The sequence below is a fragment of the Protopterus annectens genome, chromosome 4.part0, assembly GCF_019279795.1.
Source record: "Protopterus annectens isolate FY-2018-M chromosome 4.part0, PAN1.0, whole genome shotgun sequence".
Taxonomy (NCBI): domain Eukaryota; kingdom Metazoa; phylum Chordata; order Ceratodontiformes; family Protopteridae; genus Protopterus; species Protopterus annectens.
The window spans coordinates 85,505,485-85,649,663 of NC_056733.1; positions in this window are offsets into that span (position 1 = coordinate 85,505,485).

Consider the following 144,179-nt stretch of genomic DNA (forward strand, 5'->3'; position numbering starts at 1 on the left):
CCAACCCCACATCATGGCTAACAAAATAAACAAAAAAAACTCATGATAAAAAGTGATAAAACCTGGAAAAAAGTGGTATAGCAATAGAACTCAAAATGCCTTCCAGCAATTTAGACATCTTAGAAACCTTGCAAAACTCAATGTCAAACAGGGCAAGCAAACATACTATACCAACCTGCAAGACAAACATCAGAGTGACCCAAAACTTTTTTGGTCATCACTAAATAGATTATTCCACCATAGCAAGACCAGTACTCCCTCTCCAAAAACAGACAATACAACAGACTGAATTCCCAAACAGTTTAATTCCTACTTTATACAATCCATATTATCTCTCTTGGACACTAATACATCTACCCCTGTCCAACCAAAACCACCCACAGCACTTCAATTTTAGTCCAGACCCACCTCACACATAATGAAGTTGCTCCTTAAACTAAAAACTGCCTCTGTAGCTGTAGACAAACTACCATCAGACTACTTAAAAATAGCCACAGAAGTTATACCCTTCCCTGTGTACATACTAATTAAAAGGGCCATAGCAGAAAGATACTTTCCATCACTGTGTCAGAAAATTCCACATCATATCACTGCAAAAAGGTGGCACATCTACAGAATTTAATAAGTACAGACCAATAGCGATAGTCTCCCCCCTTCAAAATATTAGAGAAATACATCCATATGCAGCTGATGCAGTACCTAACCTCAAATAACCAGCTGTCAGAAACACAACAAGCCTTTAGGGCACATCACAGCACCACTACTGCTCCACTACATTTTACCTATATAATAAACCAACATAGAGACAATCGTTTGCTTGTGTTCACCATGTTCTTAGACTTGTCAAAGGCATTTGATACTGTTTTACACCAGCAACTGCTCATTCAACTCTCCTCAATAGGACTTTCACAAAACTCCTTGATGTGGTTACTTATCACCTGTCTGGAAAGCAACAAGCTGTTAAATGGCAACCTCAGAGCTCTGTCCTGGGTCTTGTTTAATATATTTATTAGTGACCTTCATACCTCCACTCACTTTGCTAGTTTAGATAGGTATGCAGACTACTCAACATTAATATGTACAGCCTTAACAGTAAATAAGCTCAAAGACTTTATCCAAAAATCTTTCTCCTCTGTGGAAACCAGGCTCAAACAATCAAACTTCCTACTCAGCCCCAGGAAAAGTAAGTTAATGCTTTTTACCTCAAAAAGTTGCCAAAATCAAAAGCAATTTTTACCATAAAATCAGCAAATAATACTGTCACTGAATGACTGAAACTGTCACTCACTGTAAACGTCTTGATGACAGTCTCAGATATGAACAGCATATATTGCACACCATTAAATCTACACACCAGAAACTAGGCTCTCTTTATAAGATCAATGGTTTCCTTACAGATACTGCAAGAAAAACTCTAGCCACCTTTCTTACTGCCAACTCTCTTATACGCCACTCTTATCCTAACAAACTTAAACAATACTCAAATAAAGAAACTTGCCTGCTACTACAATAAAATGGCTAAATTTGGCACGAATCTCCCTCATAGGACCCACCATTGTTATAACTTAAAGCAATTAAACTGGCTTGAACTGCACAACTACCTAACATGTTCACAACTAACTACAGCACACAAACTCACTCATCATTCAAAAAAATGCCCTGCACTACAAAACATGCCCTGCTGTCCAGCAGCTTTCTTTTCTAGAAAAAATTCTTACTACTCACAAATATGTCAATAATGTTCTAGGAGACTCGCACTACTCCCAGTACATTGCTAAACTGTGGAACAGTATCCCCACACAAGTACATTGCTAAACTGTGGAACAGTATCCCCACACAAGTACATTGCTAAACTGTGGAACAGTATCCCCACACAAGCACATTGCTAAACTGTGGAACAGTATCCCCACACAAGTACATTGCTAAACTGTGGAACAGTATCCCCACACAAGTACATTGCTAAACTGTGGAACAGTATCCCCACACAAGCACATTGCTAAACTGTGGAACAGTATCTCCACACAAATAAAACTCTTTGACAAAGTCAATAGTTTTAAAGCACTGCTTAAACATCTTAACCAATCCTGGTCCTGCACAAGCTCATTGGAGCTGCTTAATATAATCGAAATACAAGAACACTGAAATTTGAAACATCAAGATGACAATAGCAGAATACCATATAGTCAAATGTTTAGAAAGCCGAAACTTGGAACATCGAACTACATGTGCTGAATAGAGATCACGCTACACTTACAAGACTGAAGCATACAGCATAATAGCTTCCTCAATAGTTTTCAGTGGAGATTGTGGTACAGTGAGGATTGGGAAATTTACCCTTTTCTCCATTGTAGTGCGATCTCGGCATTGGTACATATAATTTGCAGGGGGGCTAGCCCCCCTGAAAAAATATTGAGAAGGTATGTTTTTGTTGTGTATGCTGTCTTTAAATGGACAGCTATTTTGCTAAGTTTATCGCTTTCTCCATTTAGGGTACATAGTTACATTCTGTTGTTAGCACTGGTTTACCTGTTTGTAACAGCATTGTGTTGTACAGCTATACATTAGAACCTGGGTTGGAAAAGTAATATCCACCATAGTCTGTTTTTTTTTCTTTGATTTGCAGTACGCAGTACAACGTCTTAAAGGTGTACCACCCTTTTTAAAGTTAACACAGCTCCAGTGACTGGGATTTAATATTATAAGATACGATAATGTGAATTTTTGTTGATGTGACATTTCATTATTTTTGTCTCGATTATTACAATTTCGATGCTCTGCTATTTCGACTATGTCAAGTAGATCCTACAAATCACCAGGTTAAGACATTTTGTGCTCACCATACAATACTTTTCAATACTCTCGTTATACGGAATACTCTCAACCTTTCACTGAAATGACAAAACAATTTTGATATATAACTGCTGCCTGTACAATCCACTAGGATGCACATGGGAAACTTCTACCTCTGTAAAATCTTAGAATGTATAAATGTAACTACTGTACATGTTATTTATTTTATTTATTTGACATTTGTTTACCGGGGTGGTCTGGCTGGGTCTACAGAACCCGTTTTCGGCAGAGGCCCGGGGAGAAAAGCTCCATATACAGTACAATACAAATACAGTATAATCCAATATAATAAAGATTACATTAGAAATACTATACAAAAAATAAGTTGAAAGAACAAACTGCTGGAAGATGTTGCAATATATTACTACACATCTAGACAATTCTATACAGTTAAAACATTACAGACGATAATAATCACTCTCAGGGGCATGGCCATGATGGTGATCTGGTAGCAGCACTCTTCAAGAGCTTTTTAATATGGATTATATTTCTGGCAGGAATTTTGTGTCAAAACTGATTTTAATTAAATTTTTTCATCACCAATTTATTTCTAAATATTTTGGCTACCTATCCAGCTTTTTATTTTAATTTTTAGAAGTAAAATTCCTGACAAATTCATCCTGACAAGAATTTAGCATCCAGCTATCAGTATGAGCCACAACAAAACTTCACTTCAAGAATCCTCACTTAAAAAGGAATTACAATCTTTATAAATAAACCTACAGGATCTATCTCTGAAGACAGAATGGACAATAAACTGGACTCCTTCAAAGATAAATGCTCTCAACAACTTAAACATCTTCAATAAATTGTCTTACAACACAAAACCCAAATATCACAGATGGAATAATCATTAAATCATGAAATGGAGAATAGATTAACCGAAGAAGAACACCATTCAGAGCAACTTCTAAAACAAAACAACTACCTACTGAATAAACTTCAGGATTTGGAAAATAGGTCCAGAAGGAATAAACTTTGTATATATGGGCTCCCGGAAAAAAGAGAAGGAGATAACATCATTAACTTTCTCACCACCTGGAGACCAACAGTAGTCAAACTACCACAATCTCTCTCATATGGTAGAGAGCCAGCCCACAGATCCTTAACAACATCAAAGGCATCTATTTCATCTGAAACCAAACCAAAATATATCATCATAAAACTGTTTTCCATTCAGTACAAAGAACTAATCCTAAAAACAGCCTGGTCAAATTCCCCAATAAAATACCAAGGATCCCTTATCTGGTTTGATAATGACTGCTCTTCAAATGTCCTGTCTAAAAGAAGATAATTTTATCCCATTGTTAAAGCCCTGAAGAAAAAAAACAACTGAAGACAAATTTATTGTTTTCAGCCAGATTGAAAATCTTTCTACCCGAAGGCACAAAATCTTTGATACTCCAGACACTACAACAAAATATTTGCTTAGCAATAACATATTTGACCAAGTCAGAGTTATGGACTGGGCTAACAGTACACCCAAAAGAAATGCTGAGAGAAATGAATGGAAAGTGGTTGAACAGAAAAAGAAAAAAAAACTAAAGGACAAATAATCAATTATATTTTGTTACTAATCCTAAATTTTTTTATTTTTTTCCCATAAGTTTACAGATTATAATTCATATGTTTACATCCAACAAATGTAAAGGGAGGTAAGGAAGGAAAGGGAAAAAGGAAACAAAGAAAAAACTAAAAGAAACTTATCATAAATCCATCAATTATCACAGGTACATTTTTACTTTATCTACACTCTATTTTAATTCATATATTACACTCTATATCAGAATAAATATCTGTACAACTTTTTATACCTTAATAAACATTAAAAGTACATCACAAGAGTATATTATTATAAATAAAATATATCTTCACAATTCATTGTAAGTTATCAATACTCAAAAGGATTAAAAGCTAAAGTATTCAAGTGAAAGTGGACTGATTATATGCTAATAATCACTGCAACATGATACATATTGTCCAACTATAAAACACAATAAGTTCTTACACAAATAAATATACAGTCAAGACGAAATAATAAAAGATTTGACATGAGAACACTTTAACAGTGACATAGAGACTATACTACTGAGATAAGCTCTATCCAATGAAATCATTTGCCTTAGATGTTTTCACTGACAAACGCTAGCATGTCATGTATACTTTGTACAGCTTTGTTTGACATATGCGTACTAGGCTATGCTCTGTTTTGATATATTCACTCAGCTGTCAAACTGTTTAACATTATGGTTGAACTTCTTATATTTTAAACTTGGAGACAGGATGTATGTTTATCAGCGTATCATATGTGATTGCAACAGATTCAAGATATATATAGCAGTGACAGATAGTAGCGCTGTATTTTTTTAATCTTGTTAACTAGAAGGGCAAAATAAGCAGCGGGTTTTGAATGTATATAAATGGGTATTTCATAATGCAACAGTGAAAAGTAATGTGCTGTGTTTTTAGAACTGTGATAGTTGCTTTCTGATTAGAAGCGATAATGGGCTCTATAGATATAATGTTTTGTCAGGCTCTAGTATTCCCACTGAAAAATAAACCCGAGATGTACCTGAACAGTTTCCTTTTGAAGTTCTTTTGCTTTTTTAGTCACCGTCAGCAGCACGAGATGGTACGCAATATTATACAAGATTTTAAACACACGAGCAGTTTGACAGTTTCCGCTTACCATCTTGGACTTAAATCAAACAGACGCTTGTATAATGACATCATATTAGACATCGGGAACAAGCCTAGCCCCATTTAGAATACCACAAGTGTACTTTACAATAAAAACTTATAAAAGAAAGGATTATCACCAATTAAATACTAAAAACTAGTTTATTTCTACCCTCCATTACCAAATATTAAACATTAGAATATTGGAAAGGGACATTCTGAGTAAGTGCACCAGGATTTCTGTTCCTAACCTGCACATACATATGGAGGAGGAGTGATGCTTCTGTGAGTACTTGACAGTTGATTTCTGTTAATTACCAACATTTCCTAAATATAGTTGTAAACATGGAGATTTCGCTATGTATGTCTGGATTTCATGTACATTCCTCCGAAACATACATGCTGAGCTGTATATCATTGAAACTTGCCCATGCTGTGTTCTGTACAGCACTGAGATTACGGGTCACCTGTTGATGCATTTAAAGGGGACAGTAGGAGTATGTGGTTGATGCTAGATTTGCAAGATGGGAATCTGCTTTTTTATGGTTTGGAGGGAGGACAGAGTGGTAAAAAAGTCGTTGTCTTAACAATACTAGTAGATTTATTGCATATTACTGGGTTCAGACACTGAAGACCAAATGAGATGTGGAGCCCCAGCTTTCCTGATGCTAGAGTTCACAAGGCATACCTGTGATTCTCTCCTCTCGAGATTCTCAAAAATTTATTTAGATGTTCTTTGTGTTTTACTGTTGCAGTCATCACATTTGGGTTATCCCTGCCAGGGTAGCCCTTGGACGGCATGAATACCAGAGGCTTAGTATTTGTGCGTCAGCTGCTAATGTTGCTTCAGGACTGACATCAGGTCATCAGTAGTATAAAGTAAGGCGGCCGACGCCATTACATCAGTCTTTCTTGCCGAGGAGCCCGAAGCAGAAGCAGTTCGCACGAGTGCCGGTCGGCCGCTACCTGTGTTTTGTCTTCCGAATTGAAGCTGAAGTCTTCTAAAGCTAAGTACCCCATTGGGGATCCTTTTATGTTACTCTAACTGATGTCAGAAAAAGTTAACAATTGTCTTGCCTGTGGAAAGTAAATACCACACCGAGACTTTCATTCTTACTGCGTCACTTGCTTAGGCCCAGACCATGACATCCCTTGCTGTCACTTTTGTACTTTGCTCAACACCAGAACTATATGTCGTCGGGCCCCTATGCTAGCTAGATATTTTCGCTCACAGTCCTCGAATTCTGATATGGCTTTGGTAAGCCATCTGATAGCAGATCTTCCGAAAAAACCTAAGGATAAAGACAGAGACCGCACAGGTCCAAACCTACTGACGACCCTTCCGTTAAGCTAGTAATCAGTTCTCCGGTCCTCAGTGAGGGGCTTTCGCAGCCCCTGATGCCCGCTTTTGTGGATTTGCAGGCTGCTACCGAGACCCTTTTGGAGTCCAGTATGCCGCAAAACTCTTCTTTGACTAAGGATCCTACAGTTGTTTCTACTTTGGATGGATCCAGAGCCGCTGAGCAGGTACCGGCTTCCGAGGAAGTACTTTGCACTACCGATTTTCGACACAAACCGACGACTTCTTTCTCATCTAATGTTCTTTCAAAAACTACAGAGTTTCTAAGGCCCAAGGTACGAACCACACCCAAGAAACAGATGAACCAATCTCAGACACCTGCTTCCTTGACTCAGTCTCAAATGCTTAAAATGGTGGAAGACCTTATAATGCTGATCAGGGGAAGCCAAGCTACCCCTTCCAAAAGAAAAAGAGATCTGTCCCCAGTAGTTTTATCTGAACAGGAGTCTGATGACTCTGATGCACCTGAATATGAAGACATGCAACCCCTCTCTGCTTATGAGGATTCTGATGCAGAGGAATCCTTTCCTTCAGCCTCTCCACCCAAAGATTTTTCCTTTGGGGAAACCCTTCATACTTTAAGGGAGCATTTCCAATGGGAATGTCAGGACTACCCTCAGTCTAAAAAGAGACTCCGAGAATTCTTAGACCTTCCACAGCACAGACCCCTGGCCATTCCCCCTGTCCTGAGATATGTTGTGGATGATGTTTTCATGGAATCTAGTTTGACTCCTGACACCCTTCCTCCTGCTCCTAGAAAACCTGACAGGTATTACAGAGTCCCTGACTCACACAAATTTATTTTCAAAAATCCTACTGCTGACCCTGAGGTTATTTCTCAAGGGCCTGAAGCAATCAAAGCAACTTCTGCTAAGAATCCCACCCCCTCAGATAGGGATTCCCGGGCACTAGATAGATGGTGTAAAAAAGTATATACCTCTGCTACTCTTGCTATCAGAGCACTAAATTGTCAGTTCCATATGCTAAAATGTCAGCAACATACCATGGAACTCCTCAAACAAAAAATACCATCCTTTCCTGCTTGTGCAGAAAATAGAGTTACACGAGTTAATGCATTCTGCAAGTCAAGTAACTAAGCACACCTTAAACTGTGGTTTTGACACCCTAGAAGCTTCTTGCAGGGCAGCAGTCACCAGTTCTGTCCTTAGAAGGCATGCTTGGCTTAAGAGCATGCGGTCATTGTGCAGTAATGTCCAGCATTGTAAATTATTTAAGGCGTATTTGGCTAAGAACATTACCCCCCCCCCCCTCCGGTCTACGGATATATATACCCAACCATTAGTAAATAATCCTGATGAGATTTTGTTAAAAGAATGGGCTGATGCTCAGCATAAGGCCACAATGAGCTTTGTCCATATTTTGATTGCACACTATGAACGTACTATTGATTCTGACATTGGTAAAGTCACCAAATTGGGTGAGGAACTCAATACATTTGATGGCCAACCTGGTTATAATTCTGGCTTTAAAACTTTAACCACTGTTTTATTACAGTTGGAACAACAACTAAAGGACAGGAAAAGGAAGAAATTCCTTAGGGACCTGTCTGACTATGAACGTGGGGACCCATTTACCAAGGACAAGTCCAAGCAGGTTAGGTTTTCACAGCAATCACAAAATATTATTAAGAGGAAATGCCCATGTTCTATTCTTAAAAAATCACCATCCTCTGGGCCTGAATCCACTGGGGATGAGTCTTCATCCAGTTACGAACCAAATGCCTCTTGTGTTACAAGCTCACCAGCTCACAAACGCTCCAACAACATTGTCTCTTTAGGCCCAAACGGAGAAGGGGTGGGAGGAAACGCAAGCAGGGTCGCCGATTTGCAGACCCTGATGCAGTTGATCACCAAGAAACAATAAATGTTTGTAATATTTCTTCCTATACCTTCTCTGATGTTGAACTTAAGGTAGGTATTGAATAAAGGCCTTTCATATATCCCTGGGTTTTTTTGTCTCTGAGGACAGTTTGGTGGATGATATTTTGAGTTTTTGTAGAAAATTAAATTTGAATTTTTTTTTTCAGGATAATGAAACTAGTGTTTCAGCACAAGAATTTAGTTATCACAACTTAACATTTATGCCACCAATGAATCATACTGTATCTCTGTTTCAGAAATCTGTTCTTAAGGATTTGCATTTTCATGCCAAAGACAGTAGGTTAAAACCTAACAATACAACCAGGGTGGAAATGGAGGCGATTTCAAATCTGGTTAATAATCATCAACTTGTCATACTTATGGCCGATAAGGGGGGGGGGGGGTACTGTTGTGGTGCAGGATTGTGCACAATATGACATGGAGCTAAAAGACAACTTTCGGATGCTAGATATTACTCACACTTGGTTATTGACCCCACCCAGTCATTCAAAAAGAAAATTGACAAATTCTTGCTTTCAGCTAAAGATGAGGGCATAATCAGTCAAAATACTTTACAACATCTTACTGTAGATGAACCAGCCCTACAATACATATATTTTTTGCCAAAAATTCATAAGGATGTTAACAACCCTCCTGGTAGACCGATTGTTGCAGGTAGAAAATCATTAACTGAACCTCTCTATATATATATCTAACCAGATATCTTAAGCCCCTTCTCAAATGGGTACTTACGTTCTCGCATCCAAGATACCACAGACTTTTTAAGGGTTATTTCTGATACATAATTGGAACCAGGTTGGTTTCTGTGCACTCTTGATGTTAAAGCTCTATATACGAATATCCCTCATTGGGCTGGCATTGATGCATTTGAATAGTGGTTAACATTATCAGAACTATATCCACCTGGTTTCAATACTTTTCTTATCATTCTTAGTGAACATACTCTTACCAAGAATGTCTTTTTTTATCAAGGTGAATGCTGTCTTCAAAATAAGGGTACTGCTATGGGGGCTTCTTTTGCCACCATTTATGCCGATTTATTTATGGCTTATTTTGAGGAACACTTAACTGTCTGCACAGCTTTTTCTTCCATCTTCCATCACCCACTTTTCTCACACCCACTGATCAAACAGTTCCTAAAAGGGGCTAGCAACTTGAGGCCACCCAGAAGAGCACCTACCCGAGCTTGGGACCTAAACTTTGTGTTGGAAAAGCTTACCCTGCCCCCCTTTGAACCAGCATCTTCAGCAGAGTTAAAGTTTCTCTCCTGGAAGACAGCCTTACTTCTGGCCATTACTTCAGCCAGAAGAGTATTGGAGCTACAAGCACTCATGGCTGTAGAGCCCTTAATTATCTTCCATGCTGACAGGGTGTCCCTCAGGACAAACCCATCCTTCATGCCCAAAGTGGTGTCCAGTGTGGCTCTCAAACAATCCATTCATTTGCACACCTTTTTCCCTAACCCATAAAACAAGGGGGAAATGATCCTGCATTCTCTAGATGTGCACAGACAGCTCAGATTCTATCTAGACAGGATTAAATAATTCATAACGACTGATCAATTGCTAGTCAGCTTTGCTGCTTGGGGCAGAGGGCAAAGCCATATCCAAACAAATCATTTCCAAATGGATAGCGCACTGCATCCATTTCTGTTACAAGCAACACTGGAACCCCCCCCCAAAGGGGTCAGGGCTCACTCTACCAGAGCAACCTCCACCTCTGTAGCTTTCCTCAGAGGAGTCCCCACCAGGGACACCCTGGAGGCTGCCACATGGACATCTATTCACACCTTCACCAAGCATTACCACCTGCCTATCTTCTCCAAATCCAGGGCTGGCTTTACCACTGCAGTCTTGCGGGGCATCCTGGCCAGCCCCTAGTCTCCTTGACTGTCTCCACCCTTTTCCTCAGCTTTTTGAATCAACCCAAATGTGATGACTGCAGCAGTAAAACACGAAGAACATAGTACAGTTATGTACACTTACCATAAATGTAGATGTTCGAGTGTATTCACTGTTGCAGTCCTGGTTTTCCTCCCTCCATCCCCCTTTTCTTCTCTCTCTCCTTACAAGGAACTTTTTGGTATTTGCTTTCTACTGGTGGGTTTCTTCCACCATACCCTGGCTCCCACTTGGGGGCTCCTGATAGGGCAAGAAAAAATGATGTAATGGCGTTGGCCGCCTTACTTTTTACTTCTGACGACCTGATGTCAGTCCTGAAGCGACAGCAGCCAGCGCAGAAATACTAAGCCTCTTTTATTCGGGCCGGCCGAGGGCTACCCTGACAGGGGTAACCCAAATGTGATGACTGCAACAGTGAATACACTCAAACATGTACATTTATGGTAAGTGTACACAACTGTACTTTCCTGCCAGCTATACGAGATGGTCTATAACATTTCAGCAGATTCTGTTCACTTGAGCGGTCGTACAGATTCTGCTTGCCATCTCGGATATAAAATAATTAGTCAGCATATTGATGTCGTATCGGACGTCGAGAATAACTAAAGTCTCAATAAGAGCTCCACAATCACTTTGCATAGCACATAATTTTAGAACTAAACCATTTTTGTTGATAAATTTACTAATATTACTTATTGAACACTTATGGTCTGAAGTATAACAAAAATGCCATAGTGAAAAACGCATCTGCATTGGATTATCAAAAACTAAGTGATAGAAGGTCAGTCATTTAAGTAGAGAGTATTGTTATATACTGTGTAATACTTTAGCATTGTTTTAAGTTAACAGAAAGCCTGATCAACACAGTTATAATCTAGAAGTTTTAGCCAAAGCTCATTTATAATAACAGACTTCTAAAATATGCCCAAGTACTGTATTTATTCAAGATATCTCAGATAAGAAAGTAATTTATGTGCAACAGTACCAATATTGCGTTCATAATGACTATTTAATATAAATTTTGTATCTGGATTTCTATTATGACAGCCTTATTACAGACTTAACAAATGACTTTATTGAAGTTAAAGAAACAAATATTAAATATTTAAAGAGAAAACTGCTCACTGAAAATAACTCTCTGATGAATATAGTTATGCAACATTTTTCTTAGTTGCAATGTTTATCTTAATGTTCCTCAACCCTAGATCTCTTTATCTAGATGTATTTAGTCTTTTGCTGTTTGATTCTTATTGGCTACACTAATTACTATTGTTATGAACACAGTTAGTACTATTTATTACTGAAAATCATTAACAATGTATATATATTCTTCAATGAAATAATTTATAAGGTAAACACAATGATAAACAAGGTCTCTTAGATTATTTATTGTAAAAATACGTGATGGAAAATTTTGTTCATCATCCTTATTGTGTGTATCTTTTGATATTAAGTCCATTTTAGACATAAGTTTGTTTAGTAAACTTTTTGAGAGACTTTCACCTTAACTTACATTTTTTGAATAGAGAGGAGAGTAAAATGACTAACTTTTACATAAAAGTGTTATGAATATTGTAAATATAACTAATTGTCATGAACATAACACAACCAGCTACCACAGCTAAGGTGAAACCATATCTATTTAAGTAATATTTTACATATATAGTTTACTCCAGGTTGAGAGACTCTTTTTGTATAGAATAGGTATGATTAGAGGGTTTGCCTATGTGACTTCCTCTCACAGACGAGAGGAAGTACTCCTGATAGGGATAGGTGTAGATAGTACTTGTCATAGTTTTAATTACACAAATATGTTGTACATAGTTTTTAAGGTGTTTTACTTAACACAAAATTCAATGCAAACATGCTCAAGTCATTTTTTCCATAATGCACATGCAAGTAAAATAATAAGTATGCAATGCACAACAAAATTTCATATCTAAACTTAATATAAAATGTCTTTCTATTAATGTCAATGGCCTCAATAACAATAATAAAAGGAGAAGTTTATTCAGATATCTTAACATGCATAAACCCTCATTTGTTTATTAGCATCAAAATTTAAACAAAAAACGAGGTGTAGCAAAATTAATCAGAAACTCAATTATTTTTCCTAAGATAATATCAACACAACAAAACTCCTCGGGTATGTTTTGCTTAGTATCTCTTGAAGTAAATAAAAAAACATACACCTTAGTTAATATACACTAGATACCCGGGATCAGTATTAAAACAATTAACACCCATTTAGAGGATATTATACATCATACTAAAGGATGTTTAATTATGACAGGGGACTTCAATTGTATCATGGTAGACAAAGACTCAGACTCACGCTGTAAAAGAAAAAAGTCTTCAACCTCCAAAGCCTTAATGAAATTTATTGATACTGTATTAATCAAATATATTAACCAATTTGCTGATCATAATTCATTATTTTACACCTTCTATTTATATAAACATAAATCCCACACACGTATTGATAGAGTATATGTCTCAAATGACCTAGTAACAAAATTAAATGAGGTTAAAGTCATAGCCTGGCCTCTATCAGACCATAATACAGTAATATTCGATATAGACAATGAACCATACTTTTCTCTCGCTATTAGTAGAATTCCCTCATGCATAACAAATCTAAAAGATTTTAAGGAATTTTACACAAATGAAATTTGTCTTTCTTAGAAATAACACTGAAGATATATCAGAAATTTATATATGGGATTCTTTAAAGTCATACATCTATGGCAAAACATTAACATGGTTCATCAATAAAAAAACATTGTTGACTACAACAATTAGCTAAGATTCTGGTGTCATTCTAAGGGGATCCAGTATCTATCTGCCTGGGGACGACATGGTCAACAGACCACAATGCTTTGCCAGAGATGGCCTGCATCTGTTGCCCCTGGGATTCCGGATACTGGCTAAGGCTCTTACCACAAAAAAACCACCCCTATAGTGCCTTTTTTAGGCATGGTTCAAATGCTAAATTCACCACAGTAACAGAAATAAGCAAGCAAGCTCTAAATCAATGCTAGAAGTATAAAACTCATAATGCACTCCCTCAAGGCACTCCTTAAAATGGAAAACATCGACATCTGTGCAGTGCCAGAGACCTGGTTCAAAGCTTCAGAGAGCACCCCTACATTACCAGGCTATAATTGATACCTCACCTTTTGGCCACCTAACCTGGACTGAAACACTAAAGGTGGAGGTGTGTCCATATTCATTAAGGATATCCACACCTCCAGGCTAGTTGCTCAACATAATGCATCCGAAATTATCCAAGTGCAACTAACACTGGTCAAGACTGCAGTCCGGGTTGTAGCTTGTTACAGATCCCCCAACATGTCCCAGGATTCCCACTCTGCATTTCTTAAGATACTGGAAAATATTAAAGTACAACCCAGTACCTTAATTATGGGCGATTATAACTACCCCACTATCAGATGGGAAAACTACTCATGTGCCAACTCATTCGCTTAATGTTTTCTGGAATTCATAAATTCCAATGCCTTGGATCAGCTTGTCCACACCCCCACCAAGGGCATCAATATCCTGGACTTGGTCATTACCAATATGGGTAACCGGTGTTCCATGCCAGAGGTCAACTCCTTGCTTGTCAGATCTGACCACAAGCTAATCACCCTAGACATCCATACCCTCCATTAAGGAAACCACCATTAAAAACTACTCCAAAGCCAACGTCATGCTTCTTAAGACAGAACTGGCAAACTTCAGGACACCCATGCAGACAGAAAATAGAGGTACAACTGCTGAATCTTACACAAATGCACTGTATAAGCACATACATGAGTGCATGGATCTTGCCATCCCCAACAGAACCAAGACGCTATCCTCCAAAAAAAGGAAGCCAATCTGGTGCTCCCCTGCCATAAACTAACTCTACAACAGAAGGAAGAAGCTGTTGCAAAAAAAAGTAAAATCCCAAGATTGGAGGAACTACTTGGTCAGCCTCCGCAAGAAGATGAGATCACTCATAAAATCCTCCAAAGTCAGTTATGAAAATAAAATTGCCACTGATTCCAAAGACAAACACAAAGCATTCTACAGCTATGTCAAGAATCTCAATGGCAACACTCAGATCTGCTCTACGCTACAGCACAATGGCACTAAATATACAAAACCAACCGATAATGCCAACATCCTGGCAGATAGGTTCAGTGCTAGCTTTACCCCCCTTTCACCCTCCAAAGAGCCCTTCTTAATACCGAAAGAATGCAAAGCCCTTGTAATCACGGATGAACAAGTAGAGACCACACTCTCCAAAGCCAAGAACACAGCATCCATGGGACCAGACAGCATCCCAGGCTGCGTACTGCACGAACTACAGAATGAACTGGCACCCTACCTAAGTACCATGTTCAGTCATAGCCTTACCTCAAGCTATGTGCCAACTGAATGGCGCACAGCGACGGTTATCCCACTCCACAAAGGGGTGCCACCACAGACCCCAGAAACTACCACCCCATTAGCCTGGTCGGCAAGGCCATGGAACATATCATATTGGAGCTTATAAACAGACATAGGTAACCTCCAAACCCTGGACCCCACTCAGTTTGGGTTTGTAAAAGGCAGATCATGTCTACTAAACCTGACTGACTTCTTTGAAGCAGTCACTGGAGCCGTAGACGAGGGCAAGGTAGTGCACACAGTCTATCTTGACCTCGCCAAGGCTTTTGATACCATCCCCCACTCTGGAATTATAGATAAACACACTAAACTGAGCATAAATCCCAATGTCACAAGATGGGTGGCCAACTGTCTCACTGACAGAACCCACACAGTAAAAGTAGCTGACTCCAAGTCCGACTTCAGACCAGTGACGAGTGGAGTACCACAGGGTTCGGTCCTGGGTCCTCTCCTGTTCGGCATCTACTTCTCTGAAGTGCAGGCCAACACTTGAAGGTCTTTGGCTAGCAAAGTTCGCAGATGACTGCAAACTGGGAGCCATAATAGAATCACCTAATGATGTAGACATTCTTCAAAAGGGCCTCACAGAGACAGATGCTTGGAGTCAGTCATGGCCTCAAGCTCAATGCCAAGAAGTGCATTGTCATCCCCTTTGCGAAAAACCTGGTACCCATGAACTACCACATAAGCGGTAGCTCACTAAACACTGAAGGTGTGATGAGACCTCGGGACAAAGGTGGACAGTAGTCTTTCCTGTGATAACCACATTACCACAGTAATCAGGAAATACTTCTACGTGGCACACCTCATCACAAAATGGTTTTACTCTAGAAAAAAAGACGTCATTGTTCCTCTCTACTCATCCCTCATCAGACCCATTATAGAGTACAATGCCCCGTTTGGCATGTATCTCATAAGACACCTACAGCAATTGGAAAGGCCACTGAAATACCTCGCTAAAAAGATTACCGGCCTCAAACAGATGCCATACGCAGACCGTCTCAAAAACTCCAGCTCTACCCCGTCGCATATCACCTACTGAGAGGCGATCTGTGCCTAACATACAAAGCTATGTCAAACCCAGAGCTGTTGGACATGGTACACTTAAAGAAATCCCAATCTCTCTGAACCACACGCTCCAGGGACCTAAACCTTGTCACCACAATAAACAGAACATGCTGGAGGGATAGATTCCTGTCCCTGAGACTTCCCATACTCTGGAACAAACTACCCATTCATGTCAAGCAAAGCTCCTCATTGGCCCTCTTTAAGAAAAATCTTGACGACTGGATGGGAAGTAGAAAAGGCACTCCTTGACAGGGGCACAAGAAAATAATTTTCTTGGATGGCGAAAGCTAGGGAATCTTTTTGGTTAGGCTTATATAGGTCCCAGGGCAGATAGCCTAGTACCTATCTATGAACCTATGGAATAAAGAAATAATAGACCTACAAAATAAACTAGATTAACTTAAACTAGAAATACAAAATGGCAACACTAGTCTAATCCCGGAATTAACAAAAAACAATAATAAATACTCTGAGATCCTACATCATTAAACTATGGTAAATTTCGAGAAGATTAAACTAAACTCTTATTCTATGAACTCAATCAAATACAACTACCAAATAGGACAAACAATAATCAAATCCAGACAAATTAAGGGAATTTACAATACACACACAAATAAGGTGGTAACAGATCTTAATAATATATTAGAAGCATTTAGATTACATTACAACAACCTCAATACATCTAAACAAGAAATTACTTCAGTAAATGATATCAAAACATTTCTTAGTAAGAATATTAATGCTAAACTAACTCAACAACAGATATAAATAATTAATAAACTCATAACCATGACTGAATTAAAAGCACAAATCTCTAAACTCAAAATGAACAAAGCCTCTGGTCCAGACAATATACTACCAGAGATGATTCGACTATTGCCAGGACAAACATTATCTATACTATTAAAGGTATACAATACATTTAAAGATAAGCTATTAATTCCCCCCCTCATGGACATACTCTTTAATATCTGCAATAATCAAACCTGGCAAAGATGAAACGTTTTGCTCTTCATACAGGCCTATATCATTACTTAACATAGACTACAAAATGTTTATGGCAGTATTTGAAAATAGAACTAAACATCTACTCTCTCTAGTAATACACGAGGACCAGACAGGCTTTATAAAAGGAAAAATACGATATCAAAAGAATTATAACATTAATAGACGATACTATACATAAAAACAAAGACTTAACTTTAGTTTCCTTAGACATAAATAGCGCCTTTGACACTGTAGACTGGAAATAATTAAACCTAGCCTTAGAAGAATATAAATCTCCAAAGCCTTTATAAACTTAATTATAACATTATATGAAAGCTCATCAGCATATGTTAAACTAGGATCCCATAGATCAGGTTCTATTACAGGTAGAAAGGGAACCAAACAAGGTTGCCTGCTATCACCATTATTATTTGCTTTACTGATTAAACCATGCGCAAACAATATTAGATCTCGGATCAAAATACAAGGTATAGAAATAACTAAAAACATTAATTTAAAATTCTATTTGCAGATGGCATCCTTTTATCCCTGTCCAATACAAATCACTCTATAGAAGCACTATTTAATTCTATGATTAATTTTCAAAAAGTATCAGGACTATGCTTCAACTATGACAAAACAAAGATATTATGTTTAAACCCCAAGACAAATAAATTAGATAAAAAATTCTACAAATACATCATTCTTGAGGGCATACTCAAGTATGTGGGAGTCTATATATCACAGGACTTAAATGACACCATAAACTACAACTACACCACAACACTAAATAATATTGAAATATTAATCAATAACTGGAACAAATTTTTATTTACAATGGCCGACAGGCTGTATTTCACCAAATCAATCATCTTCTCCAAAATACTGTATCTCATACAAGTTTTCTCATTACCACCACCAAAATATATAATACAAGAATACAATAAAATTATTTTAAAATTCCTATAGTATCCACTTTAACCTAGAATAGCATTAAGCAACAATTTGCTAAACTGGGAAGACAGTGGATTTAATCTTCCAGACATTGAATTTTATGCCCAGTTGGCAGTAATTAAGAATATAACCCTATGGCTAAATCCACTATATTCTTCTGTTTGGAAATTATTACATGAACAAATCTCCTTAAATGATATGCAGAAACATATTCAGAATCAGTTAGTAATTGTATCAAATATTTTATATTTGACTTTAAAATCATATTTAATGGAAAGTAAAAATAAAAAATATCATCTCTCTAAATAAATCACACACTAACCATATTCAAAAAAATTGTTAATGCTGACCCCAGTTTCAAATCCTGGCTGTTTGCAATTTTCCCAGTAGCCTACACCTCTAATAACTTTGAAACACTTCAACTTGATAAAATGGAAAAGCTGAAGAAAGCAATTAATATACTGACATCAACTCTTAGGAAAAAAAACAATATACCATCCACCACATATCTTGTACATAAATATAATTTACCCAATTTTCACAAGGGTTAACAAACACTCACCCCAAGATGAAGAGAAAAAGTTTATACTCAGATCTGCAAAACATACTACACTGTCTCCCCATTAGCACCTGATTACATGGAGATTTCTACACACCATGTAAACTATCTTTAATGTTTAACAGTCAAGAAAACTGTTAGAGATGTAAAATTAATCTATAAGTAAACTGGGAACATGTTTTTTATGATTGTATAAAACTAAAACTTTATTGGAATAATACAAACTCTTTCAGACGATATTTAATGATAATAAAAACTGAACTTTCAAAAATAAAATAAAACAATAAAATGGTCACAGAAAGTACTAACGAAAATCCAGTTTAATAGACCTTTAGCGCTTCGGCTTCACGTACAGCCTTCAAGAAGTAATAAACATTAAAACAGATTCTCGATTTATATACAATACTTCATTCAATTAGTTCAAATTATTTACAATACATCATTCAATTAATTCTAATTATTTAATTACCAACCTCCAGTTACACTCTTTGTTCAAGCCAAATGGCTCCTTTGTATTATATTTTAAAATAAATAATGTATCTTTATAAAGCAACTTGTTCTTTATTTCTCTAAATTCACCTGGTTGTAATTTTATTTTTTCTAAAACTGTTGCTTAAAGCAGCTTGGGTTAGAGTCGTGATATAATTTAAAATGAGCCCGTGAAGGGCTTTCCATTTTTACATTTACAATGTCTCTTACATGTTCCTGTATACGTTTCTTAAAAGACCTAACTGTCTCTCCAACATAGTTTAATTCACAACCACACTTTAATAATATAACACTTTCTGTGTTGCAATTAAACAGTCCGTTTGGTATAAAATGTGCGCCAATTACATTTTCAAACTTCCTAACTATATACTTACAGCTGCAGCATCTATTACAAGTATAAGTTCCTTTATTTATCACTACTTCACTATATAATGTAGCATCTGGTAAAACAAAATCTTTATGTATTAACATATCGGATAAGTTCCTACCTCTCTTGTAGTATATTTGTACTTTAGTTGGCATTATTTCTTTTAAATCTTTGTCTCTTAGTATTTTTAACTTCTTTAATTATATCAGTAGTCAGTATATTAAAAGTTGTCACAAAGTAAATTTCTCTTTTCACTTGTGACTGTTTTTCCCTATATTTCATATATTTTCCATCAACTCTAGTATTTTCACATACGTTATTATAACGTTTATCTAATATTTTACACCCAGCCTGTATTTACCTCATTGACATTATACCCCCTGTCTACAAACATGTGCAGGTGGGAGGATTGCATAATGGTTAAGGTGTTTACCTTGCAGACACAAGGTGCAAGGTTTGATTCTCACATGGGGTAATTGGCTAGGCTTAAAATGGCCCACGAGGGCAGTTAGCATAGTATTAATCTATGAACATTTCTGCTGTTTTGCAAATTTCTTCATACAGATTTTCGTTCTTATTGCACAACTTTTCCAGACGTAAAAATTCATTATATGGTATCACAGACATTAAGTGCTCTGGATGACAACTGCTGCCATATAAAAATGTATTAACATTCTCAAATTTTCTATATTCTGTTTTATAATATTTAATGATAACTTTGAATTTACCAAATCACTGGTGGTGTTTAACTTACCCATTGCAAACTGTGTTACAAGAAACAGATTATCAATACTATGGTCCTTAATATCTATAGCCAGAAAGATAACTAGCAACTGGAAAAAAACAGAATTCTCCATCATTTAAATAATTCAGAAATGTCACAATGGCTGTTGGCCAAATGGAAATAAACACTATAAAAAATAGAACCAACATAATTGCAACACTACAGAACTCTTGGTTAATAGTAATGGAAACCATGGAGAAAATGGACAATATACATAACTTAAATTATATAAATTACATTGTTTGCAAGTGCTTTTATCTAGATGATTAGACACCTTTGTATATTGTTACTTTCTTTTTTTTATCTGTTTTGATAGTTCCAATGTTTTTATCGCCTTTATCTTCTTGCTTTAACATTATGTGATTCACATTCTGTTTCATGATCATCATATTGTTACATATATGCTTTGTTAAATTATTGTAACTTCATTTGAGAAAACAATAAAAAATAGAAAAGAAAAAAAATAGTCAGTCTCATCATACATGATGTAGATAGTGTCCAAAAAAAAGTACGTAGGTAGTGCAATGTGTGACATTGACTGTTATAGTACATGCAAAATAGAATGTTAGTTTCAGTTAGGAAAATAGCAGCCAGAAGGTTAGTGATGCGGATAGATAGTGAGAGAGAGTTAAGAAGAATAGAAACAATAAAGCCTGAGCAGTAGTTTAAGGATATGGTATAGAAGCAGAGAAGGAGTTAGAAGAGCTTTAGTATCTTGCAGTCTGTGAGGGATTGAAATGTGACAGAAGAGGAAGACCTGAGCTTTAGGCAGGCTTTATGCAGGAACAGAGCCATGTATTTTTGAGATGATTTTTAAAAAGAGGCTTTGAAATGGGTTAGGCCAGGCATAGATCTGGTAGCTAGAGGCAGGAATTCCAAAGTACAGAGACACAGTATGAATACAGAGAGTGACCAGGTTTTCTTGTGGGTTTTGATATAGCTAAGAGATTTTTGTCTTCTGATCGTAGGGATCGATTTGGTGTGTAAGGTGTGACTAGACTGGCTAGTGTAGAGCAGGCAGTAGGCTTGAAAATAAGGTTGTGCAAGGTGGATAGCTGAATAAAGGCAAGTTGGTTGGGGAGTTCAAGCCAGTTTAATTCTAGGAGTGGTTTACATTAGTGTTTGTGATATTTAGAGTTTGTGGCAAACTTTGCAAATTTGTTGTAGCACTGTTCCAACTTGCTTATGGTAGAATTTTGTAAGTTAATTAAGATAGGGGCACCATAAAGAAGGGAGGGAAATACAAATATTTTTGCAAGGGTAGCTTTGGTTGCTGCAGTAAAGAAATGTTTGTTTCTAAATAAGAGTCACAGTTTTTGATGAGTTTTCTTTATATGTTGCTGTATATGTGGGTCAAACAAAAGTTTGTCAATGATAACACCTAGAAGTTTGGTTTCTTCTACTATTTCTATGGCAGTGTTGTCAGATGCAAGGCTGTTGAAATGATCAGTGACAGGGGAGGTGTTTTTGGGATAAAGGAGTACTAGTTTTGTCATCTTTGGATTTAGTAAGAGTTGGGCATTTGTTAGCCAGGATTAGTGAAAGAACAAGCTGAGATGCAGGGAGGAGCATTCAGTTCCTTTAGTGGAAAGCAGTTTCTCCCACCCCCCAGATGGTTTACCACCATAAACAATCAGTGAGGTAGGCTGTTCATGGATACAAAAACAAGGTGTCTGAACTCTAAATACTAAGCATCTAATTTTATAGTTATGGGCTGTTCAATGTGTTTCCAGGGATATATCACACTGATAAGAGTGAAATATGCTGAAGTGTTAATGTAGCTTCACCTTCAGCAGGAAAAGGCCTGTGAGTGTGGGTAAGTCAGGGTGGGGGTGGAGATGGGGATATCCTTCCAGCAGATTAAACACTACAAAACAATACACACTAGGCTTAACAAATTAAGTTATTAGTTTGAGTCTTGCAGATTGCCTTAAATAGATTTACTGGGTTATTTGTTCCTTGTAAACTTTTGCCAACTGCAGGTGAAGTTCTTTAGGTAGTGCGATATGATAAGTCTGACTGCTGTTGCAGGAGGTACATGTGCTTGTTTCACTTTTTGTAGAGTGAAGCAGCTGGATGGAGACACTTGGGACATGGGATAGTGAAGTGACCAGTGGAGTGACATGTATAAATGTAAATAGAAATGTAACTACTCTTTGCTTAACTGGACCTAAGTATAATGCAGTATAAACAAATGGAACTTTTGTCCCCACCCTCCACTGAGAATGGGTATTATCCAGACTTTTCTGGTAAACAAAGACAAACAAACAACAGTTTTTCAAATACCTGTGCTAGTGGACATAAGCTTGCAATAGGTCTGAAGTTCTGTGCAGAAGGTGGTGTGAGAACGTATTTATTTTATTTATTTGACATTTGTTTACCAGGGTGGTCTGACTGGGTCTACAGAACCCATTTTCAGCAGAGGCCCAGGGAGAAAAGCTCCACATACAGAACAAGTACAGTATAATCCAATCCAATACAAATGACATTACAAATAGTATACAAAAGTAAGTTGAAAGAAACAATGTTACAAGATTACACATCTATACAATTCTATAGAGTTAAAACATAGATAGTGATAGTCACTCTCAACATATACATAGCATATGAGTCGATACTGTCCAAAACTAGTATGTAGGCAGTGCAGTGTATGACATTGACTGTTACAGTACATGAACAAACAGAATGTTGGATTCAGTTAGGAAAGTTAGTGATGCAGAAAGATAGTGAGAGAGTTAAGAATAGAGACATTACAGCTTGAGCAGTAACTTAAGGAGATATGTTATAGAAACAGAGATGGAGTTACGAGACCTTTAGGCCCTTGCAGACTGTGAGGGAGTGACATGTGACAGAAGAGGAGGATGAGGGTAGTGTGGAAGAAGAAGAAGAAAGAGCTGAGCATTAGACAGGCTTTATGCAGGAGGAGAGCCATGTATTTTTTAAATGATTTTTTAAAGAGGCTTTGAAATGGGTTAGAATTGACATAGACCTGATAGCTAGAGGTAGTGAATTCCATAGTATAGAGACAAAGTAAGACTACAGAAAATGACCTGGTTTTCTTGTAGGTTTTGAGGTAGCTAAGAGATTTTTGTTTTCTGATCGTAGGGCTCGATTTGGTATGTAAGATGTGACTAGATTGGCTAGTGCAGGGCAGGCAGTAGGCTTGAAAATAAGGTTGTGCAAGGTGGATAGCTAAATAAAGGCAAGTTGGTTAGGGAGTTCAAGCCAGTTTAGTTCTAGTAGTGGTTTACAGTGATGTGTGTGATATCTAGAGTCTGTGGCAAACTTTGCAACTTTGTTGTAGCACTATTCCATCTTAGGGTAGAGGTTTGTAAGTTAGTTAGGATAGGGGCACCGTAAAGAAGGGAGGGGAGTAAAAATGTTTTACAAGGGTAGATTTGGTTGCTGCAGTAAAGAAATGTTTCTTTCTATATATGAGTCCCAATTTTTGATGAGTTTTCTTTATATTTTGTTGTATATGGGGGTCGAATGAAAGTTTGTCAATGATAACTCCTAGAAGTTTGGTTTCCTGCACTATTTCTGTGACAGAGTTGTCAGATGCAAGGATGTTGAAATGATCAGTGACAGGGGAGGTGTTTTTGGGATGAGAGCGTACTAGTTTAGTCTTCTTTGGATTAAGAAAGAGTTGGGCATTTCTTAGCCAAGATTCGACTGCAGTAAAGGACTGTTATGTTTTTTAAAGTAGTTCTTGTAGTGATTGAGTGATACAGATTATGGTGGAATCATCAGCGTACTGAATGAGGGTTCCAGGGTTTTAGGCATTGTGAAGGTTGTTTGTGAAAATGTTGAAGAGTAGGGGTCCTAGGATGGAGCCTTGAGGGACTCCAGTAGGGTTCTGAAGAATGAGTGAGAGTTCATTGGATCATTTCACTGTTTGTGTACGATCCTTGAGGTAGTTCTGAAAGCATTTTACTGTGCTATGTGAGAAGCCTAAGTTAGTCAATGTGTTCAATAGTTAGGGGTGAGACACTGTGTCAAAGGCCGTGGAGAGATCAAGGAATACTGAGGCGGTATAGCATCCTGCAGCTCTGGCCTTGTTTATGGTATCTGTAAAGGATAATAGGGCTGTAGCTGTGCTGTGGCTGGGTCAGAAGCCATGTTGAGTTTTCGTTAGAAGATTGTTTTGCAATAGATATCGCATTACCTGCTGATGTATAAATCTCTCGAGAATTTTGGATATGGGTGACAAGATATAGGACGGAAATTGGATGGTTCAAAAGAGTTGCCTCCTTTGTGGATGGTGGTGATGTGAGATGTTTCCATGTGGTAGGTACTTCTGATTTAGATAAATACCTATTTATAAGGATACTGATTGGGTAGGCGATTGAGTTGGCAGCCAGTTTGAGGTAGTGTGGTGGAAGATTATCAGCTGAGGTGGAGCAGAGATTTTGTTTTTGTAGTAGTTTCTTAATGGTGTCAGTGGGTATGGGCTTGAATGAGAATGGGGTTTGTAAGACATTGTTGAGTAGGAAGGTTATTAATGACAGGGTCAGAAGTAGTTGATGGTCTAGGGTTGATGTCTGACAAGGTTGAAGGGGGGGGCCTATCCAGGATAAGTGGTGCTCATTAGTAGGTCTGATATTGATTTTATGAAGTGCTTATTAAAGGTGTCAGCAGTTTGTGATGGAGGGGTATCAGGTGATGGGTTGTGCTTTCTGTTTGTTCCAGGGTTAAGTAGAGAAGATATGGAATGCCAAAATTTATTGGGGTTGATTTTATGCTGGAGTTGTTGCTTGGAATAATAAGACTTCTTATCTCTGTTGAGTAGTTTTGTCACTTTGTTATGCAGTGTTTTGAAATTGACATGATTTTGTTCATTTTTGTGTAGTTTCCAGGTTATCCAGGCTACGTCCCTTTGCTTCATCAGGCGTTTACATTCCTTAGAGAGCCATGGTGCTGAGTTCTTTTTGATTCTTTTCATATGAATGGGAGCTGGTGTGTTAAATATGTGAAGGAAGGTGTTATTAAAGTATAGTACAGCATCATTAAGGGGAAGTTAAATGGTGTCCAGTCTATTTCACGTAGCAGATAGTTGAATTTATGCTGACAAAAAAGAGTTGAGTTCATAACTGACTTTACAGTGTGTAGTCTTAGTTGTTGGGAGTTTGTTCTAATGGAATAAACTGCCAGATGGTCACTCAGGAGCTAGGCAGTGTACCAAAAGAGAGGTAATTGGTAGGGTGGGATACTAGGATCCAGTCAAGGCTGGACTGGCAGGTGAGATATTTGCTGTATCTTGTTGGAGTATTGATAAGCTGAGAAAAAACATACAGATTTATACTATTTGTGGCTGTGAGCAGTTGAATATGTATGACATGTTTATATTGGAAAGGAACCTTCCCATTTGTTAAGAGACAATAGTTGAGTATGACCGACATTTTGAGCAAAGCTGGTTGCGGCTTGCTAAATTTAGCTCATAATTTTTATCTAGTTTTTGAAGGTGCTAGCACCAGCCTTTGGATTTATTTCTTTGAAGTGAAAAAAAACTTTGAAGAGGGTGAAGATTAACCACTATATGTACATTTTGAGCTATAGCTGTCTGGTTATGAACTTGGTGGTAACAGTGAAGAGAGAGAGAGAATATATGGAATATAGAAGATTAGGAGTGAGTTTCCACTCGTAACCAACTTGGGGCATGTTTGAGACGGGGACTCAAGAAATTAATCTGTTTTTGTTTAAACACTTTTATTCAATTATCACTTGACATAGGCAAATTTATATAAACATAAAATTCACATTTACAGACATTATACTTTACATATATTGCTGTATGTCATATAACTTAAGCAACATTATATAAATTATTCAATTTCTGCCCCTTTTTTTGGCATTGTTACTTGTATTACAGCCTTTGAAGCTGTTGAAGTGCTTCCAACACTACTTTGTGGTGACTGCTGTGTTATGTGAGAACTGATCATAGCAGCTTTAATAGATGCAAAATAATATTTGTTAAACTCCTTTGGAAGCTGTTTTTGTGTTAGATTAATGTAAAACTCATTTGCTTTCTGCTGATTTGGAGCATAATCGTAGTGCTTTATTTACTATAAAATCTTTGTAGTTGATAGTGCATGAGTGGTTGGTGCTAAAGTTAGTATGGTATTCTAAATCGGTTATAATATTTGTCAAGTGCTTTGTTATGGTTTTCCAGAAAAGTTTAGGGATAGAAAGCAGAGCAATTTGCTTATTTCAAAGAAATATTATTTTTGCTTTAGCTGCATTTCTAGTGATACTTTTTCTGAGTTGCAGACATTTTAGATGAAGGCCATTGTTTACTCTCTGATTTTTTCCAGGCAGTCAAAATTTTCTCCCTTTGTCTGAGTCAGGCATTTAATTTGGCAATAAGCCAAAATCATTTTTGTACTTTAGTTAATAATGATTGTGTCACTGTTTTCAGGGTGTTACTTTTTATAGATTGGTATCCATTGTTTAGTTTGTAGGTGTGTGGGAAGAGTGCTGCCCACATTTTTAGGGATTGTCCTGCATGTAATGCATTCAGTTGAGATTTAGAAGGTTCTAAATGACTACACACACTTTAAATCATTCATGCTGTCACACTCCTTGTTGGTTTTCCCAGAAAATCTGGACTCAGCAATTACTTTTCATGAGCTGCATAGATGGAGAAATTGTCTAGAAGGTGTAGGTAGATGGGCCATATTTGTCTTTCAGTTATGACTCAGTAATATAATACATAAAATACTATCTAATTTTTCTTCAAGTCATCAGGTTTCAAGATGTGACTATTTGTCTGTCAAATTACTGATATTTAACAGGTCTATTTCCAATCCTTTAGGGTAGACATTAGTAGGAGCATTAGGTTTGTGTGTGGTAAATCAGGATTTTTAAATTAATGTTGCCTGCTTTAATAAGTTTAATGAAGATGTAAAGTTTGTTAGAATTTGTTTGGTTTTAGGTTATAATTAGAGGTAGTCTTGCAGTAGAAGGACTTGAATTTGAAGTTTGTTTTGGTAAAAAAAAATTAAAAAAAGAAGGCCTCCATTTCAGATAAAAATGATAAGTAGGAAGAAGTTCGATTGTCAAGGTTGATTTAGTTGTGCAGACACTATTACTTGGTATTTGTTGGATATAAGGAGGATAAAATGTCTATCCATATTAGGCAATAAAATAGACTAGGTATAATTAAAGAGAAAATTGTGAAATAATAGATTCACTGCATGTTCTAATGATGTATCTAGTAGGACTAGATAAGTTTTTAAGGTTTTATGCTGTTATCAAAAGTTGAAGGAATAGGGATGAAAGAGATGTGCATCCCATCTGTCACCGAGGGCCAGGATGAACAGCCTTTGTGGCCACCAAAGGCTGAGTAAATAGAAATGATAGAGATGAGCACCATCGCTGCCACCAGGAGCTGGAGAGGAAAGTCTTTATTGTCACCAGAGGCTACAGGTTGCATTAATAACCACGTCAGTTTATTTGTAGTTGTGACCAAGCAACATTGGTGGGTAGCTGTAAAAGACAGTTTTATGAGGGTTATAGTTTCAATGAGGATGTGGTAAACAATGGAGGTGAGTGGTTTAAATAATGTAAGAATGGAAGGATTTGCGTTATTACGGTAGCTTGAAAAGTGAATTGGCTTGCTCAGAGTGGATGCTGTTAACGAAGCATACATGTAACACATGAGCAAAGGTGAACAGTGTATGTCTGCCCATTAACTTTGTGTTCTAAAGTGTAGCACTGAGTCCCATCCTTGCCTTACTGACTGACTTTATTTATTTATTTTTATGGGCTGTAGTAGGAATCCTAACTCATGGAGGAAGAAAGTAGCCCACTAAAACCTGATAACAGTTAAATTAGAATCAGTGGGAAAGGATATGGAACGAAGCTAGCGCTGGCAGCAAGTGTGGAGGGACAGACATTGACTCACTTAATCATGTGCAGTATTTGGGTGTTGGATATTTTTGTAGCGTATATGCAGTGCTGATATATGCATTGCAAAATTGAGTGTTGAGTACTGCTGTAAGACAGAGATAGTGACTCTTAGTAAGACACCCCATTATAGTTTGATTGCGGAACTCTGAACATGTAGAGAAGATTAAGTTGTAGAAACTGCCTCCTTACTTAAGCACTGGTTTCTTGCTTTATTCACTACAGGTCACTGTTGCAGGGTAGTTTTAAACAGTCCAGGTATTTTTTTTCCAAGTACACACTTCGAGTGAGGCTGGGGAAAGTCAATTACTAGCAGATTGGTACCTATTAAAAAGAGCTGTGGTCATATGTAGCCAGTTTATCTCATTACATCCGAGTGACGCCTCCAGGTGCATCTGCAGTTACCTCCTACTGCTCCTCTAGACGTCAAATATTGCTTGCTCATATTTGCATTAATATTTCCAAAACCATGCCCTGTACAAGGTATCAGAATATTTTATCTTGAAGCATACATGATGGCAAACACAATTGTATTGATATTTGACCTATGTCAATGAGTATTTGTTAGAATTGTAAGGTGATAACTTTATTTTTTAAAGGCTCAAGCCACGCCCACTAGGTGTTAAAGGTGCACAATCAAAAGAGCTGTACTGGAGGGAATTAGTTGAAAAATTCTGTAATGGAAAGCCACATTAGCAGAAGGCTAAATGAACCTGATTCACGGTGATTTGGGGAGGAGCATTATGAGGAGATGAAGAGGAAGAAACTGGGCCGGGTAGGGGACATGAAGTTAGTACTGAATTTGGGTTTTGAGGATATTTGCAATGGTTTCCGGGTGAGATTGGGATGTTGGATTTGAAATAAGTCTAGTTAATGTTCTTCTTTCGACTTTTCCTGGTTAGGGATCACCACAGCGGAACTCAGGTCTGCTAATGATTGGCAGTAGATTTTTTACGGGTGCCGAGGTGCCAGCTCGACGCCCAACCTTCAACGAAGCCATGCCCATTCTACGCATGTCTTTTGAACGCCACTCGACCACGGGGAGGACATGTAGACTCCACACAGAAGGCAGTCCCGCCAGGAATCGAATGGGAGAACCTCTTGCTGTGAGGCAACAACGCTACCGCTGCACCACTGCAGCTTGTATAGAGTTGAGAATACCATACCCAAGATTCTTCCTTGTTTTCAGGTTCCAGCACAAACTTTCTGAAGACTGCTACATACAGAGCATTGGTCATATATTTGAGCCCATTTGTAGCTGTAATGTTGCAGCAAATGACCGACATCTGGTAAACTCGGCTCTACCATCAGCAGTGTTTAATTTTTCCTGACCAACTAAGTACTTGTTCCATCTATGCCTTGTGTCTGTTGTTTTACTGTATACCTCATTATCTCTGTTAATATCTGTGATTCTTAACCATCCCTCATACTTCTGCGCTTTACTCTTTCCAGCCTAACCAAGGTATGACAGTGCTACGCTGAGTCCTTTGTTTTCCTGGAGAATCTAGACCTTTTGAGTCACACTTTTCCATAGGTCAAGGAAAGTCATGGAGTGAAGGTGACCCAGCAGAGCAGTTGAAGGGGTCACCATCCATGTAAGCTTTCAGGTCAGACATTCTACCTCTTCTGGGGATCTTCATGTAAGCAGGTGCATATGTGGAATATGGCTGATTGTGTGTGATAGGCATCACAGTTTCTCACCCAATTGATATGCCAGCCCGGTATTAGGCTTGATCTCTTCTGGATGTATCCCCCCAAGGAACAAGAGAGAAGGTCTGTTATTGTTCCCCACTCCACCCACCCTTGCCAACAACCAGGATTTGTTTTTAGACTTGGGCTCCAAGTGGCACAGACTGATGCTCTGCCTCTTTATTAAAAGGTAACCCTATTAATGTTCAGGGAGAACAAGATCCTCTTGCTTACTTGCTAGGCTGTCTTTATTTCTTTCTCATAAAAGCTGATTTTCTTTTAATATTGACTTCAGTTCTGTTCATTTTTCATCTAACTAGGTGCTGTATTTATTTATCCTGTTGCACAGTTGCATTTTGTTCTCTAATAGTAAGGGCTGGCTTGGTAGCTGTATGATGCATTTTGCAGATACCTGCTGTTCCCTGATGCTCACCTTTATCATCTGTGTAGGCCGTCTATGTTCATAGTACTATGGTTGAGCTTAACACTGTCTGCCTAATATATTTTAGCATTTCTTATCCTGTTTTATGTTTCTACTGTGGTCCCCTACAAGTATTCGATGTACATTTCCCGTTTTTAACCCCATGATATTGTTTCCCCTTATGTTACTCTTCCGTGGCCATATGTGCCACTGCAGTGCTGAAAGTGAAGGATTGCAGATATGCGCTATGGTATTAGTGCATGTGTTTCTCCTTTCCCAATTGTTGCATGTCCATAGAATTAGTATAGTAGTATACTTGGGTAAGAGTGTGTGTCTTTGGGGGGGGGGGGGGTGAAACTTTCATCACCTTCAAGAAACATTGTTGAATTGTTGTGGGGATGGTGTTTAGGGCACTTGTGCTTTTGATCAGTTGTAATAGACCATTTTGTTTAAGTGTTTCTCACATCTGTAGAGGAAGCTTGTAGTGATCATACTTCTTTGGTCTGCTTTGTTTACTGCATTAGCATTTTTTATACAGCCCTGTGTATTAATTTTCCTTTTTTAGTACACGTTGATATTTGTGTATATGTTTTAATTCATTTCTGCATTGTTGCTGCAGAAATTGTTGTCTTTTGTTAGGTTAATGGTAATATTTTCAGTTATCTTTATCTGCACCACCTCATTTTTTTCTTCACCCTAGTCTGACTTCAACTGTTTTATGGAACTTTTCTTTGTGGGCTTGACCATAAATGGGTAGTGCCAAAATTAATGGTTAAAAATAATGTAATTGATAAGTCCAATGTTAATACCCGTGTGTAATTTAAATGGTTTCACTAAAATTAACTGTAAATAAAATGAACACTTAATATAACTAAATCAGCTGTTGCATAATCTGGATAAAAGTTCTCCTCAAGTGTCTTTATTTTGTCATTCCTACCTTTTTCATTCAACCTTCCAGACATTTCTGTTTATATATACATTCATTTGTTATAGTGAGATACAAAGTCCGCTGCTTCATGGGATTACGTCAAGCCGGATTAACAGAGGCTGATGGAGGTGGGGCTCCAAGCCCCATGTCTGAAATAGGCCCTGCTTCCTCTACTCCCATCTTAGTCTGAAATCCTGTACTGTTGTCACATCAGATAAACTGGCTTTTATAATTTTCAGATCCAGATCCTTGAGGCCCATAATCCAGCACTGGATTAAATGACTCACACAGTATCTCTCAGTGGTATGCAGTGCATAAAATAATGCCAAAACCATATACAATCATCCTTTATTAGAAAATATGATCTTTATGTTGTATGGCAAGAAAGGGAAAGAAAACAAAATTAGGAACATGAAACTTTTTATTATAGCAGGAAAGCCCATTAAACTACTTAAGCTTTTGGACCTGTCTCACCTTCATCTGAAGCTTTACAAATGTGTGTAGATATAGTCACTTAATTTTAAACTGTTTTACATAAGACCAAAACACCTTTATTACTTCTTGTCGTAGCTGCATTTGTGGCTTATTGTAAGTAGTAAATTGCTAAGAGATACTGTATGTCTGCACTCAGAGCAGACTTGCACCATATTACCAGTACCAGTAATACAGACATGTTGCAAAGAACTATTAAATGCTCATTGTTTGCAAGGAAACAATGGGAAACAGAGGTAATGTGAACAGGAGGGGGCAGCCTGCTCGACTGCAAATATTGTTGTTAACTCTCAGCCAATTCTGTAGTGCGGGCTAACAGAAAATAAACAAAAAAAAAACTTGGTCATGTGGTTTAAACTCAGTCATTCCAGCCATGATGAATGACATGACCCCCTGACTGCTGTTCCATAACTTATGCAGCCAGTGAGCCAAGAAATTAATGCCAAGGGGTCCTGACAGAGGATTTACTAACAGTTGGAATAGAATGTATTAATTTTTAATGAGGTGCTGCTTTGATTTATAGCAGTTTTTTTCCACCATGTGGAACTACTTCGTTTAGATACAGTTTGCCTTATTATCCCGTACAACAGCAAACTAGCAGATCTTTTGAACTGAAATGGCCAACTCCATTTCATGAGAACTGTGTTTGTGTTTCATTTCTTGATATCTTGGAGTATTTAAAATGGGCATAGTTACTAGGTGTCAAAAAGCAAGTGCATATTTCTTTCATTCATAAACATAGACTTCATAGTTTCTGTTTTCAAACTATTCTGAAAATAACTGTTATGTTTAAATTTGTTAGTGTGGCTCATATAATTAAACTGCACATCCACTTGCAAGTCCCAAAACATTCTTCTGTGCCTCTTCCTTTCTGAATATGTCAGTGAGGTGTATATAGAAAATTAATTATTAGTGTTACCGCTACTTCTGTCACCTTTGCAAATGATTTAGCAATGTGCCTGAACATATTATTTTCTCTGGAACAGACACTGCATAGAATAAGGGACTTCAACAAATTTTTTTCTTTTTTGTTTTTAAACAAGAAGCTTCTTTATTAAGTTGTCATAGGTAGGTACTAGGCTATTGGCCGTAGGGCCTATACAAGCCTAGCCAAAAAGGTACCCTGGCTTTCACCACCCAAGAAAATTATTTTCCTGTGCCCCTGTCAAGCAGAACCACAGAAGTGATCCCCGGGGTGAATTTCCTATTACCCATCCAATCATCAAGATTTTTCTTGAAGAGTGCTAATGAGGAGCTCAGTTTGACATAGGTAGTCTTTTCCAGAGTATGGGAAGTCTCTGGGACAGGAATCTATCCCTCCAGCATGTTCTGTTTATTGTGGTGACAAGGTTTAGGTCCCTAGAGCGTGTAGCTTGGAGGGATTGGGATTTCTTTAAGTGGAGCATGTCCAACAGCTCTGGGTTTGACATAGCTTTGTATGTTAGGCATAGATCGCCTCTGAGTAGGCGATATGCGACGGAGTAAAGCTGGAGTTTTTTGAGACAGTATGCGTAAGGCATCTGTTTGAGGCCAGTAATCCTCTTTGTGAGGTATTTTTGCGGCCTTTCCAGTTGCTGTAGATGTCTTGTGAGGTACATACCAAAAGGGGTGTTGTACTCTATAATGGATCTAATGAGTGATGAGTAGAGGGAAACAATGACCTCTTTTTTTTCTGGATGAGAAACCTTTTGTGATGAGGTGTGTCACGTAGAAGGATTTCCTGACCACTGTGGCGATGTGATTATCAAAGGAAGAGACTACTGTCCACCTGTGTCCCAAAGTGTATGACATAGGCAATCTTACATGTATATAAATGAAAATAAACCATACAGACGCAATCTCAGTTGCAAACATTATACATTACCAACCATGCCAACACAACTGTAGCTGCAAACATTATACATCACTTATAATATATCCAGTCAGTCAACCATTACATAGTTTGTTCATTTCCTGCCTTCTTTTAAACCCCATTCCTCTTCTGCATGTATTTATCTCACACTTCCATTTTTTCCTTTGTAATTTGTTGCTCCCTTTTCTAAAGATCCCAGTCCCAGTTCTTTTATCTGAGTTACTATATCCACTACTTCTAGTAAAGTTGGTCTAGACTTTGCATTTTCTAGTAATTGCTTTTTTTGCAGTAATCATAATTAGACTCAGGAAGGCCATACTATGTCTTGATAGTTCTGATTCTGTATTATAGCTCAAACAAATCACTACCTTAGTTACACCAGTTTGTACACCCAGCATCTCTGACAGAGCAGTCTGCAGGGAATCATTAGTCTGCCAACTCGTTACACTCCCAGAAAATATGTTGCTAGTTACCTCTTCCTCTCCCTATCAAACCTCTAACATTTGCTGTCTACGTGAGGAAAAATTATTTGGAGTCTACTTGGGGTATAAAAATACTTATATAAACACTTCCAAGCAAAGATCCTAAATCTTCCAGACTTTGTTGCATATTTGGGAGACATACATATATCCCCCCATTGTTTCTTTGTGAATTGCTTATCCAATTTCTCTTTCCCATCTTTTCTAACCTCCTCTGATTGATTCTTGTAGTTATCATCCAATATTTCATATGCTCTACTAATTATTCCTTTCTTAACGGCAATGTCTCTTCTAGAGTCTACTAAAAACTCTCCCAGTGTTGGTCTTTTGTTTAGGAACCCCCTATTTCTTTCTCTTTTCCAATCAATGCTTGATAGGGAAGGCAATCCTTAACCTGCAGTCCAAATAAGTTATTGGCATCTTCCCATTTAGTTGCCTTTCTCTCCCTAGTTATTTGCTCCCAATACCTTTATCCCTTTTCCAGTTTTTCTTCAATAAATTCTAGCCCCCTGTTGCCTGTTGGCTGTATCCCCAATTGCAGTCATCCCTATCGACAGAATCTCCTTTCTCCATTCCAGCGTTGACTTAGTTCTTAGAATACTTTCTGCAACTTTGGGTGTAATACTCTTTTTGATTATTGTTATTCTCCATAAAGGTCTGCATCCAACATCCCAGTCTCTCCTTGTTTCTTGAACAACCCCCTGTTTCATCATCATCATCTCTTTCCACTTTGAATTATAGTTTTCTGCTTGTGGTATGAGTAGGAGCCTTAACTGTGTTGCTCTGAAATACCACTTCAAATCCAGTAATACCAATCCGCCTTGTTCTATTGGAAGAATAAGCTTATCCCACTTGACTCTTGTCATCTTCTCTTCCCAGATAAAATCCTTCAACTGTTTATTAACTACTGTCCACAACTTCTACGTTGATTGATAAAAAATATGCATGACCTTTGTATAAGACTAAAGGGATTAAAAACATTTTCACTGCCTGTATCTTACTATTGATGTCCATAAAACAGGGCTTCCATTTTTCTCAGTTTTTGTATTGTCTTTTGTTTAGTCTCTTCCCACATATCCTTAGCTGCCACACTGGAATCATTTTTAATCCATACTCCTAAATACTCCATTTTATCACATTCCTTTAAATATGGATATTGCTGAACCAATTTGTGTGTGTGTATATAGTTTTTTACTGTTACCTTTGTTTTAACTTCATTAATTTTGTATCATGTAAAGATTTGAAACTGTTTCAATATGTTCCATAACACTGTAATGTCCTTTTCTGGTTTTGTCATGTACATAATATCATCTGCAAACAGAGCCAGCTTTTCTTGACTACCACACCAATTATATCCTTGAATTTCTGAGTCCCTTATTTTCTTCGCCAGTTGTTGTAAATATAATGCAAATAACAATGGGAAGAGAGGATACTCCTGCCTGGTTCGTCTGCTCAAGCAAAAATTATTAGAGAGGACCCCCACCCACTTTAATTTTCACCTCCGATCCCTCATATGTCCTCTTAATCAACCTTATAATTTTATCAGGGAATGCAAATGCTTCCATTGCCCTGCTCATAAAGTGCCAGCTTACTCTGTCAGATGCTTTCTCTGCATCAAGACCCACCAACAACAAAGATATTTTCTTATATTCTGCTTCCCTCTGGATCATCAGTGTTCTATTAATGTTGTCAAATGCTTGCCTCTCCTCCAAAAAACCACATTGATCCATATCTATCAATTTTGGCATCACGTTTGCCATTCTTTGTGGTCATTATTTAGTATTGAAATGGGCCCCTATGAAGCTGGATCTGATGTAGCTTTACCCTCTTTGGGTATTACAGCCACCACAGCTTTCTTCCAAGGATGTTGGTACTTCTCCTCCTCTTAAAATACTGTTAAACAAAACCTTAGAAATCTTTATTATTTTTCCCTCCTAGCTTCCAAACATCCACAGAAATACCATCTATTTCTGGGGACTTTCCTGTAGATTGATTATACATCTCCATTTTTATCTCATCTCTTATACTATCAGTAATTGAGCCTCCTCTACCTCTAGCCTTAGCATATTTAATTCTTCCATAAACATTTCCATTTGTACCTTTTCTTGATTTCCATATTTCTTTATGTTATCCAGACTTTCATAGCATTTCCAAAATATTTCTAATACTTCTGCAGGATCCCTTATCTTCCTTGTTACAGGCTCCCTAAGCTTGGTGACAAGCCCTTTCTACGTTCTGTTGCATGAGTCGTCATGCTAAAAGCTTTTGTGCTCTAGAGTTATCATCAAAAAACAGTTGCTTAACAGCAGTCTTTCTAAACTCATGCATATTATCGAGGTAATCCCTTGTTTTCTGTTCAGCATTCTGCAGTTGCTCCTCCTCTTATTCTGTGAGATTCCTCCTATTTTGCAATACTTCAACATTTCAGTCACTCTAAATAATTCTTCTTACTTCTTAACTATATCTCCCTTTTTTTATTTCCACCCTATTCTTAAATTAACCTTAAATTTTATCCCCACCCCAGCTATATTTTCAGAAACAATTTCTAAGTAGATAGAATTACAGGTTTTATGTTTTCTTTTATTTTCTGAAGTATGAAACTCGAATGTTTGTCTTTATTTAGTAACTTCAGTCTTCAGTAATTGGCCAGAAAACCACAAATTTTATGGAAAAATAGACCAAAAATATTAGGCAAAAATATGGTCATTCCATGAAATCTTAGTTAGTTGAGAGGTATAAAGCAAAATCATAAACAAGTCAACTTCTAAAGGCTTCTCACACCATGTAATATGACTTGAAAGGATAAAAAATGTGTGAGCAAACCAAACACAGCCTCCAATAAAAAACAAAGAATTGTATTACAAAGTATAGGATTAGCGCTTTAGCGGGGTTACCGCTTCTTCAGATCCACTAAAACATACACAAACACTGAGTGTGTATATATATGTATGTATGTATGTATGTGTATATATATATATATATATATATATATATATATATGTATATATACATCTAAACATATAAAAACAATAAAAAAATTAAGCAATAAAGCAATCAAACTAGTCACTGCCTTTTAATTAAGGCAGGTTTTAAAGGAATACCAGCAGTAAGACCTGGATGTTTGTGTGCCTGCAGAGATATAACCACTTAACTTCTAACATTTCCAAAAAAATATTCAAATCTCCTTTCCTATTACTAGATTTAATGACTTGTAAAGCTCTAAAGGTAAAAACATCATGCCCTGTCATATAGGATGGTTAGCCAATGCATTGGTCAAATCTTTGTTACGAATACTAACCAAATGCTCCAATATACACTCTTTAAACAAACATGTAGTTTTACGTACATAGAAACAGTCACAAGAGCTGCAGGTTGCCAAATATACTAAATTGCAGCTTCTACAGATTGCCACAAACCTAGGTGAGAATACATGTCCAGTACTAGGATGGATGTATTGACTCTCTAAGGCAGTAGAGGAACATGCCTTGCACTTACCACATGCAAATGTACCATGATTACTCAATGGTTGTGTGGTGTCAGATCTAGGTCCATAGCAAAGTAATCTTTTCAAATTCTTGTTGTTCCTAAAAACAAAACTAGGACAATAACCTACAATATTTCTCACCTTACTGTCGGCCATTAATATTGGCCAGTTTCTCGGAATAACTTGGTAGAACTTCTGTATATTACTAGAAAAGGTAAATGACATCTTAGGTTTAGCAATTTGCCTATAAAAATACTTATGTTGAGAGCCCTTGTGTTTACGTGAGAAGTATGGAGCCCCTTCACCATGCCATAGTAGACTGACCTCAGAACAAGTATGCGTATCATGATACCCTCTGTTTACAAACCCTTGCAACAAGTCATTCATTGTGTCAGCCATTTTATCATTATTAGTACACAGGCGAGAGACCCTCAATGCCTGACTTTTAACTATGTTGGGAAAGATGTGAGGGGAATGCATACTGGAGTGGTGCAGTACACTATTCTTCCAACAAGATTTCCTATAGAGCTTGGTATCCAGTCCACCTTCTCTCTTCTTATGTAAGGTTTTATCTGTGAAATCAATGGTCTCTATAGAATAATTAACTGTGAACTTCAAGAAGGTGGTTGTGGCTTCTAAATAGGAAACAAATTCAAATAATCTCTCTGTCCCACCTGCGCACAACAAAAAAACATCATCCACAAACCTAACATAACATACAGTTATAATTACCAGGCTTTTAAAGCAGTTATACATGTAATAAATGTTAGCATATGCAAATAAATGCAGAGTGAAACTCTACAGCCATACAGCATGAAAAAAACAAAAAAACCCAAAAACAAATCAGGTCTAACAACTGTATATACATTTAAACCAGAATGAACTATGAACTGAATATGCTAGCACATTATAATCTATGCAAGGAAGTGAATTAAGCAAATGCAGCAGCAGTATAGACAGTCTGTTGGTGTAAGAGATGCTGAAGATGAATAAAAAGCCGGTGTGGTGCTGGAAGTTAAACATTTATTTATCTTTCTAGCAATAAATGATATACTAGTTGTAGCAAGCTGAGTTTACCACAGAGTTGTGTTACATTTTTCTTCATTGAGTGTACAGATAGGGAGGTAGACCTGCATCTGAGATGTAGGTTATATGTTCTTCATTGGAGATTAACATAATCAGTCTTCCATGTGATTCATTCACAGTTATAGTCTTGCACTGTCAGTTTAACACTCAAAGTTTTACAGCATAAGCTTTCACAGAGGAGTAACTTTGGTGTAATGTTGATGTTGATTAAAAATAAATGATCCACATTCTTAACATCATAGTGCTGTTTTGTAGGCTAAGGAACACTATTCAAAGGTGCCCAATTTAAGGGTGTATTGTATTCCACTTTTTAGCAGCGGAGATGTAACATGCAGTATTTGAAAATATTCTGAAAAGCATCTTTTGGTATTATAACACTTTTCTGGCGGCAGCTGTGAAATTTTACTTTGTATTTTATCAAATTAAATATGTGTTGTTAACAACATAACTGTCTTCTCTAGCAATAAGCATCATTCTGAAATACCTGAACTGTACTTCTTTGAGGCGTCTCTATTGGCATAAATGGATAAGACTTTGATTACATTAACCCAGATGACCTAATCTGATTAGGAATTTGGGTACCTGTTGGCATAGGGAAGGAGAGGAATGAAGAGGCTGAGCCTGCCCTCCCCTCTTCTGAGAAGGAGTGGAGAGTGTATTTCCAGGCACATTGACCATGGTTGAATCCCTGGTGAAGACTGGATATTGCAAAAGGGGTACTGTCTACATTGGAAGCTGATACAGTTGATTATGGCATGCTGAGATGTGAACATACATATGCTGGCCATTGCACAAACCCCGTAGATGTTACATGCATATTCATTGGACATTAGGGTTTACAAGCAAATACTCATCTCTAAAAATGTGAGTATGATGGCCCTGGCACCAGTTTGCTTGTTTTTGCCCTAGGAAAAGAATGAGAAGTCGGGATTTCACCCTGTGAACAAATGGGTCCACTGGGTGACTAGGATTCAGGGAAATCAGGCAAAAAATGTGCTTCTCTAACTGCATGACTGTAGCTGTGTGACATGAAGGGAGTGAATACTTCCTGGAGTTATGGCATTTTACATTGCACTGTTTAACAATGGGAAAATAAGCTCTGCACTTAAAAAAGAGGAAACATGCAGTACTAGCAACATAGTACTATTGGAGTGGAGCTGTGACATAAAATAAGCTATATTACTTAAAAACTCCTGTGTAGGTTAGGAACTATTATGTGGACAAATGACCCTTATTCTAATCAGTCAGTCAGCTTAAAAGATGGGATGCTAACAGTTTCTTTCAAGGGCTTATTGAAGGCACACAACAGTTAGCGCTGAGACAATAGGTTCCATTTTATAAGCTAGTGATGAATCCTTACCCCCAAAGGAAGTTCAGAATGCAGATCACTGCTGCAGTATACATTACCACTAGCTTACATGGCTACCTTTTGTATTACAAACATTATACATAGATGTTTCGTACCAGTTGGACTGCTGACTCTGAGGGGCTGCTTCAGGACATGTTCCTGTTTTCCCATGGCTGACCGTGGTACCTAGAGGACTGATAACCGCTGCCTGCATCAAGTTTTATCTTACCACCTGCTTGTTACATTCTGAATGCGGCAAACAGCAGCAGCAGAACTTTGAAAATCAGCATTAGAAATTAACTTTAGATCATTGCGCTACAAATGGAGTTTACTTTGAGGTTGAATCACATGTTCCCACCATAACTACTCATTCACATTGCCCCTTTGTTTTCACATTGAGTACAGAGCCTGTGATTTATTCCTCTGCTGAAAACAGTCTTCAGGAAACCAGTAGCCTTCATAATAAAATTTTGTACCAGTTCTGCAATATAGCTAGCGGCTGCAAGGCATATGAGGCAGAGTGAGTAGATTGTCCACATTCATCACTTGTGTTTAACCCATAAATGCTATACTAACCACCAAGGAAAGTGCATACAGGCTATTCTCCATGATTAATAACCTATACATGTATGTTTAGTTTTAATGAATACTCCCTCTCCCTCATTTATGAAGTAAGGAATCTTATCAAACAGGGAAGGCTAGCCAGACTTCATTTATGGAAGGCATAACATAATTGTAGATATCTTGGATTCAGAGTAAGAAAGTAAATACTTTTGTGCAACATGCAAGTGATGCCTTTAATCAGTAGTGTGAGATACAATATTCTGCTTATACTTTTTCACTTCCCATTGAACACAAGTTACAGAAATATCACATAGGAAGAGTGGTGGATATAATGTTGATATAAAAAGCATGAGAGGAATGCTGAATGCTGATTTCTAAGCTGGACCTGAAAGCCTTGGAGTAAATATAGATGTTCATCATATTGATCACTGTTGCAGTAGGCTAAGATACATGGGTAATATCCCACCAATTATATGATAGCCGGCCAGATTCCAACGATTCAGGGCAATTTACGCACACCCAAACCATCAGTCACCTCTATCTAAGCTGACTAAAAAGAAAGTTTTGGGTGACAAGCCCTTCAGAGCTTTCCTGGCATTGAAAAGAATGCTCTTCTATGGGCTTTCAGGGATTGATGGTCGGCTTTTGCTGTTCCTTTGCTAGGCAGATAACTTTTATGTGGGGTAGTCTTCCACATTTTAAAAAAATGTTTATTGTATTTGTGATGCCCCTGCACTGGCTCAGTAGTCATGGAGCCTCCATCCTCACCACTGGCAACCGTGGGGAACGTACACAGTGGGAGGATGACAACTACACACACAGTAAAGTATAATTATCTTTAAGAGAACAAAGAGATCACAGTCAGTCTGGGGCTGGTTTCTCCTGATCCCCAATAAGACTCCCCACTGGCACAGCTGTAGGGTTGAGATCTCAGTTGAGTGGCCAAGCCAAAACCTCCAGCACCCTCTCTGTCCAACCAGTGCTTCGTGTCCCTGCCCAAGTAGCGGACACACACTCACACACTTTGAGGTTTGATTTATACAACTGGGAAAGGCTGGCACAGGTTTACTAGTTATACCCCTACTGCCCAGACTGTAAGGTAGTTCCAACTGCCACCAGTCACTACTTCTCAGCTACTTTAAGGTCCTTAACAAAGGGTGCCCAATCCTACTGTGTAGTGTTACTATTAATCCAAATGGTAGTTTGACCAAGAGCAAGGCTATTTAGGAGTGGCCTGTACAGTGTCACCAGATAGATATGCAAGTTCTCTATGAGCTTAAATATCTCTAAACAGACCAGCCACAATTAAAAGGTTTAAATATATTTAATAATAAAAGAACAAGACAATACTCAGTAAGTAATAAGTTACTTCAGAGTTCAAAAGCACAGGAAATACTTAAAACAACATTGCAGGACAGTCTCAAATAAATAAAGAAAACATCTAAGCTACACTTTACTATATTCCTATCTGAATCTGAAATAGTTACTATGCCCTAAAAACTTGTCAAGTGCAGATGAGTGGATATTTCCTGGTCAAAGACAAAATACAAAATGCACTCTCTCTCTGAGTGAGCTCTTAAATTAATATGAAGTATTACTGCTGGGTTAGCTTGGATGACATCACTTTTTGTCACCTGACTTTCAGTTTCCAAGCTAAACCCCTATTGTCCGAAACTAACAGAATTTTAGCATCTCTCTCTCTCTCTGTCTGTGAAAAATACATATCTCTCAGATGTTTGCAGATCCCTGAAATCTTAAAACACTTCTGCATCACAAACACAATAAGTACCTATCTTTCAAGAGTATACAAAAAAACTTCCAGCTCTAGACATTTTGTCTGCTACTGCATTGAAACCGAGAGATAATGTAGTCTGTTTATGGCCCAGTAATTATAAAAAAAAATGTAATTTCAACTATTTTCTTTGATTTTTTTCAAGTTAAACTCCTGTGTTCCAGTTTCAATTAAACACATGTAAACAGTCACAATATTGCAGGTACATTCCTGTTCTATTCCAATAGGGCATGCTGTGGTTACATTTTAGCTCAGTACTTTACACACATTTCTGTATAAATTATATCATATTCACAAATGACATAGAATTATTTACAAAATTCCAGATAGCTGGGCTGGCAGTATTTACCTTTGTCACACTTCTTCCCCCCCTAAAAACTCAAGTTAGTTTTTCAAGTGACCCTTGAGAAATGTTGCTTGAGAGGGTTGACTGTCTGGGAATACCTCACCCCATTCCCTGTATTGAGAGCCCATCTGCATTGGCATTGCTAACCCCACTGCAGTGCTGCACTGTCATATCATATGCTTGCAATCCTAGGCTCTACCTTAGTAACTTGGCATTTTGCTGACTGGCTTGATGTAGCCATGTTAAGGTATTGTGGTCTGTAACTACAGTGAATTTCCTTCCATACAGATAAGGCTGAAGTTTCTGTAGTGCCCACACTATGGCTAGACATTTCTTTTCTACAGCTGCATAACATTCCTCCTTGGGTTGCAGCCTATGACTGAGATATACCACTGGGTGCTCTTCGCCCTCTTAGGAGACCTGGCTGAGTACAGCCCCCACCCCATGGTTTGAAGCATCCACCTGCACAACAAATTATTTGCTGTAATCTGGAATGGCTAACACAGGGGTCCTCCCAAAGCTCCTTTAAGCTTCTGGAATGCCTGCTCACATGCTGGGGTCCCCACTACTTTAATCTGGCTTCATTTTCCTTGTCAGGTCTGTGATGGGAGCAGCTATGGTATTATAATTACGGACACACTTTTTGTAGTACCCTGCTGTCCTTAAGAATGCCCTCACCTGCTTTTTGGTAACAGAATGGGGACTGGTAAGATCAGGCAAGAGCCTGCCAAAGTGGAAGCCATTCAGGCATGGCCTGCCCCTATGTCCCAGGTAGGAGACTTCTGCCATACCCGCCTGACACTTACTGGGCTTAATGTTTGACTCTCTCAGGCACCGTATAAGGGGCCTTCTTAATAGGCCTTTGGGATCATGTATCTACATGGTGCTGCACCAGATGGGTGCACCTTGGTTTCCCAGTGAACATGCCCCCAAAATCCTGTAACACTGCTTGGATTTCTCAAACCTGTGTAGGGGATAGCTGCTAGGACATTGCTAGCCCTTCCACTGAGGTGTCAGTCCGAGCCTCACTGAGGAGATCACTCACCAGATCCCCCCTCAGACTCCTCCTGCCATCCACTGCAAATACTAAGTACAAGGGCTTCTCTATAATGGTAAGGTTTCATCATGTTAACATGGTACAATTTGTGCTCTTGCTTCCTGCCTAGCGGTTCTACCATGTAGTTAACATCACTGACCTTCCTTACCACTTTATAGGGTCCCTCCCAAGCTGCCTGCAGCTTGTTATGTCTGACAGGAATGCGAACCATTACCTGCTGCCCTACAGCATACTCTCTAGCTGGGGCATTCCTGTCATACTAAACCTTTTCTGCTGTTGGGCTTCTGCCAGGTTCTCCTCCACCAAGTCCCTGAGCCTTGTCATAAGGTTTAGGACATACGCCACAACAGACTTTTGTGGGATTCACACTCACCCTCCCACTCATCACAAACCAAATCTAGAGGTCCCCTCACCCTATGCCCATATAGCAACTCGAAGGGTGAAAAACCTGTGGATTCCTGGGGAACCTCTCTGTAAGCAAAGAATAGATGGGGCAGATGTTTGTCTCACTCCATCTTGAACTAGTCTGCAAATGCCCATAGCATCATCTTGAGTGTAGAGTTTAACCACTCAACCAGACCATTAGTCTGGGGGATGGTAGGGGGGTGGTCTTTTGGTGTTTCACCCTACAGTACTGACAGAGACAAGCCAGCAGGTCTAATGTGAAATTCCCACCTCTTTCAGTCAGTATTTCTTTTGGAAAACTTAACCTGCTGAAAATCTCAAACAAAGCATTTGCCACCTTTTCTGCCTCAATGGAGGACAGAGCCACTGCCTCAGGGTATCTGGTAGCCTAATCTACTACCACTAGGATATACTTTTAACCTGTGGAACTTGGGGTACTCAGAGGTCCCACAGTATCCATAGCTACCCTCTGAAATGGCTCCTTTGTCACAGGCAAAGGCATCAAAGGAGCTTTCACCTTGTCTATTGCCTTGCCTACCTTTTGGCACTGCTCACAGGTCCTGCAGTACCCTGTTACATCTCTGGAAATCCCAGGCAATAAAAGTTCTGCATAATACGTCGCTTTCTACTTTTTATGCCCATATGACCTGCAAAGGGACTATCATGGGCTATGGCTAAAAGTGCCAGATGGTAGACTCTGGGCACTACCAACTGCTTTATTCTCTCCATCTCTAGCCCTCGCTCAGGGGTCCACTCTCTATACAGTAACCCTTTGTCCCAGTATACAGATTCCCCCTTCCTTTGAGAATCAGATGCCTCACTGGCTACCTCCCTCAGCCCTTGTAATGTAGAGTCTAAGAGCTGAGCCTGTCTCAGTTCTCTCTTTGTAGCCCTTCCCAGCTCCCCTTCCACAGGAAATCTGGTATCCTATGACAGAGGTGCCTGGCTGTCAGCCTGGGTACTATCACTACTCATCTCTGCCCTTGTAGTCACTCTGCCCAAGGGTACATCAGTACCCACAAGCAGCTGTGGCTGACCTTCAGTCTCACTGCAACAGGGTAGCTCCTCTCCCTGAAGTAACCACCTCACCAGTCCTGGCTGCAAGTGTGCGGTCTGCCTGGGTCTTCCCCAGGCTACCAGACCCACATGCTTGTCTCCAAGGCTGACTGCATGTCAATGCATGCAGACAAGGTACTGCATTATCAGAATTGTTCCCTATCAGGACATCTGCAAGGATATCCTCAGACACACCTACTAGCTGGCTTTCTACCCTCCCAGTCAAGGTGAACCCTAGCCAAAGGTATTTGGAATGGGGGTGCCTCCTAAAGCTCTGATTGAAGTAGACTGCCCAAGCAAGTTGTGCTCCTCTTTAACCATTGCAGGCTTCACAATGGTTAGGTCAGAGGCTGCCTCTGTCGTAGCAATGGCTTCTTTCCCATTTACTAAGATAGGATATAACCTCTTGTGGTAGTTTACTACCCTTGTTGTCTCGAGACAACTTAATGCTGGCATTTTGTCATTCCCACTTACTGGCTCTCCCTACTTTTGTTCCCCACCTTGCCTCCGTGGACATCTATATACTACATGGCCCCACTGGTTGCATTCAAAACATTTAACCCTTGGTCCTGGATGTGTAATAGGACTAGTGGCTTCCCCTGCTACTGGCGGATGCCTTTGGGGCAGCCTGAGCTGCCCACCATGGGTTCCCTTAGACCCATGAGCAGCACCGGGTGTCCCTTTCCTGTGCAGTGATACCCTGCTTGCTAGGTATAGGTCGACTTTCTTCCCCAACTAATCTGCACTCTTGCATTGTCTATCAGCTAACCAGATTCTCATGTCCTCAGACAAAGTGCTAAGGGCTTGTTCTCTCACCAAAAGGTCTGCCAGCCCTTCAAAAGTGGTAACCTGACACCCACTCACCCTCCTATGAAAATAAGTGCTTAACTCAGCAATATATTCACACACACACTTTCATCTGCCTTGCATCTATGCTCATTTCCTATAAGCTGCAGGCGTTAGCTTAAAACATTCTAAAATACAGTTTTTTACAGCATTATAGTTTAAGCAGTCAGTATCAGACAATTTAGAAATAGCAGCTACAGCTTTACCATGGAGTAAGGGGGTCAGGAACCATACCCAGAGCCCTTGGTCAACATTATTCTGTTTACATACCCTTTCAAACATATGATTGAAACTATCAAAATGTTCCCCCTCTGTAAATTGTGAAAGACATTTACTGACCTTTGTTGCTTCTGGGGTTAGGTTACTCCCTTCTCTATCACCTTTATGACCCTGGCGAAGAGTCAGCATCTCCTTTTCATGTTGCCTCTCATTCTCTTCAGCTTCCAGACACCTCAGTCTCTCTGCTGCTTCTAATTCCATGTGCTTCTCCTGCTGCAGTCTCTCTGCTGATTCTATTTCCAGACGTTTGGCCTCCAGTTCAAGTCTATTTAACTCTAGATGGATTTTTAAGTCCTCTGTGGAAAGGTTGAACTGTCCAATTTCTGAGAGTTGTACATCTCCAAGGCCAGCCTGGTTGTCGTCCTGGTTGCTGTTCTGTGACTAAAGCTGCAGTCATGTCTGCTTTAGTCAGGTTGCCATGTTGCCATGCACCAGTCACATCTCAGCCAACTGGCTCGCTGTCAGCTTGCCATACTCTTCTGCTGACATGCTGGATTGCTTTCTCTGACTAGCTAAACTAACAGAAAAAATAAAATAAAACAGTTGTAATGTGAACCTCTGAATGCTCACTCTTTGGCTGAATTTGAGTACAAACGCCTTCCTTGGTGACCACTGTTTACAGGCTACAAGAATTCAATATCTACACCACTGCAAGACAATTAATATGTGATGTGGCTATCCCACGACTGCAAACCAATTAATATTTGACACCCCTGCACTGGCTCAGTAATCAAGGAGCCTCAATCTTCACCCCCTGCAAGAGGGGAATGTACATACTGGGAGGATGACAATTACACTAAAGTACAATTTCTGTTTAGAGCACACAGAGATCACAGTCAGTCTGGGGCTGATTTCTCCAGATCCCCAATAAGACTCCCCACAGGCACAGCTATAGGGCTCAGATCTCAGCTGAGTGGCCAAGCCAAAACCACCAGCACCCTCTCTGTCCAACCAGTGTTTCGTGATCCTGCCAAAGTAGCTCACACACACACACACACACACTTTGAGGTTTGATTGTTGCACAAACTACCTGTCCCATGGTTGGTCCTTCTTCTAGCTGCAAAAAGAAAAACTTAAGCAAACAGCCTTTGCACTACAGCAGGTTAGTGTTTTGCCTCCATCACAGGTGGATGCATACCTCTCAGTTGTCTAGGTTTTCACAGAATGTCCAGATATTTGCCTTATATTTTTGATCTTTACTTATAACATTTGTGGTTTTCTGGCAAATAACTGAGGTTTGAAGTCACTAATTAAGGACATACATTTGAGTTTCAGGCTTCATATGCTTCAGAAAATGCATGCTACCACAAATTCGGTTATTCTAGCAACTTTCTGCATTTATAAGAACAATATTTAAAATCTAGCGTAATATTTAGGCCTTTGTTCCCCCATTTTTTTAGTCTTTGTCCAGATTTCTTGAGCTAACAGGTTGAGACATATGAGTGGGTGACTGTGCGGTGACCATAACCTGTTCCTCAGACCACTCAGCTTTTACTCCATATCCCTCTGGTGTACCACCTACAGTCACTATGGACTGGGGTTAGCCACATCCTCTGCAGCTCTTGGGGTTCCGTCACTGGCAAGCGAGAGTCACTCTTGTCAGGCTTGGGGAGAGGAACAGGGAAGACGCCCCTGTTTGGTCAGAATGATGTGCACATCCCTGGGAAAGCTGCTGCTGCCATTAATAACATGGTTGGCCCCATTTTTCTTGTCAAGTGAAAGAGAAAACTAAACATGTATCCACTCCTCCTAAAATTTCCTTAGGAGTAGTTTACAGGGTCTGAGTAGCTCAGAGTTATTCCTGCCATTGATCAAGCTTTTAAAGTGGTTTCTGGTTGAAGAAAGAAAGACAGATTACCTCCTTTAGCAATTCAAGGCTGTGAATCTAGTCAGAAAGATGAAGGGACAGATACAGGGTTTTCTTCTCAGTTGTCTGATTCTGACTCAAAGGAAACTCGTTTTTTGATTCTCTCTGTGGGGTTTATCTTTCTCTGAGACTATTTCCAAAACGTGCCAATATTTTCAGTGAGAAACACTGTGTTTTCTCAGTCCCTCAGAAAATACTATGAGCTGTTACAGAAGGGATTTCCAGAACCTGCCTCCTTTCCCCCAGTTCTGTCAGCTCTGGAGGATATGTGTCACAGTCTGCAATTTTCCTGATAGCCTGTTGCCCCTAAAAAGACAGAAAAATGTATAAAGTTCCTTAACCTTTTAAGTTTGTAAACACTCATCCCAAACTTGATGCAATAGTTGTAGCTCAAGTTAATCCTACTACAGCTAAACATTTGGTTAATTCCAATCCTACTATTTCTGACTAGGATAGGAAAATTGATAATTATGGGGAAAATGTATGCTTCTCCACCTTTGTTTTCAGAATTTTGAATTGTCAGGCTAGTATGTTAAAGTTTATTCTGACTAATTGTGAAAGTATGAGGAATGTTTTATTTATTCTTGTTAGGAAATATCTGCCTTAAATAATTTAGTTTCTTCCATCTCACAGGTCTCAGCCGTTTACTGTGTGTGTGTGTGTGTGTGTGTGTGTGTTTCCCAGTTGATAATTCTTACAGGGCTATGGCCACCAGTACTGTTTTGAGGAGGTTTACCTGGCTGCATTCTCGGAACCATGCAGATGATATGAAAAATGAGATGTTATCAAAAAGTGTTACAAAATGATTAAGTTGATACAGGGAATCTATAAGATTTATATCCCTCCTTTGCCAAATTTTCTAAGGATTCTCTTCATCCATTTTCAGCAAAAAACAAAATAAATAGTCTCACCAAAATGTGAGTAAGTAGATGTTTAAGAAGAAATGGCAGAGGTTTCTTAAAAGAATTCAGGAACCCCTAAAACCAAGGAGAGACTAACAAGTCAGAATGACTGTTTGAGATGTTGTCCCCCCCCCCCAAACCCTGGCAGTTTTCTCTACCAGAAAGTTTGAATCTTCACTTTTCTCTTTGACAACAGATAGTTTCAGACAAGTGGGTGCTGAATATCATTTGTCAACATTACAGATGGCAATGCAAGGAAATCCCTCTTTTCCAGGGGGTAATCCTTAACCACCAGACCAGACTCCTCTTTTGCCCCCTGTCCTACAACACATGCTGTCTCGGGGAGTGATAAAGCCAGTTCCTCCTCCCCAGTTTGGGAAATGTTTTTTTATATAAGAATGTTTTAAGTGCCAAAGAACGAAGAAGCTTGGAGACCAGTTCTGGATCTTTCTTTCCTAAACCTGTTTGTGATAGTGCCCAAGTTCAAAATGCTGTCATTTTATAATCTGTTACCTCTTCTCCCTCATGTAAGTTTCCTGTTAACACTAGACTTAAAAGATTATTATGATCACATCCCTGTTCATCCAGAATTCAGGTATTTAAGGTTTTGTGTATCTAGATCACATGATCTGTTATCTGCCTTACTGTTTGAGAACACTCTTGGTGCAGTGGACAGTCCAAAGTGTCTAGCTCCAGTTAAAACTAGTGGAGCCAAAGTGTATCCACATGTTCCATATTTAGATGAATTGCTTATCTTTGCAGAGTCTTTTTCACAAGCTGGGATTTCCAAAAGAACATTCAAAAGTATTTTTTGACTCCACACAAGACTGCTAGACAACTCAGTTCAAAGAGCTTTTCTTCCACAGGGAAAAAAAAATGTTTGTGTCTAGATCTATTTCTAAGGTTTTCCACTCAGACTTCAGTCACTGCAATGGAATACCTCAGGATTTTGGGTTTCATAGCATCTACGATTCTCATGTGGAGCCTTGCTAGGATTAAGATACAATGTTATCTGAAGTTTCCCTTGTTCCACCACCAACATACTTTGTCTTTTCAAATCCCATTGCTGGGGGTGGTCAGAAGAGAAATCATTTAGTGGAGATAGCATATAGCCCTAAATCCAGGTCTGCCCTTCTCACTCTCTGCTCCAAAACAGTCACCACAGTAGCCTCGGACTTTGCTTGGGGAGAAGTTTCAGTAGGAATAAAAGGGCAAGATAAGTGAGACACCAAGGACAGATGCGTGCACATAAATATAAAAGAAATGTTTCTCCTTATCAAGTCTGTTAATTCTATGAATCATCTTTGGTTCCTTGGATCTCTTCAAGTTGTTACTGACAGTACCACAGTTGTGTAGTACATCATGAAGCAAGGGGTAATCGGGTCATACCCCCTTTTTCTGACTAGCCATGACAGCTTGGGATATAGCTTCACAGCACAGTCTCACTCTTCAAGCATCCTACATTCCATAAAAAACAAAAATGCCAGTCCACAGAGACTCCGATGGTAAAGTAACCACTAAATTTACAAATGTCAAGAAATAATAATGTAGAACTCATCACAATTCGATAAGATGAGCGCTTTCATTTTATTAATATAAAACTTCATCAGATACAGTAAAACACACAAGATGGTTATATTGCTAAAGAAATTGTTGAAAGAAATTGGGTTATTTTAGTTGATGACAAGTATATCTTAACTAAAGTGGTTGATAGACCATACATTGTATACAAAAAAGATCAGAACCTAAAGAACATTGTCAAAAGTTTTGGTTATAAGGCTAAAAAAAGTCATAAGTCATTTAAAATGAACAAGTGTGGTCGATGTTCCACTTGTATCTCTGTCTTGGTGTGTGAACAGTTTACAATTAAGGGTTTTGTTTTTAAAATACAAGGTGCACTTAATTGTCAGTCATTTGGTGCTTATGCCTCAATGTGTCAACAATGTCCCGCATATTATATCAGAAAGACACAATGTAAACTCAGAGACCGAGTTTACGAACATATTTATGACGTCAAGAAAAATAAGGTACATAATGCCTTAGCATGTAAGTGAAGCTAAAAGCACTGGTTAGATAATACAATTTTATATATTATAAACATACTTATGACGTCAAGAAAAATAAGGTACATAATGCCTTAGCATGTAAGTGAAGCTAAAAGCACTGGTTAGATAATACAATTTATATATTATAAACAGTTTATATGTGTGTGTGTGTGTGTGTGTGTGTGTGTGTGTGTGTATATATGTCTGTATGTATATATATATATATATATATATATATTTTTTTTTTTTTTTTTTTTTTAAATTTACTGTCTATGTTTTAACTTATTATAAAGACCCAAGTTAGGTATGTTGCTTTAATTTTTTACTATGTCTTTGGGGCTTGGCTGTCACGTGATTTGATTAGATTGATTATTTAAGTTGATTTTTAGTGTTTTGCTGTATCTGATGAAGTTTTGTAGTAAAATGAAAGTGCTTATCTTATCAAATTGTTGTGACAAGTTGCACTTAATTGTTGCTTGACATGTGTAAATTTAGTGGTTACTTTATGGTTGGAGTCTCTGCGGACTGGCGTTTTTAGTTTGTCTTTCTCGGTATCCTACATTCCATCAGAGCAAAGCTGTGTGGTAGACAAGCTGAGCAGGACAAGGTAGGACACTCATGAACGACAACTAGATTAAGGGGTCATCCAAGATTTAACCCATCTGTGGGGAGCTTCTCAAGCCAACCTGTTTGCTTCCTCTCTGAACAATCAACTGGCAGGATTCTGCTACAGGACTACATTCAAGAACACATGTAAGATACATGCCTTTTCCTTCCTTTGGACAGGAATGTCCATGTATGTTTTTCCACCCTTTCCTCTGATATGCAGAGTACTTCTCAATATTCAGAAATAATTTCCATAAGATCATCACAGTAACCTCATTCTGGTCCAGGCAACAGTGTTTCTCTCCTCTTTTCGCAATGGCTAGGGACAATTATCACAAGTTTACTCACAGAATGGATCTAGTCACACAAGATCAGGGGTGTTTGATACACCCCACCCTCAAACAATTTTAAATGATTGCTTGGATGATAGGGTGTTAATTCCATTTAGACATCTGTTTACTGAGGACATGCAGCAGGTACTAATGGAGGCTACCAGAAAATCATATATTAGCAAATGTAAAAGGTTTTCTAGTTAGTGCCAACAGCATAACCAGAAGCCATTCAGTGCTAGTTGTTTTCTGGTTTTACAATATTTGTGTGAGTTACCTATGGCCTTTCTTGCTCTTCTATCAGGGTTAATTTTTTTGGCTATTTCAGCTCGTCTGCCCATGGATCCTCCATTTAAAATGGGATCTGTGGCTGTGTGATCTCTTAACTCATCAAGACGTGTGGAAGAAAAATTTCTCATTTCCATGACTTCAAAATCAAGGTTCTCATTCTCATGCTGTTCTGTGGTATTTCTGGGTGATAGGGATAATGTATCAGCAAGATAGAGAAGTGTGCCTTTCTTGTAGACAAGATTGAAATTGTAATTTTGCAATCTCAGCATCATACATTGCAGTCTGACTGGGGCTGAATGCATATGTTTTCTCAAGACAGTGACTAATGGTCGGTGATCCGTTTTGATCTGGATAAGTCTACCATAAACATAATCATGGAACTTCAAACATGTAAACACAATTGCCAAAAGCTTTTTCTTGATCTGTGCATACTGCATCTCAGTTTGGGTAAGAGTTCTTAATGCGTAATTAACAGGTTGATCCTCTTGTAGAGACCAAATTTCGAAGCATCACAGGAAAGTGTTACTTGCTTGTGAACATCATAGTATCTGAGTATTGGTCGACTAACAATTCTGTGTTTCAGGACTTCAAATGCTCTTTGGTGTTGCTCTAACCAAGACCAGGATACATCTTTACATGTCAGCTCTTGGAGTGGTGCTGAAAGTTGGCTCAAGTCTGGAATGAACTTACCTAAGTAGTTGACCATGCCAAGAAAACATTGCAGGGCTTGAACATTGTCTGGTGCTGGCATCTCAAGAATAGCTGTTTGCTTTGAAGGGTCTATTCGTAGGCTTGTAGTTATAAATAAATGATCAACATAAGTAAGTTCTTGTACCTTTCACTTGCATTTCAGTGCATTGAGCTTAATATTCACTTGACATGCCCTTTACAGGACTTTTCTGAGGTTTCTGTCATGTTCTGCCTCATCACAACCTCCTGCCAGTATGTCATCTACTATAATAGCACAAGGATGCCCGGAAAAAATTTGCTCCATTGCATGTTGAAATACTTCACTTGCAGAATTTATCCCAAATTCCATTCTCAAAAATCTGTACCTGCCAAACGCACTACTAAAAGTAGTGAGCAATGATGATTTCTTGTCGAGATGAATTTGCCAAAATGAACTATTTGCATCTAAGACAGAAAAAATAGTGACATTTGGCACGAAGACTGTGACTTCTTCAACTGTGCGCATTTGATGATGAGTTCTTTTTAATGCTTTGTTCAAATCTTGTGGGTCAGTACATATTCTGATGTCATCTGAGCTTTTCTTATAAGCTACCACCATGGAAGATACCCATTCATTTGGAGTTTCAACTGGACAAGTCACACCTTGTCGTACCATTTTATCTAACTCTGCCTTAACTCTGTACTGCATGGCTGTTGCATCTTTACGTGTTGGCCTGACAACTGGACTGAACTGTGGGTCTACCTTCATAGAGAACACAACTGGAAGCTTGCCTAGTTCATCTTCAAATAGATCAGTATAGGTAGAAAAAATGTAATGGGCAAAATTAGAGTAGTGGTCTTTCAAGCTAACATGATGAACTTCCTTATTAAATGAATGAAGTCCAATTTTCAAACTGTCTCTCTGCCGTAATGACTGGACATGCCTCTTGATCACATAAAATAATAAGTTGTAGCTTTTTCCAGCAGAGTAACATGAATGTACTACTGAGCCTTCGGTTTGAATTTCTGCACCTCAATAAGCAAAAAGCTTCGTACACCTTGCCAAATCAAGCCTTTCACCTTTACACACACTGGCAAATGTTTCTGCTAGTATAACATTGCACTTGGAACCTGTATCAACTTTGAGTTCTGTGGGTTTGCCATTTATCTGAGCAGTACAAAATACTTCATTCTTTGCCCTTAAATCAACTGCACTGACCATTTCATGAAGCACTGACATACCATCAATATAAAGAGTAGAATTGCCACTGCCTGACTAACACTTTTCTTAAAATGTTCCCTTTTAATAAAATAATGTGGGCCTTTTGATTTACAAAACCTTTTGAAATGATTCCATTGAATGCATTTGTTGCATTGTTGACCAAAAGCTAAACATTTCTCCCTTTGAGATTCATGGCTTCCACCACAGTTACAGCAGTTGGCAATGAAACTGGGCTGGGGCCCATGCTTTGAGTTTGCTGGCTCACTCTTATGCTTCACTGAGACTGTGCAAACTCTGGAATTTGCTGGAAAGCTCTGGGGTTTACCAGTGAGTGCTGCAGGGGATACAGTTGCTGCCATGTTCTTGAGCCTGTTTCTTTTAGTAAGGTGCTGCATACTATCAACATGAGCATTATCGCTGCGCCTCCTAGAGCTGTTCTCATTTGTAAGCATATTTCTGTGCTTTTCTGCTAGCTCGTATATCTGACAAATCTCAATGGCCTTATTCAAAGTTAAATCACTGTCACAAAGCAAAATATTTATCCCAGCAAAATCTTTTACACCACACACAAGTCTGTTCTTTATCAATTCATCCCTTAAATCACCAAATCTACATGCTTTAGCCTTATTTCTCAGGTCAGTTATATATGCTGTAAAAGTTTCACCAGGCTTTTGATGCCTCGTATAAAATAAGTGCCTTTTCATTGTAACATTTGTCTGGGGGTTACATACTTCTCTAAATGTACGTATTAAGCACTCAGGGTCCTCCCGTAACTCAGCTAGTACAACAAAGTGATGGTTTTCCCTTCTCCGGTATAGATAGCAGGTACCTGTACAAATGAGCATTCTCTTTCTATGGCTTCTGACCCAGCTAAATTAAGTAGAATAAATACCTTGTACAATCATCTTTATCAGAAAATGCAGAATGTATGAAAATGTCATACTTTTGCTCAAACACTTTCCAGTTCTCAGCAATATTACTGTCAAACACAAGTGAACTGGGTTTTTGAAGTCTGTCTGCCAGGTCCAAAAAAGTATGCACAAACACAGTGAAAATATGGGTCTTGTAATTATTTACAAACAAACGGTTTTGTGAGCGTGTAATAACATTCAAATGCACAATAAACTCTTCAAAATACTGTACTTAGCGAAATATGCCCTGTAATGGCTGTACTTTGTGAAATCGCTTTACTGTAATACTGGACAAACGTGCACACCTTGTATACCTCTGATAACATGGATATCTTTGCTTAATATGAAAAATACATGGTTTGTGAAAATGCAGTAGTTTCCCTTTATTTTATTTGTTTTATGCAATTTGGACTTTATTTCAAATATTTTCCGTAGTAATTCAAATATTTTGTCAATATTTACATATTTGTTTATGCAGATATCATTTAGAGTAGTCTGTATACCTTGTTTCATATTATATGAAAATAAATAGTGCTGAGCAAGTTTTAATACCTGAAATTAATTTCCTACCTGTTTTACAAAGTTTGCACATTTTAGGGATGATCTGCTTGTCTATATTTCTCCGGTTCTAAGCAAGTGCCTCTGGTCATTTTACCTAAGACGCCTTCTACTTCATGCCCTTTGGATATGCCGGTTTCTGATTTCTTGTCCTTTAGACATGCTGTTTCTGACACCATGTCTCTTGTTCTTCTCTAACACATATAACAAGAAGGCTGGGGTTTTCGTTTAGACGGTTTAATATATAGAAACACATCAGGATGGATAGCGGCATCATTAAATATGAACAAACTAGTTAGCAGACAGACCTTACATGCAGACATGCTTACATCTCAACAGCTAACTACAAAATGGCAGTCTAGCTTGCACGTGCTCAGTATTTATACACTTGGATAGCTTCTTAAAAGTATATATACACACACACAAACTGATCTACAGTAACTGCAGTAGACAAACCAAGTAATGCTGGCCATAACAGGTAAGCCACCAACACAAGTAGACACTTATTTAAATACACCTAAAAAAGTGATCTGATCATGAAAACTGAAAGAGTTTGTTTAATGCTGTTCTGAATAAGTTCTTAATTTTGAATGAAAGCACTTAACTAATAAAGTCTTTACAGTGTCTGTTTGTGGCTTACCTACTATGGCCAGCATTACTTGAGATGTGGGAATTAGTTGAGACTTTGATTTAACGGACTGACACAGTTTTCTTTATGGATAATCTGGGATGAAAGCTAATACTTCTGTCAGCAGCAGGTAATAAGGACTTGACTGCAGAATTAAGATTTAGTATTGTAATTATGTCAAAGTATTTCCAATTTTTAGGGTGATAGCCCAATTAAAGTTTAATTCTCACTCATAGTATGTCTTCATAATACTAACGGAAGAAATTAAATATTAAGTTATCTGCACTACTCATGGAGAGGATGATATGTGAAATGAGTAGGGGGGAATGAAAATAAGCATGTGAATATAGAATAAGATAAAAACAAATACACATGAGCTGAATCATTAAAATTCCTATGTTTTTATACATTTAAAAATATCCATAGATCCAATATCAGGCATTTATTTCAAAGTACAGTGCCCCAAATCAGATACAGATTTATTGGGGAAAAAAGAGAAAGCAAAAATAAAATGTATTTGTTTAATCCCCTTAGCAATACAGATTTTCTCTTCCATCTAACACATAAACAGCACTAGTGCTCACTTGTCTGGGTGAAGTCCCCCGTTCTTATTGTTATTTATTCTTTGTTGACTAGGTTAGTCCCACTAGGTTAGTAGCCTTTCAGGGGAGACGCGGAGTGGTATTTTATACTACTGGGGAAATTTAGCCAAGGCATCAGGGAATTTCTCCTACTCATTGTTGTGAGTGGGAGCCATTTTGGATGAGCACTTTTTGTTTCTGTGGTATGTCTAGAACTGAAATAGATTTTTTTTATAGTATCAGAAAGTTTAGTTCTAGGAGAAAGGGAGGTAGTTGAAACAGGATTTTCTGATCATTTTGCAATATGGCTTGAGATAAAAGAAAACAAGGAATATATAAAAATAGGCAAAGAAATAAAAAGGATAAATGAGAAAGAATGGAATAAAGAAGGAAAGAGATTAGTAATACAGTTATGGAAAGATCATATTACTATGAGAATATTTTATAAAAAATAGTCTGAATTGTGTATGATATTTAAGAAAAAATATAATTTTTTTACTGGTGGCAATATGATGTGAGAAAACTAGCAAAATAAAAATATAAAAGAACATATAACAATGCATTGGAAGATTTAGAACATAATGATAGAAAATATTTTAACAAAGAAAAATAATTATATGAAAGAAATCAAGAGAAATACAAGAATTGTTATAAAAGCAAATACTTTTTTACAAGGAAAAAAGTGTTGAGTTAAGCAGATTAGTAAAGGAAAATGGTACCGTAATTATTGAAATAAAAAATGTAAAAGAAGAAATAGAATTCAGGAAAAGATTATGAACAGTGTAGTACAATATATGCAAAAATGTTTAAAGAAAAAAGATGGCAGTACAAAACATGGAAAGTAAAAAAAAGTTAAAAAGAGAGTAAAGAATTGAAAAAGGAGATCTCTTTAAATGAGCTACATAAATATTAGGATGAGTAAATACAGATTCAGCTGCAGGTTAGATGGAATAGGGTATGAAATGTATAAAAATTTAAGGGATTGGCAAAAAAAATATTTTAAAGATTTTGAATGACTGGTTAAATAAAGGTTTTCTGTATAAAGAATTGTGTAGTGGAGTACTTAAATTCATATGGAGAGATAGAAGAGAATTACAAAAAAAATGAAGACCAATAGTAATGAATAATAATTATAAGATTTTTATGAAAATAATACAAAAGATTTGAGACTAAAATGGAAATATTATGTACGATGACGTATATAGTATAAAGGGGAAGGGTTTTCAAGAACTGTTAATGCTAGAGAAATTGTTGATGATATTATGAACAGAAAAGAAAAAAAATTATGATAGGAGAGCTTAATAAGGCATTTAACACAATTGGGCATGAAATCATATGGGTAATAATGAAATAATATAGTATAAGTGAGAAAATTAGGAAATTACATATGTCAGTATATAGTAATAATAAAATAAAAATCCTTGTAAATGGCAGGTTAAGCCAAGTAGTACATATGAAGAATGATGTAAGACAGGGATGTCCAGTGAGTTCTATACTCCCAGCATTAGTTATGAATGTGATAGTATGTATAATAAATTACAAAATGAAGGAGGTGGGGTATACAACATCTGAAGGGTTAAGAATTCCAGCTCTGCTAACATTTGCAGATGACATTATAATAATTGCAAAAAACAAAATTTGAATAAAAGAAGTAATGACTTACACAAATGAGTGTCTAGAGATGATAATGATGGCTTTAAATAAAGAGAACAGTAAAGGTTTAGGTGATGCAGTAAAGATTGGGGATATATATTTTGCAATGAATAAAATTTCTGTGTTGGGTATAAAATTTGGGAATAAAGATTTAAGTAGAAATCACTGGGGGGAAAAACAATCAATGAAATAAAGCAAATGTCTTTTCTGGAGAACATAGAAATTATCATTCAGAAAAAAGGCTTATTTGGTAAATTCAGTACTGATGGAGAAATTAGCATACTTAGCAATTATATTTATGCTGCCAGCAGCTTTTGAAAATGAATTAATGCAGATATTTTTTTCATTTATCTGGGGTTCTAGATTAAGCCCAGTGAAAGGGGGAGTTTTGTATGTAAGTGAAGACAGCTGTTTAGGGTTAATTAACCCAGTGGTATATGCTGCTCCATTAAATTTGTACAAAGTGTTAAAAGTGGGTAAATGAAAAAGATGAGAGATTAGTACTAAAACTGTATAAATATAAGTATGATAAATTTGGGGTATGGTGAAAAAGAATGTATAAATGGAGAAATAGAATGTTACCGAGAAAAAAATATTTTTGTAGAAAAGAAAAGTTTATATAGAAAAAGATAGAAAAGTATGGTATAAGAATGAAATGCTAAAACATTCCTGTGTAAAATTGTGGGAAATTCTAACAGATGAAAAAATTAAAATTATAAAAATAAGAAGCAAATGGTTTAATCAGAAAGTAGAATATCAAGATTTATTTATGGGTGCTGGTAATGGATACATTGCTAGTAAAAGAAATATACCATGTAAACAGAAAAGTGATAGAATATGTTTACATTGCAAAGAAGAAAAAAATAAGAAACATGTTTCGAAATCTAAAAGAGCAAAAAAGTTATGGGGAAAATTATGTAAAAAATATTTTTTGAAGACATAAAAGAAATGGATAAAATACACATGGATATCATTAAATATGGATATTATAAGAACAGAAGTAAAGAATATGTTAAAAAAGTAGATAAGTTATTTTATGTTATATGGGTTATATGAAATGAAAGAATAAATGAAATTATGTTTAGTGGTAAATGGATTTTAGCAACAGTGTTTAGTAAAATCAGATGGTTATGGAAAAAGGAGTGGGGGGTCTAATCGGGATGAAAATTTAGCATAATTGTAAAGGCAATTATGCATTTGCGTAAATAGATTTGTATATTTATATATTTGTACATATGTAAATATTTGTTAATATTTTGTAAATAAGAGCTACTTTTGTATACAAATAAAGGACTCCTACCCATCAAGCTGTACTCAAAACCAGTCTGATGTGAGTATGTACGCATGTCCTGTTCCTAGCACAGTGGCAGCCAGGAGGACTGTGCATGCGAGATGGAAGCAACTTCTTTTAGGACAGAGGTAAACATTGGCTGTGTAGTCAAAGTGGAAAATATCTTGGAGGGCTTAGAGATCAATTTTAATTTTTAAAAGATATTCAATAAAATAATGAAAAGCAACCAAAGGAAATCATCACATAAACTTTTAACCCTTTCTTCTGTTTGTTGTAATAAAAGCACTTTTGTCCCCCAAATTTTATTATTGCTGTGAACTTCCTCAGATAAAAAAAAAACACACAAATGAAAAACAGAGTTTAAAACACCCTCCAAAATGATCACGTCATTCCTGTTCACTCCCTTTCCTTAAAAACCACTAACCATATTTTCATAAAACACGTATATGCATTAACCTAAAATACAGTTAATTTGACAGTGTATACATGAAATATATAAACATTCAATCCTGCCATAAACAAAAACATTCATGTATCCAAAATCAAAAATAAAAAGAAATTTAAAAATAAACTATTTGCATTGAATACATTTAAAAACCTTTTATGTACAATGTTACCCTGATAAATACCTTTAACCTTAATATTAAGTTTAATTATAAAATATCATTTCAAATACTCTCAATTGTATGGCCAGGTATAAGTAAGAATAAATATATGAAAAAACATATATGTGTATATAAATATATAAATTTATATTTATAATAAGTACAAAAATCCATATATTCAATGTATATATATATATATATATATATATATATATATATATATAAAGCCAGGAGCATAAACATATCTTAGCCCTGAATTTAAATACCATAAAACAAGAATAGATTTGTATACTCTTAACATTCTCATCTTGTTAATGACTTGATTTTTTGATACACTATTAATGTTGTAGTATTCATTCAAGTCTGGCCAATTATGGGCGTTTAAAATTAACTGCCATATAACTTCTTTTCTTTCTAAGAGCAATGTCCAAGGACCACCTCTAACTCCCTCCTTTACGGTATCAATAACCATGTACTTAAAATGGGGCTCTTGATTCTGCTGAACATGTTTTGCAATGCATTATTTCCTTTGCCCTTTTAATACAATATTCATGCTCATAAATATGTTCCTTCACTTTTCCTTTGCTTTTACCAGTGTAAAAACAAGGGCATAACTAGCACAGAGCTAAATATACTGCTCCTCTTGTATCGCAATTATAAACACCATGAATTCTTTACTGCCTATCCCTTATATTGTAGGTATACCCCATATTAATTAACTTTAAATAAGGGCAGAAACCACATTTCCTCATAAGTAGGGGTTTTATTTGTTTATTAAAGTCATACTTTTTAAGAATATTCTTAAAATTAGCACCACTTCTAAATATTATATTTGGTTTCTCCTCTAATTTATTCCTAATACTGTTATCCTCCTTTACAATTACCCAGTTCTTAAGATAATTTTTCTAATAAGTACCTGCTCACTATTAAAAGTATTAATAACATTTTTGGTATAATCTGGTTTTCCAGCTATTATAACTCATCGTTCCATCTTCTAAACTTTATCTAAAGGATTACTAATCTGTTGTCCACTGAGAAGAATTAGACTAGCCCCCCTGTATCTAAAATGGGTTTAAATACTCCATTTTCCTTTTATTCTGTACCTCCCCAACCATTTTGTAAAGCAGATATTCAGGGTATCCCCTTTTTTGAAACATTTGCACTAATTTATTACATTCTTTTATAAAATGGTGCTCCAATGAGACCATCCTAGCTGCCCTTACAAGCTATCCTTTAACCACAGATCTTTTCTGGTGGATCGGATGGCAGCTGGAAAAATGCAGGAATGCATTTAAGTAAGTTTTCTTTCTATATATCCTTGAAATGAATCTGTCATTTTCACTTTTTCCAACAAGGCATCAAGATAAGCTATTTGTTCCTGACTGGCCTCATCGATCATACCATTACTATATCAAATAAAAGTTTCTATTTCCCCCTCATCATCCTTCCAGATAATAAAGATGTCATCCACTTGCATTCAAAGATAATATGGATAGTGTAGCCTTTATGATAAAAAAATATTGTCCCCTTGTTTTATGCATGACAGTTTTTTTAAATTTGTATTTTCAGCTTTTGTCTTGCATGCATGCAGAAACCACATGTGTAGCAGGCTGATCTTTCATACAGCTGTTTCTTTTCATCTCCATTTTGAACCAATGTCACATTTTTAAGGCTTTTAATTTTAATGAAAACCCTCAAAAAAAATTAATGCATTTTCATAACATCTCCATCCTCTATAAACATCAAGCAAACTTACAAAACTATGTATATTCAAAAAAAATGAAGTTTAAACCTCCAAATAGGAACAGTTGACCCAATCGACAGCTGCAGTGACAGATGTTACCTAACCTTACATTAAGGTTACCCATACTAAAATGCATGCTACTGCCTGTGTCCCCACCTACACTGATAGCTGTCTGTACTATTCGTATGTCTTTTTCCTTCCCAGATGTGAAAATCAGCTTGTATGCTTTCAGAAAACTAACTTTTAACCCAAATAAAAAGTGCAGTTGCTATCTTAGTAAAACTTAATTGAACACTGTTCTATTAAATATTGTATTAAGACTACCAGACAGGCTGCTGTCTCATATTCATTTACTATAATTAAAACTTTGTTTACTAATCTGTTTGCCATTGTACCTTTGCTATAAGGAGTTCTGAGTATTCTTTGCTGAGAGAAGTGCAACATTTAATTGCTTGTACCTGCAGACAGGTTATCTCAATGTAAAAGTAGTAGCAGTGTATCTTTGTAAATTTCACTCAGAACAGAATGTACAACTGTAGTCAGCTGCAGACTTCTTGACTCCCACTGAACAAACTAATATCTTTGCAGATGTATGAAAATTAACATGTTCATGGCTTTCATTGTTTTGTCTTATTTTCAAGCCTACTTGCTTACAAAAATACTTGTTTATAGCTTAAGCCAAGGGCATTAATCTAGGTGGTTAGCTTTGTGTAAAAAAAGAGAGAAAATATCTTAATTCTACATATATAATCATTGCAAGTTACACTGCATCCCCACCACAGCAGCCCAACATTGCAGCATGTTAACATTAAACTTATTTTTGTCCAGCCTTTCTTCTGTTGTTATACTGTAAATCCTATACTTCTTACAGCTAAAAATGTACTTGTTTACTTTAATATCTTTAATGCATACATCAGTCACAGAACTCCCCCCCCCCACACACACACACATTTAAAATGCCCGAATGTGCACTTGTATTGTCAGGCTCTGGATTGCATTGCATAAGTGGAAATTCCTTAAGATTCCAAGAGCAGGCTAAGTTATTTCTTACACTTATTTTACTGAATTGCACTTCTGAAACACTTATAATTGTGCTATACAGTTGATCTACTATATTTTTGCACTGTAATAAAGTTTTTTTTTATTGTTTCACTGCATTTATGTACTGTTTTAAACTGTTTTAACATTACTTAACTGTAAACTGCTTTTTCATACTGAAAGTTGTATTTTCTGTTTGTGAGTGCTCCATCCGAACTTTTATGTGCATTTTTGTCTGTTAAAAGCATTCTCGAGTCTGCTCCTTGATCTGTTTAAAACTTTCATTTAGTGGCTACAGCTAGGAACTGTAATTTTTCCCACCCACCCATCCTAGTGTTGTGTGTTCTTATACTTGGTGGCTTTGGAGTTGCCCGCCCACACTGTATATTTGATCTGTGACACTCCTCCCAGTCTAGTGTCATTAGTTCACTCAATCTAATAGAAAACATTTGTGAAGGCCAACCCACTCAGATTCTTAATGTTGAATTAACTTCTGTTCCGGCTTTCTCCATTTCCACTTTACTGGAAAAAAAATTCTAAGCTTGCTTCCCCCCTTTCCTGTGGCAGGTCAGATACGGATTTGCTGTGTCCAGGACTGTTTGTGAGCTCCTAAGCCCCCCACCCACCCACTTAACTGAGATTAAACTATTCCTGGCACCATAAAGTCTGTTTTTCAAAATTTCCCTTGCAACTAGCCAGCTTTTTAGTTTTAGCACTCATCTGTTTCCTTGATCTCAGCACTTGTTCAGAACTCATTGTAAGCACTAAATAAGTTACAAATTACTACAGCACTCAACTGTCCTCACTTGTCTAGAGGAAAACAGTTTTTAGTACTTAATAAATAAGCACCTATTCAGGCATGTCTAAAGGTCAGCTCCCGGTGTTTTCTCCTGTCTACCTGATGAATCTGGGCATCTTGGGACAATGCAGCAATTGCCTCATGTACACAGACAACCCTCTCCTCCTACCACCCAACTCTACGACCTGTGAGAGATGCACTTATATAGCCAAACTGGAAGCAAAGCTCCCTTTACCAAAGACTGGCCTAGACAGTCAAGAGGAGAAGGTAAACACTTGCACCGCACCACACTCATCACATAGTCCCTCAAAACCTACACCACCAAAACACACACACCTACATTTGCGGAGGCTCTCAGTACAAATCTGCCCAAACAACAGAGACCTCCAAAGCAGAAATGCAAGCAACCTCCATCCCCCAACACAACCCAAATGACACATAGCCCACATACTCAGTGTGCCGCTCAACTACAGCCCATAAGGCATAACATACTCAACACTCTAGTCATAGGTGACTCTATAGTCAGGCACACTGATGTTCCACTCACCAGGCTAAACAAGGAAAAAGTTACTGTCAGCTGCCTGTCAGGTGCTAGCATCCGCCACATAATGCATGCACTCAGGTCACTCCACAACAAGTACAAATATGACTCTGTCATTGTCCATGTTGGTGTGAATGACCTGAGACATACCTCCCTGGACTACATGAAAAGAGACATGGAGGAGCTCTCTGATCTTGTAGCCCAGGCCAGTATGACCCTAGCCCTGAGTAGCATCCTGCCATCACCCAGAATGACACCACAGTACAAGGACAAAATGATTGACTTTAACAATTGGCTAAGCTTCTGGTGTCATTCTAAGGGAATCTAGTATCTGTCTGCCTGGGATGACATGATCGACAGACCACGCTGCTTTGCCAGAGATGGCCTGCACCTGTCGCCCTTGGGATTCCAGATACTGGCAAAGGCTCTTGCCACCCCTATAGTGCCTTTTTTAGGCAAGGTTCAAATGACAAATTCACCACCATAACAGGTACAAGCAAGCAAAATCTGAGGGTAATGCTACAAGTCTAAACCTCAGAATGCACTCACTCGAGGCACTCCTTAAAATGGAGAACATTGACATCTGTGCAGTGACAGACCTGGTTCAAAGCTCCAGAGAGCACCCCTGCATTACCAGGCTATAATTCATACCACACCTTTCGGCCACCAAACCCGGACCAAAACACTAAAGGTGGAGGAGTGTCCATATTCATTAAGGATATCCACACCTCCAGGCTAGTTGCTCAGCATAATGCATCCGAGATTATCCAAGTTCAACTAAATCTGGGCAAAACCGCAATCCAGATTGTAGCTTACTACAGATCCCCCACCATGCCCCAGGATTCCCACTCCTCTTTTCTTGATACACTGGAAAATATTAAGGTACAACCCAACACTCTAATAATGGGTGATTTCAACTACCCCACCATTAACTGGGAAAACTACTCATGTACCAACTCTTTTGCTCAACGTTTTCTGGAAATCATCAATTCCAACGCTTTGGATCAACTTATCCACACCCCCACCAGAGGCAGCAATATCCTAGACCAACATGGGTGACCGGTGTTCCACACCAGAGGTCAGCTCCTCGTTGGTCAGATCCGACCACAAGCTAATCACCCTAGACATCCACATCCCGCTCCCAACCCCCATTAGGAAAACAACCGTAAAAGATTTCTCCAAAGCCAACTTCACACTTCTTAAGACAGAAATGGCAAACTTCATGACACCCATGCAGATGGACAATAGAGGTACGACTGCTGAATCCTACACAAATGCACTTTATAAGCACTTACACGAGTGCATGGCTCGTGCTATCCCTAACAGATCCAAGATGCTATCCTCCAAAAAAAGGAAGCCAGTCTGGTGGTCTTCTGCCATAAACAAACTCTACAACAGAAGAAAGAAACTGTTGCAAAAAAGAGTAAAATCCCACGATTGGAGGAACTCCCAGGTCAGCCTCAGTAAGAAGCTGAGATCCCTCATAAAATCCTCCAAAGCTAGTTATGAAAACAAAATTGCCACTGATTCTAAAGACAACCACAAAGCATTCTATAGCTATGTCAAAAATCTCAATGGCAACACTCAGATCTGCTCTGAGTTACAGCACAATGACACTAAATATACAGAACCAGCTGATATTGCCAACATCCTGGCAGATAGGTTCAGTGCTAACTTTACCCCCCTCTCACCCCCTAAAGGGCCCATCTTTATACTGGAAGAATGCAAAGTTCCTGTAATCATGGCTGCACAGGTAAAAACTTCACTCTCCAAAGCCAAGAACACAACATCCATGGGACCTGACAACATCCCAGGCTGCCTTCTACATGAACTACAGAATGAACTGGCACCCCACCTAAGTACCATGTTCAATCATAGCCTCACCTCAGACTTTGTGCCCATTGAATGGCGAACCGCAACAGTTATCCCACTCCACAAGGCCACAACAGACCCCGGGAACTACTGCCCCATTAGCCTGACGAGCCTCGTCTGCAAGGCCATGGAACGTATCATCATGGAACTCATAAACAAAGACATTGGAGATCTCCAAACCCTGGACCCCACACAGTTTGGGTTTGTAAAAGGCAGATCATGTCTCCTAAACCTGATAGACTTCTTTGAAGTAGTCACCAAAGCCATAGATGAGGGTAAGGTGGTTCACACAGCCTATCTAGATCTCGCCAAGGCGTTCAACACCATCCCCCACTCTAGAATTATAGATAAACTCACTAAACTTGGCATAAATCCCTATGTCACAAGATGGGTTGCCAACTGGCTTACTGAAAGAACCCACATACACACAGATGTCCACACACACATAACAGAGATGGCATACTACAAAATAGCAGAGTGTGCTCAGACTCCACCCTGTCCTCCTCCAAAAGTCTTCAAGCATCAGAAATGAAACACTGGAAAAATTAAAAGCTTATATTTCACGTATATGGCACAAACACATTTATACACATGTACATACATGCTTATTAACATATTTTGTCTAATAATTGCACCCATGCACTCAGACCCACACACCTACACTGTTGCAGATGTCCTCCTTACAGTATTTTAAAGTATTGATGATACATTTGGAGGAGATGGTATCATGAAGCAGCAATACTCCATCTGCCTCACCCACCACACACCAAAATTGATTTGTATTTTGGTGGTGGAAAGTCCTCAAAGTATATAAAGCTATTGGTTACAGCTACTGTCACAACGTATAACACTAATCAGTTATCTGTCATTAAAACATTGAGTCTTAAACTGCCAGTGTAGTTTCAGGGTTGGGTTTTACATTATGGTTATGTAAGTAAAAATATCTATCATCCAAAAAGCTGTCTGGAAATAGCAGCTAAACAGACAAAAGTAAAAAAATAAAAACAGTTTTGTTTTTAGTCCCTTGTCCTTGCTTACACATCAAGTAATGTGTACTTTCTGCTGATTCTCATGGTCACCTGACCACTGGAACCAGTTCTTGCAGCTGAACTGTTCCCAGTTGAAGCACCTTTACTACCTCTTGAAACAAGAGGATCTGCAATAAAACATACTCAACTTCTTCTCCATTGGAACATATGTTTAAATGCCTGGCTAGTTTGAAAATAGCCCCACTAAGTAAGCTAACTTTTTTTTAACATTACAGCTGCGCACACGTAATGCTCCATAGGTTCATATATGTGTACTAAGCTAATGGCCCTGGAGCCTTTACAAACCTAGCCCAAAGTATTACCCTGGCATCGTGCCAACCGACCTTAGTTCCCAGTGCCTCTGTTAAGTAGAGCCACTGGAGTGATCCCGGGGTGAATTTTCTATTTCCCATCCACTCATCAAGATTTTTCTTGAAGAGGGCCAGTGAGGCGCTCCGCTTGACATGTATGGGAAGTCTATTCCATAGCATGGGCAGTCTGTGGGTTATGAACCTGTCCGTCCAGCTTGTTCTGTTTGTGGTAATGAGGTTGAGGTCTCTGGACCGTGTAGTGTAGAGGGATTGGGATTTCTTTAGATGTAGCATTTCTAACAGAGCTGGGTCAGACATGGCTTTGTAAGTCAAGCAGAGATCGCCTCTAAGTAGGTGATATGAGACAGAGAATAGTTGGAGTTTTTTGAGTCTGTCCATATAGAACAAGTGTTTAAGGCCCAAGATCCTCTTTGTGAGGTATTTTTGCTGCCTCTCCAGTTGTTGTAGGTGTCTAGTGAGGTACATGCCAAATGGGGCATTGTACTCGATGAATGGCCTAATGAGGGAAGAGTAGAGGGAGACAATGACCTCTTTCTTCCTGGATGCAAAACCCTTAGTAATGACATGTGCCACATAGAAGGACTTTCTGACCACAATGGCAATGTAGTGGTCAAAAGAGAGGTTTGCTGTCAACCTGTGTTCCCAGATCTCTTATGACGCCTTCTGTGTTCAGTGGACTATCATCGATGTGGTAATTCATGGGAAATGGGTATTTTCCAAAGGGGATGACAACATATTTTTTGGCATTGAGCTTAAGGCCATGGTTCTGACACCAGTCATTGGCCTCATTGAGGCCTTTCTGTAGGATGTCAACATCACTTGGGGAGTTAATTATGGCTCCCAACTTGCAATCATCTGCAAACTTTGTCAGCCAGAGTCCCTTCGTGTTGGCCTGGACTTCAGAGAAGTAGATACCAAACAGGAGAGGACCCAGGACCCCGAACCCTGTGGGACTCCACTTGTGATTGGTTAACAGCCTGACTTGGAGTCAGCTACTTTCACACTGTAGGTTCTATCTGTGAGCCAATTTGCAACCCACCTAGTGATATAGGGGTTGATGCATAGGTTAGTGAGTTTTTCTATGATTCCTGAGTGGGGAATGGTATCAAAGGCCTTGGCCAGATCAAAGTAGGCTGTATGAACCACCTTGCCTTCATCCACAGCTCTGGTGACTGACTCAAAGAAGTCGACCAGGTTGAGCAGGCATGATCTACCCTTCACAAAACCAAACTGTGTGGGATTCAGAGTTTGGAGGTTCCCTATATCTTTGTTTATTAGGTCCATGACGATGCATTCCATAGCTTTGCATATCAAACTTGTCAGGCTATTGGGGGCGATAGTTCCCAGGGTCTGTAGTCGCTCCTCCTTTGTGGAGAGGGATGACTGTAGCAATGTGCCATTTGGTAGGGACAAAGCCTGAGGTGAGGCTGTGACTGAACAGGGCACACAGGTGAGATGTCAGTTCACTCTGTAGTTCATGTAAAACACAGCCAGGGATACTGTCAGGTCCCATAGAAGCTGTATTCTTGGCCTTGGACAGTGCAGTTTTAACCTGTGCAGCGGTAATACTGGGTGCCTGGCAATCTACTGATATTGTGATTGGTCCTTTGGTGGGGGAGAGAGGGGTAAAGTTGGCACTGAATCTGTCAGCTAGTATATTGGCAATATCTGATGGCTCGGTATAGGAGGTGTCATTGTGCAACAGCTCCGAGCAAATCTGGGTATTGCTGTGGAGATTATTTACATAACTGTAGAAGGCCTTGTGCTATCTGCTGCAATTCTGTTTTCATAGCTAGCTTTAGAGGATTTGATGAGGAATCTCAACTTTTTGTTGAGGCTGATAAGGGAGTTTTTCCAGTCTTGGGACTTCACCTTATTTCTCATCAGTTTCCTCCTTCTGTTGTAGAGTTTGTTTATGGCAGGGGACCACCAGATTGGCTTCTTTTTTTTTGAGGAGGGCGTCTTGGTTCTATTGGGTATGCGAGATCCATGCATTTGTGTACGTGTTCATACAGGGTATTAGTGTATGATTTGTTGGTCATGCAGCTGTTCTCCAATTGCATGGGTGCCGTGAAGTTTGCCACCTCTGTTTTTAGGAGCCCAACGTTCGCTTTGGACACATTTTTCATGGTGGTTACCTTTGCGGGGGGGTTGAGAGGGATATGGCTTTCCATGGTGATTGGTTTGTGGGCAGAGCTAACCAGGGAGGAGTTGACTATTGGTACAGAGCAATGGTCACCCATGTTAGTAATGACCAGGTCAAGGATGCTGCTACCTCTAGTGGGGGGTAAGATTGAGCTGGTCCAGGGTAATGGAATTAATGAATTCCAGGAAACGTTAGGCAAGTGTATTGGTACATGAGTAGTTTTCCCAGTTAATGGAGGGGTAGTTTAAGTCGCCCAGTATAAGAGTCTTAGGTTGGACCCTAATATTCTCCAGTTTGCTTAGAAAAGTGGAGTGTGAGTCTTGGTTCATGGATGGGGACCTATAGCAGGCAACGACCTGAATCGCTGTCTTACCCAATATTAGCTGCACGTGATGTATCTGTGATGTCATATTGGGCTACCAGTCTGGAGGTGTGCGCATCCTTTATGAATATGGAAACACCACCGCCTTTGGAGCTTTGGTCCAAGTTCTGTGGCTGAAAGGTATAGAATGAGTTATAGCCTGGTAGTGCAGGGGTGCTATCTGCTACCTTGAACCAGGTCTCTGTTACAGCACAAATGTCGATGTTCTCAATTTTAAGGAGTGCTTTGAGCAAGTGCATTTTGAGATTTAGACTTCTAGCATTGAGCAGCATGACCCTCAGATTGCATCTGTTTGTAGCTGTTGTGGTAGTTTGTTCTTTGGAACACCGCCTAAAAAAAGGCACTATAGGGGTGGCAAGAGCCTTGGCCAGTATCCGGAAGCCCAGGGGTGACAGATGCAGGCCATCTCTGGCAAAGCATCTAGGTCTGTCAGTCATGTCATTCCAGGCAGACAGATGTTGGATACCCTTAGAATGACACCAGAAACTTAGCCAATTGTTGAAATCAGTCATTTTCTGCTTGTACTGTGGTATCATTCTGGGTGATGGTAGGAGGCTGCTCAGGGCTAGGGTCATACCCGTCTAGGATACATAACCCAAGAGCTCCTCAATGTCTCTTTTCATGTAGTCCAGGGAGGTATGTCTCAGGTCATTCACACCCAAATGCACAATGACAGAGTCATATTTGTACCTGTTGTTGAGGGACCTGAAAGCGTGCATTATGGGGTGGATCCTGGCACTTGACAGGCAGCTGACTGTTACTTTCTCCATATAACCTAGTGAGTGGGACATCAGTGTGCATAACTATCGAGTCACCTATGACTAGTGTGTTGGGCATGCTGTTTTGCCTTAGGGGCTTTGGTTGAGTGGTACACTGTTTAGGAGATTTAAGTGTCTCATGATTAGTGTTGTGCTGTGGTGATCGAGTGCATGCCTGCCTTGGTGGTCTCTGCTGTTTGTGTAGATTTTTATTGAGAGCCTCCGCGAAGGTGGGTGCATGGTTTGTGTTTTAATGTGAAGGCAGTGCTGGTGTGTGTTCTGGAGGCCTATATGTTCCATGTGTTGTGGTGCAGGTGTTGACCTGCTCCTCTTGTCTTCAAAACAAAAGACCATCCAGAGTGAAGTTGTAGGAAAGTTTACCAGACGTCTTAAAGACAGAATTACTGAATATAATTCAGAAATAAGAAGAGAAATATAAGAAGAGAAATATTAACTAACTCCCTAGGAAAACATGATCAAGAAAACCCAACTCACAGCTTTAAGTTTTGGGTTATAGATATTATGACAAAATCTTTTAGAAGGGGAGACATAAACACACGGTTAGAAAACATGGAACTTCAATGGATATTACACCTACAAGCTGAGCACTTGCCAGGCTTAAATCAAATGGTCTCTATAAAACCTGTTTTAAAAATTAAAACAAAAGACTGTTTAATGTAATAGGTTAATATGTTGTTTTTACTTTAATGCTTTTTAGTAGGAAATGTTCTATGTATTTTATGAGTTTTATAGATAGTTATATATTATTTAATACATATTGTATATCTTTAAGGATTTGTAGAGTTGATTGACATAATTACTTGATTGGCTGTGCGACTTAATTAATTAATGTATGTATTTAACCTGTGCTACTTGTGATGAATATTTTTAAGCACTGAGGAAGGATATTTGGTATCTTTGCTGCTATTAAAAGAGTTTTCTGCTTTACATTGGTGTTAGCTGCTTTGTTTTTGGACCTGCTCCTTTTGACCAGCTATTCCGGTCTTGGCTGCAGAGTGCATGGCTTCCAATTTGGATAAATAAGTGCAACTCTCGCAAGTCTGAGTGTTGGGAGGTAAGAGGAGAGGGTTGTCAGTGTACACGAGGCAATTGCTACATTGCCTCAGAATGCCCAAGCTCACCAGGCTAATAGGAGAAAGCACAGGGAACTGACCTTTAGACATGCCTGGAGGGGTGGGCATTAAAAATAAGTACTGGAACTGTTTCCTTGTAGAACGTTTAGTGATGGTAGCACTGTTGTATGATACAATAATTGCTACAAGAAGTCTGGTAAAGTGCTATTCTAATAAGCTAATAAAAGTGTAGGAGAGCAGAGAACTAGCAGATATAAGAGAAAAATTGAAGAGCACCGCTCAGAAGCTTGGAAAAAGTTCTGGATACAGCAAATATGTATCTGGACTACACTAGTTCTAGGAAAGAAACTGGAAAGTCAAATACTTAGGTAAAAATATTGCAAAAGTAAAACAAAACACTTTAAACAGCTTTTCTATTGGGGAGACTGCAGGCCAGGACCCTAGTACCACAAGATGTCTGTTGGTCATAATCAGTATATTACTGCATAGGAAGCATAGTCAAGGTGACCATTTTGTTACAGGACCTAAACTGGGACACTTAAGGGGAGCCCTGGGAAGCCAGGTCTGCAGTCCCATTCTCCTAGCCCCCATGGGAGTGGAGATAGGGCACCTGTGTCATCTCGCACTGGGGCAGGCAGATTGGCCTTTCGTCCTTCACCAGGCACTGTGGGGATGCAACTCTGTGAATAGCACCACCCAGGAGGCAAGACGCCACATGCCAGGAGGCTTGAAGCGATGCACATTTGTCAGCGCTTGGCACAGTGGGGATGAGAAACTGAGGTGTGCCGCAAAAAGTGCAGAGATGGGAGACCCAGGGCCATCTCCCCTGCAAGTTTGAAAACCCTAGGTACAAGGCAAAGTGGAGAACCAGTGTCACAGAAGTCTGGATGAGGGAATGTCTGAGGCTTCATGGCCCAGCAGAGTTCCATGAGGCTGGGAAGATCCCCTGAGAGGCTCCAAGAGTACACATGACACTGCAAGATTTGGCAGCAGTTAGGAGATATGTAACCCTGGAAAAGAGCTCTCTCTCTCCTGGGTATAAGTGGAACCCCAGAGAGGGTCGGTCCCAATGGAAGTCTGTAAGGGAGAGAGAGAAAGAGAGAGAGAGGTGGAAAGTGACTGGTACAGGACAGCTCTCACCTGGGTGAGGGGGTATGGACCATGCCCCCTCTGGGACGGAAGTCTGGAAGGGGGAGAGAGGCAGATAGTGGCAGGGCTGGGCAAGCTCCTGTCTGGGTGAGGGGGGGTCAGGCAGAGCTCCACACAAAGAAAGTCCTTAAGGGAGTGCTAGGGCAGACAGTAGCGGAGCCTGGAGAGCTCCTGCCTGGGTGATTGGGGTTAGGCACAGCCCCCCCATGATGGAAGTTCTTATGGGAGCAACTGGTGAACAGTGGTGGGGCCTGGAGAACTCCTGCCTGGGTGAGTGGGGTCAGACAGAGATCCCCATGATGGAAGTCCTTGAGGAGGCGCCAGGGTGGATGGCAGAGGGGCCTGAAAAGCTCCTGCCAGGGCAAAGGCATCCAACTTCACCCCATAACCGACAACATCCTTGAAATATCTCAAAGTCCCCAGAGCTGCTCTGGATGGGAAAGCAGGGGGACTCTGAAGCCTTCATGAGAGAGGATCTGCCCCTCAGCGGCTGAGGAGAGTTCTGGATGTGCGGACGGAATCAGAAAGAAGTTCCCCTGAGAGGGTCTGAGGGCATGAGTGATCCAGTGAGATTTGGCAGCCTGCAGGAGACATGTAGGCGGTGAAGTCCCCTGACATGGGGGAGCCATGGCTGGGGAAGATCTCTTAGCCAGGTTGAAGGGGAGGACTGTAGGGTTTGGCCCTGACAGAAGTCAGTAGAGGAGTGCTAGGCAGATGGGTGTAGGGCCTGGAGAACTCCTGTCTGGGTGAGTGAGGTCAAGCAGAACCCCACATGATGGAAGTCCTTGTGGGAGTGACTGACTGTGATTTTTTTGGGGATGTCATTGGGTATGGGGTAAGGTCGGATGCCTTCGCCCTGGCAGGAACCTTCCAGGCCCTGCCGCCATCAAAGTCCCCAGAGCTGCTTAGGATGGGAAAGCAGGGGGACTGGCCATCCTGGGAAGCCAAGTCATCATTCAGACTGAGCAGTCTAACATTTCTGTGTCCCAAAGACAATGTTTGGGATTCCAGGACAGAGACTTCCAAACTGGGACTGTCCTGGAAAAACTGGGACCATTGGTTACCTTGATCATAGTCCTGCCAATGAGAAGTTGTAAGTAGAAGCAAGCAAGAGTGCATAGTGCCCTCTCTTTTGCTTGTGAAGCCAATTTCTGATAAAATATATTAACTAAGCTTGAGAGAAAGTACAGTTGTCCCACTTCTCACTGTACAAGAGATGTGCAAAAATAAATGTTTGTTCATTCATTCATTCATTCTGTTTGTTTACTGGGAATGTCTGACTAAGCAAAAGCCCATTTTCAGTGTAGGGCTGAGAAGAAAAGTTCCATCAAGTTACAGTGAAAAAAGTAGAATACAATATTTCACATTTAAGAATTTTATGCAAGTGCAGTCAGTAAAATTATCTACAATTGTAAATTATTTATTTATTGCCTTTGTTGACTAGGAAAGACCTACTTTTCTTCAGATGCCCTAAAAAAATAGCTCCACATGCATACAGTAACAAAAACAAAGTACTTAAATTATAAACAAGTAAAATGCAACGATATTCATAGTTATGCACATGAATTAGAGCAACACTATTTAAGAAGATAACACATAAGTATTACAAGTTGTAAAGTCAGTTTATATAGCCAGGATTAGATGCTTTGTGATCAGAAGTATACATTTAAGAGTTACTGAGTGATAAGAAAGGCAAAAAGTTCAGGAGTAGATTTGGCTATGTCAAACTGTATGGAAGGTAGGGTGAAGTTAAAGAGGTTGAGATGGGATTAGGACAGGGTGTATGTTAGAGATGTGTAATTAGTTTAAGGTAGTAAGAAAAGGGGAGATGTAGGATGAGAAGGTAAAAGAATGTTGGAGGAAAGAAAGTGGGTAAAATAACATAAAAAGAAGTGAATTAGAGTGGAAAGAGAACGTTTGAGAGGAAAGAGATGAAGGAAAAGCTAGAGGGTATGACTGGAAATAAGATAAGATATAGTGAGAGAGGAAGACATTTAAAGCGTTTATCCCAGGTGAGAGCAGGAGCATAGCCAAGAATTATTTAGGTGTTGCTTTAGGGCCTACTTGAAATTGTTTGTTTTTTCAATTTGTTTACAGGTGTATGGGATTGCGTTCCAGAGTTTTGCTACATAATTTGAGTAGTAAGAGTCTTTTCTACTTTTGTTAGATTTGATCACATCGAGTAAAGGTTGTTAGTTGAATGGAGATCTCTGTGTGAAATATAAATCGGGAGGGAATTGTGTTTAGAGTGGGACAGTTCTCTGATTTCTAAGTAAGCTTATGAGTTGTGAGTAACTGAATATAATTTAGATAGTTAGGTAGGTCTAGCCATTCCAGATGTTTTAATGTCTGGCAGTGGAGGGGTCTGTGTGGAAGGTTTGCAGCTAATTTTGCAGTTTTGTTGTGGCAAGAGTCAAGTTTGTTTTTAAGGGTAGTGTCTGTTTGTAAGAATGGATGATGCTTATAAAAAAGTGTTGGGAGGGGGTATGGTGAAACTACAGTGCTCTTAAAGGAGTATATGGTAGACTAGGTCAAGTTTGTGGTGCTTTTTGATGACTGTGGAAATGTGTTGGATGTATTTAAGTTGAACTACAGTGATGCCAAGAAGTTTTGTTGGAGTGACCTTTTGTATAATAGTGTTGTTGGCCGAGAGAATTTTGAAAGACTGTTTCTGTGCTAATATATATGTTTAGGTATAATGAGCATTAGTTTCATTTTATTAACATTTAACAATAAGTTTTATAGCCAGGTCTCAATGGAAGAACAGGATTTTTGGGTCATTTAAAGTGATGCTGTGCATATACGAGTGACATCGTCTCTGCATTGAACAATGGTTGTGTGTGGTGATGTGTGGAATTTGCTGGTGAATCATAGGAAATACAAGGGTATTAGATTATGTAAAAGAGAATGTGTAAACTAGAGTAGTGGCTAGAGAGTGAGAGAATAAAGAAATAGATGAGGAAAAATTGTGATATAGACTAGTGGATTAAAACCAGGAAAAGAGAGAGAGTGGGGGTGGTAAAAGCGTAACTTAATGGAAAAAGGGGAGAGGGGTAATATGAGGCGGATAAAAAAAGGAGTCCTAGCTATGGATATAATGATTGGAGTAAGAGGAGACAATTAACCATGATATGATAAAAGGGGTGACAAGAGGCTAAAAGTATGGCAGGTGGAAGAAAAAGGAAGTGTGAGAAAAAGAGAAGCAAAAAGAAGAGCAAAGAAAGTAAAACAAGTGAAGGGGGTATGATGGAAGAAAGGATACAGATAAAGGGGTGAGTGGTCATTTTCAAGGACATTGATTTTGAGGCCAGATTAGATTTTAATTTATGGAGAAAGCTTCTGAAAGGGGACAAGCTTTCCAGAAGTCTCAACAGAAATAAAGTAAAGGGAGACAGACTTATCTACCAGAAGAAGCATGCACGTAGTAGTTTTAAATCGTCACATACTGAAGGGTAAATAGAAATAAACCCGGATATGAAGGAGAGAGATGAACAAATACTTAAGAACAATAGTGGGTTGTGTGATGCTGATTGCTACCTGAAAGACAAGATGGCAATATAGTACTGCAGGTGAGAAACCTTTCAGAATTTGAATCCAGTTCTGTGTGTGAATACAAGCATTTAGGTCACAGCACTGACAGATTTATGAATATGAATACAGATGCTTTGGATGTCACAGTACTTACTGATTTATGAGCATGACTGCAAATATTACTAATTTCACAAAGAACTGCTGAATTAAGAACAGGACCATCAGGACATTTGAAGGGCTGGCTGGCAGTGACTGGCTAGATGATAGGCCAACAACCCTGTGATGATGAGCATGTTTGGAGAATATTTTTACCTGGCTTTCCTGAAGGGTGAGTACTAGGACATATTAAGCCTAGTCAGAAATCTAGACATAATATATCAATTACGTTATGAGGAGTTGCTTACTGTTTTGGGAAATATGGACTTGTCTAAAGATCTAATCTGGGCAAATTTAGGACTAGTAAAAAAACTGAAGGTGAAGGGGAAGAACAGTGTCATTATTAAAGGGAATATAGGCAGAGAGCTGTGACTGTCTCTTGCAGTCTGCATGTATTTATTTAAATATGAAAGTATTATAAAACTGTGGTATTTCTTAAGCTTAATTACTTTATCCAAGTTTTATATGTCACAACATTCTCCCGACTTCAGCATTACTAGCAGTTTTCTCAAATGAAGCTATTGTAAAATGTCAAGGAACAGGGCAGTTGGGTTATTGTTATAATAATGGTAAAGATGTGAATGGTAACCATACCAAAATTAGCTTAACATTTTAATGATGACTTCAGACAGTTTGTGATGTCCAATAAAATATGGATAACATAGGGAAGGGGGATAAAAGCCACCCACCTGATCCAGTTTATACTACATTAGAATTCAAAAATTCCTTAACAGACTTGAATGGTGTCTTGTATTTGTCTACAACTTCACTTTATAAAAAATTCACATTGTCATTTAAAATAGTAAATAAAATTCTACAATCACTTTTATTTATTTTAAATATGTAATATGAAGAGAAGTTTAGCAGAAAGTTTGCAGGTATAATCCTTTCTTGTCAGTAGATATGAGTACCTTCTCAGAGTTATTATACTTATTCTTGGAATATTAACCATCAGATTCTGTCATTCAAGAAAGCTGAGTCTCTTTAGTGAATGATAGAGTGTGCCATTAATCAGCCACACATTAGTAAAACAGTTTGTTTATGTTGACTCTCTTCAGAATATTTCATTTACTAAAGGGTAGTGCTCACAGAAGCAGAAGATAATGCAAAGTAGTCTGACAACACATTTACAAAATAATAAATACACGTTAATTCTCAGTTGCATCCTTGTATACACTTTCTTCATTCACTGTTCGTGTTTTATTTAGCTTCTAGAACTACCTGGTTGTGGGTTGTAAGTTCAGGCCCAGTTTTGCAACTTGTGAATTAATGCCATAATGTAGTAAAAAATGTCTGAGCAAATTCACTTTGCCTTAAAGTGTTATATGCTACTGTTTTGAAATTTATCAAGTTCAGTTTAACAGTACTTAGCATTGAAGTCTTCAAATATCAAAGGAGAGGAGGGACAGCAGCAGACAGGCAAGTGTGAGGACTGCAGGAGAAATCAGTCTCATGGAAAACAGATACAGGAAAGGAAACAAATTGACTTGTGTTAAAAAAAATTAAAACCAAAAATATTCTCATCACCAGCAAATATATAAATGTTTTCTAGTACAAAACAGATGGGACAAATGTGTCATATCATTTTAATTTAGAGGACTAATAACATATAAAATATCGGTACCTGCATATTATCACAACCAGATTTCGAAGTTGCTATAATTCGTATATATTCCATCTCCGAGATCACCAAACGTCAGGGAAAAGGCAATATTCCAAGAAATAGCATCTTGGACTTACTATATGTAACTCAAGTCTTTCAGCCATTTAGTCTCCTTATTTTGGGAGTCGCTGTAGCGGTTCCCGACATTTCAAATGCTCACCAGTATGAGGTCTGACAGAACATGGATACTGAATGTATGAGTTACCAAAAGTTGCAGACCCTTTTCAAATCACTGATCTAACCTTGCTGAGTCTCACTTAACTTGCCGACTGCCTCCATTTTATATATAGTACACATGCCTTTATGTTTTAATAAAGAAAGCAAACATGCCAGGACAGAAACCCTAATGGGAAATATGACCTTGTTTTCTGAAAAACGCTTACACAACACACACACACACACACACACACACACACACACACACACACACACACACACACACACACCTGACAACTGCTCTTGCCTGTTTAATAAACAGTAAACATTATCAGAACTTTTGAGAATGACTGATGATAATCATCATCATCTACAACAACTAAGACAGGATGCAATCCTGTTTAAAAATTTCCGTTCCCTCAAGCTGGTTTACAAAGAATCTGATCGGCAAACTCCATGATATGGCACGTAGGTGGTATAAGCAAACAATAACATAATGTTTTAAAATATCACAGTCATAAGTATGTCTGTATAGTAATATGGTGTGTGTGTGTGTTAATTACACTTACCAGTATCGGCACCAGAAGGGCTCAGAAATCAGTCGCTTCTTGTGTCAGCAATCTGGTTGTGATAATACGCAAGTACCAAAATATATTGATACATTTGTTCTGAACAGATCTATGATGCCACCACTCAGGGAAAAAAAATACACTATTTCTTAAAAACTGACCAATAAATAGAATGTTTTAGGCTTACCTTAAGAAATAGATTGCCAAATTATTTTATTCAAACAATGTTACTTTTGCTGCTGTTTTGGAATTAACCAGGTTACTGACTAACTTATTGTATAACATCTGCTGATCTACTCTGTTATGATGAACTGATGAGGCAGCTCATGGCTTCTGTGACATTACAGTAAATAACCGGTGCCATTTTCTCTTACTTAGTCATGATCCTCACACAAAAGTAGCAATGCATGTTCATCATATTGATCACTGTTGCAGTAGTCTTAGCTGTGTGGGTTATATCTTGCCATGGATATAACAGATGGCCAGCTTCCAAAGCTTCAGGGCACCTTCCACGCACAGAAATGTCAGGCAGCTTGAGCTGAGATGACTAAAAGACAACTTTGAGTTCAAACACAGTAAAGTAACCAGTGGTATTTTCTGTTGATTATAGTCAGGATCAAAACACAACAATAGCAGTGATTAAAACTGCTGAATCACTTAACATGAAACTGATGAGTCTCATTCTTTTTTATTGTTGTAGTTATAGGTAAAATTGAGAAAGTATCAAAAAATGAAAGGTAGTAGTAGGTTGCAGATGACATTACAATTCTGCCAGCCATGCCAGTACCATAACTATACTATATAAAGTATACAATAGGTGATATATATATATATATATATATATATATATATATATATATATATATATATATATATCCTTCACCTCTGGTTACCAGACCCAGCAGACTAGATTTCCAGTCTTGAGAAATAGTTTTACACAAGTATGTATAGCCAGATAAACCCCATCCTTCTGCAATAATAGTGCCTTAGTAAATGTCTATTTTTAGCCCAAATTTCTGTTGCTTCTCTTACAAATTCTCAGATTTAGGGGCTGTGGCCAAGAGGGCTTAGATCAGCAACTGGTGAAAGCTCTGTGAATGAAAACTTTTCTCTGAAAGAAAATATAATCAAAAAATTAAAATTTGGAGATGCTTGTTAAAAGCTAAATTTATTAGCAGTCAGGATAAGATTTATAGCTTCAGGTTCTTAAAAAGCTGTAATTTAAGAAAGAAGAGATTTCATCCTGAGCAACTCAAGAAATAGTACTCAGGATTCTTGTGTTACAAGAGACATCTAGTCAATAATATCTAGCATACAGGATGTATTACTTAAAATAGACAAACTGGATACCAAAATAGAAAGTTTCAAAGAAGAGACCAGAAAGACGATGGAACATTTAGAAATTCTTATGAAACGAGTGCAAAAATCAGCAGTATGGAAGAAGCTTTAAATGATCATGAATAGAGAACAACTGAAGGTGAGACTCGGACTGAATTTCTTTTAAAACAAAATAATTGGTTCTTAGATAAAGTTCATGATTTAGAAAATAGACTGAGCTGAAATGACATTAGAATGTATGGCATACCTGAAAAGTATGGGGGAGACAGTATAATAAAACTCTTTAACAACCTTGGTACATAAATCTACCTGAAACTTCATGTTTTGGAATTGAAAGGGCACATAGATCCCTGAGAGCACCTTTGAAGAATGAAAACTCACCACCATATTCAGTTATATGTAAGTTTTTGTCTAACTTAAAAAAGACCAAATATTAAAAGCAGCATGGTCCAGCCCATCTATTTATAATAGGTGAACATGTTATCAGTTTGACAATGCTTATTCCAATAAAGTCATGTGTAAAAGAAAATCCTGTTTACCACTTATCAATGAACTTAAAAGGAACAATATTAAAGCCACATTGGGGTTTCCTGCAAAGATGAAATTATTTCTATTTGACAACATGGAGGAGGCATCCACTTTTGCTACCAACAATTAAATCCTTAATAATACTGAAGAAATGGAGTGGAACAGTATGTAGCTCAAGAGAGTGAGTGAGCTGAATTCTTGGAAAACTGCTTCTAAAATGAAAAAGCTTAAAAACAAGTGACTTTTATTTTGTGATTGCAGGACTTGTATTTTCCGAAACAGATTTATCCTTTAAGTAAAAGGTTTGTATTGGGATATAAGCTTCAAAACAGATGCATGTCTGTATTTATATTTTAAGCTTTGTCATGATGAGGAATATAAATGGTTACTATATGTATAGTAGAAAACTTAGAACCACAAACACAAAAACAGTTGAAGAACGAAAATGCAGACTCCTCGAAGTGCAAGCCCTTCCTGGATACCAATACCAAGCTGTACATAAACAGCTTACGCCAATTACAGCCAACACCAATAAAAAGCGAACTTTAGCAGAAAAATAAAAACTTGGCAAAAAGCGGAACCTTAACGCCAAATTTATTGATACAAGACAATAATACAGGCGTTTTCACTGGAGACACTGCTACAGCTTCTTCGGAGGTACTTTCAAAAACACCCGCCAAATCAGGCTTTTAATACCATGTCATTGTGTGCTCCCAATAACGCCATTTAAAAAGACATATCAATTTGAAACAAAAACATCCATCATATAAATCATATCCATAAACCAACTTTATATGAATAAAAACATCATTTAAAATATTATGTTAAAAATATTATATAAAACCATTGTGTAAAATATATATGTATAAGTGAAACTTATCCACTCACCCTATTCATTAATTATGTATATATGTACCTATCAAATGCCTAAAATCAATGTTATTGCATTTCATTTTCTATCACTATTGATATCAGCTATATACAACTTTATGTTTTAAAATTCTGAGCAAAAATTCTAAGAAAATTTCTAAAACAGAATTTACTTATGTGGGTCAAATTAGAAAAATTAACCACATTAAATTGGCCCCAGTCTTTATTCACTATACAATGATCTTAACCTAAGCTTTTTCCCAAGCCTTCACTAAATAACACAGTGTACTCAAACATAAAAACATTTCATTAGGGCAAACAACTTATAGAATCATGGAACAAACCTAATGGTATGAATCAAACTTTATGTAATAGAAGATTTCTAACTAATGTTAGCGTTTATAACTTCTTAGTCTCAATATACAAGCAATATTACAATGCTCGTTCAAACCAGGATAGGAGAAGGCATCTAACCGTAGTTGCCATTCCAATTCCTTGTTTTCTGAAATTAGTGGTGTCGGTCCACCTCTTCCTATATTTAGTACTTGATCTATTACAGTGAATTCAAAGCTGTGCCCCTGGTTTTTTGAAATATGTTTAGCTAATGCATTTTCATTATTTTGCTTCCTCATAGCATAGACATGTTTGTACACTCTATCCCTTAATCTTCTATCCGATTTCCCTATGTAGAAGGCTAGGCAACAGTTACAAGTTGCCAAATAGATAATAGATCTAGACTCACAATTTAGTTTATGGTTAATTCTAAATTGTCTTCCACGAATAGAGAAAACACTAGTCGTTTTCACAAGGTGGCAGTAGTTACAATGCCCACACTGAAATGACCCTTTCGCCTTTGTGATCAGATTAGATGTACTATGCCTCTGCAGTAGAACTTTCAAATTATTACCCCTTCTGTAAGTAACCTTGGGTTTCTTACCTAATCTATCCAGAAGTTGTTGATTATTAGAAATAAAGTACCAATTTTTATACAAAATGAATTGGATTGTCTTGGAATCAGTACTAAAAGTCGTAATAAAACTACATTCATAATTTTTGACTACTGAACTATAATTGTCAACAGTATTGTTATAATTACTAATGAATGCTATATTCCTCTCCAAACTTGTGTCCAACATTAAATTAATAGTTGGAACAGGCACTTGTTTCTCTGGTAAAAGAGGGGGATAAAAACCCAGAGCCCTTTTGTCATTGACCTCCTGGAATAACTCTTCAAACAGGTGTATGGGGTACTCCCTGTTGGTAAACATAAGTTTTAACAAATCGCATTCTCTTAAGAAAAGTTGTTCAGTACTACAAATCCTGGACGCTCGAATCAATTGACCCTTAATTATTGCTTTCTTTTGTTTGAATGGGTAGCAACTCTTAAAGTGTAGGAGGGAATTACAGTAAGTAGGTTTTCTGTAAATACTTGAAAAATATTCACCTTTAATAGCATCCTTACTCAACCTAATATCCAAATAATCAATTTCCCTCTCGGAAAATTTTGAAGTAAACCTCAAAAAGGTTGTGGTGTCATTAATAGCGGACACTAGTTTCGTCGCCTCCTCATTGTCACCCTCCAATAGGATAAAAATATCGTCCAGGTACCTAGTGTAGAATTTGACTTTTTCTTTCCTTAGTGTGTCATTAAATATGTTTTCCTTTTCCCAGTGTGACATAAATAAATTCGCAACACTGGCCCCACATGGGGACCCCATTGCCACCCCCTGTTTCTGCAAGTAATATTTACCATTAAAGGCAAAAAAATTAGATGATAATATTATGTCCAGTAACTGGGTGACTACATTAATCTCATTTTTTTGCCTTTAATGGTAAATATTACTTGCAGAAACAGGGGGTGGCAATGGGGTCCCCATGTGGGGCCAGTGTTGCGAATTTATTTATGGCACACTGGGAAAAGGAAAACATATTTAATGACACACTAAGGAAAGAAAAAGTCAAATTCTACACTAGGTACCTGGACGATATTTTTATCTTATTGGAGGGTGACAATGAGGAGGCGACGAAACTAGTGTCCGCTATTAATGACACCACAACCTTTTTGAGGTTTACTTCAAAATTTTCCGAGAGGGAAATTGATTATTTGGATATTAGGTTGAGTAAGGATGCTATTAAAGGTGAATATTTACAGAAAACCTACTTACTGTAATTCCCTCCTACACTTTAAGAGTTGCCACCCATTCAAACAAAAGAAAGCAATAATTAAGGGTCAATTGATTCGAGCGTCCGGGATTTGTAGTACTGAACAACTTTTCTTAAGAGAATGCGATTTGTTAAAACTTATGTTTACCAACAGGGAGTACCCCATACACCGGTTTGAAGAGTTATTCCAGGAGGTCAATGACAAAAGGGCTCTGGGTTTTTATCCCCCTCTTTTACCAGAGAAACAAGTGCCTGTTCCAACTATTAATTTAATGTTGGACACAAGTTTGGAGAGGAATATAGCATTCATTAGTAATTATAACAATACTGCTGACAATTATAGTTCAGTAGTCAATAATTATGAATGTAGTTTTATTATGACTTTTAGTACTGATTCCAAGACAATCCAATTCATTTTGTATAAAAATTGGTACTTTATTTCTAATAATCAACAACTTCTGGATAGATTAGGTAAGAAACCCAAGGTTACTTACAGAAGGGGTAATCATTTGAAAGTTCTACTGCAGAGGCATAGTACATCTAATCTGATCACAAAGGCGAAAGGGTCATTTCAGTGTGGGCATTGTAACTACTGCCACCTTGTGAAAACGACTAGTGTTTTCTCTATTCGTGGAAGACAATTTAGAATTAACCATAAACTAAATTGTGAGTCTAGATCTATTATCTATTTGGCAACTTGTAACTGTTGCTTAGCCTTCTACATAGGGAAATCGGATAGAAGGTTAAGGGATAGAGTGTACGAACATGTCTATGCTATGAGGAAGCAAAATAATGAAAATGCATTAGCTAAACATATTTCAAAAAACCAGGGGCACAGCTTTGAATTCACTGTAATAGATCAAGTACTAAATATAGGAAGAGGTGGACCGACACCACTAATTTTAGAAAACAAGGAATTGGAATGGCAACTACGGTTAGATGCCTTCTCCTATCCTGGTTTGAACGAGCATTGTAATATTGCTTGTATATTGAGACTAAGAAGTTATAAACGCTAACATTAGTTAGAAATATTCTATTACATAAAGTTTGATTCATACTATTAGGTTTGTTCCATGATTCTATAAGTTGTTTGCCCTAATGAAATGTTTTTATGTTTGAGTACACTGTGTTATTTAGTGAAGGCTTGGGAAAAAGCTTAGGTTAAGATCATTGTATAGTGAATAAAGACTGGGGCCAATTTAATGTGGTTAATTTTTCTAATTTGACCCACATAAGTAAATTCTGTTTTAGAAATTTTCTTAGAATTTTTGCTCAGAATTTTAAAACATAAAGTTGTATATAGCTGATATCAATGGTGATAGAAAATGAAATGCAATAACATTGATTTTAGGCATTTGATAGGTACATATATACATAATTAATGAATAGGGTGAGTGGATAAGTTTCACTTATACATATATATTTTACACAATGGTTTTATATAATATTTTTAACATAATATTTTAAATGATGTTTTTATTCATATAAAGTTGGTTTATGGATATGATTTATATGATGGATGTTTTTGTTTCAAATTGATATGTCTTTTTAAATGGCGTTATTGGGAGCACGCAATGATGTGGTATTAAAAGCCTGATTTGGCGGGTGTTTTTGAAAGTACCTCCAAAGAAGCTGTAGCAGTGTCTCCAGTGAAAACGCCTGTATTATTGTCTTGTATCAATAAATTTGGCGTTAAGGTTCCGCTTTTTGCCAAGTTTTTATTTTTCTGCTAAAGTTCACTTTTTATTGGTGTTGGCTGTAATTGGCGTAAGCTGTTTATGTACAGCTTGGTATTGGTATCCAGGAAGGGCTTGCACTTCGAGGAGTCTATAGTAGAAAACTTGATATACTTCATTTGACTAAACTTATAAGTGTATTTCTAAATGTTAAATACTTCCTGCAAGAGAATGTCTTTAAATTATAAACAAAATTGGTAACTTTAAGACTGTATCAGTTAAGAATTTTATTTTATTTGTTTAACTTTTTAGTGTGTGCATTGCTGGGTTAACTGAATGCCAGATCTAAGTAATATGCTATTTAGAAGTGTTTAAAGTGCTGGTGATTTTTATTTTCCTTGTTTCTGCGTAACACATTCCTTTCACCAGTCATTTATGAAGCAAGTAACACTTAAAGAAAGCTTGAGAACAAAAGAATATTCCAGTTGTGTTTATATATATATATATATATATATATATATATATATATGTTTTTTTTTTTTTTTTACTCCATAGAGTAGCAAGATATTCTAGATTCCGCAGTGGTGCAGCTGTAGTGTTGTTGCCTCACAGCAAGAGGTTCTCCTGTTCGATTCTCAGCTTGGGTTTGGGAGTGCATTCTGTGTGGAATCTGCATGTCCTCCCCGCGGTTGAGTGGGCATTCGAAAGACATGCGTTGAATGGGCATGCCTTCGTTGAAGGTTGGGCGTCGGGCTGGCAACTCGACACCATAAAAACCAAATGCCAATCATTAGCGGACTGGAGTTCCGCTGTGGCGACCCCTAACCGAGAAAAGCCGAAAGACAAACAACTACAGAGTAGCAAGATATTCTCTTTGACCTCAGTAATGTGCGTGTTTTTATGAAGTAGCGTAATAAGCTAAAAGATTTTAATATTTTGATATTTGTCATTTTGAATGTTACACAGTTTTGAGAGAGAGAGACACTTGCACTTTAAAAATTAATTCAAAGCTTTTGTTAGATCAATATAATATGCGCATACCTTTTAGCATGATAAATATATATGTGCATTGATTTCCCTTTTGTATAATAGTTTAGTATGATAAGATTACCTGTTACCTGTAATTTAGGAATATTCAATGGATAATTTATACTACAATTACATAAATAGGTATATAGTACACTGTTGTATTATTTAATATTTGTGATTAATATAAGAGGATTATTAAGTTTTTATGTAGTAATGGGAAATGGTTTTAAATGGCAAAATGTATAACTAAATTAGTAGTCTCATTATTTTGACTTGTATATTACATATTAATTGTAAGTCACAGTAACTTTGGGCTAGAGTTTTTGTTGATTTTTGTAATGTATTGGCAGGCAGAGTGACAGTATAGTAGTTTACCTATTCAGTAGGCAAATTGGTATCCATGGTAGGTTGTGTTTTATTAGCAATATATACAGTTATAGTTGTACATTTGTTTTTCTTTTTTATTTGTGAGTTTTAGTAGTTTAGATTGTAGAAAGGAAGAATTCGAAAAAATATGGAATGTTAAGAGACATTATAGTAGATTTTCTGCAACACTAAGATTGTGGAATCCATTAATGATCTCAAATGAATGTATACATTTGTAATTAAATATATTGGCAAACACTGCATACTAGGTAGATCCCTGGAATAGGTGCAAGAGTGGCTAAAGATCAGTTAAATGTGCTACATTGTCTTCGGAAGGGTAGTTTAATTTAGGAGGGGATTTTAACTGCATATCTAATGTGTAAAATACAAGAAAAGGGGAGAAAGGTTTACTGTCATGTTGTTGGACAGCATTCTGTCAAACTGGGATAGTCGAAAGACAAGTTTCCCAGTTCACGGAAGGCCAAGCTGAAAATGGTAGACACCACAACAGTGAATGTTAGTGTGCATTCGCTGTTGTGAGGTCAGTGTTCTGAGTTGAGATCATTGTACATTGGGGATCAGGAATTGTCCCGATTTTCTCAATGTAGTGCGATCTTGGAGTTTGTATATATAATTAGGAGGATGTAGGGGCTTCAGGGGCGCTTGCCCCCCCCCCCTGCAAAATGTTAGTTGGAATTGACTGGGCGAGAAGGTATGCTGGGCAATGTTGCCTTTGTCGAATTTGGATGAGTCGATATTACTGGTTTCGGTGTTGTGCCTGTACAGTGCTGTGATTTTTAATATTTTTGCTTGAGATCGTGACCACTCTGTGGAGGTGGTTTCATGATTATGATAATAAACCGGAAGAAAGTTAAAATTCTGCTCTCAGCTAAAGCACTAAACAGATGGATTAGTAATAATAGTTTAGTTGATTTAATAGTAAAAGCAGACAATAAGTCATTGCTCTTCACACATTATTCCTATGCTCATGGGACACAGAATTGATAGGATTTATGCCGCTATAGATTTTCTTAATAAAATGAATTATTTGAAAACTATTCCCTGTCCTTTATCTGATCATAATGTATTAAGTATTAATATAGTAATAGATATAAGGAAATTTCAGATTATTTATAGAATCTCAGTATATATGATGAAATTAAGAGTTTAAGAGGTACCTTAAGGAACAAATCAAGAATTTTTAATTAATAATGGTTATGTTAGTTAAGTCATACTATGGGACTCCTTAAAATGCATATTAAATATAGAATGGGAAGATGGAATAGTAATAAAATGAAAGAGTGAGATAAAGTGTTGCTATAAATACAAGATGACATACACAAAGTGAGGTCTGAACAACAAATAAACAAAGTAGATAACACTGAAGTCATTAAAAAACTTAATGACAAAATATCAGTTTTACACATAAAGTGGAGATAGCTTTAGAAAAAGTAAAATTGCACCATTATGCAATGACTTCACAAAATCTATATTACAAATTATCTAATAGAAGTAAGCTGTTAAGCAAAAAGGCACAAATCAATAATTTCTGAAATCCTCACACCAATAAGCTTACTTCAGACATAGAGGAAATGTTTAACATTTAAAAAAATCCATGAGGATCTTAATAAAGATAAAAATAATAATCCTGATGATTACAAAATGAACATGTATTTAAAAAAATATTACTAATAAACTTAATGACCAGCAAATATCTCTGTGGAATAAGACTATTAACCTAATATAAGTTAAAAAAGCTTTAAAAAGGGAAATGGTAAAGCTCCAGTGTTATAAGGTTTAAGTATGGAATTATATAGTCTGCTTCTGTTAAATATTTTAGAATTATTGAATGTCATTTTCAGGAAGATTCATATTGACAAATTAATTCCTCCCTCATGGACATTTTCTGTAATTTCACTTATACTTCAACAAGGAAAGGGTAATAAGTTAGTTTCCTCATATAGACCTATTTAATTATCAAAGGTAGACTATAAAATATTTACTTCCATTTTCGCTATAAGGCTAAGACATATAGTAGATAAATTAATTGATGAAGATCAAATGGGATTTACAGTCAGTAGATTAACATGTGATAATATAAAAACAGTAGTAACTATCTTAGCTTTACAGAAAGGAATGAATTAGAAATTGGCCTTTATTAGCTTGGATATCAATAGATATTGATTCTGTAGATTGGAACTACTTGTTTAAAACTTTAGAAGCATTTGCATTTCCAGAAAAAAATATTGGAATATTAAAAACCTGTATGGAAACTCCAAAGCATATGCTAAAATTGAATCTTACATTTCTGAAAGATTCACTTTAAACAAAGGCACAAAGCAAGGGTGTCCCTTGTCCCCTCTACTATTCGCATTATTTGTAAGATCCTTAGCTAGTATTATAAGAAGCAATGAAAAGATGGATTCTCAATTAACATGGATTGTCAAGCTAAAATACAGCCTTTTGCAAATATTTTACTACTGGAGATTTAAATTATTCAGTCAAAGAAGTAGATGAGGAAATTGAAACTAAATTTACTATCTAGTAATTGATTTATTACTAAAGTTTAAGATAAATATAATTGGGAAGGAAAAGAACTAAACTATTTAGCAATAAAAATCTATCAAGATGTGAGTAAGATTATTAATAATAATTGTGAAAAAAATATTTTGAAAAAGTGTTACTTCTCATTAAAAAAATGGAATGAATTTTTTTTTTTTTACTTTTGATGATGGGTTAGTACTTATTAAATGATTATATTATCCCATTGCACTCAATAACTTTAATACTTGACAAAAAACATTCAAAGAAAATTACTCATTGCACTCAATAGCTTTAATACTTGACAAAAACATTAAAAGAAAATGGAAAAAATTTTAACTTCACTGTTGTATCCTAAAAAGCCAAGAATTGCTTATAGAAGTCATACAAGATTATAGCACTTTTGCGATATTACTTCCCAGATGTAGAATCTTATTTTATTGATGCACATTTAACTCTGTTATACTCTGGAAAGACTCAACCTACAAAACCATTCAGGAGAAGATTACACTAAATTCTTATAAGTTTATCAAACATGATAAATTAGAAATATGTATCAATGATTTCATTTCGTTAATAAAATTTACCTTAGAAGGAAATTCATTTGAATCTTAGTTTTTAGATAGTAGTGGTTTGAATTACTCAGTAAATAGTGAGAATCAGTTAGTTAAACTTCGTCAAGTTTATACTGGAAAGTTGTATGTGGAAATATATAGGTAGAATGTTTGTTACTCCCTAGAATGTTTTGCTCCCTATGAAATCTCCAAGTTTAGTAAATTACTTAAGTTTATTGGCAAGGTAGTGAAGTTGTAAAAGCGGATTGGATGCAGATGTTTATGGATTGTGAAAAATTAAATGTATAATGACAAGAAATAAGTATGTTTTTAAGAGGTTGTTCTTTAACTACATCGGTAATCCCAATGAATGCTCTACTTCCTTTATCTGTAAAAGCCATCATCATCATCTTTCGGCTGTTCCCATTGGGGGATCACCACACCAGATCATCTGTTTCCATTTCTTCCTGTCCTCTGCATCTTGCTCTGTCACACCAACCACCTGCATGTCCTCTCTCACCACATCCATAAACCTTATCTTAGGCCTTCCTCTTTTCCTGTTACCTGGTAGCTTCATCCTTAGCATCTTTTTCCCAATATACTCAGCATCCCTCCGCAGCACATGTCCAAACCAACATAGTCTTGCCTCTCTGGCTTTGTCTCCAAACCTTCCAACCTGGGCTGACCCTCTAATATACTTATTCCTAATCTGGCCACCCTCGTCACACCCAGTGCAAATCTTAACATCTTTAGCTCTGCCACATCCAGCTCTAACTCCTGCCTTTTTGTCATTACCACTGTCTCCAACCCATATAACATAGCTGGTCTCACTACCTTCTTGTAGTCCTTCCCTTTCACTCTTACTGGTACTCGTCTGTCACAAATCACTCCTGACACTCTTCTCCACCCACTCCATCCTGCCTGTACTCTCTTCTTTACCTCTCTTCCACACTCACCATTACTCTGAACTATTGATCCTAAGTATTTAAACTCATCCACCTTCGCCACCTCTACTCCTTGTATCCTCACCATTCCTCTGTCCTCCCTCTCATTCACACACATATATTCTGTCTTAGTCCTGCTGACCTTCATTCCTCTTCTCTCTAGAGCATATCTCCATCTCTCCAGGGTCTCCTGCACCTGTTCCCTACTCTCACTACAGATCACATAAAAGCCAAACAGCTAAAAATCTGCTAGAATGGTTATTGCAAACAGTTTGGAAATCAAACACAGTTTCTACATTCAAAGAGTTTTTAAATTTTAAAGCAGTACTATCAGAATAAGTTTACAAATCATACTAAGACTTTTAGTGGTTGGGATAGCCTTGCAATGTTTCTATTGAATTACCAACACTCTTAATGTGTTAATTGTATAATATTAACATTGATGATTCAATGCATTCCTAGTGTTGTTTAACAGTAAGTGATTTTGATAAATCTTACTCAAATTTATTTAAATCAACCACCACATATAAGTGCTTTCATCTCATGAATGAGACTTCTTCAGATACAAATTATGCATGTGCTACACCTACTATATATAGTATCTTAGTAACCATAGTCAATTAAACAATTAAGCAAAAAAATTATTTATAAAGCACTGAAACCAACTACATTATTTTAAAATTCATATAAATGTCATTTAGTGCCATAAAACATTATTCAAAACATACAAAATATGTTTAAAAATGTTTAAGAAATATATATGTATGTTAAAAATGTTTAAAAATGTTAAAAAATATATGAAAAATGTGTTTTAAAATTGTAAAAAATTCTATTAAATAAACACAGATAAATAAATGCAGATGAATAAAATATCTCCCTTCATTGGTATAGTAATCAACAGATTTTCAATAGATTTATAATTAATCTATAATAGGAAAAATTTCAGTATTACTAGGAATGAAATAAGTATATAGAACATATTAAAACAAATATATTAAACTTTTGCTGCCTTCTCAATAAGTATAGGCTTAATGCTAATATATTCATTTAAGCCAGTGGGGTAATTAGCCCTAAGTCTCAATTGCCATCTTAATTCCCTGTTTAATAATAAATTCTTTGTATCACCTCCCCTGCTATTGTTTTTAACCAAATCAATAATACCAAATTTAAAACTACTAAAAGATGCACAGGTAACTGAATGCTTATATAGGGCACTAGTATCTTTTTTGGTCCTAATATCATAAAGATGTTCATATATTGTATCTTTTAGTGCCCTTTCGGTTTTCCCTATATAGAATGATGAGCAATATGTGCAAATGGCCATATAAACCAACATCCTACTATAACAGTTACCTTTACAAAATTTAACAACACTATCTAAGCCATTGTTCAATTTAACTGTTTCTTCCTTAAAAATATATGAACATTGTGCACATCTACTGCAGGAACTAGTTGCTTTTTTAATAATCTCCTTATTACCAGCTATTTCAAAAGAACTTTTAAAATTCATTCCTGTCCTATAAATAAAATGTGGTTTATTTCCTATCACTTTATATAATTCCTTATTAGTTTTTAATATACACCAATTGGCTTCCACAGTTTCTTTAAAAAAATCAGAGAACAAGTTAAATTCAGTAACACAAGCCCCCTGGTAATTTTTTGCCACTTTGTCAGATTCAACCTCAGTTTTAAGGGGTTCACCTAATAAAGCCTTGTATCTAGTACCCCAGTTATTGTAAACTTCCAATACTTTACCAACTAAATCCCTGGGATATCCTCTCTCAATGAACTTTTTACCAAGAAAAATGAATTCATCAAATAAGTCAGAAAAGTCGGAGGTCATCCTAGCCAGTCTGACAGCCTGACCCTTAATCAAGGGTGTTCACTATGTGCTACCTAAGATTTTTGGATGACATTTTTGTCATATGGGATGGCACTAAGGAAAGTATAATTGACTTTATTGAATATTTGAATAACACTACTAATTTTCTTTCTTTCACGCATGTAGTCGACAACTACAGTATTAATTACTTGGACATCACTGTTTATAAAACACAGCTTGGTTTTAAGTCTAGAATTTTTCGTAAGGCCACATGGTGCAATAGTTATTTGCACCATAATAGTGCACACCCCTTTCATCAGAAAAGAAGTTTGATTAAGGCTGGATACTCTTCCAGATCTTGGCTGTATCTTGATATCCTGTCCATGCAAATCAGAGGAAAGAAGAGAAGAGATGAGACATACCTATGGAGAAGTCCTGCACCCACCCTGTATGCATCAGACTTCGCAATGGCTTGCAGACACAACTCTGACTCCTCAACTACAGGGTATACAGTAGGGGATGAGACCCAGGACTGCTGAAACACTTTCCAGAAGACATTCAAAGTCACATTATGCTATGCTTTCTTTAGTTCTATACAGTACATGTAGAAAAGTAGGCTTCATTAAAAATAAACAAACAAATAAGACCTTTCCCAGATATACAAAGGAAAGATTACAGAAGCATCACTACTGTGATGTCCCAATTCTCACTTTACTGAATTCACTTAAAAAATTTAAGAGACTGTCCATGCTCAACAATAGCTCTCATCCTCTTAGCTCTAGAATCAGGAATAAAAGTCCAAAAAGAGAGACAGATTTGTAAGCTTTGTTCTTACATACTTAGGACAGAATAACAGATTTGAATTAGCATGCATTTTCTGAAGAAGATGAAGCCTGAAACTCAAATATCAGTCATTATTTATTGACTATAATCCACAACAACTTGCCAAAAAAGCACAAATTCTATGAGGAATAGACTAAAAAGATAAGGCAAAATGAAGGACACACTGTGAAATTAATAACAGTTGAGAGGTATGTGCTCAATATTGATATAAAACTAACATTATTAGAGGGCAGACACCCCTTACCTTCCCTGCTCATCATTAGCTAATGCGATCTGCAATATCTTTAAGTAAAAAAATGTGGTTAGGTTGCAAGAAGGGCTACCAACCTACACTTTTCATCTGTTGAACAATAACATGCATAATGGGCATTAATACATGGCAGAAATGCTGAAGATACAAGAATCATTATATTTTCATTGCCGGGTTTGTGAATATTGAAAAACGGGGGAAACAAACAAAAAAATAAATAACCCACTTAAAAATTCTGCTGCTGCACCTTTCAGAACTGTGTGACAATGTCCTTATCCTTGTGGATTGTCATAGCTGCAAGAAGACATGCTTGGAATGGCTGCCAATGGGGCTTGCTATTGCATATACTGAGGTACAGAAACCATACTTGTTTTTTTCCTACTTGTTTCCCCAATGCACAACTTCTCATTGCTGCAAATGCTGATTCTTTCAACACCTAAAAAAACATTTTGATTTTATATTTTATGCTGATCCTAACTTATAACTCTCAACTTCTTTGAAGAATCAGGGACAAAGCCAAAAATATTGAGAGAATAGCCTTAAATTGCGGTCAATAGTGATATATTTAGTCTGTTTGGATTTGTCCCTTTTTGGTTGAGAGCTATGGATAGGGGTTTGTGTGTGTGTAGTAAAGTAGCATACCTCTCAACTGTCCAGATTTTTGCAGAATGTCCAGATTTTTTGCCCCATATTGTTGGTCTGTACCTTCAATATGGGGCAAAAAATCTGGACATTTGAGAGGTATGCTACTTTACTATACACGCGCGCACACACACACACACACACACACACACACACACTCCTATCCATAGCTCTCAACCAAAAAGGGACAAATCCAAACAGACTAAATATATCACTATTGACCGCAATTTAGAGCTATTCTTGGTCTGTTCCTTAGGGCAACCGCGGTGGTGCAGTGGTTAGTGTTGCCACCTCACAGCAAGAGGTTCTCTGGTTCAATCCTCGGCTGGGGTGCCTTCTGTGCAGAGTCTGCATGTCCTCCCTGTGGTTGTGTGGGTTTCCTCCGGGTGCTCTGGTTTTCTCCCACATCCCAAAGACATGCTGTAGGTGGATTGCCACTCTAAATTGGCCCTAGGCATGAGTGCGTGCATGTGTGTGCTTTCTGTGGAAGGCTGGGTGCTGGGCTGGCAACTCGACACTGTAAAACTCCATTGCCAATCATGAGCGGACAGGTGATCCGGTGTGGAGACCCCTAACCGGGAAAAGCCGAAAGAAGAAGATGATTGTTGGTCTGTTCCTTTTAAAATAGACTGAAGTTTCAGACTTCATAGTCTTTGGCATACAATGCTCAAACAGCGATTGTTTTAATTGGCTCCTTATAAATAATGTTTTTTTATTTCTGCCTTAGCAGTTCTCCTGTTTTCACCTGTCCCCAAGTGCAAAAAGGATGAAAACCACTGGGCTACTCTTCCCTATTCTCAGCAGCACTGTGACAAGTAGTTTAGAAACTGGAAGGATGAATTTAAATAAAGTGAGACTCTGGGATATCACCGTTGTAACATGTCTTACTTTACTAACAGTGGCAGGAAGTGCAGCCTTCCTTAGTTTCATCAGATCTGATAAAGTTTGTTTGTTACAGATGAAAGCGCTAATCCTTCCTCAGTTTGGCTTTTTACTACCACATCAGTATTTTGCTTTGAACAAGTTAGTCATGGAAGCCACAATCAACCCTGCCACAAAAAGTGACATTATAGTGGTAATAGCCACTGCATTTCACAAGAGAGGTTGTCAAAGAAGGTGAGTGAACATGGAAGTCTTATAGTTGGTGAAAAAAAGGAAATAATATACAGGCAAGCACATGCAGGAAAGTAAATGGGGAAATGATGATTAGAACTGGCATAGCATGTCAAAACCATAGTGGGAGAGAGAATGATGGGATTCAAAATGAAGATGCAAAACTTGCATAGACCAATAGCAAAATGTAGAAAAAGAAAAAAAAACAACTCCTTCCAAACACGGCTGTGATAAGTTATACAAAAACAACTTTATTGGAATAAAAGGTTATTGCTTTCACAGAGTAGCCTCTGCTTCATCAGACCATAGCAGAAAACATTATCCAAATTCTATTTAAAATTATAAAGCAATCAGTCACACAGAGCACTCCATGGTTACATGATAATATCAGCAAACATGACACTCAGTCAATAGGCCCTCTCTAATACATCAAAAGCGTTGAATAAATACATATTAAAAAATGACAAAACCGGTCAAATAAAAAGTGTTACACAAAAAAAAGTCTAATCATGCAGTTTAGACTACAGTGAAAAATCATAAATAATAGTGATAAATCAGCAAAATACTGTCACTATGTATATTTGTATGAGACTGTGCCAGTATAGTAACTACTAATGAGAACAGAAAAGGCGTGTCATTAGCATCACAGTCATACACAAATGCATTGTAAGTTGTAGACTTGCAGCTTCCCTAAAATCATTGAGTCCTGTAGTACTAAAGAAGTATAAACAAAGTCAACAATCTAGCTGAAAGTACCAATGCTATCCAATTTAAACATCACAGACATATAAAATAGTTACTTGGCTGCTTGCGGCTAGAATAATATCAAACAGCAAGCGTATGAAATAACCACAATTACAGCTTATCTTAAGGGTTCTAAATCCTAAAAAGAGGTCTGTAAGCCAACTATGAAAGCAGCAGTAATATTCAAATCAAAGTGTCATTTACACATAAGTAATCTCATGGTTCCTTATGATCAAGCCTATAAACAAACTCAGCGATCCGGCTAAGAACCACAGTACAGTGCAATTAAAAGTGTCATGGACATACGGAATAATCACATAGCTGCTTACAACTAAAAGATGACAAAAAATGTGCATAGCAAAAACGAACAGAGCCAGCAGACGTTGATCTGAAAATACAGTTTATTGTTAGAGGTTAATAAACCTACACATTTATGCACAGACCGGTTTCGGTGGAAAAAAACACAACCTTCATCAGTGTATACAGACATAAAATGTGAGCAGCTTATATAATATCAACTATCTTCCCATTGGTGGGTCACAAATTCTCATTGAGACCAGGTGGGAATAATCCCCCTAGTTTAATTTTCCATTTTTTCTCCTTGGTATTGAGGATAGAATGCCATCCTGTTTTATTTGTCCTGTTTCCCAAGATAATGTCAATAATCATGAATGTGAATTTAGCAGTCTGATGTTCCAGAGAGTGTTTGTACAGTGCACTACTATTTTTCTTATTACAAATATTGCTCAAATGTTCTGATATCCTAATTCTGAGTGGTCGTGAGGTTTGTCCTATGTAAAAAGCACCACAGTGACAGCTGGCCATATAAACAATCCAATCACTGCTGCAGTTGGCAAAGAATTTAATGTCATATACCTGTGAGCAGTTTCTAGTTGAAAATTGTTTGGATTTGTTAATTTTGTCACAATTGGTGCAGTGTCCACATGGGTAACAGCCAATTAGTGGCTCTCCAGATAATGTGGTTTGTATAGATTGTAAATTGGTCATCCTATTGACATGTTTGAAATGACTGAAAAAACTGCCTAGGTTCCTGCCTTTTCGATATGAAAATTGGCATTTCGTTGGGATGAAATTAGAAATGTCCGGGTCATATGCTAGAATATTCCAATGTCTATTAATACTATCAATCAGTTGATTGGTGTTTCCAGCATATGTAGTAGTAAACCTAATGTTAGTACAGTCCTTACGAGTATGTTGTTTGTATTGTAAAAAATTGTGTCTATGTGTAGAATTTGTTGTATTACTGGCAGTAATAACATCACCCATGCCATAGCCTCTTGACCTGAAACGTTCAGTAAGATCCTGCCTATGATGTTGAAAAGCAGAGTCTGTGGAACAAATCCGTTTAATACGTATGAACTGTGATTTTGGAATGTTCCATATGACATGGGGTGGATGGAAGCTAGAACCATGTAAAATAGTATTGAATTCAGGATGCTTCCTGAAAACCTCTGTAGAGAGTGTGTTATCAGACTGTTTGGTGATTGAAACATCCAAAAATGTGATGTTATTATAATCATAATGAACTGTAAACTCAATGCCCCATTGATTGCTATTAAGATATGATACAAAATCCATCAGGCCTGTGATGTCCCCTCTCCAGATCATCCAACAATCGTCAGATATCAATGTTATCTAAAAAGATGTTATTATTGTAATCATATATAAGGTGATGTTCAACAAAAGCCATAAAAAGATCTGCATAGATGGGAGCAAAAGATGCTCCCATGGCCGTACCTTTTACTTGCCAATAACATTTTTCTTTGTAGAAGAAAACATTCCTAGTTAGAACAAACCTGGCTAGTTCTACCAAGAAGGAATTAAATGTTGGTTCATATAGACCAGCCTTGTCTAATCAAAAGGAAAGGGCCTCAAGCCCGGACTTGTGAGGGATGTTAGTATATAGTGAGCATACATCAAGTGTACACATGGCCCAATCATCCTCCAACTGACTATCTGATACAATATTCAGGAACATAGTAGTGTCATGTATGCGTGATCTTATTAAACTAAGTAGGGGCTTCAAATGCAGAGTCAGAAACCTAGACAGTGGTTCTGTAATATACCCTTTGCCAGAGACAATGGGTCTCCCTGGAGAGTTCACCAAGCTTTTATGTGTTTTAGGCAAAAAGTATATGTATTGTGTAGTGGGGTCGTGTACCATAAGTTGTTGTGCGGTTTCTTTAGTGATAATAGATTCGTCCTTGGCCCAGAGTACAAATTCTTCAATCCGTTTTTTGAACCTATGTGTAGGATTGATGATCATGTGTGAATAATATTTAGGATCAGATAACTGTCTCATGGCTTCTCTGTCATAATCCAACCAATTTAGAATAACCACAGCACCCCCTTTGTCAGCTGAAATTATAACAATGTCTTCATTGTTCTGTAAATCAGAGATAGCCTGTTTTTCTGCTAAGGAAATATTGTTTGATTTAAATCGCACATCCTGCCCAAAAAAATGGAGATCTTTGAGAATATTTCTCTGAAACTGAAGGACAAGGGGGTGCATAGGTGGATTAAATGTTGATTTGTGATAAATCTATCACTTTCAGAGAGGCTGGTATCACCAAAAAACAATTTTAGATTGAGCAACCTGCAGAAAGAAAAAACATCTTGAGCCATGTTATCTTCTGAAATAATAAAACCGGGTACAAAAGACAACCCTTTATTCAGTACAGACAGTTGTATAGGTGAAGGTATGTAATCAGATAAGTTCAAAACATTATTATCATTAGGCACATTTATTTTTCCATGACCATTTGTAAAAGACCCTGAATATTGGTAATGTTTCCTGTGTTTCCTCCCTACCCTGTGTTGCTTTGGCCTAAAGGGATATAAGAGGTGTTCCTTTTGGGGACCGGTGAATCTGTCACTGACTGTGGCTCACTGTCGGTACATGAGGAAATGTCCTCATTGGAAGAAGCAGAAGTTCTGCTTGAACTTTTTAAGATGGACCTGGATCGTTTTTTCCTAGATGTTCTATGAAATGTAGGAGTGAACCTGACTTGTTTAATATTATGTGCAAAGGGGTTAGAGGTTTGATAGTCACCTTGGTCTCTTTGGAACTTCTTGAGTTTTCTAGTTCGCAATTGGTCCTCTAATGTCTTCATGTCCCCTGCTATTTTATTAAGATGAGTTTGGAATGATGGTTCACCTTCATAAGGTTTAATATCATCTACTAGCTTAGTAACCACCTGAATTTCAGAGTCAATAGTTCTGTCATAAAATTTAGACAAAGATTCTACAAAAGAGATAGTTGCCTGCTGCTGAACAGATGACCACTCCTGAAGGAGTTCCTCATCAGCATTGGAAACTAATGGCTGAATACGAACTCGGAGGCCTCTCGGGGTAATGCCTTTGGCCAAATAGGCCTTAAAAAGCTTCGAGTGCCAAATGTTTGATCTAAGAATCTTAAGATGTGAAAACAAATCATGAAAACATGAGGCACACTTAGAAGCAGAGTCAGGTACACCCAAGGTATTATTGCTGTCAGCAATATTGGAGCTCACCCCAAAGGCTCTAAGATCTTCCCTGTCGGAAGACAGACCTGTAATAAAACTGGCAAGATCCATGAGGGAAATTGAGCTGACAATATAGTCTATAAACTAAGTCAGCAGATATTGTTCTAGACACAAGGACAATGACAGCCCAAATATAATCAACTGTGTCCTTGTTGAGTATATGATACCAACAAAATAGTTGTATAGTTGGAAAACAACCGTTGTACTGATCAACAACAGGCAAACAGTCTAAAGAGCTAAATATATAGTATTGACAGAGATATGGACAATGATAAAGTAGAGACTAACCATATATATATATATAATTGAAAAAATATGGCTAACCAATCATTCCAGACCCAAACATTAAAATATTAACAAATCTATTCTAAAAAAGAGACAAATGAGCCAAAAGTCAAGTCAGAATTCTGAGAGACCAAATGGTAATGCCAAAATGGTAGAAAAAATAACCAATTATGAAAGGGAGAGACCACAGTCCAATTCAATGTAAAAGGCAGATAAACTGCAATGGACTATATAGGTATCTAATAATGTCCCAATGAGTAATTATATATTGGATAATTGTGAGCAGTCTGATATCTAATGACAGAATATAAACTATAAGTATTTCAAAAAAGTCAGACACTAATATGGTCTAAAACCATATAAGAAACTGTGTATGAAGCCATACAAAAACAGGCAGTATTAATGTTATATAAACAATAATCAACCAAGGCAATTGTAAAGCCCAAATGTGTAAGATATCTAAACCTCACAAATTTATATACAATGAACCCTTGGTGGGGTGCTTGAAATGCACAAATAATTGTTTAAACAACTGAACAAAGGATGTTAATATAATATCATGATGAAACCCCCTGAAACATTGTAGGCTTATAAAAAAGCTATAAGTAAAAACAATGCAAATTGACCATGCATAATAGGACCAACCGACATTAATATCTGAGCATCAAAGATATAAGTTAGTTCAAAAATAGTAAAGACTGATACCTGACTAATACCTAACATAAAAAATATGTGGAGTAAATTAGGAGTCCATAAATAATTCTCATCGCCAACCCAAAAAGTATAGCAGAAATGTCCACCTACAAAACAAATGTAGAAGAAGCAAAAAATCGTAGATAATTGGAGAAGTACAACCAACGCTGTGCATATGTCAATGAACAGAGTTACAAAAGTCCAATCGTTCAGCAAATAAACTGCTTGGAAAGAAGCAAGGCACCAACACAAAAAAATGCGTAGTTGTGTTCAATCACAATACCCGAGTAACACCATTCCTGATGTAAATTGCACCAACCAGTCCAACCTACTAGATAGGTGACCTCTGTATGTAAAAGAACCTGATCTCCCAAATAAAGAGGTTCAAATATATCGTGAACTAAGTCATTGGCCTTATCAAACAAAAATGCTTCTGTTTTTATGCACAACTGCCAAGTTACAATGCAAAAGTTAGTTCCAAACAGCGTAGCATATTGCCAACACTTGCATCTTTATAAACACTGGCAAAAAGTGCGTTGTTATATTCAATAGAATTCAATTCAAAGAAGCAAGGCACCAACGCAAAAAAATGCGTAGTTGTACTCAATCACAGTACCTGATGTAAATCACACCAACCAGTCCAATACCCTAGATAGGCGACCTCCGTATGTAAAAGAACTTGATCTCCCAAATAAAGAGGTTTAAATATATCTGAGCGAAATCGTTGGTCTTATCAAACAAAGATGCTTCTGTTATTATGCACAACTGCCGAGTTACAATACAAAAGTTAGTTCCAAACAGCGTAGCGTATTGCCAACACGTGCATCTGTACAAGAACTGGGAAAAAGTATGTTGTTATATTCAATAACAGTACCTGATAAATGCCATTCCTGATGTAATCCACAGCAGTCAGTCAAACTCACTAAAAAAGGCGAGCTTCGTATGTGAAAGACCTAATCTCCCAAATAAAGAGATTCAAAAAATTCGTGAACACAAACGTTGGCCTTATTAAAAATGTGCATAATCACATTTGCAACTTACCTAAAAACCACTAAATCCTAAGAAGGGAGGACAGTAAACTAATCCAACAATCCAGCAAGGAAACAACAATACTATTCAAATCACAGCGTCACACGTATATAGTAGCCACATGGTTCCTCACGGCCATAAACTAACAAAAGGCAGACTGCCTCTGAATTCAAAACAGAAAACATAGAAACACAAGAAAATCTTGACATTGTGTAACAACATCATCACATCCACATATCTGAATTGAATTTACTATATAAAAAACAAATACATGGGACTATGTGGAATAAAGCAAAACTGAAAACATTCAACAGTCATAATCTATAAAATTAAAAACAAAATAAAACGCATATTCTAAAGCATGCTAAAGCTAAGAAAAAACTATGAAATATAATATAGAGAACAAAAGTAAAAAGTATAACCAAACAAACCCCATACAAATGGAACACTCATATAACATAAACTACATAACAATAAACAAAAGGACAATGTGGAAACAGATACTAAAGTTATATGATGATCGCACCTCATGGAAAACTAAGCAACAATGTTGAACTAGAGGAAAATGATAACAGACTTTACTAACACCAACCAATACTATCTGTGTTTAATACAGAACAACGCAGATAGGCAAAGAGACAAATTAAACATCTAATATACAAATCATTAGTGTCGCAAGGATCTTTACTTCATAATGGTGTCAGTGAAACCCTCTCATTCAAGCCTGGTTCAGCGTATGCTCTCAGAAATAAAATCCATTTCTGTTCACAACTCACAGTTTTATTATTGTTATCCAATTGCCTCAAATTGCCGCTCATCAGCTCTAATACAAAAAATGTGAGAGAGTGGCTAGTCCCATTCAACATAACACGCTTGGTTAGAGCACTTGTGCTTTTGCACTTTGCAATATCATTCAAATGTTCCAAAGTATTGTCCTTAAATGATCTATTGGTCTTACCCAATATAAAAGGCACTGCATGCACAATAGGCAGCATTATACACTAGATCTCCACTCTTGCAATCAGCATAGAAGTCTGAATCAATGCTAAGGCCAGAAATATTATGTACAAAAGAAGTGCATGTAAAGATGTAATCCCATCCTTACAGTTATGGCATCTAAAAGTCCCCTTCCTTTCAGACTCGGGTATTCCAAAGGTGTTAACATTTTTATAGCATAATTGCCTCCTTAAAAACATACTGTTTTTGAAACAAAACCTTGGTTCTGAGTCAATGACCCGTCTGACGTCAGGGTTTGCTAGTAGAATAGGCGAATTCTTCTGTTATGTCACAAACTAGGCCCACGTTACTGGAATATGTAAGTATGGGTCTGTTTGTAGCACAATGCTGTGGAGATGGAGTTACTCTGTCTGTATTCAGATTTCTTAGAAAAATAAGGTTTACCTTTAGTATCCCTCATAGCTAAAGTTGTAGTAGCACATTCTTCTACAGCAGATTGGTTATAGCCCCTTTCAATAAAATCTCTTTTTAATTGTTCAAAGGCTACCTGCAAATCATCATCATTGTTATGTAGCCTCATCGGGCCCACTTTTAAATCTTGAAAGCTCATAATCTCGAAATTCAAAATACTGAGTCCAAAATCTTGAAAGTTCAAAATACTGAAAACTCAAAATATTGAAAAAACAGCAAAACAGTCATATGAGTCAAATGTGGGCACCTAATGGCTTTTCAGCTCGTAGCATAAGCAAAAGTCCAAACAACATAAACGGAACTCCAAAAAGTATTCCAAACACCAAGATAAAACTGGTAACGATTTATTTATCTTGGTGTTTGGAATACTTTTTGGAGTTCCGTTTATGTTGTTTGGACTTTTGCTTATGCTACGAGCTGAAAAGCCATTAGGTGCCCACATTTGACTCATATGACTGTTTTGTTATTCATTATTTTATCTTGTGTGGGACCCGTACTTCGTCTGCTGTGTGTGGCCTGGTTGGTTTGCTTTAATTGAAAAAACAGAGTACACAAACACTTAGAATATTTCAGCTCAACTACATAATGAAACATTTTACTGTTCTCCAACTATAAGCAGGGGGCAAGGCCCCCCTGCAACCCCCACACCCCCTGCTACTTAACTATATCAGCTCCGAGATCGCACTCCACAGAAGAAAATGGCAAACATACCATTACGTGCTTCATGGCTGCCTGTGGTAACCTTAGTCATGTTCCCTTTTAATTTGTTATACTATAATATAGCTCATCTTAGTGTAGTAAAGTGTGATCTCAGAGTTGATATATTTAAGTAGCGGGGGGGGGGCACAGGTGGGCTTGCCCCCTGCTAATAGTTGGCGTAAACTAATATGCTTTGTCTTTTATTTTATTTGTTTCTCTCTGTACTTCTGGTGGAGTATAGTAAGTCATAAAAAACAAACATAAATTGTTCATGAAAACCACCAAAGAAGAGAGCAGGAACTAGATGCACACAGGTTTATTCTTTTTAGATGCACACAGGTTTATTCTGGTACCTCGGCTTCCACAGCCTTCAAAGGAATAACCATTTCCCAACACATGCATCATTTTATACAAATTTTCTTAATTAATTAATTGGATAATCATACAATGCATCATTCATAAAAATAAAAGGGCCATACAGAGAATTGCTAAAACACAGACAATAGGGGATATTTTGACAAAATAAAGTATATGGTGCATAGTACCAAAATTTATATTTATAATACTACACCATATCTCAAATAGTCAAGTTATTACAGTGAAACAACCCTTCTAAGACTAATAAATCTAAACGAACTAGTACATTCCTGTACTGAATAACCTGCATAATTCCTCCTGGAAGCTTTGGAAACTTGACTGATCCTGAATTCCACCTAAAGGTTACAGTGAAACAACCCTTCTAAGACTAATAAAGTACGTTTATATCCAGCTACCTGTACCTTACACCACTATACAGCTTTAATGGTTCTGTCTTGCTAGGCCAGCTTCCCACCCAGAATAGCCAGCAGCCACCTTGCCTCTTTTATTCCCTTCTTGCTCTCTGTAGCTAATCCTTTATTCAGCCTTCTCTCTCTCTGTGATACTTCCTTAATCTAACTCTATCTGTTCTGTAGGTGAACACTTACCTGTACCATAGCGACCATCCACTAGGTGGCGCTCTATCCTTAGCCTTCTACATTCTAACTGCCCACCAACTTCATTACCTAACAGTCCCAACCTGCTACTACGGTTTTACTTTCTCTGAACCGTTCTATCACCCTTACACCCATATCCCAGGGTACCTTTTCCACACTTGCACTCTTTACTTCCCTACTTTTCTTGCTCTAGCCTCATGCCATACTTCTACGGACTTACCTTTTGACATACTTGCTTATATTACCTGCTTTACACATTGTCTTCCTTGACAGCTCTCACTCTTAGCTCTACCCGCTCCCTGCCCCCAATTCCCACCCACCCCCAGGGGTCCTACCTTTATACTGCTAGTAGACACACCCCTAACTATCCCTCCCCAATCAAACACTTTACATCACTAACCAATCCAAATCTATCCTTTGAAAACCACACCCACTAATTATCTACACCTCCTCCCCTATCCTCTCTCTTCTACTACTGCCTACAATATACCTCATACTAAATCCTACTTTTACCCATCCTCTATGGCTATACCAAGCACTTCACCACTCCTCAAACAACTCATCAGCTTATCACTTTTATCTTTTCTTATAATTACTTACATCCTAACCTCATATGAATACCAATTGAACTCTTCATATTCATCCCACTCAAAGTACACAAGTACATATATATCACCTCTCTCTCCTTTTCTTTTCAACCTTAACACAAAACCCAACTATCTATATGCCAAATACCATAGAATAACTCACCTCAAGCTAAGTATACCTAAACCTAGGAAAATATCAGACATCTACTACTTACTCCATCACTCTAAATACCTCAATTTCCTTAACCTTTTGTTAGATGGAGATATCCATCCTAATCCAGGCCCACAACCTAATAAAACAAAAACACCTATAGTACTAGACAAAACTATGTCTCTCTCTCTCTCTCTCCAAACCCAACAACTCTCTCTCCATTGCCCATCTTAATATACGAAGTATTTGTAACAAAATTAGTCAAATCCATGCCCTCCTTGAAACCCATCAATTTGATATGTTGTGCTTAACTGAAACATGGCTAAAGCCATCAATCAAAGACAATGAAATTAGCCCACCCGGGTATAATATCATTAGACATGATCATACTACCAAAAAAGGAGGAGGCGTAGCTATTCTCTACAAAACACAACTCCAACTTAGTACTTTAAATCTGACTCTAAACCTTGATAATAATGCTGAAATAATTAGCTCCAAACTCCAAATTAATAATACTAAGGCCATAAATATCATATGTGCATATCTCCCTCCTGGAAACAATATTAACACACTTGAACATATCCTCAACTCACTCTCTACCAACCTCCCTCAAGAAACAATAGTCTTAGGAGATTTTAACATCAATTGGTTCTCCTGTAACAGTCCTAACCCCACCTCCCATATAAACCTATATGGATTTAAACAACTCATTAGTAGTCCTACAAGAACCAATAAAACTAACAATAAAGAAACCATTCTAGACTGGATTCTCACAAACACTCCACAACAAACCTATCAATTAGGCATCCTTCCAGATGACCTAAGTGACCACTCACTAACTTACATCATTAGACACAAATCAAACCTAGCCTTACCCACCACCTACAAAACACTAAGATCTAAAAAACGATTCAATTCTGATCAGTTTCTCGCTGAACTAAGACAATGTAATTGGTCCCAACTAAAACTTCTTCCACTAAATGATGCTGTCGAATACTTTAATTCTATATTTCTCTCCATACTAGACAACCATGCCCCAAGCCGCACTATTAGAACCAAAGCTAAAACAGCTCCCTGGCTATCCAACAATACTAAGCAGAAAATTATTCTTAGAAACAAAGCATGGGATAAATGGCGCTCCACTAAGAATCTAACTGACAACCACAAATTCAGAGAGCTTAGAAATAGTACAAAAAAAGCCATCCTGGCAGACAAAAAGAACTATTACTTTCAACTACAACAAACCACCAAAAAAGAACCCCAAAAATTCTGGGCTAGTATTAATAATCTTCTATCCCCAGGTCAGTCACATACTCCAAATCCCCAGGACTCTAATCCAGACAATCCTAAACAAATAGCTAATGACTTCAATTCTTTCTTCACCAATACCATCCAAACTCTAGCAAATCACTTACTTCCGGACATCTCTAAATTACCCTCTCCTGCTCCACATAATTTTCTTCCCCTTTCCCTGCAACCTGTACCTACCTCATTTATCCTATCCCTACTCCAGAAACTTAGACCCACCACACCCTCTGCAGACAAACTTCCTGCAGAATTTCTGCAGATAGCAGCTAAAGCTATTGCCTACCCCATCTCAATACTGATTAATAGATCTATAAAGGAAGGAATCTTCCCTTCCATCTGGAAAATATCTCACATCATCCCACTACACAAAGGGGGCAATTCTAATGACTTCTCTAATTTTCGTCCCATAGCATTGCTATCACCTATAGCCAAAATTATGGAAAAGTGCATCCAGAAACAACTCCTTAACCACCTTCTCCATAACAACCTACTTGCTAACAGTCAACATGGTTTTAGACCTTCTCACAGTACCACTACTGCATTACTCTCCTTTACCAACACAATCAATCATAACCGTAACAACACTAACCCATCATCTTCCATCTTCATTGATCTTTCAAAAGCTTTCGACATGGTAAATCACAAGCTCCTTCTGCACATACTACAATCTCTCTCAATTCATCCATCTTCCTTATCCTGGTTTACATCTTACCTAGAACATCGTCAGCAGGCAGTACTTTGGAAAAATTCACTATCGACTCTCCTTCCTATCTCTTTAGGAGTACCTCAAGGGTCTATACTTGGCCCACTCCTATTTTCTATATTTATTAACGACCTACAGTCAGCTATTCCAAACACTACTTGCATACAATATGCAGACGATTCCACGATAACCTGCACTGCTTCCTCTCAGACTGAACTCCAGTCACTTATCCAAAAAGCTTTTTCCACTGTTGAACACTGGTTCTCTGACTGTTGCCTTCTCCTTAACCCAAAGAAAACAAAGTTGCTATTGTTCTCTCCTACACACAAATCAAGCTCTCTTAACTTCTCTATTACTTCCTCTGATAACACCCTGATTTCTCCTGATGCTACTACAAAACTACTAGGAGTAACTATTGACAACAATCTCAATTTTGATTCCCATATAAATAACACAATAAAAACAATAAACAAAAAGATTGGTTCCCTCTATAGAATCAAATCATTCCTTACACCTGAAGCTCGGAACACCTTAGCCAGTTCTCACCTTATCTCTACCCTTCTATATGCTTCCACTATTTATACCAATCTCTCGAAATATAACCTCAAAAAACTTAGCACATCCTACCATAATATTGCCCGATTTGCCACAGGATCTCTCTTCAGAACCCATCACTGTCATAACCTAAAACAACTAGGCTGGCTGGAACTTCCTAACAGGCTGACTTATCAACAGCTCTTAACAGCTCACAAAATTCTTTATCAGCCTGCTAAAACACCTGTTCTCTCCAACCTCATTACACCATATAATAACTTGAAACAGCTACGCTCTGCAAACAAACTACTGGTTAATACTACCATACCCAATAACTCTGCTGGCAATAGCCTTTTTTCTAACTCTGTTGGACATATATGGAACAAACTACCATCTGATATCTCATCTTTGTCTAGTCCTCCACTCTTTAAAAAACAACTAAAGACACATCTTAACAAGCATTGGCTTTGCTCCTGTAACAACCCAGACTAACCTGTCTTGTATCCTTCCCTCCTAAACTCCTCCTCACATAACACACTAGAGAGAGAAAAAAAAAAATATATTTTTACTACTTTTTTCTAATTTTTCCATATTAGAAACTTATATCTAAGAATCTGTATAGCAAATATATGTTACAACTTTGTTTTAACTTGCCTCTCTCCAAAGATTTTATGTTCTATCTTAATGTTTTAAGAATTTTAACTTGTTTGGACCATTACTGTGTATTATTTGTAAATTTCGTTGGAGCTTTTCTCCCCGGGCCTCCACTGAAAATGGACATATATCCAGCTGGACTAGCCCGGTCAACAAATGTAAAATAAAATAAAATAAAATAAATAAATAAATAAAAATAAATAAAGTTATTTTCTAAATTTAAACCTTTAGGTTTCAAAGTACCAAAGTTTAGAATAAACATACTTTCCAATTTTAACAACTTACGTAGAAAATTCCCAGTATTATAACTGTCAGGTCTAGCCAATGCACAAAAAAACAAGGAATCCAGCTTCCCATTGTGTGATTTATTAAAATGTTCAGAAACTGGACTTTCCATCCTGCCATTTCTAATATCACCCATGTGTTCCATAATTCTTAACTTTAGCTGGCGTTTGGTTTGCCCTATATAATATTTAGGTGGAGTGCACCCACAAACCACTATATAAACCACCCCACAAGATTTGCAATTAAAAGTATCCAAAGCTTGATATTTTATGCCATTAATACAACTCCCTGTTAAATTCATAACCTTTGAACAAATTCTACATTTTCCACATTTAAACATACCTTTAGTAGATGGAAACCCACTTAACATGTTTGACCTAATTTTAGATTTAAATTTTAACTTTTCTTTTAAATTTGCATATCTACCATATGAAAAACATACTCTGTTGGGAAACAAATGGCCAATTTCATCGTTATGACAAACAATAGGCCAAAGAAAGTCTACTATGTCCTTTAGAATAGGAGAAAAAGAAGAATACTTATTAACTAAAAAAATTCTATTCTCTTCATTCAAAATGAATTTATTCTCCCTAAAGTCATAGGTTTTATCCGTCTTCCTTATGACAGAATCAGGATTAAGCAATCTATCACTACTGTTCTTTATGGAAACCTCAGAATAGCCTCTTTCCAAGAGCCTGTTTCCAACCATCCTAAATTCAAAGTTTAACAGATTAATCTCAGAAGTATGCTCCAAGGTGCGTTTAAACTCACCATAAGGTAGTGCTTCAATCAGATGTTTTGGGTGCGCACTAGTGGCATGTAAAAAATTATTGGTTGCAGTAACTTTCCTGTATGGTCTATATTGCACTATATTATTAGAATCCACATATAAAGAAATATCTAAAAACTGAATAGTACTTTTATTCAGAACATAAGTGAATTCAAGACCAAATCTGTTCTTATGTAAACTGGCAATAAAACCTTCAAATTCAATAATACTGCCAGTACATACAAAAATCAAATCGTCAATATATCTATAATAGAGTACAACATTGTTCTGAAAAAACTCCAACCTATACAGAAAAGTAATCTCAAAAAAGCACATAAATAATATCGCATAGCTAGGAGCAAAATTTGCACCCATTGCGGTGCCTTCTTTTTGCAAAAATATCTTGTCTTCACAACAAAAATAGTTGTGGGTTAATGCATATTCTAACAAAGAAATAATGAATGAAGTGCGTGGGCCCTCCCCCAATATGTTTTGAATGGCCTCCAGACCCCATCTAGTCTTAATACTTGTATAAAGTGCCTTCACATCCACCGTGGCCCAATAAAAATTACTATCCCATTGCATATTCTTAACCTTAATGCAAAAATCATTAGTATTCCTAATGTGTGAAGAAACATTAACCAATTCTTTCTTAAGAATACTGTCCAACAATATACCAATATGTTCAAGAAAGCCACCGCAACAGGAAACTATAGGGCGGCCAGTAGGGTCAGCAAGGTTTTTATGTATCTTCGGTAGGGCGTAAAAACTGGGATCCCTAGGATTAGCGATATAAAGTTTTTTTACATCTTTGCTAGTTAAGAAACCCAGTCTCTCACCCCTCTCCAATAACTCTAAAAGGGCTCTATTATATTCTAAGACAGGGTTATTTGGCAGCTCAACATAAACTTCTTCGTTTGATAATAAATCAAACACCATCTTCAAATAGTGTGCCCTGTCCATAATTACCCAGTTCCCTCCTTTATCTGCTTGACAGAAAGCATACATATCACAAACAGCTTGCATATCTTTTAAAGCTTTCCATTCATTTTTTGTAAGATTATAAGAGAAATATTTTTTCATAAACATTCCATACTCAGCTTCTACTTTGCCAAGTAGTACATTCTCAAAAGCTTTCAAAATAGCAGAATTTTTAGGTGGAAAGAAGGAACTATGACTTGGCAAACTAGGAACTTCAAGTTTACCATAACCTGTCACAAAACGCCCAGTCTCAACATCACATAAATCAGACTCAGATATATCCATGGCCCCCTCAAATAATCCTGAGGTTTCATAGTCATATACAGAAAGGTTCAGCAAAGAATCGAAAGAACTTGACAAGTCATCAGAAAACGTGCAAGTATCAGTAGCAGTATTGATTTCCAAATCATTCAAAGAACTTAATGTGTTATCAGTGAAACATTTCTTATTTTCAAAAAAGGTTTTTAAATACAATTTCCTACAGAAACGCTTAACATCAATAATTAAATCAGAAAGAGCTGGTATTTTGGTAGGCACGAACTTGCTTCCCTTAAGCAATACCTGCTCCATATCAGAAGTGACCACAAGGTCACTTAAATTCACAATATGCTTCTGTTCAGAATTGTATGAAACATTTGAGAAAACAAACTGTCCCAACCTCAAAGTCTCTCTAAGCACAGCCGAAAACTGCTCCCTTTCAACGTCGTCTGTTACGACCCTTGCTTCTTGATTTTTGCTTGCTACCCTGGCGAAAATTCCAATTTACTTGCTCTTCCATCTCCGACTGACCACTGGCATCTTCAGTATTATCCACTCTTTCGAACGATACACTTTTCTTGCTAGTACCCGTATCAGAAGATGAGACAGAAGAATCTCTAACGAATCTGGAAGCTCCCTCCATTCTTCCGGTTCGGGATGTACCATTTTTACGTTTACGCTGCCACAAATATACAGTGTCCTTACTAAAATCGTTGATATCCCTATTCAGTTTGTTCTTCTTTCTAGAAACTATTTCACTTTCAAATTTACTAGTCTCTACATTAATACCTTTCATGGTAACACGAAAAACTTCACTTGGAATTTCAGTGAGCAAACTTTCCTCCACCTCTGCGATTTGGAGTTGGACTGTCCCCAAATTCTTTCGGTTACACCTAATGAGTATTTTGAGCCAGCTTAAAGAGCACTGTAATGAGGCAGCCTTCCATTCTTCAAGAAATTCAGTCTCATCATCAGTAAATTTGAATGCAGGTAGTTTGTCCACCCGAAGTCCCCTGGGTGTGATCGACAAACTAACATATTTTTCTAACAAGCGAGTGTCGTAAAATAAGGAGGTTTCTTTGAACCTTAACTTTTTAAGTTCATCAAACCTCTTATCACGATCAGTACATACTGAAACTCCCCATGGATCAGATGCCGCCAATTTATCGTCCCTTTCCTTGCACAAATCGGCAAAACGAAAACCTTCATCACTACAGGCTAAATTTGCCATAATAAATGCATCTAGTTCCTGCTCTCTTCTTTGGTGGTTTTCGTGGAGTATAGTAAGTGTTGGTATCCTGTATTTTTTTTTCTGTATTATGAAATTCAGTATTTTGAGTTTTCAGTATTTTGCACATTTGAGATTTTGGACTCAGTATTTTGAATTTCGAGATTATGAGCTTTCAAGATTTAGAAGTGGGCCCAGCCTTGTCACCCATAGAAACTGGCCTTTCAGAATATTCCACGTGACATGGCATGGATGCATACTACTTCTCAACAGCAGAGTATTCTTCTTACAGGGCTTCTTATAAATACATGTTACTGTATCGTGTAGATCTTGTTTACTCACAGAAATGTCCAAAATTTCTAAAGTTTCTCTAGAGGACTTATAACTAAATCTCAGAAAAGTCAGTAGTAGTATGCAAAAAAATCAAAAATGCCCTGAGTTTATGCTCATTATCTTTTAAAGTATTGCCATTCAAAACCATTTTTCCCAATTGCAAGGACTAAGTTGGCATAGTTGTTTGCGCATGCAGTGCCCATCGCAACACCAGTTTTTTGTAAATAAAAATTATTCTCAAAGATAAAAACATTGTTCTCAGGTATGATCTCAATCTTACTGGTGGAGAAATCTGTATGGGAGATCAAAAACTAACATTTTCAATACCAACTTCATTTAAAATAACAGTAAATAAGAATGTCACATCAAGTAAGTGGGAGGCTCATGTTTGCAGATATTATCACATGACCATGGAGTGCCCTGTGTAATTGGTTGATTTATAATTTTAAATAGCATTTGGATAATGTTTGCTGCTATGGTCTGATGAAGCAGAGGCTGCTCTGCGAAAGCGCTAACCTTTTATTCCAATAAAGTTGTTTGTCTAGTTTATCATAGCTGTGTTTGGAAGGAGTTGTTTTCTCTTTCTGGATTTGACTGCCACGTTTACTACAGCCTTAAATGAGTGGCCTGCATTTTTTTTCTTCTCAGTAGCAAAATGTGCTATAATTATTTTAGAGGCATTGAAAGGAAGGCACAAAAAAGCCGTGAATCAGATGCAAGTATTGAGTGAGTATTTTACCTTCACCTCCATATCGAAGAAGATAGAGGACATATATGCCTTGCAGCAAGGCACAAGGTAAAGCAGTGTGATGGTCATTTTAATTGCAGGGAGGCTGCAAAGAGGTTAAGTAAAATATTGGGTCATGCAGTATTCAAGCAGTTGTAGTAACTGAAACAACTGTGAGGCCGTAACAAGCCTCGCTGAAAATTTTATAAATGAAGCATAGCTAGCCAAGGAAGTCTGCAGAGGATTACAGTCTGTAGTAAAGACAGAGTGGAATAAACATGGATTCCAGAGGCAACTTTTAGGTATTGTTAAGTGTGGAGAATATAGGAGTCAGTATCAATAAGGAACCATTAGCTTTCTCTTTTGAAAATAAAAGCAAAAACTTTCCTCACTATCGTACATGAAGATGTTTCTTTGGCTAACTCATCTTGCTTAGCATTATGATTATTTTAGATTAGTTAGACAACTAACAGCACATGAAATATCTCCCAGTGATCTCCTAAAGTGATCTATGATGCTTCATTACCATTAAAATTAAAGGAAACAGTTCTTGGAAATAGCTAGTATATATCAGTCTTAAGAAGTGAATTTCCATAGTATTCATTAACAAAACCATTATTAAATGCTGTTTTCCCTCAGATAATTCCTGCCATTTTATTTATTTTAGAGTAAATCAAAACATTGACGTATCTGATTGTGAGAAAGCTGATTATGCAGCTTGTGGTTTCTGTGTCACCACAGAGAAGTAATTAGTAACCTTTTTATTTTTGTCTTTCGTCTACCTTCCATTGATCATCAGCTGTTCTTCCCTAGTCACACGATTTGCCTGTTTAGTCCCCTTCAAATGCTAGACATGAGGGTCAGTTTAACCAGGTAGAGTGTGCCAAAATATGGGCATGGTGAATTTTAGCATTATGTTCCCTTGTGCCAATTTCAGGCTTGCTCTTGGGCAGCTGGCCTGTGAAGCAAATGTCTCCAACTCCATGGTGACATACACATCTTGGTTTCCACCTTAAAGAGACAAGCAGTAGAGCACTCTAAGGCCATATTCCATCTCCGTAGTAGCATGTCACCTCCTCTGCAGCCCTGCCCTCCAGACTGAGGTGCACTGAAGTGTACTGCTAAGAAGCGGAGCAGCAGCGACACTCCTGTCCGATTTGTAATCCCCATCCTTCCACCAGAGAAGCAAGCAGGCAGAGCGCATTCATTTCTCTCTCTAACCTTATCACTTCCTCCTGTGCCCTGGCCACTAATTAAACCAAAGACCCTAGGAGTATAGTGTAGGCTGCTTCCTTCTGCATCACAGAGCTGATAATTAGTGACATTTTTCTGCTGCTTTCGTTAGGCATTTTGCAAAATAGTCATGGCTGAAGTACTGGGTTACTTAACAGAATGAAGCTACAAGAGTACAGGAGTTTCTTTTCTTAAACAGAGAAATTCAAGATTTTAATTGAAGTGGTCGACCTATAGTCTGTGCTCTACAGTCAGTATGGAAGGGTAGATCTAATACAAAGTTCCTCTCTTGCAGACTGCTGGGGTGGGACATAAGCACCCAACTGCATAAACTGGGTTTGACTCTGTTGAGAGAAACAAATAGCTGATGTAATACTATAAATGAAATGCAGAACTAGATGCAGAATGACTTTCAACTCTTGCCACACACAAGCTGCCCATGCTGCTTTATTAGAGAGGTCCTGCAAACCACAAGTGGACGTATGTAGCATTACTGTAGCCTTATAGTATGGTTTATTAACCTTGAAAGTAGTGGCAGTCAAGTACGTGTAGCCAGATCAGCCCTATTTTCCGCAGTAGTAGTGTCTTAATAATAAGTTCATAGATAAATTGGTTGCAATTAGTATTAATCCACTGGTATCCAAGTAAGCCAACTGAAAGTTTTACAGAACAAAAATCCTATGTATTAAATGAAGAGAGATGTTTATTTTGTTGAAAAATGTACAATGCTCTTACAAAATAGGATAGTTTTGGGAGTTACTTGTCTACCCACAGAGGTACAGTAGTGGTATTATTATTATTCTGGCTGGTTTAGTATTTTCAGGTTTCACTGTGCATTGTTGGTGATTTCAGATGCTGTCATTTCTAGGGGTTTTAGGTTTTTTTTTTCTTTTTCATGTACATCTGATGCCTAAATGTCTTACCTCCTTTCAGAAGTCTCAAAACTAAAACACAAACACCTTCTAATCTAGTTTTTTCAGTAGATGAATCATATTTTCTACTATTTATAAATAACTGACAAAATGTACTATTGCCTTTGCATCCATGGTATGTAAAAAGGAGCCATTTTATCTCACCTTGTGTAGTATTGTGAAAACGATAAGTAGAAGCAACACACAGATGTTTTTTTAGAGAAGAGCTGATAACATTTATTTCACAAGACAATGCATCAAATGGCATTTAGTAAATATATAACCTCACTTTTGGTTTGTTTGAGGATAGCTGCAAAGGACAGAGTTTTTCTGAGGTACATTTTCTGAATATTTCATGTGATTTCTACATTTATTGGTATTATAGTAATCTGCTGTTCTTAGTTTATCTGTATTTTGTCATATATATATATATATATATATATATATATATATATATACATACACACACACGTGCATGTAATCAGTGCACTTTTTTGATTTTAATGTGTTTCTTATGCTTTTTTTTTCCCTGTGTTCTGATTTTTTTTCTCATTTTAATCATTATTTTATTTTTTCCTAATTGCATTAGGTTTTTGAGTTATTTTTACATTTATGAGTTTAAGTGGAGTATGCTGTAGTTGTACTAGACAGTTTACATTTTTGCCCTTGAAGTGAATGGGAAAGGTTGTCTGAGTTTTATAATTTTTATTATTTAGTATGCACATTTTTTGTGGTTGAGGTTATTATTTTGGGGTGTTATGTGTTTGGGTTATATTTTTGGCAGTGTTTTATGTTCACATTTATAGGTTTTATTTTATTTCTCCTCACAGTATATGTATATATGTTTGAGTTTAATTATTATTTTTAATATGATGCAATCTGCATGTATATTTTTTTAGATAATATAATCACTCTACATATATTTTTAACATTTGTATACACACACACATTGACATATATATATATATATATATATATATATATATATGTATATGTATATATATAGTGCCACGGTCGTACGGCAGTAGCGTTGTTACCTCACAGCAAGGGGTTCCCCGTTCGATTCTCGGCTTGGCTTGGGAGTGCCTTCTGTGTGAAGTCTGCATGTCCTCCCCGCAGTTGGGTAGCGTTCGAAAGACATGCATGCATAAATGGGCGTGCCTTCGTTGAAGGTTGGGCGTCGAGCTGGCACCTCGGCGTTTCATAAAAAAATCTACTGCCAATCATTAGCAGACCGGAGTCCCGCTGTGGCGACCCCTTACCGGGAAAAGCCAAAAGACAAACAACATATGTGTATATATATATATATATATATATATATATATATATATATATATATATATATGACAAAATACAAATAAACTAAGAACAGCAGATTAGTATAATATCAATAAATGTAGAAATTACACAAAATATTCAGATACCTATCACTGTTAATTTTTGTAAGGAGAAGTAACTCTGTATATTGCAATATGAATGCAACCCTGTATAGCGTTTGCATGATTGTACTTCTCAAATGTAAGTGAAGTTTGCCCACAAATATTTGTCAGTGTTAGTGATATAATGTGATGAAAATGAAACTCTGTGTCTGCAGATTGCAATGTAAATGCACCCTTGTAGATTGTATGAAAATGTTCATTTCATTTTACTCCTTTTTGTTTTAGTAGAAATGTTTGCTATATCTGCATTATGTAGATTATGTGTATATATTTGTCAGTTGGAGCTTTTCTCTCTGGGTCTCCAATGAAGAGGAGTTTTATTGTCAGTTGGACTTCCCTGGTAATCAAATGCAGTAAGTAAAAAAAATACATACTGAGGATTATGTTAATATTTATTAGCTTTATGGTTTAGGAAAAACCTTTCATTTGACAAAGTCTGCTTGACTGCTGCCTAGAATATCATCACTGGAAGATTACTTTTTCTAATTGAGTTCAGAGCCATTAAGTACAAGAAGGTGACTGGTGTTTTTTTTGTTAAGACTTTCTCCCTGCTCTACAGTTTTGTACAGTATACATACAGATATGTATATATATATATATATATATATATCTCTTTGGATTGGGGCCCCCCCCCCATGTTAGGTGGTACATGGATTGTGCCCCTTGCCAAAAAATGTTTTTGTGTTTGCAGCCTTGGAACTGTTGCTGTTTTTAGAATTTTTGGAGTTGCATAATCTTAAATTGATTATACCAGATGAGATTATTCATAGTAAACTCATAGTGTGGTTAATTTATTAGCTAGTTTTGATAGTCAAGTTTGGCACTGTTTTGCCTGTACTGCTGTTTTCTAATTGGCTAGTATTGTTGTTACTATTTTGTTTTATTGCATTACTATTTTATTTTAACTTTTTTTCATTTTTATAAAAAAAAAACTGTCCAAGGATTAATTCCGAAGGGTGGCATTGTTTATGCCTGGTTGGATGTGTGCATTTTCTTTGTACAGGCATAAATTAATATTTTTGCGTTTCATTAATGTGATTTGCAAATGCAGTCAATGTTTTATAGTAATGAATTCATTTGTCGGAGACTGAGTTATGTAGGCAATGTTTGTATTCTTGGAAGGTTGTGTAATTGTATGTATATTATTTAGTTTGTGTATGTATGATGTTACTTTTTTACATTAAAGTGAAGCAGAAACACCATCAGTGTTCTTTTTCTGTTTTATTTATTTAATCTAACTTGGGTTTAGTCCCCCCACTCTCCTGTTGCATTAGGATGTATTTAGGGGAATTGATGTCTGAGTCTTTCTTTTGCATTGTGTTAAATTTTGCTTTAGTTTTTAACAAGCAGCATAAATATGACCGATTTAGGGGATTTTAAGTAGCTTTAATAAGGTAGCAAGGGTATAGATTACAAAAATGACCCAGCTGGATATGTGTTTTTGTCAGGTTTTGTTATAGCCCTTTCTCTGTGATCCACTGATATATTAAATTCATACATATCCGTGGATTCTCCTACACTGATCAATAACTGTTTGAGAACTTATTTATCAACCCTGTTTGGTGAACTCATCAGCTCAGTTCACCAGCTAATTGAAGGTGTGAGCAGGGTTGACATTATTGGCCTAAGTCTCAAAAGTGTAAAAAGTAAAAACTCATGGACATTCAGAAGGTATATAGTTGAAACACTGTTAAGTCCTTAAGGTGGTCATTTGCATATAGCCCATGGATCTACACTAGAGTAGTTCTAAGGTACTCTAGCTTGGCTGGGCCTTTCTTGCTGTTTTTATTAATTCTAAAAACCGAGATATAACTTTTTGGCCAGACCACCCCCCTCCACACACACATGTACAAAAAAGCAATTCCCTACCATTCTAAAACATCCTGTCATCTTCCCACTCCCCAAAAAATCTTCACAAAAAAACTGCAGATTATTTTAAACCTATTGCTAGCCATGACCCAATTGACAAATATATGGGCAAAATCATATCAAAACAGTTCTTAAACTACTTAACCCAATTTGGCATACTTTCAGGTAAACATTGTGGCTTTAGGCACAATTTTAGTACCACTGCAGCCATCCTGTCTCTCATAAGTGTTGCATATAATAACTGTGAAAAAAGCTTGCTCATTAGAGCTATATTTATTCACTTCTTGGCTTTAAAAAACTGTAAAAGAGCCTTTGTGAATGTGCTTATTATAATATTCTTCTACTAAAGTTAAACTGTGATCTGTCTGTCAATAGTCAAACAAAAGAGAACTCCAGCTTTAAATATTGAATCAGTTATGTGATCACAAGTCAGCTGACTCTTACCCATTCTTAAAGAGATCACCACAATGAAATTGTCAAACTAAACAATACAGTGATATTTTTTTAAAAGGGACACAAAAAAAAAGAAAAAGAATATTCCTTATCTTTGTTTATATCATCAGAGTTCCAACACATTAACCTTCATTCCATCATTCTTTTGGAACTTATGTGGTCATAACAATTCTCAGACAATACATGCAGTTTCACTCTTCAAAGTTGAAATACAAACACAGGCAAAAAAATACAGGTGTGTTAGATACCCCCAAAAATGTAGATCATACAGATGCCTGTCACTGTATACTCTTTACTAAAGATTCTTGTCTTCCATAATTTCAATCTTTCTCTGCATATATATATATATATATATATATATATATATATATATATATTCATTTATTTAAATTACTTAGTTTAATGCATATTTCTTTGTACTTTATATACACATTTATGCAAAAGAAAATACATATAGAAATATATTTTTGCAAGCTTTGACCAGAAAGGGAGCCTGCTCAGCCCTGGATAAGTTAATTTCCTTTGAATATTATTCACTTCCAACTTCCTTGGGGTGAATTTGGTGCAAGCCTTGGACATGTCCTTGCACTAGATGTTTGTATTGTTTATTTTGATAATTTCATTGTGGTGAACTCCTTAAGAATGGTTGATTTGAGAGTTAGCTGACTTGTGATTGCATGATTAATTCAGTATTTATTCATAACCAGAACATCATCAGAAAATGGTCAAACAGAAGAGAGCTCCAAATTTAAAGAACAAAAGTGCAAAACGATACTGGTTTTGGTTGAGCTTCCATCCAAATGTTTTTTTTTTTTTGTTAGTTTGTTGGTATACTTTGGCATTTCCAAATAAGAAAACAAAAAAGTAAGAAAACAAAAACAGAGTGCCCAAAGCTTTTCTATGTTCTCTTCACCAATTTATTCCAATAACAAATAAAAAGATACCATAAAACAAAGCTCTGTTGATCAGTAACATTGTTTTTAAGTCCAAGAGAGTTCTTATAATGACAAAATCACTGGTAATCCAGAATTTATTTATTTATTTATTTATTTATTTATATTTGTTGACCGGGAGTGTCCGACTGGACGTAGGTCCATATTCAGTGGAGGCCCGGGGAGAAAAGCTCCACAGTTAAAACAAACAGACAGTAGTTACATTGGATTACATAGCAATTAACATTTTACATAGCAATTACTTACAACATGTTTACAGATGAAGAACATAGTACATCAGTAGACAACTAGAATCTATCTGTGAAGTACATAACAGGCAGTTACAATAAGAAGCTCCTGCTGTATAATAAGTACTAGGCTTATGAGCATCTGAGCTTGCTATAATCAAGGTAGTTAGTGGAGTGGAAAGTCAGTATTAAGAATAGTCAGTATTACTGTTTTTTTAAAAACAACCAGAGCAGTTCTTTTAAATACAGGCGTTAGTAACCTGTAGAGCTGTTTATGTTCAAAGGCCAGAGCAACTGTTGTAAAAGCAAAGTAACCAAAAAAAAATTTTTAGATCCTAGTGCTTTTGTCTCTCTGCTTCAGAGACTTTTTCAAAGATAGTTTACACCAGTTTACTTACCTGTTTTTATTTCAAGTCCTAAACAGTCATGTGAAACAAAAGGCAGTCCCATTTAAAGGGATAAAACTCATTCTACATATCCCTTTCTTTCCACCCTAACCAATTCTTGTAAGAAACCTTTAATAAAACCACTTTAATATCAATCCATATACAAACCATATAGTCTAAAAAAATATATATGTAACAAATATATATATATATATATATATATATATATATATATATAACAAATGTGTGTGTGTATATACTCTGTGAGGTGTTAAATTTTGTTATATAAAAGTATTTAAGGTTGTCATTTTCCTTAAAGTTTCCATTCTCTTAAGTGTTCAAATCTGTATTCTTTTTTTTTTTTATTGTCATTTTATGTTTTTTTTTTTTTTTTTTACTTTGGCATTGCCTTTTTGTTATTTTAAGGTCTTTGAATGGTTTAGAAACTGCCTTCCAACAGAACAGTTGGCATTCACTTAAATAATACCTTTACTAGCTCCCTCCCATCAAATAAAGGTTCCCATCAAGGATCTGTCATTGGACCCCTTTTGTTCTCTCTTTTTATAAATAGCCTCCCTTGGGAACTCTCCAGTTTTTACTACATTCTTTGTGCCAATGATATTATCATCTTAGCTGACTCCTTCAACCACCTAATCAACACAAAACTACAAAATTACTTTAAAAATCGTTGGTATTGGTTTCATGACAGTGGTTTATCATTTAATCCTAAAAAGTCCACAGTCATGCTTTTTAGAATCAGTAAAAGACTTGCAACAGCACAAACAGCATAAACAGCATTTTCAGCATTACCAATCAACCACTGTAATGCATGACCCAACAAAAAAACGTCGGATTGCTACTTGGTCAAACCTTTTATTTCCTTCCCCATATGTTGAGCTTTGGGCATGAAGGGTTCTGTTGCAGCTTAAAACGGCCAAAGTTAGTCAAGCTATTTCCATTGGTGTGCTGCTTCCCAGAGTAGAAAAGTGTTTGCCAGGACTCATTCCCCAGTCCCACCAAAACTGACAAATACTTCAGAAAGCAAAAAGAGAATACCTGGATTCAACCACTGTAGCTTACTAAATGAACACCACTGCTTAACAGTTATTAGATGTAACTGGCTGTCAGTTAAAGGAAGGGCAACTTTCTTCTTTAGTACGGTACTGCATAATCTTACGACTGCCACTGCTCACCACTTTTGAACGTGTTATGCTTTTAAAAGTTCATATTATAAACTTCTGATCAAACCTTCGTACACTCTTGTACCCTCACAAAATGCATTTTACCACACTCTGTCCTTGTGAATGGAGTATGATTTCACAGGAAAACAGATCTGCAGACAGTCTAATCATCTTTTGAAAATCGCTCAAAAACATCAGTACATCCTAGTAGTGCCATCGCATTGACAACCATGGCTAAAACCCGGCAACAATTTTACCATAAACTAGATATCACCTAACTCCTATGAATTTTAAATTGTTTTGCTTAACCATTCCTTTAATGCCCCACCCTCCTCCTTCCCTTACTCATCACCCTTATACTTAACCAATTTCCCTACTCCCCTCCCTGATGCATATGACAGCTAACAACTTCCAACATCCATTTACACTAATTAAGTTAGGTGAAACTAGCTGCAATAACCCTAATAAATCTTGACCATTCTCCCATGCCCCTAAAACTGCTAACCTCCCATACCCTAACTAATTCTTTAACTATATACTCTTCTTCTTCTCTCTAAATTGTTTAACTTCGGGCCTACCTTTTAGTGGTCCTCTCTGTCACTACTATGACCTAGTCAGCATTTATAACTGTTTGATAACTATACGACTCTTGCATAGTCTTTATTTTTTGCAGTTAATCAAATGCATATTAGATGTTTCCTACTTGTAATAATCATCTACATCCTCTTGCTTTATGACATATTAACAAATGCTGTAGCTTTATATGAGTTATGCTTAAATGTCTGTTATCTCTTATTTATAACTGCTACTATTATCTTTATTGTCAGTGTGAATGTCTATATTGTCCTATTTGTCCAGGCAGTCCCTCAAAAGGGTCTTTGTGCCAGTGTACTTAGACAGTTAACAAATAAAAAATAAAAATAGAAAAAAATAAGTGTTTTACTGTTCTTGTATTTAAATAATGTGTTCATATTGACAGATTTCCAACTGAAGGGTTTTCCTTTTGTTTGACTTGGCACTGAGTGGGTAAAAATGCAGTTTTCAGGTCAGGTGATTTTTTTAATTCAGTTTCATTCCAATAATATGTCATACATATATTGTTAAACAATCTGTTTGCAATAAGTACATATCCTGTGTAATTGCCATTCATATATAGTTGTGACTGTTAATGTATCATCTGAAATTGTTAATCTTCTTCCTATTCATCAGTGATGGGTTTGGGTCCGAGCCTTCGGAACCGAGTTGGCCTAATACCAAGCTCGCGTACCCGAAAAACTCTCGAGCTAAGCTGCTACCCACAATGCCCTTCTCCCAGTTACCTCAGATCTCATTTGCCGTGCAGCCATATAGCACCATTTCACAGAGCTCTCCAGCTAAGTGTTGTATTTTTTCAAAATTTACTGTATTTTCTATTTTTTTTCTCCTAAAAACTCTTCTATGTCTTATTATCTCAACCAGCTCTACCCACGGGTATCCTCTTCTTACCATTGTTGGTAAACAACCTTCTTTACCCTTGTGGTATTCTTAATACCACTATTGGTATTTTTTTATTTTTTCATTCCTTTCTCTATTCTTTTTTTTGGATTGTTGAATCGATATACTCAGTATGTCTGAAAAGAAAGGGACTTTGGGGTTTAAGCATTGCACTTCCTGCAATGGTAAACTCCCCAATAGTGACCTACATGATGATTTTGTATATTGTCTGGGGATTTCACACTTATCTGTGAAACCTCCATGTCAGATTTGTCAGTTTCAGTCAGCGGACGCTGAATGAAAGGAAAAATAAACTTATTTTGAAAGGCCTGCTTTCTTCACCCTTTTCTGAGGCTCTTTCTGCATCAGAGGTCTCAATCCCTCCATCAAAGAACAAAGTACATCCTCATTCTGACCCCTCTTCACCGGCTGGTGATAAGGACAAGCCTCATAAGCATAAGGCCCACAAGTTTTCCACGGAGCACCAGATTGCCCTCTCGGCTCCGACCACCTTGGTTCCGAGTTCTGCTCCAGTGGTCTCTGCAGATATCTTGATGACTTCCAAATTGGCACCACCCTCTGCATCAACTGCTATGGTTCCAAGTGAAATTTTGGCTCCAGCCTTATTGCCTGCTATTACCTTGGCACCGACGTCGCACATCTCCATTCCGAGATCGGTACCGACCACTTCGGAGCAAATAATGACTTCCACTCCAGCTATTCCCTCGGCTCCAAGCCCTTTCTTGGCACAGATAGTTCCCCTTTTGCCTGTTTCGAAACTGGACTCCTCGGTGCCGACTTTTCCTACAACACGGATCCAGTACTCCCCGTCTTCGAATCTATTTTCAGGACAAGCCATTAGCCCCTTTTTGGACTGACCTGACTCCCCCTCAGGAGTGTCGGTAAGGTCCACCAGGAGTCTGTCTGAATTGGATATGGTGCACCTGTTCGATCAGCTGCTGACAGCCAAAGGGATTACAAATTTTCCTAAAACCCATCCCACTCCAGGCTGTGGGTCCATTGCCCCCTCGACTCCCATGTATTCTCCTCCCTTGGACCCTTCGGTTCAGAGGCTCATAGTGCCAAAGTCTTTGGGGGGAATCCTCTCCTTGGCGCCGACAGTGACCTTCTCTGAGGCTCCAAGGGCCCTTTGGGTTTCAGTTCCTTTGGAACCACCCCTTCCTCAATCTCATGCTTGGAGGGGGCTCCAGGTATGGTTCCAGTTATTTCATCAGTTCCATCTTTGGATCCAGGGGTGACACCCGCCCTGGTTTTGCTTGAGGCTCTGTCCCCAGGAGCGGGCTGCCCGGAGAGGGGTGTGACCCCAGTTCTGAGATGGTCTTCCTCGGTTCCGAGCTCCCATTCCTCTTCGGGCGGGCCTGCCTTCTGGGTGATGGAGAGGGTGCTTGCTTCGGGAAGCACTTCTCCTACATCAGACTTTCCCGCTCCTCCTTCTCAGCTGCAGCTATCACAGGCCACCTCCTCAGGACACCGAGAGCGCAAGCCTCAGGAAACCCCTGTACAGGGTAACATCCTTTCTGAGTCTTCTTCAGACACTCCCACTGAAAAACCACATCTGAAACGGATGTGTAAAACGAAACACATATACTCCACGGAGGAGGGAGTCCCTCACTGGGGATACAGACTACGATGATGGGGAAGGGTCACCACGGTCACCCCCTGATGATGTCTCCTTTGGAGACATCCTGTAAATTCTGAGGCAGAGGAGTGACTGGAAACCCTCCAACCCTTTCTTGGAGGAATCTGTATTCCTGCAGGCCTTCTGCTCTTGGCCCTCTACTTCTTGGGTGACCCCCCCCCTCCTGCCGATGAGTTAGTCCAGCTCATCGTGCAACGGGCGTGGAAGAACCCTGATACCATTGAGGCCATTCCCCAGAGACCAGACAAGATACTTTCCCCTCCAGAGGAACAGCTCCATTGGTCGAGAGGCTTACCAGTAGATGCTATGGTGGTGGCGGCTGCCAAAAAAAAGGACTTTGCGGAGGAAAGTCCTACTGTCCATCCACCCAACAGAGTCCCAGGCGGTGGACAGATTAGGGAAGCAAGTTTTTGCTTCAGCGACCTTTGCTGTCGGGTCTCTGAATTATTTGGCACATTTTACGAGGCTCCAAAGAGATCTCATCTCTGAACTCTCTGGAACCCTCATGGGTCAGGTTTCTGATGGGGCATGCAATAAAGTTGCTTCTCAGCTTGCTACCCTAGAGTCAGTTTCCAACTTGTTCATGAGGTTGCTTTCCCACGCAACAGAAGTGGCGGCTAGAGCTGCGGGTGCAGGGTGTAGTTAGAGACCTGGATGCACATTTGTGACCTCGCAGACTCCTTCAAGTCTTCCTTCTTGAATGCCCTTATCGAACCGTCCACTTTGTTTGGTTCTAAAGTGAAGGACACATTAGCCAGGTGCGAGCAGTATGGAAAAACCTTGTCTGCCGTTGGCCTACATTTTTCCAAACCTCAGTGCTCTTTCTTCAGGAACCAGAGGAGTGGAAAGATATGGCACAAAAAATCTCAGGGCCCTTTCTGTAGTGCACATGGTGAGGATTCCCGCAGAGGCAGAGGGGGTTCCAATAATGGAAGACACCCCTTTAGGGGCAGAGGGGGTCCCCGAAATCAGGACTCAAGGGATTCTTTCTCTGGATGACCTTATCAGTGCTCCTGAAATGCCGCCCGATTGCTTTCCTCTGAAAGCAGTCGGGGATCATTTTTCTCTGCACCAAGCTTGCTGGCAGTCTATTACAAATGATCAGTGGGTGCAGAGAATAATTTTCAGAGGTTATTACATCCCTCTAATCTCTTACCCAAAACCTCCAAAATGCCTTCCCGATGTTCCACCCAGTCAAAGGGAAGAAGCAGCTTCAGAAATAAGAAAGATGTGTCAAAAACGAGTCATCCAACAAGTCCCCCCAGACCAGTGCGGATCCGGTTTCTACTCAAGATTCTTAAAGCCACACACACTCTGGCTAGGCTTATAAATGCCCTAGGGCAGATAGCGTAGTATGAACCTATGAAAAAATACCGGGGACTGTAGACCTATTTTGGATCTCAGCCAACTAAACAAATCAGTAGTTCAGACCAAATTTCGCATGGTCATGATTCAGTCCATTCTCCTGTTTCTTCTGGAGAGTTTGTGGATGTGCTTGATAGATCTCCGGGATGCGTATTACCACATCAAAATGGACAAGTGTTCCAGGTGTCTCCTTCACTTCCGTCTAGGAGACAGTCATTACCAATTCAGAGCCCTGCCATTTGGTCTCTCGATGGCCCCAGAGTGTTCATGAAATGCCTAGCAGTGGTCACAGCTCATCTGAGACTACAGGGATTCCAGTTGTTTCCATATTTAGACGATTAGCTCCTCTCTGCCTCCACCAAGCACCTACTGGTCATGGCCCTTCACTAGACTCCGGCACTGGCGGAGTTTCTAGGCATGACAATACACTGGGAAAAATACAACCTTCATCCTACCCAACAATTGGAATTTATAGGAGTAGTATTCAATACTCAAGCCAATTCTCTCCCTCCTCACAGACTTCAGAGATTAATATTACAAGTACAAGTGATACTCTGTCTAAGGAAGGTGTCTGCAAGGGAAGTTCTACAGGCTCTGGGGTCTATGGTGGCAGCCATCTCGATTGGTCCCCTGGCAAGATTGCATATGAGACTGTTACAATGGCTCCTTTTGTCACAGTGGATATCCAATCTCCATCCTCTAAACTCACAGATCCTCATCACCATTTCCTGCAAACAAGATCTCCTCTGGTGGATGAGAACAGATGAAAATCTTTGGTGCTGCCCCTTCAAGACTCCCCAAACCAAGGCCACAGTGACCACGGATGCTCCCCTGATAGGGTGGGGAGCCACTTCCAGGGAAAGACAGTCCAAGGCACATGGTCCATCTTGGAGGTCAGCTTGCATACAAATGTCCTGGAGTTAAGAGTGGTGCTGTTAGTGTTGCAGGCACTTCATCCGCTCCTTCTGTCGGGAATTATTGCAATCCAGTCGGACAATATGTCTGCCATCTGGTACATAAACAAACAGGGAGGGACCAAATCCTACCCCCTATGTTGCGAGGCCATGAGAACTTGGCATTGGGTGATAGCTTCCAACCACTTTCTTATTGCAACGCATATCCCGGGGAGCTCTAACGTGATTGCAGACAGGCTGAGCAGATGCATCCTCCGACCACACGAGTGGTCTCTCAACCTGAATGTTATGGCAGAAATCTTCAGACATTGGGGCCAGCCTTGCTTCCCCTTCAAACAAAAAATGCAGCAGCTACTTTGCCCTCTTTCCCCCAGATGTGGAATCACCAAGAGACACTTTGACTCATGACTGGCCTGCGGGTCTCATCTGTGCTTATCCTCCCATACCTTTGATACCACTATTCCTAAAGAAAGCAATCTGGTTGAGATGCAAAATAATCTTCATTGCCCTTTTCTGGCCTTGACAAGTGTAGTTTCCCTTCCTCCGACCTCACCTATTACAACCTCCTTGGATCCTGGACACTCGTCAGGACCTGATATCTCACCTACAAGGGCTGACTCCCCCAAATCTTTCCACTCTCAAGCTGACAACTTGGTTTCTCCACTTTCATTAGTCACCAGGCAGGAAACCCTCTTCTCACCTGTTCACAATATTATTCTGGCCTCCCATAAACCATCCACCAGAAAACTCTACAGAGACAAGTGGAAAAGGTTCGCTATCTGGTCTAACAATCACATGCTAGATCCTTTTTCAACTCCTACAGCTGCTATACTCCAGTATCTTCCTGAGTTGTTTGACAATGGGTATTCAAGTCCATTTAGCAGGTATTTCCAATTTCCACAATGGTTCGGATGGTGTCCCTCTTATCTCCACCCGACCTTGCCAGACTTTTCTCAAGGGAATTTTCCATATCAGAAACAACAAACAGTCTGAAAAGACTAAAAAATGAAAAAAACAACAAGGATTCCACACGGATAGATTTAATATTAAAATCAGTCTTAGCGCCTCGGCCACAACAGCCTTCAATGAGTACAAAAATTTAATGAAAATACACTCCCTTTTATACATAAAACAATCAATCAATCAGACTCATTACTCCATCTAATTAGTTCATATTCCTGAAATAAAAGTGAACAGCACTAAATTATTCAATTTAAATACATCAAAAACATAAAGTACAAGCACTAAAAAATATATATATATTAAAGTAAACACCTCCAATTAACTTCTTTATTAAGACCCACAGGTGATAATGTATTGAACTTCAATATAAAAAGTTTCCTTATAAAGTAAAATATTCTTCAATAATTTATCATCCTCTTTCTTAACAAAAACTTGTTCCAAAATAGTAGCCTGTAATAAATTAGCATTGCAACTATGTGTCTCCCTAAAGTGCATTGCTACCGGACTTTCTAACACTCCCCTTTTGATATCACGAACATGTTCCTGCAACCTAACTCTAAATTTTCTTTTTGTTTCTCCAATATAGAAAAGGTTGCAGGGACATCTAAGACACCCGATGTATGATATGAAAAACAATTCCGTGGTCTAAATATTATACCATTTATTCTAGAAAAATATAATTTAATATAACAACATATATTACAAGAATGACATGGCATAGTCCCATAATTGGACAATGAAAGGCCTAATTTAATAGTCGGATTGACATAATATGCCTTAACTAACTTGTTCCCTAAAGTTGAAGTTCAATACATTATCACCTGTGGGTCTTAATAAAGAAGTTAATTGGAGGTGTCTACTATATATATATTTTTTTAGTGCTTGTACTTTGTTTTTGATGTATTTAAATTGAATAATTTAGTGCTGTTCACTTTTATTTCAGGACTATGAACTAATTAGATGGAGTAATGAGTCTGATTGATTGAGTGATTGTTTTATGTATAAAAGGGAGTGTATTTTCATTAAATTTTTGTACTCATTGAAGGCTGTTGTGGCCGAGGCGCTAAGACTGATTTTAATATTAAATCTTTCGGTGTGGAATCCTTGTTGTTTTTTTTTCATTTTTTAGACTTTTCAGACTATTTGTTTGCTGTTTCTGATTTGATGGATTCGGATTCCTTGCTGAACATTCCCAGAGTTTTTTGGGAAGACTCTGCTCCTTTGTGTAATGGTACTGCTACCCCTCCGGTTCCTGTTGGTTCGGGAATTCTAGATGCATCGGGTATGGCTTCACAGAAAATCATGGATAATTTCCTTATTCGTGGTTCATCGGCTTCTGTTATGGTTGCTGCCCCTCATGCTTCTAATGTAACCAGTGTTCCAGCTGCTGCCCAGACTCCGTTGGTGTCTTCTCAGGTTATTGGTGCTGCTGATATTTCAAGAACTGTTCAACCTATACCTGCGTCTAATGGTGAGTCGACTCTTGTTGTAGTTGACCGTACATTTAAGTTTATGGAGGACAGAAGACAGAGATTTCATAACCCATTTGGAGCTCTCGGTGGCAATTCTTCTGGTATGTTTACTTGGCAAATACAAGATAATGTGGATAGTTTTGAAAAATTAATCTTCCGAGAAACACGTTGCCACTTTAATCTTCTAGGTCTGACTAGATATACTGAGTTAAATATTGCTCCTCGTGGCTTAAGGGCTTTTAAAAGCCCAGTGACTCCCTTTGACACTTCAGATAACAATGATTTGATATTTAAAGATGGTGGTTAGCTGCAGCACATAATTGTGCCATGGAATGGGTTAATATTCTAGTAGAAAGGAAGAAATTGTTGTACACCAAACTTCAGAATGAGCTACACGAAATGCAGTCTAAATTAATGAATGAAATAGGGGACCAAAAAATTAATGACATCTTTAGGAATCTTAAAGAGAAGCTAAGTAAATATGAAAACGAGCAGGCCCACCTTAAATCTACTAAAATTAAAAGAGACATTTGTGATTACGCCAATGGGCGTGCCTTTCTGTGGAGGAAGAAACAAAGTTTCCGTTCAGGGTAGGCTGACAATAGAAAGAATAAGAAACAACTTTGTTTCCTTTGCTTTGTCTGATGGTGTAGGTTTCACCACTGATTCTGAGGGTGAAATTCATGACTTTCCACCATTACCTGGTGCTCAGGATCCTGAAGCACACCAACAACATTTTCATCACAGTGAAGAGAATACCAAAAGAGGAAACAAGAAGAAAGGAACTGGTTTCAGTTTTCCAACGCATGAAGGACAATTTAAACAAACATCTAAATGAGGCAGATGGAATTAATGTATGTAACTTTAATACTGTTTCTCCATCTGCTTCTGTAACTAATGTTAATTTATCTGGTTCTGTTCTTTTTGATGCAGAAATAGCAGTTTTGCAGTTGGGGTTAAAATTTGTACCAACTGTGATACCTAGGAATTATTTGATTAAACAAGAAGTTTTTAAACTTGTTAGAAAACTACATTTAAAATGTTTTTTTTTTTGCACAAGGGAATGAGCAAGTGTATAGATTAAATTCTGTTCATAGTTCTGAAAGCAATATTAGTGATGACAGCTTTTTTTTCTTGTTTATCGGATCATGTGGACTTCTCCACTTCCCCTAATGCTTATTCATTATTAAATACTGAAGGCGTTAATTTTTGCAGTAAATTTATACCTCTGTATATAAATAGCACTGTTATACAACTTTGTGAAATGGTTCACTTTTCTGTCCAAGAACTTGTTAAGGGTTGTGACAGAAGTTCTTGGGGTATTAATATGATGAAGAATGAATGGTTTGCCTTGAAAAATCTTATGAATAGGAATGATTTAATCATTAAGCCTTCTGATAAAGGCAATAAGATTGTTTTACTTCATTATACTCAATATTATAATATGTGCATGCAACATTTAAGTGATACCTTGACTTATGAAATAAGTGAACAAGTTGAATGTTTGCTGAAATACGCCCACTAAGTGCGTCACACTGCTCCTTAAAAAGGCAGTATTAACATATAAACAATCAAATAGTGTCTTCTCACTTATATTACTACAGACAACATTGTAGTTTTTATAAAAATCAGTTACAGAAATATCTTAAAAAAGTGTATGTTATAGAATATAAAACTAAGGCAATAATATTTGCTAAATAAATCTTATACTCTGCAACCAGAAGAAATATATATATATATATATATATATATATATATATATATATATATATATACACACAATACCTCAACCTGTCCAGTTATTAAAGTATAAAAAAGAAGAAATAGATAATAGAAGAACATACTACATTTTAGTACTTAAATCAAAATTACATATGTTACAAGTTAAAAATTAAGAATTACTAAATAAAATAAAATAAAATACCCAAGATGGGACTAATCAGTACTAAAATACATGTAAAGGTCCAAACCTTAAAGTATAATGTTAATCCTGTTATTTTACATATATTCTACCTCTTGTAACTTCTCAATTTTAAAATACACGCTATATTACAGTTTTCGTTCAACCCTGGAGGGCTAAAAGAGTTAAGAGTTAATTGCCATTCCAGTTCTCTGCTTTCTAACAATAATGGAACAGGCCCTCCTCTAACTGAAGGCAAGACTTGGTCGATGGCTAAAAAATGAAAGCTATGGTCGGGACACTTAAAAATGTGCTTGGCCAATGCGTTATCAGGCTTATTTTTCTTTATAGCATATTGATGCTCGTAAAGTCTGTCCCGTAACCTACGATCAGTCTTACCTACATAAAATGCCATGCAACAATTGCAATTTGCTAAATAAATAATAGATTTCGATTCACAGTTAAGTTTATGTTGGATGTAAAATTTTCTATTTCCAATGGTGAAAGAGTTGGCAACTTTTACACATTTACACCAATTACAAGCACCGCACTGAGACATACCTTTGTATCTAGAAGTAAAATCAAAATCGATATTTCTTTCTAGTAACATTTTAAGGTTACCTCCCCTTCTATATACGATGTTTGGGGCAACACCCAATTTATCCAAAAGTTGTGCATTATTTGTAATAAAATGCCAGTTTTTAAAAAGGATAAGTCAGATATCAGTAGAATTGATATTAAAAGAAGTAATAAAACTAGTCCTAAATTTATCCTTCACAATAGTTTGATTATCTGTAATAGTTGTACCTGTGACATTAGGGTTGTTACCCACAGGTGTATTACTAACATTAGTAGATACCAAGAGTGTGCTTGATGATAAGATAGGCCGGTACGTTCCATTAGAACGTTTCAGTTCTACTTCTTTAATTAACTCTGTAATGAGTGGTACTGGATATTTTCTATTAGTGAACATTTCCTTTAAATTTTGACATTCTTTTCTAAAAGAAATTTCACAACTGCACATTCTAGTTGCCCTAATAAGTTGCCCTTTAATAATAGATCTTTTCTGTTTAAAGGGGTGGGAGGTATCGATGTGCAGTATTAAAATGTAGTATGTTCTTCTAGTTCTTCTTTTTTATACTTTAATAACTGGACAGGTTGAGGTATTATGTATATATATATATATGTATATATATATATATATATATATATATATATATATATATATATATTTCTTCTGGTTGCAGAGTATAAGATTTATTCAGCAAATATTATTGCCTTAGTTTTATATTCTATAACATACACTTTTTTAAGATATTTCTGTAACTGATTTTTATAAAAACTACAATGTTGTCTGTAGTAATATAAGTGAGAAGACACTATTTGATTGTTTATATGTTAATACTGCCTTTTTAAGGAGCAGTGTGACGCACTTAGTGGGCGTATTTCAGCAAACATTTAAAATTGTGGTGCCTTTTTTGTATTGCATCTCTGAAGAAGCTACTGCTTTGACAGTGGCGAAAACGTTGGCTGTGTTTTGCTTCTATAATAAACCTACGTTAAGATAAGAAGGAGTTTTCCATTCACCTTTTTTTGTGGAGCTTTTTGGTCTCTGGAGGCTTGCCGTTTTTTCGTGGTTTGGTTTACTTGTGTTCATTAGTTTGAACAAGTTAAATACTTGAATGCTATGAAGGAATTTATTGTATTGGTTGAGAAAGGTGTACGCTTGGGTTATTTTTGTAAAAATGATCTTGATACAAAATTTAGTGTAGATAATTGTCAGCTACTTTTTATTGTCTTCCCAACTTGCATAAGGATTCGACTAACCCTCCTGGCCACCTTATCGTGGCTGCCATGAATTATTTTCTTCAGAATATTGGTATTGTTATAGATGGATATTTGCTACCTTTTGTAGAAAAACTTGACTCTTATATTAAAGATTCTTTTGATTTTATTGATAAGAAATCTCAAACATTTTGGACAGATATGTTTTGGGTCAGTTTAGATGTGGTCAGCTTATATACAAACATTAGTCATGAAGATGGAATACAAGCACTATATTATTTTCTAGGAGACAGTCCCACCGCACATTATATTGTGGATTTAACTCATTTTTGATTATCTAATAATTTTTTTAGTTTTAATGAGGTGATTTATCATCAATTAAGAGGTACGGCAATGGGGGCACCTTTTGCTCCTATATATGCCAATTTATTTATGGCTAAGTTTGAATTGGAGTATATTTATACCAATGTTTTTGTACAACAAAATGTTTTGTTTTATTTTCGTTATATTGATGATTTAATTTTTTTATGTAAAGGGGGTTTTGATTCATTATCTACTTTTGTTTCAGATATTAATAATAATAAGTATAATATTAAATTTGATGGTTTGCAATTTGGAACCAAAGTAAATTTCCAAGCTATTTGTTTGTCAGGGGGGCAAGACGGACTTATTTCTACTAGTGTACATCGAAAATTCATAGATGGCAACCAGTTTTTGTTTGGTACCAATTGCCATCCGCCTCATATGTTGAAATCTTTACCTTATGGGGAAATTGTTCGATTATCAAGATTATGTAATAATGGTTTTGATTTAGAGAAACAGATTAATAAATCAATTAATATGTTTCTACAAAGAGGTTATAATATTGAGTTGATTAGTGAATCAATTGATAAATTGTTAAAAGCTAACATGAATTATGAAGTTAATAATAAACATCTTATTAATAACAACATTGACAATAGGAAAAATAATTTTAAGACTATAATATCTAGTAAGATAATTAAAAGACAACAACAGAGGGCCAATCAACAACAACAAAATATTGATTTTGTTACTACTTTTAATTTATTAAATGACAAAATTTGGGAGTCTATTAAATGTTATTGGAAATTTTTATTACAAGATTAAGCAAACTTGTTCCTGATGTTCCTCAGGTTGCTTATAAAAGAGGACAGAATTTAGGGGACAAGTTAGTTAAGGCATATTATGTCAATCTGACTATTAAATTAGGCCTTTCATTGTCCAATTATGGGACTATACCATGTCATTCTTGTAATATATGTTGTTATATTAAATTATATTTTTCTAGAATAAATGGTATAATATTTAGACCACGGAATTGTTTTTCATGTCATACATCGGGTGTAATTTACTGTCTTGGGTGTCCCTGCAACCTTTTCTATATTGGAGAAACAAAAAGAAAATTTAGAGTTAGGTTGCAGGAACATGTTTGTGATATCAAAAGGAGAGTGTTGGGAAGGCGTGGCCAAGGATGAACACAGGATAGCAGCAGATTTCTTCAGCTCCACCAATTTCATTACACTGACAGGAATTAATTACTTAAAAAATTAATTTTTGAAGTAATTTTCTTTCTAAATACGTTTGTTTTATATAGTTCTTGAACTATATCTTAAAAAGAAAGGAAATCTTAACAATATTCCTGTCAGAAATCACTGTGGAAATTTTCCTGTCAGTTTATCAGTCTGAAATGAGTTCCAGTAAGACAAATTCTCAAGACTCCAGCATCAAGAAAGAACTTCAGTCTCTGATAATTATAATCCAGCAACTTACTGATAAAATGGATAAAATGGATACTAAAATAGACACCTTCATAGAAAAAACTACAAAACAAATAGACCTGTTACATACAGACCTGCAACAACAGAAGATCCAGATGACAGGCATAGAAGAAGCTGTGAATGACATGGAAAATAGAATCCAAGAAGAGGAAATCAACATTGAGTTTCTGCTGAAACAAAATACACATTTACAAACAAAGCTGGATGACCTGGAAAATAGATCTAGGCGCAATAACATTAGGATTTTTGGACTGCCAGAAAATATTGAAGGTAACAATATTACTTCTTTTTTAACAACTTGGCTCCCTAAAACTTTAGACTTAACAGAAGCATTCTCTTTTGGTATCGAAAGAGCGCATAGATCTATAGCTAATACTAACTCTAACAAAAAATATCCTAGATCAGTTATAGTTAGATTTCTATCATCTTTTGATAAAGAGATGGTTCTTAAAACTGCTTGGGCTAAAGCTCCTGTTAAGACTAATGAGACAACTGTGCGTTTTGACAATGACTATTCTTCCATGGTAATAGCTAAAAGAAAAGTTTTTCTGCCACTAATAAGGGAGCTTAAAAAAGCACAGTTTAAAACATACCTTCTGTTTCCTGCCAAGCTTAAAATCTTCCTTCCTGATGGTCCTAAGGTTTTCGATGATTTAGACTCTGCTTTACTGTTTGTCAAAGAAAAAAGGATTTTGGATAAAATAGAAGAAATGGAATGGGCTAGTTCTTCATTAAAGAGATTGGCAACTGAAGCTTCGTGGAAGACTTCAGAGAAGAAGAAGAGACTAAAAAACAAATGATTCGTTATATGTTTTTCTCTCTCATCATTTTAGTTCATTATTAATCTTTTTGAATATAGTTCCTGCATTTCCAGAAAGCCACAAATATTTTGGAAAAGATTTAATCAAAGTTATTCTCTATGTGCAAAGAAATGTTTTGTTTCATAACCAGTCAAAATACCTGAAGATTTAATGGCAAGCTGTGATTCAATTTGTTTCTCTTTCTGAAAAGAAGTAAGGTTAGTAATTTGATACATTTTTTTATCTTTACCTTTTTTTCCTTCTCCTTTTATTATTTTCTTTGTTTAAACAATGACATTCTATTTAGATTATGTAGTGGGTAAAGGGTGGGGAGGGCAGGGAGTGAACAGTAATGAAAATATCATTAATAGAATAATAACATATTTATTCCTTGTAAAAGTTTTATAAGTTCTTCAAATGCTATTTCTAATTATACTTTCTTGATTATACTGCTTATGCTTGTTTGTAAATAATCTGTTATGCTTTAACTAATAATAATCAGAACTAAATAAGAGTAAATAATATGTTTTGTTTTTAACTCTATTAATATAAACAGTAAGTAACATTCCATTGTATATACTTCTTACAGCTTTCTCTTACATTTTTTTATTTCTGCCTCACTCCCTTTTCTTTTCTACTCTCTTTTTCTTTTCTTTATTAATATATAGAAATGCTTTTGATTGTGTGGGCACAGTGAATAATAGGATTTGTATGAAAATTGGGTTGGGAGAAGAATGTTGAGTTTTATTGCTTGTTGGTAATTTTGGGCTTAATTTCACTTAGTAGAGGCTGTAATGATCTGTGGAATACATTGTGAAGGTTTTGTCATGTTTAGATGCATTTACACTGCTAAATGAATGTTTGTCACTAGTTTTTAATAAGTTTCCCACCAAAATGTTAAGAGAGACAATCTGAGATGTGGGCTGTCTCATGCACAGTGTTCATGAATTACTTCAGAAGCTTCAGCTCACAGAATTCTCACAGAGAAACTGAAAGCAGTTAGTATAACCTTTGACATAGTTATCACACTGACACACCACAGATTCAGGAAAATACTCTATTCATAAAATATGTCAGTTATAATGTTTTGTTTCATAACCAGTCAAAATATCTGAAGATTTAATGGCAAGCTGTGATTCAATTTGTTTCTCTTTCTGAAAAGAAGTAAGAGGCTGTAATGGTCTGTGGAATACATTGTGAAGGTTTTGTCATGTTTACATACATTTACACTACTAAATGAATGTTTGTCACTAGTTTTAATAAGTTTCCGCCAAAATGTTGAGAGACAATCTGAGATGTGGGCTGTCTCATGCACAGTGTCCATGAACTACTTCAAAAACTTCAACTCACAGAATTCTCACAGAGAAAATGAAAGCAGTTAGTATAACCTTTGACATAGTTATCACACTGACACACCACAGATTCAGGAAAAATACTCTATTCATAAAATATGCCAGTTATAATGAGTCTAAATGATGTAGTTTCTTGTAGTAAGTAAATGTCTTATTTTAGAAGGCATAGAAAATGAAACATTTATTTAAATGTTTTGAAAATTTACTTAACAGCAGCATAATAATCTGTGTTAAAAATTTGTGTTCCAAACATATACTTTACTATAACTCATTTAATTCATCTGATTGACAAGCATAAATAATCTTATAACTCCATTCTGGAAGAAATGTCATGTGATATATTTTAAAGCAGTAGGTTAGCATGATTGTAAAATCTGGTTACTAAAATGTGTTTGCTGTGCATTATTTTGTATAAAGCAGACAGATTTATTCTAGGGACAGCAAGTAGGATAGTGCTCAACAAAGGCACAACTCAGTGAGATCAGATATATATATATATATATATGTGTGTGTGTGTGTGTGTGTGTGTGTGTGTGTGTGTGTGTGTGTGTGTGTGTGTGTGTGTGTGTGTATGTATGTGTGAGTGTGAGTCTGATGGCTTTTTTTTTTTTATATAATAATGCAAGTGTTTCTGAGAATCTGCATAACTATCCAATATGATTTATAATAATTTCTATGAATACAATATTTTACTCTATTGACAAAATGAATGTTTGTCACAAGTTTTAATAAGTTTCCGCCAAAATGTTAAGGAGACAATCTGGGATGTGGGCTGTCTCATGCACAGTGTCCATGAACTACTTCAAAGCTTCAACACACAGAATTCTCACAGAGAAACTGAAAGCAGTTAGTATAACCTCTGACCTAGTTATCATACTGACACACCACAGATTCAGGAAAAATACTCTATTCATAAAATATGTCAGTTATAATGAGTTTAAATGATGTAGTTTCTTGTAGTAAGTAAATGTCTTATTTTAGAAGGCATAGAAAATGAAACATTTATTTAAATGTTTTTGAAAATCTACTTAACAGCAGCATAATAATCTGTGTTAAAAACTTCTGTTCCAAACATATACTTTATTATAATTCATTTAATTCATCTGATTGACAAGCATAAACAATTTTATAATTCTATTCTGGAAGAAATGTCATGTGATATATTTTAAAGCAGTAGGTTAGCATGATTGTAAAATCTGGTTACTAAAATGTGTTTGCTGTGCATTATTTTCTATAAAGCAGACAGATTTATTCTAGGGACAGCAAGTAGGATAGTGCTCAACAAAGACACAACTCAGTGAGATCAGATATATATATATATATATATGTGTGTGAGTGTGTGTGTGTGTGTGTATGTATGTGTGTGTGTGTGTGCCTGTGTGTATGTGTGTGATGGCTTTTTTTTTTCTTTAATAATGCAAGTGTTTCTGAGAATTTGCATAACTATGCAATATGATTTATAATAATTTTTATGAATACAATATTTTACTTTATTGACAATAATGAGTTTAAGTAAATGCTCATATACAAACAATTCAAGATTTTTTTTTGGAAGCTGTTAATAGTATTCACATGACAGAAAATAGATGCATCTTAATATATGTAATGTCTGAATCATATTAGCCAAAGTTTTTGATTTAAATGAATGTTAGAACCTAATTTTCTCTCCTCTTGATTTCTAACATCAAGATTATTTGAATGCTATTTGAATACAAGTGTTATATATTACATAGATCTATATAGTAGTATGAACAGTTTAAAAAAAAAAAAAAAAAAAAAAAAAGTTTATTTTAGTTTATATGATGCTGTTTTACCAAATGTGTAGTTTTGTCTTGATAGATAATTGAATTGAAAACTGTTAACCTCAGTTAAATATAACTAGTATTAAATTGATAAGGTGGTAGCTGAGGTACTGCTGCTTAGGGTAGGGGGTTAACTTGAGTAGTAAATACTACTCTAAGTTGGAGTTTTCAACTCCAGGCTGGATGCAAGGTTTAATCCTTACATTATTTTCATAAGAGATTTAATAAATACAGCTATATTTAAAGGTACACCTAAAAGAGGAGATGTAACATTATTTATCTTGTTATTTGTTATTTCGATCATAAGATTCTTGAGTTTTAAAAATGCCAAATGACATCTTTAAAAGGAATTTCTTTAAACATTAATGGATTGAATAATCCGTGTAAAAGGGCAAGCCTAATAAGATACATTAATTTACACAAGGCCAATCTAGTCTTCCTGCAAGAAACCCATCTCTTGAAAAAAAATATTGATAAACTAGCCACTAATAAGTATACAGTATTGGTTAGTTCAGAGCACACTCAGAAAAAAAGAGGAGTGGCTATTTTATGGAATAAAAGTATGCCCATTCCTAAAACCATTAAGTCTTATCAGGATGACAAAGGAATGTTTTGTATGGTTACAATACAAATTAATGGGAAGACTTATACTTTAATTAATGTATATTGGATACCTGGAATTGGTATTAATACAGTGAAACATCATATTGATAAGATCATATCATTCTCTATAGGGGATATTATTTTAGCTGGTGATTTTAATTGTATACTACATGAAAGTGATACTACCACTATAAGGAAAAGAAGAATTACATCTAATGCAAAACATTTAAATGATTTTGCTAATTCTTATCATTTGAATGATATTAATAATCAGATAGATTCAAAATCATTACCATACACCTTTTTTCTAACAGATACAAAACTTATTCAAAAATAGATAGGGTCTTTATTTCTAACCAGATGGTAACAGATTTAATTAATTCCAAAATCATTTCATGTCCTATATCTGATCATAACTCAATTGTTTTTGAATTCATGATAAAAAATACTCATAATGTTCAGATCAGAAGGATATCAGCATACTTAACTCAGCTAAAAGACTATAAAGAATATATACTTTCAGAAGTACAACATTTTCTAGACATAAATAATACTCCTGAAGTCTCCATTGTCTATGTTTGGGATGCCTTAAAATCATATCTATATGGACAAAGTATCAGATGGTATAATAATAAAAGGAAATCTTGGGATAAGGAATTGTTAGATATTCAAAGTAAATTAGACTCATAAACATAATAATAAAGAAAATATTATGGACAAGAAAGTTATTGAAGAAATAAACAAACTAAATGAGAAATACAAAGAAATTTTAACTCATAAAGTTAAAATAACTTTAGAGAAATATAAGTTGTTGTCTTATTCAATAAGCCCCAAATACTTACATAGACTTAAAAATAAAACAAAAAGATTGAATAAACAAAACCATATCAAATAAATCTTTTCTCTAAGGAAAAAGAAGAATGTTTCTAGTATACCAGAAATACTGGATGAATTTAGAAATCACTTTCACAAGATTAACCATAACAACATTAACATGGAACCTAAAGATAAAATAAAGGAGTTTATAACCACAAACATGAATAAAAAGCTTAATAAACAACAGATTAAACTATTGGACAAGAGTATTTCATATACAGAAGTTATTACACAAATAAATAAGCTTAAATCAAACAAAGCACCGGGTAATGATGGTATTATACCAGAGATATATAAAATCCTTTCTAAAACTACATATTCATTAATACATAAGGTTTTATTTTGGCCCAAACTGAGTTAATAACCCCCATCTTGGCAATATACATTTATTTCACCAATTTTAAAACCTAATAAAGATCCAACTAGATGTTCTTCATATCGACCCATCTCATTACTTAATGTTGATTATAAAATGTTTATGAGTATTTTTGCTGATAGATTGAAGACAATCATCCCGGCATTATAGATATAGATCAGACGGGCTTCATTGTAAATAGAAATACTTTTGATAATATAAGAAGAACTTTAACATTAATTGATTTTGCAAATAGGAAAAAGAAAGATTTAACACTTATTAGTCTTGATATAGGTTCAGCATTTGTTTCAGTAAGTTGGGACTATCTGTTTACCTTACTGAAATGCACAAACTTCTCTGATGCATTTGTAAATTTAATTGAGCATTTATACAAAGGAACGCTGGCTTATATTAAGGTAGGAACATATGTTTCACAAAAAATACCCATTCTTAAAGGTACAAAGCAAGGATGTCCACTTTCTCCACTATTATTCACTTTAGTAATGGAGCCGGGCTAATTTGATTAGAAAAAGTACTGACATAGAGGGTTTTGAAATAGACGAAAATACAACATCAAAAATTCAGCTTTTTGCAGATGATGTTCTAATTACATCAGCAGGATCTAATTCTTCTATGCAGTCTTTATTTGATAAAATGATGAATTTTAAAAGTATTTCTGGTTTAATATTCAATGAAGAAAAAACTAAAATACTACCTATATATACACGAAAAAATATTCTCATTAGTGATTTTACTAAATATGTACCCAATTCAGGTCAGATAACTTATTTAGGTATAATACTATCTAAAGATATTAAATCTATTATATATAATAACTATAATACCTGTTTTCTTAATATACAAAATCTTTTTAATACCTGGAATAATATGTTTTTTACTATGGAGGAGAGACTTACAATTATTAAAATGATAATATTCCCCAAGATTTTATACTTAATACAATCAATAATACTTTCACCTACAAAAATAATTATCAAGAAACTGAATACACAGGTTCATAGGTTCATACTAGGCTATCTGCCCGAGGGCATTTACAAGCCTAGCCCATAGTTTTGTGGCTTACGCCACCCCTTTAGTATGGGGAACTATACCCATTATTTTGCTGTGCCTCTGTTGAGCAGTGACACTGAGGTAATCCCTGGGGTATATCTGCGATCTCCCATCCATTGGTCAAGATTTCTCTTGAACAAGGCCAGCGAGGTGCTCTGCCTCACATATACCGGGATTTTATTCCACAGCATAGGGAGTCTTTGGGTGATGAATCTATCCCTCCAGCACGTCCTATTAATAGCCGTGTCGAGGTTTAAGTCTCCCGCCCATGTGGCTCTGACGGATCTAGATTTTTTGAGGTGAAGCATATTCATCAAATCTGGGTTTGACATGGCCTTGTATGTTAGGCAAAGGTCACCTCTGAGCAAGCGGTAAGCGACTGAATAGAGCTGGAGTTCTTTCAGTCGGGCAGCATAGGACAGATGTTTGAGACCCTTTATCCTTTTGGTGAGGAACTTTTGTGGCCTCTCCAGCTGCTGCAAGTGTCGGGTCAGATACATTCCGAATGGGGCATTGTACTCAATCATTGGTCTGATGAGTGATGAGTATAGGGAGACTATGACCTCCCTTGATCTAGATGAGAATCCCTTAACTAATGTTAAATTTCTTATGGGCACCTAATAGACCTAGGATTGCATTAAAGAAACATACTAATAGCTGGTCTCAAGGGGGTATTTCTTTTCCAGACTTTAATTTATATATGATCTCTTCTATTATAAAAGTTATTACTTTATTAATAGATCAGTCATATATTGCAAAATGGAAAGATTATTGGGAGCTAATTAGTATGCACTTCATGAAAATCTCCTTAACACATAAAAATATGATTGTAAATAACTCCATGTTGTGGTTGCTAAAGGAATTTTGTACTTCACCTATTACACCTAAACATATGGTTTGTTACCCATTAAATATTATTATTAGTTATCGTAACTTTATATTCATGCACCCTAAGTATAGGGAATGGAATTTTATTGTATTCCCTATAATGTATACTCAGGGTATGCTTATGTCATCTACTTCTGAAGGAGCTCATTTAGCTATAGATAATGATCTAAAGTACTGGTATCAGCTGATATCTGATAATAAAGTTAAAAATCTAGATTTCTTAAAACAAGAATTTGATCTAAGAGAAACTTGCTGGTTAGAGGTTCAGATCTTTAGACAGTATCTCATTGTTAGAATAGATCTAATGTCTATAACAGTTAAAGAATCTATTCCAAAACTGATTGATTACTTGATATTAAATTTACAGCATA